This window comes from Nelumbo nucifera, chromosome 8 (genome assembly GCF_055504915.1).
Source record: "Nelumbo nucifera cultivar China Antique chromosome 8, China Antique-T2T, whole genome shotgun sequence".
In the NCBI taxonomy this organism is placed as follows: Eukaryota; Viridiplantae; Streptophyta; class Magnoliopsida; order Proteales; family Nelumbonaceae; genus Nelumbo; species Nelumbo nucifera.
This window is the reverse complement of record NC_142656.1, coordinates 18,847,813-18,990,626: the sequence shown is the minus strand read 5'-3', so window position 1 is coordinate 18,990,626 and position 142,814 is coordinate 18,847,813. Positions and strand designations below refer to the sequence as shown.

The 142,814-nt window shown below is 41.6% G+C and overlaps 8 protein-coding genes, 2 long non-coding RNA genes, 5 other non-coding genes and 4 pseudogenes across 16 annotated transcripts; 14 read left to right on the top strand and 5 right to left on the bottom strand.

The window, feature by feature from the left end:
• Nucleotides 1-15,832: 15,832 nt before the first annotated feature.
• LOC148789687 (uncharacterized) lies at nt 15,833-16,570 on the bottom strand. The gene is made up of 2 exons (XR_016079572.1): nt 16,002-16,570; nt 15,833-15,873 (listed from the first exon to the last, which is right to left on the bottom strand). It is a non-coding gene; the product is annotated as an uncharacterized LOC148789687 (long non-coding RNA).
• A 486-nt stretch (nt 16,571-17,056) lies between these two features.
• LOC148789686 (cytochrome P450 71A1-like) lies at nt 17,057-19,005 on the top strand. Its single transcript, XM_088893391.1, has 2 exons — nt 17,057-18,099; nt 18,221-19,005. The coding sequence occupies exons 1-2, from the start codon at nt 17,188-17,190 to the stop codon at nt 18,827-18,829; spliced, it is 1,521 nt and encodes a 506-aa protein (XP_088749517.1). The 5' UTR covers nt 17,057-17,187; the 3' UTR covers nt 18,830-19,005.
• A 6,739-nt stretch (nt 19,006-25,744) lies between these two features.
• On the top strand, nt 25,745-25,955 carry LOC148789685 (U2 spliceosomal RNA; annotated as a pseudogene).
• Nucleotides 25,956-37,668: 11,713 nt separating this feature from the next.
• LOC148789684 (cytochrome P450 71A1-like) lies at nt 37,669-39,535 on the top strand. The gene is made up of 2 exons (XM_088893390.1): nt 37,669-38,626; nt 38,748-39,535. The coding sequence occupies exons 1-2, from the start codon at nt 37,715-37,717 to the stop codon at nt 39,354-39,356; spliced, it is 1,521 nt and encodes a 506-aa protein (XP_088749516.1). The 5' UTR covers nt 37,669-37,714; the 3' UTR covers nt 39,357-39,535.
• Nucleotides 39,536-48,293: 8,758 nt separating this feature from the next.
• Nucleotides 48,294-49,486, top strand: LOC148789683 (cytochrome P450 71A1 pseudogene; annotated as a pseudogene).
• Nucleotides 48,771-53,044, bottom strand: LOC148789682 (cytochrome P450 71B2-like). Its single transcript, XM_088893760.1, has 2 exons — nt 50,532-53,044; nt 48,771-50,414 (listed from the first exon to the last, which is right to left on the bottom strand). Exons 1-2 carry the CDS (start codon nt 51,150-51,152, stop codon nt 49,635-49,637), a joined length of 1,401 nt encoding a protein of 466 aa, XP_088749886.1. The 5' UTR covers nt 51,153-53,044; the 3' UTR covers nt 48,771-49,634.
• Nucleotides 53,045-57,618: 4,574 nt separating this feature from the next.
• On the top strand, nt 57,619-59,717 carry LOC148789681 (cytochrome P450 71A1-like; annotated as a pseudogene). Its single transcript, XR_016079571.1, has 2 exons — nt 57,619-58,503; nt 58,625-59,717. The product of XR_016079571.1 is annotated as a cytochrome P450 71A1-like (transcript).
• Nucleotides 59,718-61,551: 1,834 nt separating this feature from the next.
• On the top strand, nt 61,552-63,505 carry LOC148789680 (cytochrome P450 71A1-like). The gene is made up of 2 exons (XM_088893389.1): nt 61,552-62,596; nt 62,718-63,505. Exons 1-2 carry the CDS (start codon nt 61,685-61,687, stop codon nt 63,324-63,326), a joined length of 1,521 nt encoding a protein of 506 aa, XP_088749515.1. The 5' UTR covers nt 61,552-61,684; the 3' UTR covers nt 63,327-63,505.
• An 8,799-nt stretch (nt 63,506-72,304) lies between these two features.
• LOC148789679 (cytochrome P450 71A1-like) lies at nt 72,305-74,086 on the bottom strand. Its single transcript, XM_088892583.1, has 2 exons — nt 73,191-74,086; nt 72,305-73,069 (listed from the first exon to the last, which is right to left on the bottom strand). Exons 1-2 carry the CDS (start codon nt 74,070-74,072, stop codon nt 72,461-72,463), a joined length of 1,491 nt encoding a protein of 496 aa, XP_088748709.1. The 5' UTR covers nt 74,073-74,086; the 3' UTR covers nt 72,305-72,460.
• A 1,474-nt stretch (nt 74,087-75,560) lies between these two features.
• LOC148789678 (uncharacterized) lies at nt 75,561-76,343 on the top strand. Its single transcript, XR_016079179.1, has 2 exons — nt 75,561-75,701; nt 75,807-76,343. It is a non-coding gene; the product is annotated as an uncharacterized LOC148789678 (long non-coding RNA).
• Nucleotides 76,344-80,488: 4,145 nt separating this feature from the next.
• LOC148789677 (cytochrome P450 71A1-like) lies at nt 80,489-82,058 on the top strand. The gene is made up of 2 exons (XM_088892646.1): nt 80,489-81,152; nt 81,274-82,058. The coding sequence occupies exons 1-2, from the start codon at nt 80,511-80,513 to the stop codon at nt 81,880-81,882; spliced, it is 1,251 nt and encodes a 416-aa protein (XP_088748772.1). The 5' UTR covers nt 80,489-80,510; the 3' UTR covers nt 81,883-82,058.
• Nucleotides 82,059-82,893: 835 nt separating this feature from the next.
• LOC148789676 (U1 spliceosomal RNA) lies at nt 82,894-83,097 on the top strand (annotated as a pseudogene).
• A 1,288-nt stretch (nt 83,098-84,385) lies between these two features.
• On the top strand, nt 84,386-84,467 carry TRNAS-GCU (transfer RNA serine (anticodon GCU)). Its single transcript has one exon. It is a non-coding gene; the product is annotated as a tRNA-Ser (tRNA).
• A 92-nt stretch (nt 84,468-84,559) lies between these two features.
• Nucleotides 84,560-84,633, top strand: TRNAT-AGU (transfer RNA threonine (anticodon AGU)). The gene has a single exon. It is a non-coding gene; the product is annotated as a tRNA-Thr (tRNA).
• A 1,182-nt stretch (nt 84,634-85,815) lies between these two features.
• LOC148789675 (U1 spliceosomal RNA) lies at nt 85,816-85,975 on the top strand. The gene has a single exon (XR_016080002.1). It is a non-coding gene; the product is annotated as a U1 spliceosomal RNA (small nuclear RNA).
• A 4,822-nt stretch (nt 85,976-90,797) lies between these two features.
• LOC104588529 (uncharacterized) lies at nt 90,798-103,350 on the bottom strand. The gene is made up of 4 exons (XM_088892586.1): nt 102,794-103,350; nt 100,601-102,585; nt 100,008-100,528; nt 90,798-99,915 (listed from the first exon to the last, which is right to left on the bottom strand). The coding sequence occupies exons 2-3, from the start codon at nt 101,208-101,210 to the stop codon at nt 100,116-100,118; spliced, it is 1,023 nt and encodes a 340-aa protein (XP_088748712.1). The 5' UTR covers nt 101,211-102,585; nt 102,794-103,350; the 3' UTR covers nt 90,798-99,915; nt 100,008-100,115.
• Nucleotides 103,351-103,675: 325 nt separating this feature from the next.
• Nucleotides 103,676-103,871, top strand: LOC148789674 (U2 spliceosomal RNA). The gene has a single exon (XR_016080000.1). It is a non-coding gene; the product is annotated as a U2 spliceosomal RNA (small nuclear RNA).
• Nucleotides 103,872-121,505: 17,634 nt separating this feature from the next.
• On the top strand, nt 121,506-121,700 carry LOC148789673 (U2 spliceosomal RNA). The gene has a single exon (XR_016079996.1). It is a non-coding gene; the product is annotated as a U2 spliceosomal RNA (small nuclear RNA).
• A 669-nt stretch (nt 121,701-122,369) lies between these two features.
• Nucleotides 122,370-125,883, bottom strand: LOC104588528 (sugar transport protein 7-like). The gene is made up of 4 exons (XM_010246492.3): nt 125,427-125,883; nt 124,791-125,110; nt 123,811-124,437; nt 122,370-123,130 (listed from the first exon to the last, which is right to left on the bottom strand). Exons 1-4 carry the CDS (start codon nt 125,569-125,571, stop codon nt 122,645-122,647), a joined length of 1,578 nt encoding a protein of 525 aa, XP_010244794.1. The 5' UTR covers nt 125,572-125,883; the 3' UTR covers nt 122,370-122,644.
• Nucleotides 125,884-142,814: the final 16,931 nt, after the last annotated feature.

The window sequence follows — 142,814 nt, the reverse complement described above, 5'->3', positions numbered from 1 at the left end:
TATTAAAGGAAGGCTTTCAGGCCAAATCTCCCTCCTAGACATGTGTCATCCCGTTTTTATAAGAAATAGAATTCAAATTCAACTACCCACATTTTCAGGAAATAGTAATTCAATTCATTCATGGGTAAGCACACGGTGCTTTCTCTATGAATCAATAATTACCTTAATTCAATTAATTTAACTAAATTAATTCATTCATTTACATAAGTAACAAATTGATAAGAGAAATACAAAATTATTCAATTATGAATAAAAATGATTAAATAATTCAAAACATTTACTTAAACAGAACATTATTAAATAATTAATAAATTGAGAAAAGTACTATAATATGATTAAACAAATATAATTGATTATTCACTATAGAGTGGATAGTTAAATAATAAAATGATTAAGTAATTTACTAATTAAGAATTAAATTAACAAGAAAATATTGAATAATTTAATTTATTCAAATAAAAATTTGATTAAGCAATTAATATTGACTAATTCAACAAGAAAATAATTGAGCAATCAATAAAATGTTGAAAAATTAAAAAATTGATAAAAGGAAATTTATTAAATAATTAAATATGATTAATTAAAAAAATGATTAAATAGCAAAGGTCAAATCCAACACTCCATGCATCCCACGTGTAATACATTCTTTAAATGTTAGCAATGTTATTATTATTTTCTTTTGAAGGCAATGGCTAATTTCATTAAGAATGCTTAGAATCTCAAATACAATCCATGAAAGTACACTCAGCAATTGTAAACAAAAAAATGAAAAGTTAAACCCAAAACAAATTGCTGATAAAGAAAGAAATCCTGTGCAGCGAGAGAAATTCTTGTAAACACATTGTAAACGGCACAAAAAGATGAAAACGCCAATAAAAGAGGACTGACCTCCAATATAGTCAAAACTCATAAAGAAAACTCCCGAAAATGGGGATACATAAAAAAAAAAAAAAAAAGAAAAAATTACTAAAGTCACCCCTTCTATGGCTATCATAACTAAAATCTTCAGACTTGAAAAGTGAAAAGGAGAAAGCCAACAGTCGTCTCACCCAGGCTTAGACGTAACAATTATCTTGCAAATGTAAACTCCTTTCATGGTAAGCCGTCTCTAGGCATGAGACAAGAAAAAGGCCACGTCCCCATTAAATGATGATGGTCCGAAATAAGAGCCAAAAAGGGCTCCCCCGATAACTCACTAGAATACAACACACCAGAATGCAGCCCATGGAAGAAGGTAATCCCAAAAAAATATTGGGTTGTAAAAGCATCCACAAAAAAATTATGCCAGAACGGAAACAATTGGGTTGCATCAGAAAAATTATGCCAGAACAAATAATATTCCTCGTCACTGAACAACAACTCACTAGAATACAACACACCAGAATGCAGCCCATGGAAGAAGGTACTCCCAAAAAAAAATATTGGGTTGTAAAAGCATCCACAAAAAAATTATGCCAGAACGGAAACAATTGGTTGCATCAGAAAAATTATGCCAGAACAAAGAATATTCCTCTTCACTGAAGAACAATTCACTAGAATACAACACATCAGAATGCAGCCCATGGAAGAAGAAGGTACTCCCCAAAAAAAAAAATATTGGATTGTAAAAGCATCCACAAAAAAATTATGCCAGAACGGAAACAATTGGGTTGCATCAAAAAAATTATGCCAGAACAAAGAATATTCCTCTTCATTGAAAAACAATTCACTAGAATACAACACACCAGAATGCAGCCCATGGAAGAAGTTACTCCCAAAAAAAAATATTGGGTTGTAAAAGCATCCACAAAAAAATTATGCCAGAACGGAAACAATTGGTTGCATCAAAAAAATTATGCCAAAACAAAGAATATTCCTCGTCACTGAAGAACAATTCACTAGAATGCAGCCCATGGAAGAAGGTACTCCCAGAAAAAAATATTGGGTTGTAAAAGCATCCACAAAAAAATTATGCCAGAACGGAAACAATTGGGTTGCATCGGAAAAATTATGCCAGAACAAAGAATGTTCCTCGTCATTGAAAAACAACTCACTAGAATACAACACACCAAAATGCAGCCCATGGAAGAAGGTACTCCCAAAAAAAATATTGGGTTGGAAAAGCATCCACAAAATAAATTATGCCAGAACGGAAACAATTAGATTGCATCAAAAAAATTATGCCAGAACAAAGAATACTCCTCGTCATTGAAGAACAACTCACTAGAATACAACACACCAGAATGCAGTCCATGGAAGAAGGTACTCCCAAAAAAAATATTGGGTTGTAAAAGCATCCACAAAAAAATTATGCCAGAACGGAAACAATTGGGTTGCATCGGAAAAATTATGCCAAAACAAAGAATATTCCTCGTCACTGAAGAACAATTCACTAGAATACAACACACCAGAATGCAGCCCATGGAAGAAGGTACTCCCAAAAAAAATATTGGGTTGTAAAAGCATCCACAAAAAAATTATGCCAGAACGGAAACAATTGGTGGCATCAGAAAAATTGTGCCAGAACAAAGAATATTCCTCGTCACTGAAGAACGATTCACTAGAAAGCAGCCCATGGAAGAAGGTACTCCTAGAAAAAAATATTGGGTTGTAAAAGCATCCACAAAAAAATTATGCCAAAACGGAAACAATTGGGTTGCATTAGAAAAATTATGCCAGAATAAAGAATATTCCTCGTCACTGAAAAACAACTCACTAGAATACAACACACCAAAATGCAGCCCATGGAAGAAGGTACTCCCAAAAAAAAATATTGGGTTGGAAAAGCATCCACAAAATAAATTATGCCAGAACGGAAACAATTGGGTTGCATCAGAAAAATTATGCCAGAACAAAGAATATCCCTCGTCACTGAAGAACAATTCACTAGAATACAACACACCAGAATGCAGCCCATGGAAGAAGGTACTCCCAAAAAAAAATATTGGGTTGTAAAAGCATCCACAAAAAAATTATGCCAGAATGGAAACAATTGGGTTGCATCAGAAAAATTATGCTAGAACAAAGAATATTCCTCGTCACTGAAAAACAACTCACTAGAATACAACACACCAAAATGCAGCCCATGGAAGAAGGTACTCCCAAAAAAAATATTGGGTTGGAAAAGCATCCACAAAATAAATTATGCCAGAATGGAAACAATTGGATTGCATCAGAAAAATTATGCCAGAACAAAGAATACTCCTCGTCACTGAAGAACAACTCACTAGAATACAACACACCAGAATGTAGCCCATGGAAGAAGGTACTCCCAAAAAAAAATATTGGGTTGTAAAAGGATCCACAAAATAAATTATGCCAGAACGGAAACAATTGGTTGCATCAGAAAAATTATGCCAGAACAAAGAATATTCCTCGTCACTGAAGAACAATTCACTAGAATGCAGCCCATGGAAGAAGGTACTCCCAGAAAAAAATATTGGGTTGTAAAAGCATCCACAAAAAAATTATGCCAGAATGGAAACAATTGGGTTGCATTAGAAAAATTATGCCAGAATGGAAACAATTGGGTTGCATTAGAAAAATTATGCTAGAACAAAGAATATTCCTCGTCACTGAAAAACAACTCACTAGAATACAACACACCAAAATGCAGCCCATGGAAGAAGGTACTCCCAAAAAAAATATTGGGTTGGAAAAGCATCCACAAAATAAATTATGCCAGAATGGAAACAATTGGATTGCATCAGAAAAATTATGCCAGAACAAAGAATACTCCTCGTCACTGAAGAACAACTCACTAGAATACAACACACCAGAATGCAGCCCATGGAAGAAGGTACTCCCAAAAAAAAATATTGGGTTGTAAAAGCATCCACAAAAAAATTATGCCAGAACGGAAACAATTGGTTGCATCAGAAAAATTATGCCAGAACAAAGAATATTCCTCGTCATTGAAGAACAATTCACTAGAATGCAGCCCATGAAAGAAGGTACTCCCAGAAAAAAAATATTGGGTTATAAAAGCATCCACAAAAAAATTATGCCAGAACAAAGAATATTCCTCGTCATTGCAAAACAACTCACTAGAATACAACACACCAAAATGCAGCCCATGGAAGAAGGTACTCCCAAAAAAAATATTGGGTTGGAAAAGCATCCACAAAATAAATTATGCCAGAACGGAAACAATTAGGTTGCATCAGAAAAATTATGCCAGAACAAAGAATACTCCTCGTCATTTAAGAACAACTCACTAGAATACAACACACCAGAATGCAGCCCATGGAAGAAGGTACTCCCAAAAAAAAATATTGGGTTGTAAAAGCATCCACAAAAAAGTTATGCCATAACGGAAACAATTGGGTTGCATCGGAAAAATTATGCCAGAACAAAGAATATTCCTCGTCATTGAAAAACATTTCACTAGAATACAACACACTAGAATGCAGCCCATGGAAGAAGGTACTCTGAAAAAAAAATATTGGGTTGTAAAAGCATCCACAAAAAAATATGCCAGAACGGAAACAATTGGTTGCATCAGAAAAATTATGCCAAAACAAAGAATATTCCTCGTCACTGAAGAACAATTCACTAGAATGCAGCCCATGGAAGAAGGTACTCCCAGAAAAAAATATTGGGTTGTAAAAGCATCCACAAAAAAATTATGCCAAAATGGAAACAATTGGGTTGCATTAGAAAAATTATGCCAGAACAAAGAATATTCCTCGTCACTGAAGAACAACTCACTAGAATACAACACACCAGAATGCAGCCCATGGAAGAAGGTACTCCCAAAAAAAATATTGGGTTGGAAAAGCATCCACAAAAAAATTATGCTAGAATGGAAACAATTGGGTTGCATCAGAAAAATTATGCCAGAACAAAGAATATTCCTCGTCACTGAAGAACAACTCACTAGAATACAACACACCAGAATGTAGCCCATGGAAGAAGGTACTCCCAAAAAAAATATTGGGTGGGAAAAGCATCCACAAAATAAATTATGCCAGAACGGAAACAATTGGGTTGCATCAGAAAAATTATGCCAGAACAAAGAATACTCCTCGTCACTAAAGAACAACTCAGACGACCCGATAATGAAACCGTTCTGGCCACCAGCTTTCAGGTCGACGGTTCGATCGTTCGGTTTGAACGGACCGCCTGTTCTAACAATAAAAGTTAAAAAAATAAAAAAAAGGCAAAAAACCATTGAATGGGTCAATGGGTTGACAATTCGACCACTCAAGTCAATGGGTCGTTGACCGATTCAATGGTTTTGGCAAGGGACCGGGATTATGCTTTTGGATTTTCACTATTCAAAGGTTTCTTCTATTGTGGGTTTTATTCAAGCTCGTGCGGTATATGCCTTTTTTTTCATTTTTTGGTTTTTTTTCGTGTTTGGTCTTCTTCTTCAAGATCCTTCAAAATGGTCTAGGGTTTACCACCATTTTATTTCTTCCCTTTTGTTTTTCTTTGGGTTTTCTTGTGCAATTTTTTTTATTTCTTACAAGAGGATCTGCTTTGTCTCTTTCTTTGATTGCATGTATGTTTAGCTCCGTCTCAAAGTGGAACTTTGGACTCAATTTTCTGGTTTTTTCCTTGGTTTTCCAATTTAGTGGATTTACCGCCAATTTTTTATGTGTTTAAGGTTACTTTAGATTTATCTTTCAAGGTTTTGGAATCCGTTTTAATGTCCACCATTCCCATGATTATGCCTAGAAAGTCATTTCGTCTAATTATTGACACCTAGGAAAAACAACCCAGAAACAGAACCATTATGGTCATCGGTTTCCAGGTCTACGGTTCAATCGTCCAATTCAAATGGATGGCCCGTTATCACAACAAAAATTAAAAATAAAAAACAGCCAAAAACCATTGAATGGGTCGATGGTTAAATTGCCTGGGTCAATGGGTTGTTGATTGATTTAATAAATTTTGGCCAGAGACCTGGTTTGGGGTAAAATAAAACCGGTTTCCTAGACGGTTCCTTGGCCGAACGGTCCTACCTTCTGTGTCAACTGAGAGTTGTTGGTGCAAAACAAAGAACAACTATGGAGTAGAACTCAAAACTATCACTATATGATTGTATTCTTTTATATGAGATGCATTGCTGAAGCAATATTTAAAAAACAAGTACATGATGATCTCTTTTAAGTTTTTATATGAGTTTCAAGACTTAAATACTTATAATTCTATTAAAACCCTTGTAAATAACTTATCTAGAACACCTCAAAGCAATTGAACCAAATTAACTGAATGCTCAGCAATAAAGCAGACTCTAATTAAACCCGACTGGAGACCCGTAGAATTAGGATCCTATTTTAATTTTGTTTTGAATAGTTGGGTTGGATTCGGGTATAGCAGGACATGGCGCCAAACAAGATGGATATAGCCAAGCCCATAAAGTTAGGTCATAGCCAACCACACACGTGCATAATATGTGCGCTTTCATTACATTAGTAGACTTATAAAACGATCGATGTATCCTGACAGAAAGAAAGAAAATTAATGGAGAATAAAAATATTACTCCATGATTGATTCTTGGCTCCATCGATTTACCAATGAACAGAAATTTCACTGCAATTTTGAATTTTAAAGAAAAATAAGAGCATGGGATATACATGTTTGGCAGTAGGCAATTTCTATAGTACTTTAAAACATAAATTCACATCAATACTAATTGATTGGTTACAGGTTATCAATTCTTTTAAGTTATGTTTGGTTTGAAGGAAAAAGTAGGAAATGGAAGGGAAAGACAAAGAAATCAATACAAGATTTGTAAAGGTCTCTCTACCTTTTCTATTCTTTCCCTACATTTTCCTTCAAACCAAACATAACTTTAGTGTTATAATTGAATTAGTTGAACACAATAGAAGTTCATAATGCTGTAAAATTAATAATAACGCTCTACACTAGTTATAAAATACATGGGCCCACAATAAACCAACTTTTAGGTGGGGCATTATTATTTGTTCCACAACATGTACACAGCTAGTATAGGCACCATAAGAATGATTCCACAAAATTAAATTTAAGGTTTCTTTCTCCAACTTTATTTTATCTCTTTCTATCATTTTCCTTTCATTTCTGAATAGCCGGAAATTGAGGGGAAGCAAACTTCCACCAGGCCCCCTTAAGCAGCTTCCATTTATTGGAAACTTGGTAACACATCTCCTAAATAATTGAATATAGATGAAGGCAATTTTTTTTCTTCCATCATATATAAAATCTTGCGTTAGGTTTACTTAATTATACAACACTATGTGGGATCAAAGATCAAAGTATCGGTATCAGGTATCGTATCGGATAAATCGGATACGGATATGTTTTGGAAATGCATGGATACGAACAAAATATATAGAAACGCTTGGATACGCTAGTGAAATTTATTCAAATCAAATAAATACATTAATAATACTAAACCAAAAGCTGAATTATCTATGAATAAGATATAAAGACATGAGAAATGCATACTTTAATAGGTTATATGAAGAGAAATATTGCAATAAACAATGTCGGGACTCTAGAGCATTCGAACATTGTACAATAATTATCATTCTTTCAATTTTATAATTATAATTTTCAATTTTTATTAATTTTTGGAATATTTATTAATTTAGTATTTTATTTAAATAAAAACTATTTTTAAATAATAAATATGTTTTCATTTTTACATATAATGTTTTTATTTTACACATAATTATAGAATAAAACAAATAAATCATTTAAGGTAGATACAATAAATTATATTTAATTTTCAATTTTTATTAAATCTTTTGGGAAAATTAAATTTTAAATTATCCATTTCAGTTTCTATAATTATAATTTTCTATTCTCCATTAATTTTGTTAGGAAAATTTATTTATTTAGTGTTTTTATATAATAACTATGTTTTCATTTTTAACATATAATTATGTGTAAAATAAAATATATAAATCATCTAAGGTAGATGAAATATATTATTTTTATAAATTTTAGTTTTTATATTTTTTGGAAAAATTAAATCTTAAATTATTTATTTCATTTTTCATAATACTATTTTTTAACTTGTATTAAAGATGAAAAACTATCCAAAAGTACTCAATTGTACAATTTTATCAAATTAGACATGGATACGCCTCCGTATCGATATGTATCAGACCATATCCACCGACATGGTGCGATACAACCCAATACAGAGGCATATCATACCAATACACATGACTCGTAAGATACGTATCCAGTCGTGGCATATCCTGTATCCATGATCATGGATACGGATACAATATGCCCCCTATCGGGAATATCGTATTGATACCTTAATCCGTGTGTGGGATGGGGTTAGATTTGATTATTAAAAATAATTAATGGTCTATGTCAAATCAAAATTAGCCTTCACACCCACTTTATAGCCCTTCTAGCCGCATATGGGAAATTTCTCAATACTTGTATTATTTGGCAACTCTTTTTTAGAAGTTTTTAGGTAATCTAAAAGCCGAAAGACGATCTGAATTTTTACATTAAGATCTTAGCAATTTGAAGACCATTAGTTAAGGTGTGTTTTTTTTGTACGAAGATGAATTGAAAAACAAAAATAAAAAGAAAATAGCTTAATATGTGCTTTGCATATCTTTTTTGGGCTATGGCTTTTATTTATTAAATCTTTTTCTAACCAAACGGAAAAAAAGACCAAAACACAAATTAACGGATTTCTAAAAATCCAACAACTTGCAGGAAAAACAGTTAAATGGGGCTTCACAGGAAATGCTTTATATCATGGAGGCAAGGACTTTGAGATGGACCGGTGTTATCTTTGGAGGTTCTGAAGGGTGTACTTGAGCAGAGTTGGATGATATTATCTTTGGAGGTTCTGAAGGGTCAGGTGCTTGAGCCGAGTTGGATAACCCATTTGTCAAATCAAAACCAAAATCAGCTTTCCCTAAAGTATCCATATTGTATACACAGTATTCACTTTCCAATGACATCATGACGGGAATTCCGATATCATGGGAATATAAATAAAAGGAAAATGACCATTCAGCCTAGATCAGAATTTTATAGCCCCAAAGTATAGGGGGGATGCATCATGACCGTGAATTGATGCCAAATTCACGGGCAGGATGTGATTTATAGGGGAGAGAGGGCTAGTAGTAGGGGGGGCTGGAATTCAGAATTCTGCATCGGGTGTATCCGTATTTCTCCGTAAATAAAACCAGAAAAAGTACAGAACAGGTCCAATGAAGATTTATGATTTTCAATGCATAATTATAAATATTCAAAATGTCAAAAACTCCTACTATAGAGCTATAAAATTACCAACCAATTTTTTTGTTGGTGGCATTTATCGGTTTATTTGACCCAGTATTAAGGAAGAGACGTCGGCAAATAAGCGAAAGCCTTACAAACACTCTCCACAACATATATATATATATATATATATATATATGAAAGGACCAGGACGCCCCTGATTAGCGATTGAACACCCAGTCTAATAAAACACAAGATACAATTAGGCCCAATTACTAAGGCCCATTAACTAGAGAGTCTAATACCTAGCCCAGACAAGAGAAAAACAACATATCAGCCGAACCAACACTCATCATCTCAACTTCTCTAGCAGGCCCTCTTTGCTTTGCCAACGAAAGTTGTCTTACGGTGGGATTGACTTGGCTTTTGCACCCTACGGCGATTCTTGGAGAGAGATAAGGAAGATATGTGTGCTTGAGCTCTGTAGCACCAAGAGGGTGCAGTCCTTTCAGTTTAACATTTTGTATAATTTAGCACCAAGGGGGTACGCGTTCATTCATGCGACACCCCTACCAAATTCTATAATGTTCAAAGATTCTTTAAATCTTATACCTCAAAATAAGCACTTTTGATGCACCGCTAAGGCCCTGTTTGATGATTAAGTACTTGTTAGTACTTCTTAGAAATACTTATTTTAACCACTTAATGTTGTTTGGTAACCCACATTTCAAGTCACTTATTATGTTTTTAAGCACTTATTGGGGTGGGGATGTTTGGTAAACAACTTTCCCCATAAGTGCTTATATTGACACAAATGACAATTTTATCCCTCACTTCACAACCTCATCTTCTAGTTCTTAATCTAATGCATCCAACAACTGTTTCTGCTTCTTCTTATGTTTAGTAGAATTGTGATTAAAGCTCTTTACAAGAGCTTCTTCAGCATCAAGAATTTCTTCATCCACTAATGAATCAAGAACAAAATTTCTTTTACCCATTTTCTGCAAATCAATGCAAACCCATTAACGGAAATGTGTTTTCCGTTGAAGGAAGGGTTCCTCTACTTCTGAAACTCTTCAAAACGCCATGTAATTTTTTATTCTTCAGCAACCAAAGCAATCTTCGAATTGTCAACTTCTTTTTGCAAGGTTACAGAAACACATCAACAAGAAAGAAATTTTCTGCAACCTTTCGATATATCAAACAAAACCCTTTAGCGGAACCAGCAAATTAATTATGTCGACCTTTCTTGCACCTTTATCAACAGGGAAGACGTAGAACTGGTCCTTTTCTCGGGCACACTTTCATTTTTCTGATTGATCTCCTCCTCCATCCCTTTGAACTGGTCCACGAGCTTGAGGAACTCGGTTATAGTCTTGGGGCAATTGACCACCACGTGCCACTTGCAATCTTTGTGTGTGATGCCTCTCTTGGCTGTTGTAAGCCGCACTGTGGGGTCCAGGTCGGGTATCTGCAAACAAGCGTCATTGAACCGCTTGATGTAACTCCGGATGGGTTTTCCTTCCCTCAGGACTATGCCGAGGAGACTCTCCTGGGTTCTCGGGCACCGCTTGCTGGTGACAAAATGAGAGATGACTTGCACAAACTGCGCCCAACTTTTTATCGACACGGGTGCAAGGTTCCTGTACCTTGTGCGGGCTACCACTTTGAAAGTGGTGGAGAAGGCCACACACATGCTGGACTCACTGGCCCTAGCCAAGTGCATCTGCGACTGGAAGGCATCGACGTGGTCATTCAGATCGAACGATCCGCCATACTTGTCCAAGGGAGGAAGCTTGAAGTCCTTTGGCATAGGGACGACTAGAAGTTTTAGAGATAGGGGGACGAAACTGAGAGGAGCGGAGTGGCTTTTACTTCGTCCGAGCTCACCTCTTCCTTACCCTTTAGCTCGGGCAGGTTATGAGTGACAGTTCGGCGAGCTTGGCGGCATCTCCGCTGCTTTGCTGGCTCGGCATTAGTACCGCTTGATTCTATGTTGCCGAGCTCGATGGGCCTAGGAAGGGGCTCGGATTTCTGCTGATGGTTGTGAACTGAAGGGCCTTGTCTACAGTCTGCGACCAGGACCTCGAACTGGTTCTCGGCGAGCGGAAGCTCGAATTGTGAAGGCCGAGGCGACGTGGGTCTGACTGGCTGAGAGGCCCCCGACATGACTACAGGCTGCGAGGTGGGAGGAGTAACTTGTCTTTCTTTCCTGCCGTGGGATGAGACCTAACTCCCAAGAGGGTTCTGGGTTCGGGAGGTCTCTCCTTGGCGAGGGAGACGCTCGCTGTGGCGGCGGGGCTGGGCCTGCTGTGCAGTGGTGTGTCGAGGTGGAACTTGCTGTTGATGCTGAGGTAGCAGTGGAAATTGCTGCTCGTACTGCTGTTGGTAGACGTGGTGGAGCATTTGCTGCTGGTACAACAGGAATTGATGGACCTGCTGCATTTGAACTTGCATATCTTGCATGCAGTGTACCAGGTTTTCTAGCTGGTTTTATCTGACCACCGGGAGAACTGATGGTTTTGCAATGGTTGCCTCCACCGGCGAAGGGAGTGGAGCATTTACTGGCGCCATGACCTGAGGCGCGCTCAGGGTAGGGACTCCGTCCGCGGAGAGGGGTGCAGTGAACTGGCCAATGCAGACGGTAGGGAGCTGAGGTCGTTCCCTGGAGGTGTTTTGGTCGGCACTTCGTCCGGCGTTGCTGGAGCAAGCCATTGAAGACTTATTGAAAGTTGCGGTGTTTGGTGTAGGAAGGCTTTCTGAAGCGATTCCCACAGACGACGCCAAATGATGTAGCGCGATCTAGTCACTCCTAGCTGGCAGTGGGCCTCACTCCTACCTGGCGACGGACAACACCTGAGAAGGAGAAGAAGATGAAGGATTCCCGGGGAGCTCGCCTGGCGGGAACACTCCCGATGCTTAAGTTAGAACTCGGTGGAAAGCTTAGAGAGTAGTAAAGGAAAATGAGCTAAGAGTGGAGATGCACACTTTTCGATTACAAAAATTACCTTTGCCCCTTGGAAATCGGGGTCTTTATATACTGATGCTTTGTCAAATTGGGTGTAACCACCTCTGATTCTCTGCTACAGCTGTTATTCGCCAGCTGATTCGATTGGTGCAGGTATTCATCGCAGAGTACAGTCATGTCAGTTGAGTGACGTTATGCAGAGTTGGCATGCACGACGCCGCCTGACGTGAGATGTGGGCGCAGTCCTCTGGACTGGTAGGTGCTGCGCCGCCAGACAAGAGACGTGGGAGCAATCTGACAGGCACGACCTTGTCGAACAAGAAGTTTCTCGAAGACTCCGATTTACTCAATAGCGAAATCCTTTGTAGCAAGCTCCCTTGTAGCGAACTCCTTCGTAGCGAGCTCCAATAGCGAGCTACCTTGCAGCAAGCTGTTCTGTAGCGGGCGGTAGCGAGCTGTCTTGTGGTGAGCTGTTCTGCTCGGGTTTCAACGAGCTCATTACGCCGAGTTGTGGCCAAGCTGTCATGTTAAGTTGTCACTTACGTCGAGTCATATCCACGTGTCCCTTAATTTGGAGGTCGGGCCAAATCACCCTCCATCAGATACGAACGAAAGATATAGAAACGCTTGGATACGCTAGTGAAATGCAATCAAATCAAATAAATACATTAATAATACTAAACCAAAAGCTGAATTATCTATGAATAAGATATAAAAACATGAGAAAATAATTATCATTCTTTTAATTTTATAATTATAATTTTCAAATTTTTTTAATTTTTGGAATATTTATTAATTTATTATTTTATTTAAATAACAAATATGTTCTCATTTTTACATATAATGTTTTTATTTTACACATAATTATAAAATAAAACAAATAAATCATTTAAGGTAGATACAATAAATTATATTTAATTTTCAGTTTTTATTAAATCTTTTGGGAAAATTAAATCTTAAATTATTCATTTCAGTTTCTATAATTATAATTTTCTATTCTCCATTGATTTTGTTAGGAAAATTTATTTATTTAGTATTTTTATATAAAACTATTTTTTCAAATAATAACTATATTTTCATTTTTAACATATAATTATGTGCAAAATAAAATATATAAATCATCTAAGGTAGACGAAATATATTATTTTTATAATTTTCAGTTTTTATTTTTTTGGAAAAATTAAATCTTAAATTTTTTATTTCAGTTTTCATAATACTATTTTTTAACTTGTACTAAAGATGAAAAACTATCCAAAAGTACTCAATTGTATAATTTTGTCAAATTAGACATGGATACGCCTCCATATCAGTATGTATCGGACCGTATCCACTGATACGGTGCGATATAACCCAATACAGAGGCATATCATATCGATATGCATGACTCGTAGGATACGTATCTAGTCGTAGTGTATCCTGTATCCATAATCATGGATATGGATACAATATGCTTCGTATCGGAAGTATCGTATTGGTACCTTAATCCTTGTGTGAGACGGGGTTAGATTTGATTATTAAAAAAAATTAATGGTCTATGTCAAATCAAAATTAGCCTTCACACCACTTTATAGCCCTTCTAGCCGCATATAGGAAACTTCTCAATATTTGTATTGTTTGGCAACTCGAAGTTTTTAGGTAACCAGGATGATCAGAATTTTTACATTAAGATTTTAACAATTTGAATACTAAGGTGTGTTTTTTCATACGAAGATGAATTAAAAAAACAAAAAGAAAATAGCTTAATATGTACTTTGCATATCTTTTTTGGGGCTATGGCTTTTATTGGTTAAATCTTTTTCTAACTAAAGAGAAAAAAGCCAAAACACAAATTATAGGACATACAAAAAGCCAACAACTTGCAGGGAAAGACAGTTAAATGGGGCAGGAAATGCTTTATATGCATGGAGGCAAGGACTCTGAGATTGACGGATGTTATCTTTGGAGGTTCTGAAGGGTCAGGTGCTTGAGCAAAGTTGGATAACCCATTTGTCAAATCAAAACCAAAATCAGCTTTTCCTAAAATATCCATATTGTATACAGTATTCACTTTCCAATGACATCATGATGGGAATTCGAATATCATAGGAAATTAGGAATATAAATAAAATCCGAAAAAGTAGGGATAAGTCCAATGCAGATTAATTATAAACATTTAAAATGTCAAAAACTTCCACTACAGAACTATAAAATTTACTAGTTGGTGGCATTTACTGGTTTATTTGATCCAGATGCCCAGCACAGTTTTTATGAGAATATGATGCCATATTTCCAGCATCGATGCCAATTAATGTAGCCGTTCTTTTCATAAAGGTACAACTTTAGCCTATAAAAACAAAAAGACCCCATAACTCTTATTTACATCCTAGGGGACCAATACAAACTCGTTGCAAAGTTTGTTTTGAACACCAAAAGGAGTTATGAAAGGCAAAGTGATTATGGACATCTTCCACCAGGTCCCCATAAGCTTCCCTTTGCAGAAAATCTCCTCACCGTGCACTACACAAACTTTCTATGAGATATGGTCCGCTCATGTCTCTTCAACTTGGTTCTTCATTTCCTACAGTGGTGGTTTCTTCAGCTAGAATGGCAAGAGAGATCATGAAAACTCATGATCTCAACTTCTCTAGCAGGCCCTCTTTGCTTGGCCAACGAAAGTTGTCTTACGGTGGGATTGACTTGGCTTTTGCACCCTACGGCGATTCTTGGAGAGAGATAAGGAAGATATGTGTGGTTGAGCTCTTTAGCACCAAGAGGGTGCAGTCCTTTCGGTTCAAAATTTTGTATAATTTAGCACTAAGGGGGTATGCATTCGTTCGTGCGACACCCCTGCCAAATTCTATAATTTTCAAGATTCTTTAAATCTTAACCCTCAAAATAAGCACTTTTGATGCACAGCTAAGGCCCTGTTTGATGATTAAGTACTTGTTAGTACTTCTTAGAAGTACTTATTTTAACAACCACTTAAGGTTGTTTGGTAACCGTCTTTTCAAATCACTTATTATGTTTTTAAGCAGTTATTAGGGTGGGGATATTTGGTAAGTTATTTTTCCCATAAATGCTTATATTGACACAAATGACAATTTTACCCCTCACTTCACAACTTCATCTTGTCATTCTTATTCTGATGCATCCAACAACTGTTTCTGCTTCTTCTTATATTTAGTAGAATTGTGATTAGAGCTCTTTACAAGAGCTTTTTCAGCATCCAGAATTTCTTCATCCACTAATGAATCAAGAACAGAATTTCTTTTACCCATTTTCTGCAAATCAATGCAAACCCATTAACGGAAATGTGTTTTCCTTTGAAGGAAGGGTTCCTCTACTTCTGAAGCTCTTCAAAAGGCCATGTAATTTTTTTTTTTCTTCAGCAACCAAAGCAATCTTCGAATTGTCAACTTCTTTTTGCAAGGTTACTGAAACACATCAACAAGAAAGAAATTTTCTACAACCTTTCGGTATATCAAACAAAACCCTTTAGCGGAACCAGCAAATTAATTATGTCGACCTTTATTGCACCTTTATCAACAGGGAAGACGTAGAACTGGTCCTTTTCTCGGGCACACTTTCATTTTTCTGATTGATCTCCTCCTCCATCCCTATGAACTGGTCCACGAGCTTGAGGAACTCGATTACAGTCTTGGGTCAATTGACAATAGAAATTTCTCATACTGATTCTTCTGCTTTTCTAATCGAGCTTCTTTTCACCTTTTGAATAGGAGAGTTCACAAGTGTAGATCTACAAAGAACAGGGAGATCAAGTTAGAAAAAAAAAACAAAAAAAAGAAAAACAATTAAATGAGAAAAAAACTTCAAAACATAGAAGAAAGAGGCCAAACGACAGGTCTGCCGGCCACTGTTCCTCACCACCTATCGTCGCTGGTGGACCTGCAACTGGTGCGTCGCTACCTGGGTTTGAGGTTTGAATGAATGGAGGAGGTATAACCTTCATGGGGGTATTTTAGGTATTATAAAAAATTATCAGGGACTGGTTCATCCCATTTTTCGGAGAAATATAAGTACTTCTTCAAGAAGTACTTAAAAAAAGTCAACTTGAAGTCACTTTTTCAAAGAAGTAATTCTTTAAAAAAATGTACTTCCCCACTTTTTTACCACCCATAAATACTTAAAAACCACTTAATATGTGGTCCCATGATGGAGGCCCATCACAAGGCCCATCTCATCCCTAGGGGCGGTAGCTCATAGGATAAGGATAAGTTAACTAAGATCCAAGAATTCAAGATAAGCAAGGGATCCAAGAATCCAAGATTAGCAAGACTCTTCCAAGATTAGAAAGATAATGCAAGACTCTTCCAAGATAGAACAAGACTCTTCCAAGATTATCAAGAAAGACTCCAAGAAGCATCAAGATTAGCAAGATTACCCAAGATTCATGCATCTAGGGAGATCGGACGGTGGAGATCAGACAAAGAGGAATTCGATCCTATCTAGATTAGATGTTGATCTATCCTAATTGTTCTTTTCCAGTTCTTTTACAATTTCAATTTCTAGATGTATTATAAATACTGCTATTTTCCAATTAATGAAATCAATTCATACTTCAGATTTTCAGATTTCTTGAGTTCTCTTCTTTGAGTTTCGCCATCTTTTCTCTCTCCTAGAGAAGTCGGTGTCATTCGCTAGGTGCTAGCGAACGCCCGGTGCTTGCATAGCCAGCTCCGGTTTCCATTGCTTCCACGCTGCGTCATCCCATATTTTAAAATAAGTACTTATTAAGTATTCCCAAATACTACCTAAATTTTAATTATTTACTTGTTAAAAGACTCCTCACTCAAGTGCAGACTGTGTATTAGCCCCACTTGATGCCCAGCACCGCTGCCAATTAACCGTAGCCGTTCTTTTCATAGAAGTACAACATTGGCCTATAAAAACAAAAAAACCCCATAACTCTTATTTACATCCAAGGGGACCAACAAAATATTGCGTACCAATTAATTTCACTTGTTATTATAAAGCAATCATCCCCTCTTTCTCTCTCTCACTCACACACACAGCACAATATTATATTACAAACTCATAGCAAAGTTACATCATGTTAATGCTTCTTCTTTTTATTTTGCTTCTTCCTCTCCTCCTCCTGTTTGTTTTGAACAGCAAAAGGATTTTTGAAAGGCAAAGTGAGTATGGGCATCTTCCACCAGGTCCCCATAAGCTTCCCTTTATTGGGAACTTGCACCAACTTAGCAGAAAATCTCCTCACCGTGCACTACACAAACTTGCAATGAGATATGGTCCGCTCATGTCTCTGCAACTTGGTTCTTCATTGCCTACAGTGGTGGTTTCTTCAGCTAGAATGGCAAGAGAGATCATGAAAACTCATGATCTCGACTTCTCTAGCAGGCCCTCTTTGCTTTGCCAACAAAAGTTGTCTTACGGTGGGACTGACATGGCTTTTGCACCCTACGGCGATTTTTGGAGAGAGGTAAGGAAGATATGTGTGGTTGAGCTCTTTAGCACCAAGAGGGTGCAGTCCTTTCGGTTCATTAGAGAGGAGGAGATTTTTCAACTTGTCAAGTCTATTTCCCAGCAATCAGCCAATTCTTCTGACCCCATCATCAATTTGAGTGATATGGTGTTTGCCCTTACAAACAACATCATTTGTAGGATTGCATTTGGCAAGAAATTCCAGCATGAAGGGTCCAAAAAATGTCTACTTCAGGAAATCCTCAACGAAACTCAAGACTTGTTAGCTACCACTACTTTTACCGACTATTTTCCATCCGTGGGGTGGGTGTTTGATATTGTCACTGGACTACACGGGAGGCTCCAAAGGAATTTCTGTGACTTGGATTTGTTTTACAATCAAATCATCGAGGAGCACCTTCATCATAACAGAACCAAGAAGCCTGAGAAAGAAGACATCACTGACATCTTGCTTCAAATGCAACAGGATCAATCTACCTCATTTCATCTTGAAATGGACCACATCAAAGCACTATTCATGGTATTATTATTCAACAACAAAATTTATCCATATTTGTTGCTGTTGTTGTTTTCCTTCATTCAATTCTTATCCTTTTTAATTTAAGATATTTTTTACTTAACCCTGTTTTTTGCTTTGACAGAATTTTCTTATAGGTGGAACAGACACAAGTGCTGCGACCGTGATTTGGGCGATGACAGAAGTAATAAAGAAGCCAATAGTGATGAAGAAAACGCAGGATGAACTCGGAAGTCTTATAGGAAATAAAGGGCACGTAGATGAAGACGATCTTAACCAACTTCATTACCTGAAATGTGTGGTGAAGGAGACATTGAGATTGCACCTACCTGGTCCTTTGTTGGTTTCACGTGAAACAATAAATCACTGTAAAATTGATGGGTATGATATTTATCCCAAAACTCAGGTTATTGTGAATGCTTGGGCTATAGGAATGGATCTCGAAATATGGAAGAACCCAGAAGAGTTTATACCAGAAAGGTTCATAGATGGGTCTGTTGATTTCAAGGGTCAACATTTTGAATTTATACCGTTTGGAGCAGGCCGAAGAATATGCCCTGGGATATATCTCGGAGTTGTTGCTGTAGAGCTTACCCTTGCAAATCTTCTGTACTCATTTAACTGGGAACTTCCTGACGGAATGAGGAAAGAAGATATCGACATGGTCGAGCAGAATGGTCTGACAATGCATAAGAAGATTCCTCTTCGCCTTTTAGCCACTACTTATATCTGATGAATTATGTCGAGAAAGTCGTCAAATGATAATAAATTTGTAGTCATGTTTTATGGTGGTGTCGAACTGGTACAAGTAGTCGGTGGAAGATGTAGGATTATGTGAATAGAACAGATGTACTTATTATTTGAAATAAACACGTTTGGTTTGAGTGAATGTTAAATTTATTTATAAAAGATTTTATGTTTCCTGTTTATTATCGCCATCTTTCTTTGATTGCATGTATGTTTAGCTCCAAGTCGAACTTTGGACTCAATTTTTTGGTTTTTCCCTTGGTTTTCCAATTTAGTGGATTTACCGCCAATTTTTTATGTGTTTAAAGTTACTTTAGATTTATTTTTCAAGGTTTTGGAATCCGTTTTAATGTCCACCCTTCCCATGATTATGATTAGAAAGCCATTTCGTCTAATTATTGACACCTAGGAAAAATGACCCAGAAACATAACCGTTATGGCCATCGGTTTCTAGGTCTACGGTTCAACCGTCCAATTCAAATGGATGGCCCGTTATCACAACAAAAATTAAAAATAAAAAACAGCCAAAAACCGTTGATCGATGGTTAAATTGCCTGGGTCAATGGGTTGTTGATTGATTTAATAATTTTTGGCCAGAGACCTGGTTTGGGGTAAAATAGAACCGGTTTCCTGGACGGTTCCTAGGCCGAATGGTCCTACCTTCTGTGTCAACTGAGAGTTGTTGGTGCAAAACAAAGAACAACTATGGAGTAGAACTCAGAACTATCACTATATGATTGTATTCTTTTATATGAGATGCATTGCTGAAGCAATATTTAAAAAATAAGTACATGATGATCTCTTTTAAGTTTTTATATAAGTTTCAAGACTTGAATACTTATAATTCCATTAAAACCCTTGTAAATAACTTATCTAGAACACCTCAAAGCAATTGAACCAAATTAACTGAATGTTCAGCAATAAACAGACTCTAATTAAACCCGACCAGAGACCCGTAGAATTAGGATCCTATTTTAATTTTGTTTTGAATAGTTGGGTTGGATTCGGGTATAGCAGGACATGGCGCCAAACAAGATGGATATAGCCAAGCCCATAAAGTTAGGTCATAGCCAACCACACACGTGCATAATATGTGCGCTTTCATTACATTAGTAGACTTATAAAACGATCGATGTATCCGGACAGAAAGAACGAAAATTAATGGAGAATAAAAATATTACTCCACGATTGATTCTTGGCTCCATCGATTTACCAATGAACAGAAATTTCACTGCAATTTTGAATTTTAAAGAAAAATAAGAGCATGGGATATACATGTTTGGCAGTAGGCAATTTCTATAGTACTTTAAAACATAAATTCACATCAATACTAATTGATTGGTTACAGGTTATGTTTGGTTTGAAGGAAAAGGTAGGAAATGGAAGGGAAAGACAAATAAATCAATACAAGATTTGTAAAGGTCTCTTTACCTTTCATATTCTTTCCCTACATTTTCCTTCAAACCAAACATAACTTTAGTGTTATAATTGAATTAGTTGAACACAAAAGATGTTCATAATGCTGTAAAATTAATAATAACGCTCTACACTAGTTATAAAATACATGGGCCCACAATAAACCAACTTTTAGGTGGGGCATTATTATTTGTTCCACAACATGTACACAGCTAGTATAGGCACCATAAGAATGATTCCACAAAATTAAATTTAAGGTTTCTTTCCCCAACTTTATTTTATCTCTTTCTATCATTTTCCTTTCATTTCTGAATAGCTGGAAATTGAGGGGAAGCAAACTTCCACCAGGTCCCCTTAAGCAGCTTCCATTTATTGGAAACTTGGTAACACATCTCCTAAATAATTGAATATAGATGAAGGCAATTTTTTTTCTTCCATCATCTATAAAATCTTGTGTTAGGTTTACTTAATTACACAACACTATGTGGGATCAAGGATCAAAGTATCGGTATCAGGTATCGTATCAGATAAATCGGATACGGATATGTTTTGGAAACGCGTGGATACGAACGAAAGATATAGAAACGCTTGGATACGCTAGTAAAATGCATTCAAATCAAATAAATACATTAATAATACTAAACCAAAAGTTGAATTATCTAAGAATAAGATATAAAGACATGAGAAATGCATACTTTAATAGGTTATATGAAGAGAAATATTGCAATAAACAATGTCGGGACTCTAGAGCATTCGAACATTGTACAATAATTATCATTCTTTCAATTTAATAATTATAATTTTCAATTTTTATTAATTTTTGGAATATTTATTAGTTTAGTATTTTATTTAAATAACAACTATTTTTAAATAATAAATATGTTTTCATTTTTACATATAATGTTTTTATTTTACACATAATTATAGAATAAAACAAATAAATCATTTAAGGTAGATACAATAAATTATATTTAATTTTCAGTTTTTATTAAATCTTTTGGGAAAATTAAATTTTAAATTATCCATTTCAGTTTCTATAATTATAATTTTCTATTCTCCATTAATTTTGTTAGGAAAATTTATTTATTTAGTGTTTTTATATAATAACTATGTTTTCATTTTTAACATATAATTATGAGTAAAATAAAATATATAAATCATCTAAGGTAGATGAAATATATTATTTTTATAATTTTTAGTTTTTATTTTTTTTTGGAAAAATTAAATCTTAAATTATTTATTTCAGTTTTCATAATACTATTTTTTAACTTGTATTAAAGATGAAAAACTATCCAAAAGTACTCAATTGTACAATTTTATCAAATTAGACATGGATACGCCTCCGTATCGATATGTATCAGACCATATCCACCGACATGGTGCGATACAACCCAATACAGAGGCATATCATACCGATACACATGACTCGTAAGATACGTATCCAGTCGTGGCATATCCTGTATCCATGATCATGGATACGGATACAATATGCCCCGTATCGGGAGTATCGTGTTGATACCTTAATCCTTGTGTGGGATGGGGTTAGATTTGATTATTAAAAATAATTAATGGTCTATGTCAAATCAAAATTAGCCTTCACACCCACTTTATAGCCCTTCTAGCCTCATATGGGAAATTTCTCAATACTTGTATTATTTGGCAACTCTTTTTTTAGAAGTTTTTAGGTAATCTAAAAGCCGAAAGACGATCTGAATTTTTACATTAAGATCTTTGCAATTTGAAGACCATTAGTTAAGGTGTGTTTTTTTTTGTACGAAGATGAATCGAAAAACAAAAACAAAAAGAAAATAGCTTAATATGTGCTTTGCATATCTTTTTTGGGCTATGGCTTTTATTTATTAAATCTTTTTCTAACCAAACGGAAAAAAGGCCAAAACACAAATTATCGAATTTCTAAAAAGCCAACAACTTGCAGGAAAAACAGTTAAATGGGGCTTCACCGGAAATGCTTTATATCATGGAGACAAGGACTCTGAGATGGACCGGTGTTATCTTTGGAGGTTCTGAAGGGTGTACTTGAGCAGAGTTGGATGATATTATCTTTTGAGGTTCTGAAGGGTCAGGTGCTTGAGCCGAGTTGGATAACCCATTTGTCAAATCAAAACCAAAATCAGCTTTCCCTAAAGTATCCATATTGTATACACAGTATTCACTTTCCAATGACATCATGACGGGAATTCCGATATCATGGGAATATAAATAAAAGGAAAATGACCAATCAGCCTAGATCAGAATTTTTTAGCCCCAAAGTATAGTGGGAATGCATCATGACCGTGAATTGATGCCAAATTCACGGGCATGATGTGATTTATAGGGGAGAGAGGGCTAGTAGTAGGGGGGGCTGGAATTCAGAATTCTGCATCGGGTGTATCCGTATTTCTCCGTAAATAAAACCAGAAAAAGTACAGAACGGGTCCAATGAAGATTTATGATTTTCAATGCATAATTATAAATATTCAAAATGTCAAAAACTCCTACTATAGAGCTATAAAATTACCAACCAAATTTTTTGTTGGTGGCATTTATTGGTTTATTTGACCCAGTATTAAGGAAGAGACGTCGGCAAATAAGCAAAAGCCTTACAAACACTCTCCACAGCATATATATATATATATGGTCCGCTCATGTCTCTGCAACTTGGTTCTTCATTACAAATGGTGGTTTCTTCAGCTTGAATGGCTAGAGAGATCATGAAAACTGATAAGAAGAAGAAGAGGAAGAAGAAGAGAGGAGAATCTGATGTATTTGAATGGGCACAGTTCATCAGCCGACACTGTTCACTAATATAAGTTCAATACATAATTTACATGAAAGGACCAAGATGCCCCTGATTAGTGATGGAACACCCAGTCTAATAAAACACAAGATACAATTAGGCCCAGTTACTAAGGCCCATTAACTAGAGACTCTAATACCTAGCCCAGATAAGAGAATAACAACATATCAGTCGAACCAACACTCATCATCTCAACTTCTCTAGCAGGCCCTCTTTGCTTTGCCAACGAAAGTTCTTTTACGTTGGGATTGACTTGGCTTTTGCACCCTACGGCGATTCTTGGAGAGAGATAAGGAAGATATGTGTGCTTGAGCTCTTTAGCACCAAGAGGGTGCAGTCCTTTCGGTTTAACATTTTGTATAATAATTTTGTATAATTTAGCACCAAGGGGGTACGCGTTCATTCATGCGACACCCCTACCAAATTCTATAATGTTCAAAGATTCTTTAAATCTTATACCTCAAAATAAGCACTTTTGATGCACAACTAAGGCCCTGTTTGATGATTAAGTACTTGTTAGTACTTCTTAGAAATGCTTATTTTAACCACTTAATGTTGTTTGGTAACCCACATTTCAAGTCACTTATTATGTTTTTAAGCACTTATTGGGGTGGGGATGTTTGGTAAATTACTTTCCCCATAAGTGCTTATATTGACACAAATGACAATTTTATCCCTCACTTCACAACCTCATCTTCTAGTTCTTATTCTAATGCATCCAACAACTGTTTCCGCTTCTTCTTATGTTTAGTAGAATTGTGATTAGAGCTCTTTACAAGAGCTTCTTCAGCATCCAGAATTTCTTCATCCACTAATGAATCAATAACAAAATTTCTTTTACCCATTTTCTGCAAATCAATGCAAACCCATTAACGGAAATGTGTTTTCCTTTGAAGGAAGGGTTCCTCTACTTCTGAAGCTCTTCAAAACGCCATGTAATTTTTTATTCTTCAGCAACCAAAGCAATCTTCGAATTGTCAACTTCTTTTTGCAAGGTTACTGAAACACATCAACAAGAAAGAAATTTTCTGCAACCTTTCGGTATATCAAACAAAACCCTTTAGCGGAACCAGCAAATTAATTATGTCGACCTTTCCTGCACCTTTATCAACAGGGAAGACGTAGAACTATTAATTCTAACCCATTTTCTGCATCTAACATAAAACCAGTCAACCGTTAGTAAATTTGCATCCATTTATTTCCTCTGAAGGTCTTGTCATATTTAATGGTAACGACTATAACTCCTTGAGATCATGTTAGCACTGATCTCCGAGGTCCATTTATTCTTCCTATAAAACAAGCAAAAACGAGAGATGGAGGGAGATCGGGAAGAAGAGGAACAAGTGAATAGCAGAACAACAGCAATTTCTCATACTGACTCTTCTGCTTCTCTAATCGAGTTTCTTTTTGCCTCTCGAACAGGAGAGTTCATAAGTGTAAATCTACAAAGAATAGGGAGTTCAAGTTTGAAAAAAAAAACAAAAAAAAAATGATTAAATGAAAAAAAAACTTCAGAACATAGAAGAAAGAGGCCAAACGACAGGTCCGCTGGCCACTGTTCCTCATTCGTCGCTGGTGGACCTACAACTGGTGCGCCGCTACCTGGGTTTGAGGTTCGAATTAATGGAGGAGGTATAACCTTCACAGAGGTATTTTAGGCATTATAAAAAATTATCAGGGACTGATTCATCCCATTTTTTTGGAGTACTTAAAAAAAAACAACTTGAAGTCACTTTTTCAAAGTACTTCTTTAAAAAAAAAATACTTCTTTCCCACTTTTTTACCAAACACCCATAAATACTTAAAAACCACTTAATGTGTGGTTCTATGTCTTAAAAGAAGTATTTCTTTTAAATGTTCTCAAACACTACCTAAATCCTAATTATTTACTTGTTAAAAGAAGTACTCCTCACTCAAGTGCAGACTGTGTATTAGCCCCACTTGATGAAAGGAGTCAGTGATCAACAGAAATGGTTACCTCACTACAGCCTATTATTTCCTTGCTATTGGTAGATATGCTAGGTTGTAGAAACCATTTTTTCTGACTCTTCTTCAGTTAACTAGCTTGCTTTGTTAGGGGGAAGAATTGAATGATTATTACTTGTGCCAAAGGGGAAGAGGATCCTGGCCTCCAGGGAAGATCAGATAAAGAACTTATTTTTCCTCTTGAATGAAATTGTCCAATAAATAATTACAAAATAATCTTTCTTACAAACAAAAGTATTAATATAAGGCATACAAACCAAAATTAAAGAAAGAAAGAAAAAAAATAGATTATAACATCACATGATCACAGCCGTGGCTGAAGTATCACCTGTTCGTTGATGGATGATCAGGTCTAACCAGACCAGCCATATCCTTCATTCATGTTACTGAGAGAGAATATTGTTTTAGGGAAGAAATAAGAAGGAAATTGAAAGATACAATTTTTTATCATGAATTTTGAAAAAAATGATGCATACTTATTTCAGAATTTCAAAATAGAGATCAATTCATCATTTAGGCTCAGTTTAGGAAGAGCACAAATAAAAATATGTATGATACAAATACATACAAAATAATATAAAATAAAAGGTTTTGCACTCAATACATTTGTATTAATACTCCTTCCAAACTGAGCTTTAGTCCCACATGGGAGAGGAAGGAGAGCTGAATTATAAAATACAAATTGAGAGGCAAAACAAAGCAAACCTTTCTCGGCCTTTTGGCTAAGATCAAGTGTAGTATCTGTTCTTATCAGTTTAATATCTGATACGTGGGCCATCAGCCCACATGATATTAAATTAATTTTTCTTTGGAGAAGGCCCACTTCAGTAGCTTGCAGAAATCGAGTTCTAAATCTGGAAAAAAAAAACACCAAAAAGTGTTCATGTTTTGTATTTGCTCCAGTTTCTTTTGTCCCATGGATGGAGAAAATGAATTGCATTATGAAATGCCTTTGTTTTAAAAGTTTTGATTGTTTAGTATGTGATCAAACAAGTGCACTTTGCAGGCATATCCTTGATTGATCAACTTGATTGTTTAGTATTAGAATGGCACTCTACCACTTGATGTATTTATGTATTTATACTTTATTTGTGGCTATTTTGACTTTTAAAGTTAGTGTAATTGATGTATTTATGAAATTTGTATTATTTTCTTAGTGTTGCCATGTGTTTTCATATCTTTCGTCTGTATCCATATCTTTTTAAAGCATATCCGTATCTAAAATGTTCAATACAATACCTAATACTGATAATTTAATCCTTGCTTGCTACTAGGGCTTTCGAGCATTGCCTTTGTGTTGCACTACTTCATGGGTCTGGCGCACCCCTACCAACTCTTAGAGTTAAATTTTGATACACAATAAAGTTCTCTTATCTATAGTTTGGGCCCCCTGTTATCTTGGATTTAGACGGCCCACTCCTAAAATGTCAAATTGTGAATCCAACCAAGAAGATGATAGGTCTACCCAAACCCAACAAAGTAATCTCAATCGATTTCTTTGAATATTGGTTCTATATTTCAAAAACAAACAAGAAAAAAAAACCACCATATTGGGTTGGATTGCGTAGATGATCCAATGAAAAAGATGGATTTATCACGAATATCAAATATAATGATTGACTTCAAATTGACTTAAATTGGATTGGATTGGATTGGGATTTAAATATCAATGAATCAAAAATTGGATCCAATCATATTTGATCCAATTTTAAATACACATCACGGGCAAAGATGTTTGAGATACAGCCACAGAGTGAAATATGAGAAGTATCAAGGGTTTATTTTGACTGAAATGTCCTTTTTTTCCTGTTTTTTGAATTTAACCACTTGATTTGTCTGAAACTTTAAATATAATATTAAATATTAAAAGAAATAGTTGAATTTTTGAAAAATATCATCACAGACCCAAGTATCCAAAATGGATAAAATCTCTGGAATTAAACCTTAAGGCTATGTTTGGTTTGAAGGAAAAGGTAGGGAAAGGAAGGAAAATGTAGGGAAATCTTTACAAACCTTGTATAGGTTTCCTTGTCTTTTCCTTCTTTTTCCTACTTTTTCCTTCTAACCAAGCACAACTTAACGGTAAATAGTAGAAATGACAATGAGGCGGGGTGGGGACAGCGAGCCTCTCCCCATCCCCATCACCACGGGGATCCCCATTCCCCGTGATTCTTTATAATGCTAACCATTTTGTTTTTTTCTATTATATTTAAAAAAATAAAAATAAAATAATTAACATTTACAATCGTATTAAAAAATATTCAAACATAATCAACCATATTTTTAAAAATATTAATACATAGATGTATGCTTACATATTTACATATATAACGTAAGCATACATATATACATATATATTAGTGGGGATCCCATGAAGCAGGGATCGTGGTCCCCATGGGGTGGTGAGTGCTCTCCCCATCCCCGCCCCATTCCCGCTAACGGGGATGAAAATTTCCCCATCCCTGTCCCCACGGGGGGAAAATCATCCCCATTCTTGCTCTATTTGGGGTGGATCCCCACAGGGATCGGAAAAATGAGAAAAATTGCCATCCCTAGTAAATAGGGGTAAATCTAGCTCTTTTCTATTAGATATTTTCTTTTTTGGGTAAGAACTTTTCATTTAAATTATACAACCGATTTAAATCCACATGATACTCTATTTGGAGGGTATCCAAAGGCTCTGCCAACTTCATCTTAATTAATTGGTTAATAAACTTTTTTCACTTACATTATTAGCAATGATCAATTGTATGGTTAAAGACTGCTTTGCATTGCTTGCCTTTGGCCCTTTGTATTTATTACAACCCTAAGGGCCTTAAAATAATCTGAAATCTGAAAAATATCAAGTCCCAAATAAAATTTTGTTTGAATCAATGAAAATGGCTCTATCAAAAGTCTAAGAAACTCATGGAGCATTAACATATGATGCCCAAGTCGAAAGATGAATTTTAAGTTAAGATTGCTTTGCATTGCTTGCCGTCCTTTGCTACTATAAATGCTTTAATCTTTAACTGACATGGATTGCTTTTTGCCCTTTAGCTTTTGCAAGATCATTTCTTTAAGCTGCTTTTGCCTCTACAAGAACATATTTTGAACATTAAAATAGGGTATATTTTTTTTTTGTGAATCATATTTCATTAAAGACAGAGAAAAAACATATACAAACAAGACAAGCACCACCACATGCAAACACCCCTGCTAACAGAACCAAGAAAAGAGAAAACTGAAAATACAAAGAACCCTAAAGACCATAGGCACACTAAAATATTAGATCCTATTACAAAAAGCCAAGTCCATATTTACTACCATAGAGAGACAAAAAGGAATTGCAGAAAATGATTTAAAAGCCCTTGAATATAATCACATTTGGCTACCACATGAGCTGCTTGATTTGCTTCCCTCGGATAGTAATTAATCTTGTATTTCCTTCTAGATATGATTTTTTGGATATCCTTACAACAAAAGAGGATATCTAGATCTTCATAACTTGCTGTAGAATTGATCATTTTAACAAGATAATCACAATCAGATTCAAAACATAGAATTGAGAGATTTATTTCATCTACAAATAAGACTACTTCGAAAGGGGCTTGAGCTTCCGCATTTAGAGGCAATAAAGCTTTACTTGGACCAAAACCTGCACCCCAGCAGCAACCCTGATAGTCTCTAATTAGGAAACCAAAAGAAGCCTACCCAGTTGCCTCCAAAAAACCACCAAAGACATTGATTTTCATAAACCCCTGACTTGGTGGTAACCAAAAAGAGTTCTTCATGAGCTGCCTAGTCTTGGAAGAGCCTTCTAATCTCTGCTGGCAGAGATGATATCTCTCCGCTATTGACCTGCAAATGAAGGAGATGACTACCAGAGGATTTGTATTATCATTTTCAAAATAACATGTACTCCTATCTTTCCAAATTCCCCATAACACTAAAGCAATTTCTACTAATTTGTCCTTATGGGTCTTTCCTAACTGAAAGAATATATTCATTAACCAATCTTTGAAGACTGAGAAGTTCTAGCCATAGTTTGGATTAATGCCACAGCCCGAGCCCAACCAAATGCATCTTAACTTATCACATAGGAATAAAGCATGTAGAATTGTCTTTTCCACATCTTTCACAAGTACTAGAGATTTCTAGTCCTCTTTTTGCAACGTTTTCTTTGACTGTTAATCCATTAACACAGCATCTCCAAAGGAAGTGTTTTATTTTTGGTTCAATTGAGAGACCCCAAACAAGTCTCCAAAATTTTTTATTTTTTATTGATTCCTCATTATATTCTAGCATTTCTTCTTGTATTTGTTTTGCTAGGAAGTAAATAGATCTGACTGAGAATTTTTCATTCTTGCTCCCTAGCCAAATTAATTTATCATCCTATGGGTTTGATGGAATTTCCATTTCTATGATTTTTTTGGCAAATGTAAGGGGAATACAGGAGTTTATTGTTTCAGTGTTCCAACTTTTGTTATCTTGATTGATTGAATCTGCCACTCGGAGGTTCTTTATTACAAAAAATTGTAAAATCTGAAAATGTCATGACCCAAAGAAAATCTTATTTGAAACATGAAAAATGACTCTAGCGGTGCAAATGGATTGGATTATGATCCGATTCGTATTTGAATCTGATTCGAAATTAGTGGATTCGGATCCCCCTTCCCCGTTCGGACTTTAGAATCGGATTGGATTGTAAAATTGGATCTGAAAAGATCCATTTGTAAAATTGTAAAATTGATCTGAAAATTGGATCCATTTGGAATTCGAATTGAATTCCAATCACTCCCTGATTTGATATGAGAAGATCCGATCCTTCACATATATATAATATTATTTTTTATAATTATTGTAAAATGACACTTGTACCCCATTTTAATATTTTGTTTTAAAAATAATATAATGTAATTTTATTAATTACAGAAGTCTAAAGTTGGAAATTTAAAGGTAAAGTAGTAAACCTTATCACCGAACAAAAGTGGAGTGGGATTTGGGAAAATAAACCTTACCTAAGATCCATTCGCTTCTTCTTCTATTTGTTCAAACTTCTAAACCTAAGAAGAACTGAAGAACCCTTGTTGTCGCTGTGTTGTTTCTTGCTTCCATCGCCAGTTGTCAGTTGCAACTTGTCATTCAATCTTCACCATCGCAGGTCGTCGGTTGCCTCGCATTCATGTCTTAACCAATCAATCATCTCAATGTCGCCGATAATCCTTCATTCCCCTTCTTCTATTTGTTTTTTCTTTTTTTCATTTTCCCTTTTTCATTACTAAATCCACCAAGATCGCCTCACACAATCACACCTCACTTATTTTTTATTCTTCATTTCCAGATCTGAGATTCCATAACCATTACTTTTTTAACAGACATAGAGGTGAGTCTGAGACTTTTATTTTGTTATACAAAGAAAGTTTAGGTTTGTTGAGACATTTTTCTATGAATTGTATTATATGGAATAGGTTTAGCCGTTTAGGTTTGTTTGAGATTGATTTTTGTTTGATTTTTAATTATATGGAGATTTGACTCGAAAAAACTCAATTGAATCGAATCCGTATTGATATCCGATGAAATGATCCAAGCTGAATTCGAACCAATGAATATAAAATCCGATAGGTTCGAATTCGAGTTCGAATCATATGATTTTTTTTATCGAATCTACCCCAGTTTAAATTTGATCCAATTCGTTTGCATCCCTAAATGTCTCTATCAAAGTCTATGAAACTCATGCGCATTAACATATGATGCCCAAACGTTGAAACTTAATTGAACTTTCTAGTTTTTGGTATCTTGAAGGCCCTTAGAGGACAAATATGGGCACGTGGCCCCAAAAAAATTATTTAGTTAAGTTGGTCTAAGAAATTAAAATTTCAAATATACATCTATCTTAGAAAGTGCTTTGACATGGAGGACAGAGCATTGGAGCAAAGAATGTAAACATGTCCAGAAACACTAAGGCTCCATTCTACTTACTTTAATTACATTTACTTGAGTAGGTATTACCAGGTAAGTGTTACTCAGTGAACGAATTTCTTAAGTCACTTCCTTTTTTTTTATAGGAGCATTTTAGTACTACATGATTTAGTCAATTTTTCTCCTTTCATTGATAAGTAATTTACCTATCTAACAGGTGGGTAATAGGGCTGCTTACGGGTTGATTCTGTTCGGTTTTAGTTAATTTTACCAACCAAACCGAATTTGTCGGGTTAATTTTAATAACAACTAAAACCGACAGATATGAGAGAAAAACTGAATTTGGATTTTGATTTTTATTAATGTTTGTTTATTCGGTTTAAAATAAACCGAACCGAAGTGACTTTTGATTGCCTTGCATGCATTTAATCAGGTTTCTTTTGGATGATGATATTTTAGACCGAGTGTCCAACATCTTATTCAAATAACAAAAGAAAAAACTAATTGATTTTTCTGACACCTGATACAGGTAAAGACAAAATTGTACAAAAAAAACTCCAGAGAGAGGAATATGTTTTGAATCTTTTAAATTTACATCGGTTCGGATCGGTTTCGATTCGGTTTATAAAATCATAACTCGAAACAAGTCAAAATAATCGGGTTCTAAAGTTTTTCAAATCGAAACCAATTGATTGTCTTTGAGAACCGAATAAATCGATCAGTCGGTCTGATCGTTGTTTATAATTTTGTGAACAGCTAATTGGTAAAACCTTCCCAAGTAAGTTTCCAAAATCTTATCCAGGGGAAAGTTTGTTTCTGTCGGTTTAGGGGTGTTAATTGGACCAGACTTTGTCTAATCCAATTTGGTCCAATATGAGTCCAGTTGACTAAATCCAATCCAATCCAATGAATACTTTGGACCTTTTTGGACCGGTCCAATTTAATGTATTGACTATCCAATTTATTCAAATTGGTTCCAACCCAAACATGGTCTATTGACCCTAATATTCTTATTTTCTATTAATAGTCTAGATATAGTTCCATCTGACCCAATCAATATAAATCCATTATGGATGGACCAAGTCCAATACAATCCAATAAATATTTTGGACTGGTCCAATTCAATATCTTATTGGTGATTCCAATCCATGCAAATTGATTTTGATTTGGATGGAGTCCAAGCCAAAATCGGTCCATTGACATCCAAACGTGTGTCCCATACTTCACTATTAAAAGAACATGAAAAAAATGACCAACTTCCGTTCCACCGAACTCCCACATTGTTCTTAAATCCTTGAACGTTAGGCTGTGTTTGGTTTGAAGAGAAAGGTAGGGAAAAGAAGGAAATCCCTACCTTTTCCTTTAAGCCAAACACAACCTTAAGGGAGATGGGATCAATTATTTTAGGTCTATAAAGATGTCACGCATCTAACCTAGTGTTTGATGAAATTTTGTGGAAAATATTTTCCATGAAAAGTGACTTCATTCTTTTTTCTAACATTATATAGCTAGTTGAGGCGGAAAAGCCAAAAGGGTTCCCTAATTTGTTAATAATTTATCACCTTCAACCTTAAAAATACCTCCCTTTCTCCTTTGGTAGAATGATAGGAGAGGCACTTAGCCACAGGGATGCTTGTCCTAACTACTAGCCATGGTTTTCAAAATCGGACTGGATGGGATGGTTGGGCTGGAAAAACTGGGAATCGATCACCTGCCCAGAACTGCCTTTTAGGCCAAAAACTATTGATTTGGTCAGCAAATCACTGATTCAGGCAGTCAAATTGATTGAACTGTAAAATGGTTTTTGGCTGTTTTTTATTGTTTAATTTTTTTGTCAGATGGGCATTCATTCGGTTCAAATGGTTGGACTGTTCGACCTAGGAATCGGACCCCTGAATCGTTTGTTGTCTAATTCAGTTTTAAAAATGCTACATAGGGTTTGGTTTGGCTATATGATCCTGCTTCAAAATTCTATTATGTTTAGTGCCATGTTCGTTAAATTATCAATTATGAGCCCTTGAATCATTTTTTACTACTTTAATACATGTCCTTTTTGGTCTGCTCCAGTTCCTCTAGTCCCACACATCACGTCTTATGGGTGCTTGTACATCACCAAACAATCTCAGTTTGCTTTCCCTTGTTCTATCCAAAGTTCAAAGTATGGATACAGCCTGATACGTCAGTAGGAGTGTATTGGACTGCATGGGGGCTCATTCCCTTATTTTTTTTTTTAATTTTTTAAAATCTGGTTTAGATGATAGGTTTAAGGCCTGTTTATCCTCTGAACTGGGTTAAACTCCGAAACACCGGCTGTAGACGCCCCTGATACGATATGTATTGGCCGATATATATCAAAATTTCAAACCTTGGTTCTATCACCAATTGGGGATATACTTCCAAGCTCCTTCAAATAACATTCTTCAAAGTAATAATAAGTGACTGGGCGTGCCGGCTTATGTCAGATTTCAGAATGGCTCCATGTTGATTTTATCATAGTTCTCTTAATAAATTGACATAATTCAAAAAAGAAAACTCAATAATCATAGGGATAAGAAATATTAAAAAAAGGATAGCAAGAATCCAAAATTACAAAGGAAAACACCAACATGCCCTTCAGAAGTTAAAGGACCAACATGCCCTTCAGAAGAAAAGGAAAAAGGCAGTGATGCAAAATTGATGAAAATGATGATATAAATGTGGCGTAAGAAAATGCAATAGAGCATTCTAGAATTAAAAGAGAAAAACAACACAAAAAAAATTATAAAAAAAAAATATTAAGAGAACAATCGAAAATTTGGACAGTGTTTTACCTTGATTTATTACATGATCACCCACCCCTATCTTAATGTAATATATCAATATAGTATCAATAAAATGACTAAAATTCTCATAAAATAACAAGAAAAGAAAATCAAAACAATTTTACAATTTGGGTTCCCGAGGGTGCTTCCACGTAATATTAGTAATAAATATATAGATCTGGTATTGTCATAATTAATGCTTGAACAAAACATGTAAAGATTCAAAATATTGATACGTTCGATACGTCAGTAGTGGTGTATCGGGCAGTATTGGTAGTTTTTTTTATCGTTTTAATTTTTTTTCCCAAATCTAGTTCAGAGGGGCTGATTTAAGATCCGTCCACCCTCTCAACCAGTCGAGACCCTAAAACACCCTTTGTAAGAGTGTATCTGGAAGCCCCCAATACGATACATACCAGTCGATACGTATTGATACTTTGAACCTTGATTGTAAATAAGACAATTTATACAAGAAAAAAACAAAAGGAAATTCAAAAACCATGTTGATTTGCCGACTACACAGCTACACTAAGGTCCACGGTCCCTGAGGGAAACCTTTGCAAATCTTAGGTACGAGAGATTCTTCCTGTTGACCTATCAAAAGAAAAAAAAAAAAAAGTGGATACTTCCTGTTCAATCTTATGGTCTATCTATGTAGCATGCAAGGATCAAAGTATCGATATCGGGTATCGTATCGAATAAGTTGGATATGGATATGGATATGGATACAAACACGCTTTGGAAACACATAGATACCAACGAAAGATATAGAAATGCTTGGATACGTTAGGGAAATGCATATAAATCACATAAAAACATTAATACCACTAAACCAAAAGCTGAATTATTTATTAATAAAATATAAACACATGAGAACTGGATACTTCAATAGGTTATATGAAGAGAAATATTACAATAAACAATACCGGGACTCTAGAACATTCAAACATTGTACGATAATTATCACTTTCAATTTTATAATTACAATTTTTTATTTTTATTAATTTTTGGGAATATTTATTAATTTAGTATTTTATTTAAATAACAACTATTTTTTAAATAATGAATATGTTTTCATTTTTAACATGTAATGTTTTTATTTTACACATAATTGTAAAATAAAACAAATAAATCATTTAAGGTAGATAAAATAATTCAGTTTTTATTAATTTTTTTGGAAAATTAATTCTTAAATTATTCATTTCAGTTTTTATAATTATAATATTCTGTTTTCCATTAATTTTTTTGGGAAAATTTATTTATTTAGTATTTGTATATAATAACTCTATTTTTTGAAATAATAACTATGTTTTCATTTTTAACATATATGTGTAAAATAAAATATATAAATCATCTATGGTAGATGAAATATATTATTTTATAATTTTTAGTTTTTATTAAATTTTTTGAAAAAAATAAATCTTAAATTATTTATTTTAGTTTTCATAGTACTATTTTTTAACTTGATGAAAAACAATCTAAAAGTAGTCAATGTACACTTTTGTCAAACTAGACACGAATATGCCTCCGATACAGAGGTGTATTATATCGACACACATGACTCGTGGGATACGTATCTAATCGTAATGTATCTTGTATCCATGATTGTAAATACGGATACGATACGCCCTTTATCAGGAGTATCATATATGATACGTTAATCCTTGGTAGCATGTATATATGGTGGCACCATGGGGCATATACATAGGTCCCCTTCCTCTTTGACTGATTAATGGATATGCTTTATACAAGGTTAAGGGATTGGGAGTAAGATCTGAACGGATCAAGCTGCCAAATTTGAACCTTCATCCAAAGATAACAAATGGTGTCTAAATTATTTATAGGAAAATTTTAAATAGGTATATAGGTCAATAGGTGGGATATAAAATAGGGAACAATTCTGTTAGTTGAGTCGTTCAAATAGTAACTTTGAATGGGACATGAATCTTCTACCTTTTTTGGTTTTAGTCCAGAAATCAGCCAAATTCCTCTTTCTATCTAAGTTGGGTGGTTGGGTATCGGTATTGGGAACATTGTATTACTTTCTGAGTAAAACGGTGTTGGGCATGTGGAGTTGTAAGTACAGTTTTTTCATATATTTTTATTTGGAATTGATGCTGCCATATAGGCGTTTTTTGACAAAAAATACTGGTTTTGTTTGGTATCAATGATGATAATTACGTATTCAACATTGATCTTATTATCCAACGCTCAAGATGATATCACATTGATGCCATGTCATTGCATCATTGGCAACAATGTACCAATTTTTCAGAAAATACCAAACTTGGCATTGTACCGGATCACACTTTTCCGATTTCTAAGGCGTGATCTAAAGTAACGTATTTTTCTGAGAAAACAATACCAAACAAAAGGGCATTGCTTCCAACACAGTTTTCTCTAACCGTTTTATGGCACCATGCCAAACACCGCCTATATTTATAGGCTCACTATTGATAGGGTCTGGATTAAAAGTAGGCTTGCTGTTGGTGGGTTCTCGATAACATAGGGCTGATGCGAGCTACAGGAGGAGTAAACACTGAACATTTGGTTGCTCCGGGGGGCCCACTTTTTAAGGGGTCTGGGACTCTGGATCAGCCATTGGATTCTTCAACATGGCAGAGATAGGTGGGGTGATCCAGGGAGGCTCTTGACCTGAAAATACAACTGAAGTGAATTAGTTGCAATGTTGCTTATCTGATTTCTTTTAGCCTTCAAAAAATACATCTGATATAACAACTAAAAGCTCGTTTACATCTGTAAATAATCAGTGAAGGCAGATTTATTTAAAAAAATGTCCTAATTAATCTTCAAAAATTCAGTTGCACATAAAGGAGTTCACAAAATGAATTGAATTTGTATTACTATTAAAATGAAGTTTTATTTTTCACTTGGTAGCTTAGGTGGAGTCATTTGTCCAAATTCTGTGTTTTTTTTTTCTGCTAAATTGTGATTGTTGGTTGAGACATCTTCTTCATTGCATTCAATGAGCTTCAGCTTACTAACTCTTTGCCATGTGACAGAAAAGAGCCATTAGCTTACATTTTTTAATTAAAATATAAAGCAGGAAACACCCAAGGGTCATTATTGATGGGGAAAGTACACTATAGGTTTGGTTGTTCAAAGTATGGGGATGATATGGACAAGGGGACTCTGCACATGGTCCAGCGTCCCTCTTTCAGAAGGATTGTTTGATTTATTATGTCAATTTTCCATACTGTTGGTGTTGGGTATAAATTGTTGTTGGAATTTTTAGTTGTTTCAATTACCCATTTCAAACCTAAACTTGTGATATATCTTTCAAATATCTTGAATTTTCCTGAATCCCAAAAGCTCTGAAAATTCATGGGATAAAATTTGCAGTATTAATTTCTTTTTTTCTTTTCTGATGGGTTCTTTTGGAATTGTTGTTACTCAGTTGTTAGTATTGTTTCCTTGGAGTGCATTAATATGGTAGGACCAGAAAAAATGTAAGAAGGCCTCTACTCTATGATCCAGACCTCTTTTACTAGGCCTCTAGCTCCCATCTTTTACTAGGATCCAGACCTACCATTAAATAAGAAGCTGCCTTCTGGGAAAATCAGCACGATCAGATGAAGTCAACAATCCTATTTCCACAGATATTTCTTTGAAGTTTCTTAAGATTACAACACTTGTTTTTCTTCCACTAGCCAAAATAATGTAGATATTGTCTATCTGTTCAAAATGGCATGAGACAACTTTGGCGGTAGTTTGGCCTAATAAAAACAAAAGAGACAAATCACTCAATACAGAAGAGACAACTTTGGCGGTAGTTTGGCCTAATAAAAACAAAAAAAACCCCGTAATGCTTCTTCTTCTTTTTATTTTAGTTATTTGGCGGTATTGCGTACAAATTAATCTCACTTGTTATTATAAAGCAATCTTCCCCTCATTCTCTCTCTCACACACACAGCACAATTATATTACAAACTCGTAGCAAAGTTACATCATGTTAATGATTCTTCTTTTTATTTTAGTTCTTCCTCTCCTCCTCCTGTTTGTTTTGAACAGCAAAAGGATTTATGAAAGGCAAAGTGATTATGGGCATCTTCCACCAGGTCCCCATAAGCTTCCCTTTATTGGGAACTTGCACCAACTTAGCAGAAAATCTCCTCACCGTGCACTACACAAACTTGCTATGAGATATGGTCCGCTCATGTCTCTGCAACTTGGTTCTTCATTGCCTACAGTGGTGGTTTCTTCAGCTAGAATGGCAAGAGAGATCATGAAAACTCATGATCTCGACTTCTCTAGCAGGCCCTCTTTGCTTTGCCAACAAAAGTTGTCTTACGGTGGGACTGACTTGGCTTTTGCACCCTACGGCGATTTTTGGAGAGAGATAAGGAAGATATGTGTGGTTGAGCTCTTTAGCACCAAGAGGGTGCAGTCCTTTCGGTTCATTAGAGAGGAGGAGATTTTTCAACTTGTCAAGTCTATTTCCCAGCAATCAGCCAATTCTTCTGACCCCATCATCAATTTGAGTGAGATGGTGTTTGCCCTTACAAACAACATCATTTGTAGGATTGCATTTGGCAAGAAATTCCAGCATGAAGGGTCCAAAAAATGTCTACTCCAGGAACTCCTCAACGAAACTCAAGACTTGTTAGCTACCCCTGCTTTTACCGACTATTTTCCATCCGTGGGGTGGGTGTTTGATATTGTCACTGGACTACACGGGAGGCTCCAAAGGAATTTCCGTGACTTGGATTTGTTTTACAATCAAATCATCGAGGAGCACCTTCATCATAACAGAACCAAGAAGCCTGAGAAAGAAGACATCACTGACATCTTGCTTCAAATGCAACAGGATCAATCTACCTCATTTCATCTTGAAATGGACCACATCAAAGCACTATTCATGGTATTATTATTCAACAACAAAATTTATCCATATTTGTTGCTGTTGTTGTTTTCCTTCATTCAATTCTTATCCTTTTTAATTTAAGATATTTTTTACTTAACCCTGTTTTTTGCTTTGACAGAATTTTCTTATAGGTGGAACAGACGCAAGTGCTGCGACCGTGATTTGGGCGATGACAGAAGTAATAAAGAAGCCAATAGTGATGAAGAAAACGCAGGATGAACTCAGAAGTCTTATAGGAAATAAAGGGCACGTAGATGAAGACGATCTTAACCAACTTCATTACCTGAAATGTGTGGTGAAGGAGACATTCAGATTGCACCTACCTGGTCCTTTGTTGGTTTCACGTGAAACAATAAATCACTGTAAAATTGATGGGTATGATATTTATCCCAAAACTCAGGTTATTTTGAATGCTTGGGCTATAGGAATGGATCCCGAAATATGGAAGAACCCAGAAGAGTTTATACCAGAAAGGTTCATAGATGGGTCTGTTGATTTCAAGGGTCAACATTTTGAATTTATACCGTTTGGAGCAGGCCGAAGAATATGCCCTGGGATATATCTCGGAGTTGTTGCTGTAGAGCTTACCCTTGCAAATCTTCTGTACTCATTTAACTGGGAACTTCCTGACGGAATGAGGAAAGAAGATATCGACATGGTCGAGCAGAATGGTCTGACAATGCATAAGAAGATTCCTCTTCGCCTTTTAGCCACTACTTATATCTGATGAATTATGTCGAGAAAGTCGTCAAATGATAATAAATTTGTAGTCGTGTTTTATGGTGGTGTCGAACTGGTACAAGTAGTCGGTGGAAGATGTAGGATTATGTGAATAGAACAGATGTACTTATTATTTGAAATAAACACGTTTGGTTTGGGTGAATGTTAAATTTATTTATTTTAAAAGACTTTTTCTTTCTTCTTGCTTTATTCTTTATTTATTTATAGAAATTAAGACTATATATATATATAGTCCACTCAGCTCGGTGATTACAGGTAATACTGCCTTAAGTTGACAATATTCCATGCCCGAGATACTTATTTCCCTTTTAGGGTTTTGAGCTCATACATTCCTTCCCCGAGCACCCACTTTACTCAGTAGGGTCCTTCCCAATTTGGCCCGACCTTACCAACACCAGGCTCAGGCACCATAACTTTACGAAAAACTAAGTCTCCGACCCGGAGGTTCCGCTTCTTGACCCTGGCGTTATAGTAACGAGCTACTCTCTGTTGGTCGGTCGCGGTGCGAGGTCCCGTACCTCGTCAAGTTGGTCGAGGTTGGTGCGTAGCTCATCTTCGTATGTTTTTTCATCATACACTTCTAGACGTAGCGTGGGAACCTCGATCTTGGCTGGAATGACTGCTTCAGTGCCATAAGTGAGGCTGAAAGGGGGTCTTGCCTGTTGCGGTTTTTACCGTGGTCCGATAAGCCCATAGTACACTGGGTAGCTCGTCTACCCATAGTCCCTTAGCTCGGTCGAGGCGTGCCTTCAGTCCGCGGAGAATGGCTCTGTTCGTGACCTCCGCTTGGTCATTTGCTTGAGGGTGCGCCACCGAGGTGAAGTTTTGTCGAATTCCCATATCTTTGCACCAGTTCTGGAATTTAATATCCTCGAACTGCTTACCATTGTAAGAGATCAGTACTCGGGGTAGTCTGAAACGGCACACTATATTCTTCTAGAAGAAGTTCTGCACATTCCGCATTGTGATCATTGTGAGAGGTTCAGCTTCTGCCCACTTAGAGAAATAATCAACTACCACCACTAAGAACCTCCACTGCCCTGTCGCTGGCAGAAATGGTCCGAGTATATCGATCCTCCACTGAGCGAAAGGCCACGGGCTGGTGAGATACTTCAGGTCGGCTGCAGGCTGGTGGTGGATGTTGGCGTGCTTCTGACACTTGTCACATCTTCTGACGAGCTCGATCGCATCTGCCTTCATCGTTGGCCAGTAGTATCCCTATTGTAGCGCTTTCTGGGTGAGAGCCCTGTCCCCCAAGTGTCCACCGCACAGACCCTCATGAGTGTTGCGGAGCATGAGCTCAGCCTCGGAAGGTCGCAAGCAGCGCAGATAGGGGAGCGTGTAAGACCTTCGGTGCAGCTGTTCGTCTATCATGGCGTATTTGGCCGCGTGGCGCTCTACCCTTTTGGCGGCATTACGATCCGTAGGGAGGGTCCCGTGCAGCAAGAAGCTCACAATCGGATCAATCCAGCTCGACTCTACTTGAACGACAAGAGCGACCACCTTTGCCCCCCCCCCCCCCCCCCCCCCGAGAATGCTAGGCCGAGGCAAGTTCTCTATATACACGGTTCTCATGGTATTATCACTAGTGCTGGCTAACCGGGACAGAGCGTCGGCCTTAGCGTTCTCAGATCTCGGGATTTTCTTGATGAAGTGAGAATGGAGGTTGAGCAGAGCTTCTCTGACTTTGGCTAAGTAGGCGATCATGGTTGGCTCGCAAGCTTCGTATTCACCAGTAACTTCCTTGACCACGAGTTGAGAATCGCTGTAGATGACGATGTGCTTGGCTTTCACTTCATTTGCTAGAGCCAGCCCGACTATTAACGCCTCGTACTCCGCTTCGTTGTTGGACGCCGTGAATTCAAAGCGTAACACATATTCCAGTTTCACCCCGCTTGACCCATACAGAATGATTCCAGTTCCGTTGCCCTGCTGGTTAGACGAGCCATCCACGTGAAGGATCTAGGGCTCCTCAACCCAGCTCGGGTTCGATCTAACTATGAGAGAAGTCACGTTGATTGCTACCTCACGGTGCTCGAGCTCAACCGGCCTAGGAGCCTCGGGATCATCCGACCTAGGGGCCTCGGGCTCGATCGGCCTATGGAATTCGGTGTTGAAAGTGGATTCCGTGACAAAGTCACCTAAGGCTTGGGCCTTGATAGCAGTTCGCGGCTTGTATTGGAGGTCGTATTCGCTGAGCTCGATGGCCCACTTTGTCAACCCACTAGAGACCTCGGGCTTGAGCAGGACTTGCCTCAGAGGCTTGTTGGTGAGGACGACGACAGTATGAGCTTGGAAGTACGGACGGAGCTTCCGAGCTGCAATGACTAGCGCATACGCCAACTTTTCGATCTCTGGATACCTCGTCTCTACACCCTGCAACACTTTGCTAACATAGTAGATAGGTCGTTGGACCCGATCTACTTCTCTTATCAGTACCGAGCTGACCACCTCGTCACTTGTAGAGAGGTACCGCTCCAAAACATCACCCTCCTCAGGTCGGGTTAAGACTGGGATACTGGCAAGGTACCTTTTGAGCTGGTCGAATGCGAGCTGACACTCTTCTGTCCATTCAAAGCCCTTGCTTTCAATTGCCTTAAAGAAATGCAAGCAGTGATCTGCCGATTAGGATATGAAGCGGCTCAGAGTGGCTATACGGCCATACAACCTCTGAACCTCCTTCAATTTCCGGGGTGGTCTCATATCAAGGATAGCCTTAATTTTTTCTACATTGGCCTCAACGCTATGTTGGTTGACGATGTACCCTAGGAATTTTCCCTAGGAATTTACTCGAGGTGACACCGAAGGCACACTTGTTTGGGTTTAGTTTCATGTTAAACTTACGCAAAATTTCAAAAACAGAATGCAAATCTTTTATTAAATCATTTGAAAACTGAGTTTTGACGACCATGTCGTCTACATAACATTCTATTTTATTGCCGATCAACAGCTCAAACAACTTATTTACAAGTCTTTGGAAGGTAGCCCCAGCATTTTTCAGTCCGAAGGGCATGACCTTGTAACAGTACATGCCTAGTTCACTTATAAAAGTTGTTTTTTCTTCATCTGTAGGGTCCATTCTTAACTGGTTATAGCCCGAGTAGGCATCCAGGAAACTCAGCAACTCATGCCCTGAGGTCGCGTCCACCAGGCGGTCAATCTTGGGGAGTGGGAAGCAATCCTTCGGACAAGCTCGGTTCAGATCGGTATAATCAACGCACATGCACCATTTACCGTTGGCCTTCTTTACCAGGACTGGGTTGGCTACCCAGCTCGGGTAATGGACCTCTCTGATAAAGTCGGTTGCGAGGAGCTTCCCGACCTCCTCGTCAATTGCTCTCCAGCGCTTCGGGGCTAAGTTGCATTTCTTCTGTCTAACGGGCCTAACTACAAGATCAGTATTTTGCCTGTAAGTTATGATGCTTGGGTCTATGTTGGGCATCTTTGCCACGGACCATGCAAAAACATCTAAATTTTCAAGTAAAAAACTTACCAGTTGAGATCGTAGGGGCTCTTAGACTGAAGCGCCGATCTGGAGTGTCCGAGTTGGGTCCTCCGCCAAAGTGGGCACGAAAACCGTCTCTTCCGTAGGTGCAACTCGCTCTTCACATTGCTCCGTAGGTCATTCCATCTCAAGGTCGTCGGCCACCTTGGTTTTCCCTTTGAGAGCGGCAATGTAGCACTTGCGAGACTCGAGTTGATCGCCTTGCGCTACCCCAATTCCGAAGTCCGTGGGGAACTTCATCGCCAAATAATAGGTGGAGACCACCGCACGAAGAGCATGATTGATGGACCAACCTATTATGGTGTTGTATAGGGAGGGAGTTGCGACTACCAAGAAGTTGTGGTTAAGCCACACTATGCTAGGCCAGGTGCCGACTTCCACAGGTACTGTAATTCTCCCCAAGGGCCCGACTTCCTCTTTGCTGAATCCTACCAAGGGGTACTTGCGGCCTTGAGATCGCTCTCTTGGAGCAGAAGCTTGTCGAATCATGCATTGAAAAGAATGTCTACCGAGCTACCAGAGTCGACGAGGACACGCTTGACTTCGTAGTCATTAATCTTTATCTTTACGACGATCGCATCATCGTGGGGGTAGTGGACCCCGCACGCGTCGTCCTTGGTGAAGAAGATCGGGTCTTCTGTCCTTGGCCACTTCGGGGGGTTTTGCTCTTCCCTTCCGACCTCACGGGCTGATGTCCGAGCTGCAGCTGAGGTGCAGCCCGCGATGATTGAACCTCCAACGATCACATGAATAGTCCCCCAAACTGATCTCTCTTCAGAGGGCTGCCTCTGTGGTTGCTCTATTTGCCTACTATTGGGCTCGGGATCATCTCTACCCTGCTTCCCTTGTCGACCTGCTTTATTATTATCATTATTTTGTACAAAATTTCTTAAGTATCTTGGACAGATGAGCTCTTCTATCTCGTCGTAGAGGTTCATACATTTCTTGGTACTATGACCGTGATCTTTATGAAAACTACAATACAGATTCTTATTACTTACATTAGGGTCCCCTTTCAGCCGGGGTGGCCACTTCACATACGGGGAGTCTTTGATTGCCATAAGGATCTTGGTCCGCTTCGCGTTCAGGGGTGTGTAGTCAGTCCTTTCTGCAGAAGGAGCTTGGAAAGGTTGTCCTGGCCTTGCCCCCCGAGCTGGGTCTTTTTTCTTCTTGTTGTCCCCTTGGATCGAGGACTCACCTTTCCTTTTCCTTTTCTCGGGCACACTTTCATTTTTCTGGTTGATCTCCTCCTCCATCCCTATGAACTGGTCCACGAGCTTGAGGAACACGGTTACAGTCTTGGGGCGATTGACCACCACATGCCACTTGAACTCTTTGTGTGTGATGCCTCTCTTAGCTATTGTAAGCCGCACTGTGGGGTCCAGGTCGGGTATCTGCAAACAAGCGTCATTGAACCGCTTGATGTAACTCCGGATGGGCTTTCCTTCCCTCAGGACTATGCCGAGGAGACTCTCCTGGGTTCTCGGGCACCGCTTGCTGGTGACGAAATGAGAGGTGACTTGCACAAACTGCGCCCAACTATTTATTGACCCGGGTGCAAGGTTCCTGTACCATGTGCGGGCTACCCCTTTGAAAGTGGTGGAGAAGGCCACACACATGCTGGACTCACTGGCCCTAGCCAAGTGCATCTGTGACTGGAAGGCGTCGACGTGGTCATTCAGATCGAACGATCCGCCATACTTGTCCAAGGGAGGAAGCTTGAAGTCCTTTGGCATAGGGACGGCTAGAAGTTCTGGAGACAGGGGGACGAAACTGAGAGGAGCGGAGTGGCTTTTACTTCGTCCGAGCTCACCTCTTCCTTACCCTTTAGCTCGAGCAGGTTATGTGTGGCAGTTCGGCGAGCTTGGCGGCATCTCCGCTGCTTTGCTGGCTCAGCATTAGTACCGCTTGCTTCTATGTTGCCGAGCTCGATGGGCCCAGGAAGGGGCTCGGATTGCTGTTGATGGTTGTGAACTGAAGGGCCTTGTCTACAGTCCGCAGCCAGGACCTCGAACTGGTTCTCGGCGAGCGGAAGCTCGAATTGTGAAGGCCGAGGCGACGTGGGTCTAACTGGCTGAGAGGCCCCCGACATGACTACAGGCTGTGAGGTGGGGGGAGTAACTTGTCTTTCTTTCCTGCCGTGGGATGAGACCTGACTCCCGAGAGGGTTCTGGGTCCGGGAGGTCTCTCCTTGGCGAGGGAGACGCTCGCTGTGGCAGCGGGCCTGGGCCTGCTGTGCAGCGGTGTGTCGAGGTGGAACTTGCTGTTGATGCTGAGGCAGCGGTGGAAACTGCTGCTAGTACTGCTGTTGGTAGACGTGGTGGAGCATTTGCTGCTGGTACAACTAGAACTGATGGACCTGTTGCATTTGAACTTGCATATCTTGCACGCAGTGTACCAGGTTTTCTAGCTGGTTCTATCTGACCACTGGGAGAACTGACGGTTTTGCAATGGTCGGCTCCACCGGCGAAGGGAGTGGAGCATTTTCTGGCGCCATGACCTGAGGCGCGCTCAGGGTAGGGACTCCGTCCGCGGAGAGGGGTACAGTGAACTGGCCAATGTAGACGGTAGGGAGCTGAGGTCATCCCCTGGAGGTGTTTTGGTCGGCGCTTCGTCCGGCGTTGCTGGAGGAAGCCATTGAAGTCTTATTGAAAGTTGCGGTGTTTGGTGTAGGAAGGCCTTCGGAAGCGATTCCCACAGACGACGCCAAATAATGTAGCGTGATCTGGTCACTCCTAGCTGGCAGTGGGCCCCACTCCTAACTGGCGACGGACAACACCTGAGAAGGAGAAGAAGATGAAGGATTCCTGGGGAGCTCGCCTGGCGGGAACACTCCGATGCTTAAGTTAGAACTCGGTGGAAAGCTTAGAGAGTAGTAAAGGAAAATGAGCTAAGAGTGGAGATGCGCACTTTTCGATTACAAAAATTACCTTTGCCCCTTGGAAATCGGGGTCTTTATATACTGATGCTTTGTCAAATTGGGTGTAACCGGCTCTGATTCTCTGCTACAGCTGTTATTCGCCAGCTGATTCGATTGGTGCAGGTATCCGTCGCAGAGTACAGTCCTGTCAGTTGAGAGACGTTATGCAGAGTTGGCGTGCACGACGCCGCCTGACGTGAGATGTGGGCGCAGTCCTCTGGACTGGTAGGTGCTGCGCCGCCAGACAAGAGACGTGGGAGCAATCTGATAGGCACGACCTTGTCGAACAAGAAGTTTCCCGAAGACTCCGAGTTACTCAATAGCGAAATCCTTTGTAGCAAGTTCCCTTGTAGCGAACTCCTTCGTAGCGAGCTCCAATAGCGAGCTGCCTTGCAGCAAGCCGTTCTGTAGCGGGCGGTAGCGAGCTGTCTTGTGGTGAGCTGTTCTGCTCGGGTTTCAACGAGCTCATTATGCCGAGTTGTGGCCAAGCTGTCATGTTGAGTTGTCACTTACGTCGAGTCATATCCACGTGTCCCTTAATTAGGAGGTCGGGCCAAATCACCCTCCATCAGATACGAACGAAAGATATAGAAACGCTTGGATACGCTAGTGAAAATAATACTAAACAAAAAGCTGAATTATCTATGAATAAGATATAAAGACATGAGAAAATAATTATCATTCTTTTAATTTTATAATTATAATTTTCAAATTTTATTAATTTTTGGAATATTTATTAATTTATTATTTTATTTAAATAACAACTATTTTTAAATAACAAATATGCTCTCATTTTTACATATAATGTTTTTATTTTACACATAATTATAAAATAAAACAAATAATCATTTAAGGTAGATACAATAAATTATATTTAATTTTCAGTTTTTATTAAATCTTTTGGGAAAATTAAATCTTAAATTATTCATTTCAGTTTCTATAATTATAATTTTCTATTCTCCATTAATTTTGTAGGAAAATTTATTTATTTAGTATTTTTATATAAAACTATTTTTTCAAATAATAACTATGTTTTCATTTTTTAACATATAATTATGTGCAAAATAAAATTTATAAATCATCTAAGGTAGACGAAATATATTATTTTTATAATTTTCAGTTTTTATTTTTTTGGTAAAATTAAATCTTAAATTTTTTATTTCAGTTTTCATAATACTATTTTTTAACTTGTACTAAAGATGAAAAACTATCCAAAAGTACTCAATTGTATAATTTTGTCAAATTAAACATGGATATGCCTTCATATCGGTATGTATCGGACCGTATCCACTGATACGATGCGATATAACCCAATACAGAGGCATATCATATCGATATGCATGACTCGTAGGATACATATCTAGTCATAATGTATCTTGTATCCATAATCATGGATATGGATACAATATGCTTCGTATCGGAAGTATCGTATTGGTACCTTAATCCTTGTGTGAGACGGGGTTAGATATGATTATTAAAAATAATTAATGGTCTATGTCAAATCAAAATTAGCCTTCACACCACTTTATAGCCCTTCTAGCCGCATATAGGAAACTTCTCAATATTTGTATTGTTTGGCAACTCGAAGTTTTTAGGTAACCAAAAAGCCTAAGGATGATCAGAATTTTTACATTAAGATTTTTACAATTTGAATACTAAGGTGTGTTTTTTCATACGAAGATGAATTAAAAAAACAAAAAGAAAATAGCTTAATATGTACTTTGCATATCTTTTTTGGGGCTATGGATTTTATTGGTTAAATCTTTTTCTAACTAAAGAGAAAAAGGCCAAAACACAAATTATAGGACATACAAAAAGCCAACAACTTGCAGGGAAAGACAGTTAAATGGGGCAGGAAATGCTTTATATGCATGGAGGCAAGGACTCTGAGATTGACGGATGTTATCTTTGGAGGTTCTGAAGGGTCAGGTGCTTGAGCAAAGTTGGATAACCCATTTGTCAAATCAAAACCAAAATCAGCTTTTCCTAAAATATCCATATTGTATACAGTATTCGCTTTCCAATGACATCATGATGGGAATTCGGATATCATAGGAAATTAGGAATATAAATAAAATCCGAAAAAGTAGGGATAAGTCCAATGCAGATTAATTATAAACATTTAAAATGTCAAAAACTTCCACTACAGAACTATAAAATTTACCAGTTGGTGGCATTTACTGGTTTATTTGATCCAGATGCCCAGCACAGCTTTTATGAGAATATGATGCGATATTTCCAGCACCGATGCCAATTAATGTAGCCGTTCTTTTCATAGAGGTACAACTTTGGCCTATAAAACCAAAAGGACCCCATAACTCTTATTTACATCCTAGGGGACCAATACAAACTCGTTGCAAGTTTGTTTTGAACACCAAAAGGATTTATGAAAGGCAAAGTGATTATGGACATCTTCCACCAGGTCCCCATAAGCTTCCCTTTGCAGAAAATCTCCTCACCGTGCACCACACAAATTTTCTATGAGATATGGTCCGCTCATGTCTCTGCAACTTGGTTCTTCATTGCCTACAGTGGTGGTTTCTTCAGCTAGAATGGCAAGAGAGATCATGAAAACTCATGATCTGGACTTCTCTAGCAGGCCCTCTTTGCTTTGCCAACAAAAGTTGTCTTACGGTGGGACTGACTTGGCTTTTGCACCCTACGGCGATTTTTGGAGAGAGATAAGGAAGATATGTGTGGTTGAGCTCTTTAGCACCAAGAGGGTGCAGTCCTTTCGGTTCATTAGAGAGGAGGAGATTTTTCAACTTGTCAAGTCTATTTCCCAGCAATCAGCCAATTCTTCTGACCCCATCATCAATTTGAGTGAGATGGTGTTTGCCCTTACAAACAACATCATTTGTAGGATTGCATTTGGCAAGAAATTCCAGCATGAAGGGTCCAAAAAATGTCTACTTCTCAACGAAACTCAAGACTTGTTAGCTACCACTACTTTTACCGACTATTTTCCATCGTGGGGTGGGTGTTTGATATTGTCACTGGACTACACGGGAGGCTCCAAAGGAATTTCTGTGACTTGGATTTGTTTTACAATCAAATCATCGAGGAGCACCTTCATCATAACAGAACCAAGAAGCCTGAGAAAGAAGACATCACTGACATCTTGCTCCAAATGCAACAGGATCCATCTACCTCATTTCATCTTGAAATGGACCACATCAAAGCACTATTCATGGTTTTATTATTCAACAACAAAATTTATCCATATTTGTTGCTGTTGTTGTTTTCCTTCATTCAATTCTTATCCTTTTTAATTTAAGATATTTTTTACTTAACCCTGTTTTTTGCTTTGACAGAATTTTCTTATAGGTGGAACAGACACAAGTGCTGCGACCGTGATTCGGGCGATGACAGAAGTAATAAAGAAGCCAATAGTGATGAAGAAAACGCAGGATGAACTCAGAAGTCTTATAGGAAATAAAGGGCACGTAGATGAAGACGATCTTAACCAACTTCATTACCTGAAATGTGTGGTGAAGGAGACATTGAGATTGCACCTACCTGGTCCTTTGTTGGTTTCACGTGAAACAATAAATCACTGTAAAATTGATGGGTATGATATTTATCCCAAAACTCAGGTTATTGTGAATGCTTGGGCTATAGGAATGGATCCCGAAATATGGAAGAACCCAGAAGAGTTTATACCAGAAAGGTTCACAGATGGGTCTGTTGATTTCAAGGGTCAACATTTTGAATTTATAGCGTTTGGAGCACGCCTCGACCGAGCTAAGGGACTATGGGTAGACGAGCTACCTAGTGTACTATGGGCTTATCGGACCATAGTAAAAACGGCAACAGGCAAAACCCCCTTTCAGTCTCACTTATGGCACTGAAGCAGTCATTCCAGCCAAGATCGAGGTTCCCACGCTACGTCTAGAAGTGTATGATGAAAAAACATACGAAGATGAGCTACGCACCAACCTCGACCTACTTGACAAGGTACGGGACCTCGCACCACGACCGACCAGCAGAAAGTAGCTCGGTACTATAACGCCAGGGTCAAGAAGCGGAACCTCCGGGTCGGAGACTTGGTTTTTCGTAAAGTTATGGTGCCTGAGCCCGGTGTTGGTACGGTCGGGCCAAATTGGGAATGACCCTACCGAGTAAAGTGGGTGCTCGGGGAAGGAACGTATGAGCTCAAAACCCTTAAAGGGAAACAAGTACCTCGGGCATATTCTTCGGCCTGCTCCAAACGGTATAAATTCAAAATGTTGACCCTTGAAATCAACAGACCCATCTATGAACCTTTCTGGTATAAACTCTTCTGGGTTCTTCCATATTTCGGGATCCATTCCTATAGCCCAAGCATTCACAATAACCTGAGTTTTGGGATAAATATCATACCCATCAATTTTACAGTGATTTATTGTTTCACGTGAAACCAACAAAGGACCAGGTAGGTGCAATCTCAATGTCTCCTTCACCACACATTTCAGGTAATGAAGTTGGTTAAGATCGTCTTCATCTACGTGCCCTTTATTTCCTACAAGACTTCTGAGTTCATCCTGCGTTTTCTTCATCACTATTGGCTTCTTTATTACTTCTGTCATCGCCCAAATCACGGTCGCAGCACTTGCGTCTGTTCCACCTATAAGAAAATTCTGTCAAAGCAAAAAACAGGGTTAAGTAAAAAATATCTTAAATTAAAAAGGATAAGAATTGAATGAAGGAAAACAACAACAGCAACAAATATGGATAAATTTTGTTGTTGAATAATAATACCATGAATAGTGCTTTGATGTGGTCCATTTCAAGATGAAATGAGGTAGATTGATCCTGTTGCATTTGAAGCAAGATGTCAGTGATGTCTTCTTTCTCAGGCTTCTTGGTTCTGTTATGATGAAGGTGCTCCTCGATGATTTGATTGTAAAACAAATCCAAGTCACAGAAATTCCTTTGGAGCCTCCCGTGTAGTCCAGTGACAATATCAAACACTCACCCCACGATGGAAAATAGTCGGTAAAAGTAGTGGTAGCTAACAAGTCTTGAGTTTCGTTGAGAAGTAGACATTTTTTGGACCCTTCATGCTGGAATTTCTTGCCAAATGCAATCCTACAAATGATGTTGTTTGTAAGGGCAAACACCATCTCACTCAAATTGATGATGGGGTCAGAAGAATTGGCTGATTGCTGGGAAATAGACTTGACAAGTTGAAAAATCTCCTCCTCTCTAATGAACCGAAAGGACTGCACCCTCTTGGTGCTAAAGAGCTCAACCACACATATCTTCCTTATCTCTCTCCAAAAATCGCCGTAGGGTGCAAAAGCCATGCCAGTCCCACCGTAAGACAACTTTTGTTGGCAAAGCAAAGAGGGCCAGCTTAGAGAAGTCGAGATCATGAGTTTTCATGATCTCTCTTTCCATTCTAGCTGAAGAAACCACCACTCGAGCTAAATGGTAAGGAAGAGGTGAGCTCGGACGAAGTAAAAGCCACTCCGCTCCTCTCAGTTTCGTCCCCCTGTCTCCAGAACTTCTAGCCGTCCCTATGCCAAAGGACTTCAAGCTTCCCCCCTTGGACAAGTATGGCGGATCGTTCGATCTGAATGACCACGTCGACGCCTTCCAGTCGCAGATGCACTTGGCTAGGGCCAGTGAGTCCAGCATGTGTGTGGCCTTCTCCACCACTTTCAAAGGGGTAGCCCGCACATGGTACAGGAACCTTGCACCCGGGTCAATAAAAAGTTGGGCGCAGTTTGTGCAAGTCACCTCTCATTTCGTCACCAGCAAGCGATGCCCAAGAACACAGGAGAGTCTCATCGGCATAGTCCTGAGGGAAGGAAAGCCCATCCGGAGTTACATCAAGCGGTTCAATGACGCTTGTTGGCAGATACCCGACCTGGACCCCACAGTGCGGCTTACAACAGCCAAGAGAGGCATCACACACAAAGAGTTCAAGTGGCACGTGGTGGTCAATCGCCCCAAGACTGTAACCGAGTTCCTCAAGCTCGTGGACCAGTTCATAGGGATGGAGGAGGAGATCAACTAGAAAAATGAAAGTGTACCCGAGAAAAGGAAAAGGAAAGGTGAGTCCTCGATCCAAGGGGACAATAAGAAGAAAAAAGACCCAGCTCGGGGGGCAAGGCCAGGACAGCCTTTCCAAGCTCCTTCAGCAGAAAGGACTGACTACACACCCCTGAACGCGAAGCGGACCGAGATCCTTATGGCAATCAAAGACTCCCCCGTATGTGAAGTGGCCACCCCGGCTGAAAGGGGACCCACATGTAAGGAATAAGAATCTGTATTGTAGTTTTCATAAAGATCACGGTCATAGTACCAAGAAATGTAAGAACCTATACGACGAGATAGAAGAGCTCATCTGTCCCAGATACTTAAAAAATTTTGTACAAAATAATGATAATAATAAAGCAGGTCGACAAGGGAAGCAGGGTAGAGATGATCCCGAGCCTAATAGTAGGCAAATAGAGCAACCGCAGAGGCAGCCCTCTGAAGAGAGACCAGTTTGGGGGACTATTCATGTGATCGTTGGAGGTTCAATCATCGCAGGCTGCACCTCAGCTGCAGCTCGGACATCAGCCCGTGAGGTCGGAAGGGAAGAGCAAAACCGCCTGAAGTGGCCAAGGACAGAAGACCCGATCTTCTTCACCAAGGACGACGCGTGCGGGGTCCACTACCCCCAAGATGATGCGCTCATCGTAAAGATAATGATTAATGACTACGAAGTCAAGCGTGTCCTCATCGACTCTGGTAGCTCGATAGACATTCTTTTCAATGCATGATTCGACAAGCTTCTGCTCCAAGAGAGCGATCTCAAGCCCGCAAGTACCCCTTGGTAGGATTCAGCAAAGAGGAAGTCGGGCCCTTGGGGAGAATTACAGTACCTGTGGAAGTCGGCACCTGGCCTAGCATAGTGTGGCTTAACCACAACTTCTTGGCAGTCGCAACTCCCTCCATGTACAACAACATAATAGGTCGGTCCATCAGTCATGCTCTTCGTGCAGTGGTCTCCACCTATTATTTGGTGATGAAGTTCCCCCCGGACTTCGCAGTTGGGGTAGCGCAAGGCGATCAGCTCGAGTCTCGCAAGTGCTACATTGCCGCCCTCAAAGGGAAAACCAAGGTGGCCGACGACCTTGAGATGGAATGACCTACGGGGCAATGCGAAGAGCAAGTTGCACCTACGGAAGAGACTGTTTTCGTGCCCACTTTGGCGGAGGACCCAACTCGGACACTCCAGATCGGCGCTTCAGTCTAAGAGCCCCTACGATCTCAACTAGTAAGTTTTTACTTGAAAATTTAGATGTTTTTGCCTGGTCCGTGGCAAAGATGCCCAGCATAGACCCAAGCATCATAACTTACAGGCTAAATACTGATCTTGTAGTTAGGCCCGTTAGACAGAAGAAATGCAACTTAGCCCCGAAACGCTGGAGAGCAATTGACGAGGAGGTCGGGAAGCTCCTCGCAACAGACTTTATCAGAGAGATCCATTACCCGAGCTGGGTAGCCAACCCAGTCCTGGTAAAGAAGGCCAACGGTAAATGGTGCATGTGCGTTGATTATACCGATCTGAACCGAGCTTGTCCGAAAGATTGCTTCCCACTCCCCAAGATTGACCGCCTGGTGGACGCGACCTCTGGGCATGAGTTGCTGAGTTTCCTGGATGCCTACTCGGGCTATAACCAGATAAGAATGGACCCTACAGATGAAGAAAAAACAACTTTTATAACTGAACTAGGCCTGTACTGTTACAAGGTCATGCCCTTCGGACTGAAAAATGCTGGGGCTACCTTCCAAAGACTTGTAAAAAAGTTGTTCGAGCCGTTGATCGACAATAAAATAGAATGTTATGTAGACGACGTGGTCGTCAAAACTCAGTTTTCAAATGATTTAATAAAAGATTTGCATTCTGTTTTTGAAATTTTGTGTAAGTTTAACATGAAACTAAACCCAAACAAGTGTGCCTTCGGTGTCACCTCGAGTAAATTCCTAGGGAAAATTTCTAGGGTACATCGTCAACCAGCGTAGCATTGAGGCCAATGTAGAAAAAATTAAGGCTATCCTAGATATGAGACCACCCCGAAAACTGAAGGAGGTTCAGAGGTTGAATGGCCGTATAGCCACTCTGAGCCGCATCATATCCAAATCGGCAGATCACTGCTTGCCTTTATTTAAGGCAATTAAAAGCAAAGGCTTTGAATGGACAGAAGAGTGTCAGCTCGCATTCGACCAGCTCAAAAGGTACCTTGCCAGTATCCCAGTCTTAACCCGACCTGAGGAGGGTAATGTTTTGGAGCTGTACCTCTCTACAAGTGACGAGGTGGTCAGCTCGGTACTGATAAGAGAAGTAGGATCGGGTCCAACGATCTATCTACCATGTTAGCAAAGTGTTGTAGGGTGTAGAGACGAGGTATCCAGAGATCGAAAAGTTGGCGTATGCGCTAGTCATTGCAGCTCGGAAGCTCCGTCCGTACTTCCAAGCTCATACTGTCGTCGTCCTCACCAACAAGCCTCTGAGGCAAGTCCTGCTCAAGCCCGAGGTCTCTAGTAGGTTGACAAAGTGGGCCATCAAGCTCAGCGAATACGACCTCCAGTACAAGCCGTGAACTGCTATCAAGGCCCAAGCCTTAGTTGACTTTGTCACGGAATGCACTTTCAACACCGAATTCCATAGGCCGATCGAGCCCGAGGCCCCTAGGTCGGATGATCCCGAGGCTCCTAGGCCGGTTGAGCTCGAGCACCATGAGGTAGCAATCAATGTGACTTCTCTCATAGTTAGATCGAACCCGAGCTGGGATGAGGAGCCCTGGATCCTTCACGTGGATGGCTCGTCCAGCCAGGAGGGCAACAGAACTGGAATCATTCTGTATGGGTCAAGCGGGGTGAAACTGGAGTATGTGTTACGCTTTGAGTTCACGGCGTCCAACAACGAAGCGGAGTACGAGGCGTTAATAGTCGGGCTGGATCTAGCAAATGAAGTGAAAGCCAAGCACATCGTCATCTGCAGCGATTCTCAGCTCGTGGTCAACGAAGTTACTGGTGAATACGAAGCTTGCGAGCCAACCATGATCGCCTACTTAGCCAAAGTCAGAGAGGCTCTGCTCAACTTCCAGTCCAACTTCATCAAAAAAATCCCGAGATCTGAGAACGTTGAGGCCGATGCACTGTCCCGTTTAGCCAGCACTAGTGATAATACCATGAGAACCGTGTATATAGAGAACTTGCCTCGGCCTAGCATTCTCGTGGGGGCAAAGGAGGTCGCTCTTGTCGTTCAAGTAGAGTCGAGCTGGATTGATCCGATTGTGAGCTTCTTGCTGCACGGGACCCTCCCTGCGGATCGTAATGCTGCCATAAGGGTAGAGCGCTAGGCGGCCAAATACGCCATGATAGACGAACAGCTGTACCGAAGGTCTTACACGCTCCCCTATCTGCGCTGCTTGCGACCTTCCGAGGCTGAGCTCATGCTCCGCAATACTCATGAGGGTCTGTGCGGTGGACACTTGGGGGACAGGGTTTTCGCCCCGAAAGCGCTACAACAGGGATACTACTGGCCAACGATGAAGGCAGATGCGATCGAGCTCGTCAGAAGATGTGACAAGTGTTAGAAGCACGCCAACATCCACCACCAGCCTACAGCCGACCTGAAGTATCTCACCAGCCCGTGGCCTTTCGCACAATGGAGGATCAATATACTCGGACCATTTCTGCCAGCGATAGGGCAGAGGAGGTTCTTAGTGGTGGTAGTTGATTATTTCACTAAGTGGGTAGAAGTTGAACCTCTCATAATGATCACAATGCGGAATGTGCAGAACTTTTTCTGGAAGAATATAGTGTGCCGTTTCGGACTACCCCGAGTACTGATCTCTGACAATGGTAAGCAGTTCGAGGATATTAAATTCTTGAACTGGTGCAAAGATATGGGAATTCGACAAATGGCCAAGCGGAGGTCACGAACAGAGCCATTCTCCGCGGACTAAAGGCACGCCTCGACCGAGCTAAGGGACTATGGGTAGACGAGTTACCCAGTGTACTATGGGCTTATCGGACTACGGTAAAAACCGCAATAGGCAAGACCCCCTTTCAACCTCACTTATGGCACTGAAGCAGTCATTCCAGCCAAGATCGAGGTTCCCACGCTACGTCTAGAATTGTATGATGAAAAAACATACGAAGATGAGCTACGAACCAACCTCGACCAACTTGACGAGGTACGGGACCTCGCACCATACACTTCTAGACGTAGCGTGGGAACCTCGATCTTGGCTGGAATGACTGCTTCAGTGCCATAAGTGAGGTTGAAAGGGGGTCTTGCCTGTTACGGATTTCACTGTGGTCCGATAAGCCCATAGTACACTGGGTAGCTCGTCTACCCATAGTCCCTTAGCTCGGTCGAGGCGTGCCTTTAGTCCGCGGAGAATGGCTCTGTTCGTGACCTCCGCTTGGCCATTTGCTTGAGGGTGCGCCACCGAGGGGAAGTTTTGTCGAATTCCCATATCTTTGCACCAGTTCTGGAATTTAATATCCTCGAACTGCTTACCATTGTCAGAGATCAGTACTCGGGGTAGTCCGAAACGGCACACTATATTCTTCTAGAAAAAGTTCTGCACATTCCGCATTGTGATCATTGTGAGAGGTTCAGCTTCTACCCACTTAGTGAAATAATCAACTACCACCACGGATCGCTGTCCTTGGCCACTTCGGGGGGTTTTGCTCTTCCCGGGGGGTTTTGCTCTATCCTTGGCCACTTCGGGGCCAGCTTCTACCCACTTAGTGAAAAAGTTTTGCACATTCCGCACATTCCGCACGCGTCGTCCTTGGTGAAGAAGATCGGGTCTTCTGTCCTTGGCCACTTCGGGGGGTTTTGCTCTTCCCTTCCGACCTCACGGGCTGATGTCCGAGCTGCAGCTGAGGTGCAGCCCGCGATGATTGAACCTCCAACGATCACATGAATAGTCCCCCAAACTGGTCTCTCTTCAGAGGGTTGCCTCTGCGGTTGCTCTATTTGCCTACTATTGGGCTCGGGATCATCTCTACCCGGCTTCCCTTGTCGACCTGTTTTATTATTATCATTATTTTGTACAAAATTTCTTAAGTATCTGGGACAGATGAGCTCTTCTATCTCGTCGCAGAGGTTCTTACATTTCTTGGTACTATGACCGTGATCTTTATGAAAACTACAATACAGATTCTTATTACTTACATTAGGGTCCCCTTTCAGTCGGGGTGGCCACTTCACATATGGGGAGTCTTTGATTGCCATAAGGATCTCGATCCGCTTCGCGTTCAGGGGTGTGTAGTCAGTCCTTTCTGCTGAAGGAGCTTGGAAAGGCCAAAACACAAATTATAGGACATACAAAAAGCCAACAACTTGCAGGGAAAGACAGTTAAATGGGGCAGAAAATGCTTTATATGCATGGAGGCAAGGACTCTGAGATTGACGGATGTTAGCTTTGGAGGTTCTGAAGGGTCAGGTGCTTGAGCAAAGTTGGATAACCCATTTGTCAAATCAAAACCAAAATCAGCTTTTCCTAAAATATCCATATTGTATACAGTATTCGCTTTCCAATGACATCATGATGGGAATTCGGATATCATAAGAAATTAGGAATATAAATAAAATCCGAAAAAGTAGGGATAAGTCCAATGCAGATTAATTATAAACATTTAAAATGTCAAAAACTTCCACTACAGAACTATAAAATTTACCAGTTGGTGGCATTTACTGGTTTATTTGATCCAGATGCCCAGCACAGCTTTTATGAGAATATGATGCGATATTTCCAGCACCGATGCCAATTAATGTAGCCGTTCTTTTCATAGAGGTACAACTTTGGCCTATAAAACCAAAAGGACCCCATAACTCTTATTTACATCCTAGGGGACCAATACAAACTCGTTGCAAGTTTGTTTTGAACACCAAAAGGATTTATGAAAGGCAAAGTGATTATGGACATCTTCCACCAGGTCCCCATAAGCTTCCCTTTGCAGAAAATCTCCTCACCGTGCACCACACAAATTTTCTATGAGATATGGTCCGCTCATGTCTCTGCAACTTGGTTCTTCATTGCCTACAGTGGTGGTTTCTTCAGCTAGAATGGCAAGAGAGATCATGAAAACTCATGATCTGGACTTCTCTAGCAGGCCCTCTTTGCTTTGCCAACAAAAGTTGTCTTACGGTGGGACTGACTTGGCTTTTGCACCCTACGGCGATTTTTGGAGAGAGATAAGGAAGATATGTGTGGTTGAGCTCTTTAGCACCAAGAGGGTGCAGTCCTTTCGGTTCATTAGAGAGGAGGAGATTTTTCAACTTGTCAAGTCTATTTCCCAGCAATCAGCCAATTCTTCTGACCCCATCATCAATTTGAGTGAGATGGTGTTTGCCCTTACAAACAACATCATTTGTAGGATTGCATTTGGCAAGAAATTCCAGCATGAAGGGTCCAAAAAATGTCTACTTCTCAACGAAACTCAAGACTTGTTAGCTACCACTACTTTTACCGACTATTTTCCATCGTGGGGTGGGTGTTTGATATTGTCACTGGACTACACGGGAGGCTCCAAAGGAATTTCTGTGACTTGGATTTGTTTTACAATCAAATCATCGAGGAGCACCTTCATCATAACAGAACCAAGAAGCCTGAGAAAGAAGACATCACTGACATCTTGCTCCAAATGCAACAGGATCCATCTACCTCATTTCATCTTGAAATGGACCACATCAAAGCACTATTCATGGTTTTATTATTCAACAACAAAATTTATCCATATTTGTTGCTGTTGTTGTTTTCCTTCATTCAATTCTTATCCTTTTTAATTTAAGATATTTTTTACTTAACCCTGTTTTTTGCTTTGACAGAATTTTCTTATAGGTGGAACAGACACAAGTGCTGCGACCGTGATTTGGGCGATGACAGAAGTAATAAAGAAGCCAATAGTGATGAAGAAAACGCAGGATGAACTCAGAAGTCTTATAGGAAATAAAGGGCACGTAGATGAAGACGATCTTAACCAACTTCATTACCTGAAATGTGTGGTGAAGGAGACATTGAGATTGCACCTACCTGGTCCTTTGTTGGTTTCACGTGAAACAATAAATCACTGTAAAATTGATGGGTATGATATTTATCCCAAAACTCAGGTTATTGTGAATGCTTGGGCTATAGGAATGGATCCCGAAATATGGAAGAACCCAGAAGAGTTTATACCAGAAAGGTTCATAGATGGGTCTGTTGATTTCAAGGGTCAACATTTTGAATTTATACCGTTTCGAGCAGGCCGAAGAATATGCCCTGGGATATATCTCGGAGTTGTTGCTGTAGAGCTTCCCTTTGCAGAAAATCTTCTCACCGTGCACTACACAAACTTTCTATGAGATATGGTCCGCTCATGTCTCTGCAACTTGGTTCTTCATTGCTTACAGTGGTGGTTTCTTCAGCTAGAATGGCAAGAGAGATCATGAAAACTCATGATCTCAACTTCTCTAGCAGGCCCTCTTTGCTTTGCCAACGAAAGTTGTCTTACGGTGGGATTGACTTGGCTTTTGCACCCTACGGCGATTCTTGGAGAGAGATAAGGAAGATATGTGTGGTTGAGCTCTTTAGCACCAAGAGGGTGCAGTCCTTTCGGTTCAAAATTTTGTATAATTTAGCACTAAGGGGGTATACATTCGTTCGTGCGACACCCCTGCCAAATTCTATAATTTTCAAGATTCTTTAAATCTTAACCCTCAAAATAAGCACTTTTGGTGCACAGTTAAGGCCCTGCTTGAAGATTAAGTACTTGTTAGTACTTCTTAGAAGTACTTATTTTAACAACCACTTAAGGTTGTTTGGTAACCGTCTTTTCAAATCACTTATTATGTTTTTAAGCAGTTATTAGGGTGGGGATATTTGGTAAGTTATTTTTCCCATAAATGCTTATATTGACACAAATGACAATTTTACCCCTCACTTCACAACTTCATCTTGTCATTCTTATTCTGATGCATCCAACAACTGTTTCTGCTTCTTATATTTAGTAGAATTGTGATTAGAGCTCTTTACAAGAGCTTCTTCAGCATCCAGAATTTCTTCATCCACTAATGAATCAAGAACAGAATTTCTTTTACCCATTTTCTGCAAATCAATGCAAACCCATTAACGGAAATGTGTTTTCCTTTGAAGGAAGGGTTCCTCTACTTCTGAAGCTCTTCAAAAGGCCATGTAATTTTTTTTTTCTTCAGCAACCAAAGCAATCTTCGAATTGTCAACTTCTTTTTGCAAGGTTACTGAAACACATCAACAAGAAAGAAATTTTCTGCAACCTTTCGGTATATCAAACAAAACCCTTTAGCGGAACCAGCAAATTAATTATGTCGACCTTTCTTGCACCTTTATCAACAGGGAAGACGTAGAACTGGTCCTTTTCTCGGGCACACTTTCATTTTTCTGATTGGTCTCCTCCTCCATCCCTATGAACTGGTCCACGAGCTTGAGGAACTCGGTTATAGTCTTGGGGCAATTGACAACAGAAATTTCTCATACTGATTCTTCTGCTTTTCTAATTGAGCTTCTTTTCACCTTTTGAACAGGAGAGTTCACAAGTGTAGATCTACAAAGAACAGGGAGATCAAGTTAGAAAAAAAAAAACAAAAAAAAAGAAAAACAAATAAATGTGAAAAAAACTTCAAAACATAGAAGAAAGAGGCCAAACGACAGGTCTGCCGGCCACTGTTCCTCACCACCTATCGTCGCTGGTGGACCTGCAACTGGTGCGTCGCTACCTGGGTTTGAGGTTTGAATGAATGGAGAAGGAGGAGGTATAACCTTCATGGGGGTATTTTAGGTATTATAAAAAATTATCAGGGACTGGTTCATCCCATTTTTCGGAGAAATATAAGTACTTCTTCAAGAAGTACTTAAAAAAAGTCAACTTGAAGTCACTTTTTCAAAGAAGTAATTCTTTAAAAAAAAGTACTTCCCCACTTTTTTACCAAACACCCATAAATACTTAAAGACCACTTAATATGTCGTCCCATGATGGAGGCCCATCACAAGGCCCATCTCATCCCTAGGGGCGGTAGCTTATAGGATAAGGATAAGTTAACTAAGATCCAAGAATTCAAGATAAGCAAGGGATCCAAGAATCCAAGATTAGCAAGACTCTTCCAAGATTAGAAAGATAATGCAAGACTCTTCCAAGATAGAACAAGACTCTTCCAAGATTATCAAGAAAGACTCCAAGAAGCATCAAGATTAGCAAGATTACCCAAGATTCATGCATATAGGGAGATCGGACGGTGGAGATCAGGCAAAGAGGAATTCGATCCTATCTAGATTAGATGTTGATCTATCCTAATTGTTCTTTTCCAGTTCTTTTACAATTTCAATTTCTAGATGTATTATAAATACTGCTATTTTCCAATTAATGAAATCAATTCATACTTCAGATTTTCAGATTTCTTGGGTTCTCTTCTTTGAGTTTCGCCATCTTTTCTCTCTCCTAGAGAAGTCGGTGTTATTCGCTAGGTGCTAGCGAACGCCCGGTACTTGCATAGCCAGCTCCGGTTTCCATTGCTTCCACGCTGCGTCATCCCATGTCTTAAAAGAAGTACTTATTAAGTATTCCCAAATACTACCTAAATTTTAATTATTTACTTGTTAAAAGACCCCTCACTCAAGTGCAGACTGTGTACTAGCCCCACTTGATGCCCAGCACCGCTGCCAATTAACGTTGCCGTTCTTTTCATAGAAGTACAACATTGGCCTATAAAAACAAAAAAACCCCATAACTCTTATTTACATCCAAGGGGACCAACAGAATATTGCGTACCAATTAATTTCACTTGTTATTATAAAGCAATCATCCCCTCTTTCTCTCACTCACTCACACACACACAGCACAATATTATATTACAAACTCATAGCAAAGTTACATCATGTTAATGCTTCTTCTTTTTATTTTGCTTCTTCCTCTCCTCCTCCTGTTTGTTTTGAACAGCAAAAGGATTTATGAAAGGCAAAGTGATTATGGGCATCTTCCACCAGGTCCCCATAAGCTTCCCTTTATTGGGAACTTGCACCAACTTAGCAGAAAATCTCCTCACCGTGCACTACACAAACTTGCTATGAGATATGGTCCGCTCATGTCTCTGCAACTTGGTTCTTCATTGCCTACAGTGGTGGTTTCTTCAGCTAGAATGGCAAGAGAGATCATGAAAACTCATGATCTCGACTTCTCTAGCAGGCCCTCTTTGCTTTGCCAACAAAAGTTGTCTTACGGTGGGACTGACTTGGCTTTTGCACCCTACGGCGATTTTTGGAGAGAGATAAGGAAGATATGTGTGGTTGAGCTCTTTAGCACCAAGAGGGTGCAGTCCTTTCGGTTCATTAGAGAGGAGGAGATTTTTCAACTTGTCAAATCTATTTCCCAGCAATCAGCCAATTCTTCTGACCCCATCATCAATTTGAGTGAGATGGTGTTTGCCCTTACAAACAACATCATTTGTAGGATTGCATTTGGCAAGAAATTCCAGCATGAAGGGTCCAAAAAATGTCTACTCCAGGAACTCCTCAACGAAACTCAAGACTTGTTAGCTACCCCTGCTTTTACCGACTATTTTCCATCCGTGGGGTGGGTGTTTGATATTGTCACTGGACTACACGGGAGGCTCCAAAGGAATTTCCGTGACTTGGATTTGTTTTACAATCAAATCATCGAGGAGCACCTTCATCATAACAGAACCAAGAAGCCTGAGAAAGAAGACATCACTGACATCTTGCTTCAAATGCAACAGGATCAATCTACCTCATTTCATCTTGAAATGGACCACATCAAAGCACTATTCATGGTTTTATTATTCAACAACAAAATTTATCCATATTTGTTGCTGTTGTTGTTTTCCTTCATTCAATTCTTATCCTTTTTAATTTAAGATATTTTTTACTTAACCCTGTTTTTTGCTTTGACAGAATTTTCTTATAGGTGGAACAGACGCAAGTGCTGCGACCGTGATTTGGGCGATGACAGAAGTAATAAAGAAGCCAATAGTGATGAAGAAAACGCAGGATGAACTCAGAAGTCTTATAGGAAATAAAGGGCACGTAGATGAAGACGATCTTAACCAACTTCATTACCTGAAATGTGTGGTGAAGGAGACATTGAGATTGCACCTACCTGGTCCTTTGTTGGTTTCACGTGAAACAATAAATCACTGTAAAATTGATGGGTATGATATTTATCCCAAAACTCAGGTTATTGTGAATGCTTGGGCTATAGGAATGGATCCCGAAATATGGAAGAACCCAGAAGAGTTTATACCAGAAAGGTTCATAGATGGGTCTGTTGATTTCAAGGGTCAACATTTTGAATTTATACCGTTTGGAGCAGGCCGAAGAATATGCCCTGGGATATATCTCGGAGTTGTTGCTGTAGAGCTTACCCTTGCAAATCTTCTGTACTCATTTAACTGGGAACTTCCTGACGGAATGAGGAAAGAAGATATCGACATGGTCGGGCAGAATGGTCTGACAATGCATAAGAAGATTCCTCTTCGCCTTTTAGCCACTACTTATATCTGATGAATTATGTCGAGAAAGTCGTCAAATGATAATAAATTTGTAGTCGTGTTATATGGTGGTGTCGAACTGGTACAAGTAGTCGGTGGAAGATGTAGGATTATGTGAATAGAACAGATGTACTTATTATTTGAAATAAACACGTTTGGTTTGGGTGAATGTTAAATTTATTTATTTTAAAAGACTTTTTCTTTCTTCTTGCTTTATTCTTTATTTATTTATAGAAATTAAGACTATATATATATATAGTCCACTCAGCTCGGTGATTACAGGTAATACTGCCTTAAGTTGACAATATTCTATGCCCGAGGTACTTATTTCCCTTTTAGGGTTTTGAGCTCATACATTCCTTCCCCGAGCACCCACTTTACTCGGTAGGGTCATTCCCAATTTGGCCCGACCATACCAACACCGGGCTCAGGCACCATAACTTTACGAAAAACTAAGTCTCCGACCCGGAGGTTCCGCTTCTTGACCCTGGCGTTATAGTAACGAGCTACTCTCTGCTGGTCGGTCGCAGTGCGAGGTCCCGTACCTCGTCAAGTTGGTCGAGGTTGGTGCGTAGCTCATCTTCGTATGTTTTTTCATCATACACTTCTAGACGTAGCGTGGGAACCTCGATCTTGGCTGGAATGACTGCTTCAGTGCCATAAGTGAGGCTGAAAGGGGGTCTTGCCTGTTGCGGTTTTTACCGTGGTCCGATAAGCCCATAGTACACTGGGTAGCTCGTCTACCCATAGTCCCTTAGCTCGGTCGAGGCGTGCCTTCAGTCCGCGGAGAATGGCTCTGTTCGTGACCTCCGCTTGGTCATTTGCTTGAGGGTGCGCCACCGAGGTGAAGTTTTGTCGAATTCCCATATCTTTGCACCAGTTCTGGAATTTAATATCCTCGAACTGCTTACCATTGTCAGATATCAGTACTCGGGGTAGTCTGAAACGGCACACTATATTCTTCTAGAAGAAGTTCTGCACATTCCGCATTGTGATCATTGTGAGAGGTTCAGCTTCTACCCACTTAGTGAAATAATCAACTACCACCACTAAGAACCTCCTCTGCCCTGTCGCTGGCAGAAATGGTCCGAGTATATCGATCCTCCACTGAGCGAAAGGCCACGGGCTGGTGAGATACTTCAGGTCGGCTGCAGGCTGGTGGTGGATGTTGGCGTGCTTCTGACACTTGTCACATCTTCTGACGAGCTCGATCGCATCTGCCTTCATCGTTGGCCAGTAGTATCCCTGTTGTAGCGCTTTCTGGGTGAGAGCCCTGTCCCCCAAGTGTCCACCGCATAGACCCTCATGAGTGTTGCGGAGCATGAGCTCAGCCTCGGAAGGTCGCAAACAGCGCAGATAAGGGAGCGTGTAAGACCTTCGGTACAGCTGTTCGTCTATCATGGCGTATTTGGCCGCGTGGTGCTCTACCCTTTTGGCGGCATTACGATCCGTAGGGAGGGTCCCGTGCAGCAAGAAGCTCACAATCGGATCAATCCAGCTCGACTCTACTTGAACGACAAGAGCGACCTCCTTTGCCCCCCCCCGAGAATGCTAGGCCGAGGCAAGTTCTCTATATACACGGTTCTCATGGTATTATCACTAGTGCTGGCTAACCGGGACAGAGCGTCGGCCTTAGCGTTCTCAGATCTCGGGATTTTCTTGATGAAGTGAGAATGGAAGTTGAGCGGAGCCTCTCTGACTTTGGCTAAGTAGGCGATCATGGTTGGCTCGCAAGCTTCGTATTCACCAGTAACTTCCTTGACCACGAGTTGAGAATCGCTGCAGATGACGATGTGCTTGGCTTTCACTTCATTTGCTAGAGCCAGTCTGACTATTAACGCCTCGTACTCCGCTTCATTGTTGGACGCCGTGAACTCAAAGCGTAACACATACCCCAGTTTCACCCCGCTTGACCCATACAGAATGATTCCAGTTCCGTTGCCCTGCTGGTTAGACGAGCCATCCACGTGAAGGATCCAGGGCTCCTCATCCCAGCTCGGGTTCGATCTAACTATGAGAGAAGTCACATTGATTGCTACCTCACGGTGCTCGAGCTCAACCGGCCTAGGAGCCTCGGGATCATCCGACCTAGGGGCCTCGGGCTCGATCGGCCTATGGAATTCGGTGTTGAAAGTGGATTCCGTGACAAAGTCACCTAAGGCTTGGGCCTTGATAGCAGTTCGCGGCTTGTATTGGAGGTCGTATTCGCTGAGCTTGATGGCCCACTTTGTCAACCTACTAGAGACCTCGGGCTTGAGCAGGACTTGCCTCAGAGGCTTGTTGGTGAGGACGACGACAGTATGAGCTTGGAAGTACGGACGGAGCTTCCGAGCTGCAATGACTAGCGCATACGCCAACTTTTCGATCTCTGGATACCTCGTCTCTACACCCTACAACACTTTGCTAACATAGTAGATAGGTCGTTGGACCTGATCTACTTCTCTTATCACTACCGAGCTGACCACCTCGTCACTTGTAGAGAGGTACAGCTCCAAAACATCACCCTCCTCAGGTCGGGTTAAGACTGGGATACTGGCAAGGTACCTTTTGAGCTCGTCGAATGCGAGCTGACACTCTTCTGTCCATTCAAAGCCCTTGCTTTTAATTGCCTTAAAGAAATGCAAGCAGTGATCTGCCGATTTGGATATGAAGCGGCTCAGAGTGGCTATACGGCCATTCAACCTCTGAACCTCCTTCAATTTCCGGGGTGGTCTCATATCTAGGATAGCCTTAATTTTTTCTACATTGGCCTCAATGCTACGTTGGTTGACGATGTACCTTAGGAATTTTCCCTAGGAATTTACTCGAGGTGACACCGAAGGCACACTTGTTTGGGTTTAGTTTCATGTTAAACTTACGCAAAATTTCAAAAACAGAATGCAAATCTTTTATTAAATCATTTGAAAACTGAGTTTTGACGACCATGTCGTCTACATAACAGTCTATTTTATTGCCGATCAACGGCTCGAACAACTTATTTACAAGTCTTTGGAAGGTAGCCCCAGCATTTTTCAGTCCGAAGGGCATGACCTTGTAACAGTACATGCCTAGTTCAGTTATAAAAGTTGTTTTTTCTTCATCTGTAGGGTCCATTCTTAACTGGTTATAGCCCGAGTAGGCATCCAGGAAACTCAGCAACTCATGCCCTGAGGTCGCATCCACCAGGCGGTCAATCTTGGGGAGTGGGAAGCAATCCTTCGAGCAAGCTCGGTTCAGATCGGTATAATCATCGCACATGCACAATTTACCGTTGGCCTTCTTTACCAGGACTGGGTTGGCTACCCAGCTCGGGAAATGGACCTCTTTGATAAAGACGGTTGCGAGGAGCTTCCCGACCTCCTCGTCAATTGCTCTCCAGCGCTTCGGGGCTAAGTTGCATTTCTTCTGTCTAACGGGCCTAACTACAAGATCAGTATTTAGCCTGTAAGTTATGATGCTTGGGTCTATGTTGGGCATCTTTGCCACGGACCATGCAAAAACATCTAAATTTTCAAGTAAAAAACTTACCAGTTGAGATCGTAGGGGCTCTTAGACTGAAGCGCCGATCTGGATTGTCCGAGTTGGGTCCTCCGCCAAAGTGGGCACGAAAACAGTCTCTTCCGTAGGTGCAACTCGCTCTTCACATTGCTCCGTAAGTCATTCCATCTCAAGGTCGTCGGCCACCTTGGTTTTCCCTTTGAGGGCGGCAATGTAGCACTTGCGAGACTCGAGCTGATCGCCTTGTGCTACCCCAACTCCGAAGTTCGTGGGGAACTTCATCGCCAAATAAGAGGTGGAGACCACCGCACAAAGAGCATGACTGATGGACCGACCTATTATGGTGTTGTATAGGGAGGGAGTTGCGACTACCAAGAAGTTGTGGTTAAGCCACACTATGCTAGGCCAGGTGCCGACTTCCACAGGTACTGTAATTCTCCCCAAGGGCCCGACTTCCTCTTTGCTGAATCCTACCAAGGGGTACTTGCGGGCTTGAGATCGCTCTCTTGGAGCAGAAGCTTGTCGAATCATGCAATGAAAAGAATGTCTACCGAGCTACTAGAGTCGACGAGGACACGCTTGACTTCGTAGTCATTAATCTTTATCTTTACGACGAGCGCATCATCGTGGGGGTAGTGGACCCCGCACGCGTCGTCCTTGGTGAAGAAGATCGGGTCTTCTGTCCTTGGCCACTTCGGGGGGTTTTGCTCTTCCCTTCCGACCTCACGGGCTGATGTCCGAGCTGCAGCTGAGGTGCAGCCCGCGATGATTGAACCTCCAACGATCACATGAATAGTCCCCCAAACTGGTCTCTCTTCAGAGGGCTGCCTCTGCGGTTGCTCTATTTGCCTACTATTGGGCTCGGGATCATCTCTACCCGGCTTCCCTTGTCGACCTGTTTTATTATTATCATTATTTTGTATAAAATTTCTTAAGTATCTGGGACAGATGAGCTCTTCTATCTCGTCGTAGAGGTTCTTACATTTCTTGGTACTATGACCGTGATCTTTATGAAAACTACAATACAGATTCTTATTACTTACATTAGAGTCCCCTTTCAGCCGGGGTGGCCACTTCACATACGGGGAGTCTTTGATTGCCATAAGGATCTCGGTCCGCTTCGCGTTCAGAGGTGTGTAGTCAGTCCTTTCTGCTGAAGGAGCTTGGAAAGGCTGTCCTGGCCATGCCCCCCGAGCTGGGTCTTTTTTCTTCTTGTTGTCCCTTTGGATCGAGGACTCACCTTTCCTTTTCCTTTTCTCGGGCACACTTTCATTTTTCTGGTTGATCTCCTCCTCCATCCCTATGAACTGGTCCACGAGCTTGAGGCACACGGTTACAGTCTTGGGGCGATTGACCACCGCATGCCACTTGAACTCTTTGTGTGTGATGCCTCTCTTAGCTGTTGTAAGCCGCACTGCGGGGTCCAGGTCGGGTATCTGCAAACAAGCATCATTGAACCGCTTGATGTAACTCCGGATGGGCTTTCCTTCCCTCAGGACTATGCCGAGGAGACTCTCCTGGGTTCTCGGGCACCGCTTGCTGGTGACGAAATGAGAGGTGACTTGCACAAACTGCGCCCAACTTTTTATTGACCCGGGTGCAAGGTTCCTGTACCATGTGCGGGCTACCCCTTTGAAAGTGGTGGAGAAGGCCACACACATGCTGGACTCACTGGCCCTAGCCCAGTGCATCTGCGACTGGAAGGCGTCGACGTGGTCATTCAGATCGAACGATCCGCCATACTTGTCCAAGGGAGGAAGCTTGAAGTCCTTTCGCATAGGGACGACTAGAAGTTCTGGAGACAGGGGGACGAAACTGAGAGGAGCGGAGTGGCTTTTACTTCATCCGAGCTCACCTCTTCCTTACCCTTTAGCTCGAGCAGGTTATGAGTGGCAGTTCGGCGATTTTGGCGGCATCTCCGCTGCTTTGCTGGCTCGGCATTAGTATCGCTTGCTTCTATGTTGCCGAGCTCGATGGGCCCAGGAAGGGGCTCGGATTGCTGCTGATGGTTGTGAACTGAAGGGCCTTGTCTACAGTCCGCAGCCAGGACCTCGAACTGGTTCTCGGCGAGCGGAAGCACGAATTGTGAAGGCCGAGGCGACATGGGTCTATCTGGCTGAGAGGCCCCCGACATGACTACAGGCTGCGAGGTGGGGGGAGTAACTTGTCTTTCTTTCCTGCCGTGGGATGAGACCTGACTCCCGAGAGGGTTCTGGGTCCGGGAGGTCTCTCCTTGGCGAGGGAGACGCTCGCTGTGGCAGCGGGCCTGGGCCTGCTGTGCAGCGGTGTGTCGAGGTGGAACTTGCTGTTGATGCTGAGGCAGCGGTGGAAACTGCTGCTGGTACTGCTGTTGGTAGACGTGGTGGAGCATTTGCTGCTGGTACAACTAGAACTGATGGACCTGTTGCATTTGAACTTGCATATCTTGCACGCAGTGTACCAGGTTTTCTAGCTGGTTCTATCTGACCACCGGGAGAACTGACGGTTTTGCAATGGTCGGCTCCACCGGCGAAGGGAGTGGAGCATTTACTGGCGCCATGACCTGAGGCGCGCTCAGGGTAGGGACTCCGTCCGCGGAGAGGGTTACAGTGAACTGGCCAATGCAGACGGTAGGGAGCTGAGGTCATCCCCTAGAGGTGTTTTGGTCGGCGCTTCGTCCGGCGTTGCTGGAGGAAGCCATTGAAGTCTTATTGAAAGTTGCGGTGTTTGGTGTAGGAAGGCCTTCGAAAGCGATTCCCACAGACGACGCCAAATAATGTAGCGTGATCTGGTCACTCCTAGCTGGCAGTGGGCTTCACTCCTAACTGGCGACGGACAACACCTGAGAAGGAGAAGAACATGAAGGATTCCCGGGGAGCTCGCCTGGCGGGAACACTCCGATGCTTAAGTTAGAACTCGGTGGAAAGCTTAGAGAGTAGTAAAGGAAAATGAGCTAAGAGTGGAGATGCGCACTTTTCGATTACAAAAATTACCTTTTCCCCTTGGAAATCGGGGTCTTTATATACTGATGCTTTGTCAAATTGGGTGTAATCGCCTCTGATTCTCTGCTACAGCTGTTATTCGCCAGCTGATTCGATTGGTGCAGGTATCCGTCGCAGAGTACAGTCCTGTCAGTTGAGAGACGTTATGCAGAGTTGGCGTGCACGACGCCGCCTGACGTGAGATGTGGGCGCAGTCCTCTGGACTGGTAGGTGCTGCGCCGCCAGACAAGAGACGTGGGAGCAATCTGATTGGCACGACCTTGTCGAACAAGAAGTTTCCCGAAGACTCCGAGTTACTCAATAGCGAAATCCTTTGTAGCAAGCTCCCTTGTAGCGAACTCCTTCGTAGCGAGCTCCAATAGCGAGCTGCCTTGCAGCAAGCCGTTCTGTAGCGGGCGGTAGCGAGCTGTCTTGTGGTGAGCTGTTCTGCTCGGGTTTCAACGAGCTCATTACGCCGAGTTGTGGCCAAACTGTCATGTTGAGTTGTCACTTACGTCTAGTCATATCCACGTGTCCCTTAATTAGGAGGTCGGGCCAAATCACCCTCCATCAGATACGAACGAAAGATATAGAAACGCTTGGATACGCTAGTGAAAATAATACTAAACAAAAAGCTGAATTATCTATGAATAAGATATAAAGACATGAGAAAATAATTATCATTCTTTTAATTTTATAATTATAATTTTCAAATTTTATTAATTTTTGGAATATTTATTAATTTATTATTTTATTTAAATAACAACTATTTTTAAATAACAAATATGCTCTCATTTTTACATATAATGTTTTTATTTTACACATAATTATAAAATAAAACAAATAATCATTTAAGGTAGATACAATAAATTATATTTAATTTTCAGTTTTTATTAAATCTTTTGGGAAAATTAAATCTTAAATTATTCATTTCAGTTTCTATAATTATAATTTTCTATTCTCCATTAATTTTGTAGGAAAATTTATTTATTTAGTCTATTTCCCAGCAATCAGCCAATTCTTATGACCCCATCATCAATTTGAATGAGATGGTGTTTGCCCTTACAAACAACATCATTTGTAGGATTGCATTTGGCAAGAAATTCCAGCATGAAGGGTCCAAAAAATGTATACCTCTCAACGAAACTCAAGACTTGTTAGCTACCACTACTTTTACCGACTATTTTCCATCCGTGGGGTGGGTGTTTGATATTGTCACTGGACTACACGGGAGGCTCCAAAGGAATTTCTGTGACTTGGATTTGTTTTACAATCAAATCATCGAGGAGCACCTTCATCATAACAGAACCAAGAAGCCTGAGAAAGAAGACATCACTGACATCTTGCTCCAAATGCAACAGGATCAATCTACCTCATTTCACGTTGAAATGGACCACATCAAAGCACTATTCATGGTTTTATTATTCAACAACAAAATTTATCCATATTTGTTGCTGTTGTTGTTTTCCTTCATTCAATTCTTATCCTTTTTAATTTAAGATATTTTTTACTTAACCCTGTTTTTTGCTTTGACAGAATTTTCTTATAGGTGGAACAGACACAAGTGCTGCGACCGTGATTCGGGCGATGACAGAAGTAATAAAGAAGCCAATAGTGATGAAGAAAACGCAGGATGAACTCAGAAGTCTTATAGGAAATAAAGGGCACGTAGATGAAGACGATCTTAACCAACTTCATTACCTGAAATGTGTGGTGAAGGAGACATTGAGATTGCACCTACCTGGTCCTTTGTTGGTTTCACGTGAAACAATAAATCACTGTAAAATTGATGGGTATGATATTTATCCCAAAACTCAGGTTATTGTGAATGCTTGGGCTATAGGAATGGATCCCGAAATATGGAAGAACCCAGAAGAGTTTATACCAGAAAGGTTCACAGATGGGTCTGTTGATTTCAAGGGTCAACATTTTGAATTTATAGCGTTTGGAGCACGCCTCAACCGAGCTAAGGGACTATGGGTAGACGAGCTACCTAGTGTACTATGGGTTATCGGACCATGGTAAAAACCGCAACAGGCAAAACCCCCTTTCAGTCTCACTTATGGCACTGAAGCAGTCATTCCAGCCAAGATCGAGGTTCCCACGCTACGTCTAGAAGTGTATGATGAAAAAACAAACGAAGATGAGCTACGCACCAACCTCGACCAACTTGACGAGGTACGGGACCTCGCACCGCGACCGACCAACAGAGAGTAGCTCGTTACTATAACGCCAGGGTCAAGAATCGGAACCTCCGGGTCGGAGACTTCGTTTTTCGTAAAGTTATGGTGCCTGAGCCTGGTGTTGGTAAGGTCGGGCCAAATTGGGAATGACCCTACCGAGTAAAGTGGGTGCTCGGGGAAGGAACGTATGAGCTCAAAACCCTTAAAGGGAAACAAGTACCTCGGGCATGGAATATTGTCAACTTAAGACAGTATTACCTGTAATCACCGAGCTGAGTGGACTGTATATATATATAGTCATAATTTCTATAAATAAATAAAGAATAAAGCAAGAAGAAAGAAAAACTCTTTTAAAATAAATAAATTTAACATTCACCCAAACCAAACGTGTTTATTTCAAATAATAAGTACATCTGTTCTATTCACATAATCCTACATCTTCCACCGATTACTTGTATCAGTTCGACACCACCATAAAACACGACTACAAATTTATTATCATTTGACGACTTTCTCGACATAATTCATCAGATATAAGTAGTGGCTAAAAGGCGAAGAGGAATCTTCTTATGCATTGTCAGACCATTCTGCTCGACCATGTCGATATCTTCTTTCCTCATTCCGTCAGGAAGTTCCCAGTTAAATGAGTACAGAATATTTGCAAGGGTAAGCTCTACAGCAACAACTCCGAGATATATCCCAGGGCATATTCTTCGGCCTGCTCCAAACGGTATAAATTCAAAATGTTGACCCTTGAAATCAACAGACCCATCTATGAACCTTTCTGGTATAAACTCTTCTGGGTTCTTCCATATTTCGGGATCCATTCCTATAGCCCAAGCATTCACAATAACCTGAGTTTTGGGATAAATATCATACCCATCAATTTTACAGTGATTTATTGTTTCACGTGAAACCGACAAAGGACCAGGTAGGTGCAATCTCAATGTCTCCTTCACCACACATTTCAGGTAATGAAGTTGGTTAAGATCGTCTTCATCTACGTGCCCTTTATTTCCTATAAGACTTCTGAGTTCATCCTGCGTTTTCTTCATCACTATTGGCTTCTTTATTACTTCTGTCATCGCCCAAATCACGGTCGCGGAACTTGTGTCTGTTCCACCTATAAGAAAATTCTGTCAAAGCAAAAAACAGGGTTAAGTAAAAAATATCTTAAATTAAAAAGGATAAGAATTGAATGAAGGAAAACAACAACAGCAACAAATATGGATAAATTTTGTTGTTGAATAATAAAACCATGAATAGTGCTTTGATGTGGTCCATTTCAACGTGAAATGAGGTAGATTGATCCTGTTGCATTTGGAGCAAGATGTCAGTGATGTCTTCTTTCTCAGGCTTCTTGGTTCTGTTATGATGAAGGTGCTCCTCGATGATTTGATTGTAAAACAAATCCAAGTCACAGAAATTCCTTTGGAGCCTCCCGTGTAGTCCAGTGACAATATCAAACACCCACCGCACGGATGGAAAATAGTCGGTAAAAGTAGTGGTAGCTAACAAGTCTTGAGTTTCGTTGAGAAGTAGACATTTTTTGGACCCTTCATGCAGGAATTTCTTGCCAAATGCAATCCTACAAATGATGTTGTTTGTAAGGGCAAACACCATCTCACTCAACTTGATGATGGGGTCAGAAGAATTGGCTGATTGCTGGGAAATAGACTTGACAAGTTGAAAAATCTCCTCCTCTCTAATGAACCGAAAGGACTGCATCCTCTTGGTGCTAAAGAGCTCAACCACACATATCTTCCTTATCTCTCTCCAAAAATCGCCGTAGGGTGCAAAAGCCATGCCAGTCCCACCGTAAGACAACTTTTGTTGGCAAAGCAAAGAGGGCCTGCTAGAGAAGTCGAGATCATGAGTTTTCATGATCTCTCTTGCCATTCTAGCTGAAGAAACCACCACTCGAGCTAAAGGGTAAGGAAGAGGTGAGCTCGGACGAAGTAAAAGCCACTCCGCTCCTCTCAGTTTCGTCCCCCTGTCTCCAGAACTTCTAGCCGTCCCTATGCCAAAGGACTTCAAACTTCCCCCCTTGGACAAGTATGGCGGATCGTTCGATCTGAATGACCACGTCGACGCCTTCCACTCGCAGATGCACTTGGCTAGGGCCAGTGAGTCCAGCATGTGTGTGGCCTTCCCCACCACTTTCAAAGGGGTAGCCCGCACATGGTACAGGAACCTTGCACCCGGGTCAATAAAAAGTTGGGCGCAGTTTGTGCAAGTCACCTCTCATTTCGTCACCAGCAAGCGATGCCCAAGAACCCAGGAGAGTCTCATCGGCATAGTCCTGAGGGAAGGAAAGCCCATCCGGAGTTACATCAAGCGGTTCAATGACGCTTGTTTGCAGATACCCGACCTGGACCCCACAGTGCGGCTAACAACTGCCAAGAGAGGCATCACACACAAAGAGTTCAAGTGGCACGTGGTGGTCAATCGCCCCAAGACTGTAACCGAGTTCCTCAAGCTCGTGGACCAGTTCATAGGGATGGAGGTGGAGATCAACTAGAAAAATGAAAGTGTACCCGAGAAAAGGAAAAGGAAAGGTGAGTCCTCGATCCAAGAGGACAATAAGAAGAAAAAAGACCCAGCTCGGGGGGCAAGGCCAGGACAGCCTTTCCAAGCTCCTTCAGCAGAAAGGACTGACTACACACCCCTGAACGCGAAGCGGACCGAGATCCTTATGGCAATCAAAGACTCCCCGTATGTGAAGTGGCCACCCCGGCTGAAAGGGGACCCACATGTAAGGAATAAGAATCTGTATTGTAGTTTTCATAAAGATCACGGTCATAGGACCAAGAAATGTAAGAACCTCTACGACGAGATAGAAGAGCTCATCTGTCCCAGATACTTAAAAAATTTTGTACAAAATAATGATAATAATAAAACAGGTCGACAAGGGAAGCAGGGTAGAGATGATCCCGAGCCTAATAGTAGGCAAATAGAGCAACCGCAGAGGCAGCCCTCTGAAGAGAGACCAGTTTGGGGGACTATTCATGTGATCGTTGGAGGTTCAATCATCGCGGGCTGCACCTCAGTTGCAGCTCGGACATCAGCCCGTGAAGTCGGAAGGGAAGAGCAAAACCCCCCGAAGTGGCCAAGGACAGAAGACCCGATCTTCTTCACCAAGGACGACGCGTGCGGGGTCCACTACCCCCACGATGATGCGCTCATCGTAAAGATAAAGATTAATGACTACGAAGTCAAGCGTGTCCTCGTCGACTCTGGTAGCTCGATAGACATTCTTTTCAATGCATGATTCGACAAGCTTCTGCTCCAAGAGAGCAATCTCAAGCCCGCAAGTACCCCTTGGTAGGATTCAGCAAAGAGGAAGTCGGGCCCTTGGGGAGAATTACAGTACCTGTGGAAGTCGGCACCTGGCCTAGCATAGTGTGGCTTAACCACAACTTCTTGGTAGTCGCAACTCCCTCCCTGTACAACACCATAATAGGTCGGTCCATCAGTCATGCTCTTCGTGCGGTGGTCTCCACCTATTATTTGGTGATGAAGTTCCCCCCGGACTTCGCAGTTGGGGAAGCATAAGGCGATCAGCTCGTGTCTCGCAAGTGCTACATTGCCGCCCTCAAAGGGAAAACCAAGGTGGCCGACGACCTTGAGATGGAATGACCTACGGGGCAATGCGAAGAGCAAGTTGCACCTACGGAAGAGATTGTTTTCGTGCCCACTTTGGCGGAGGACCCAACTCGGACACTCCAGATCGGCGCTTCAGTCTAAGAGCCCCTACGATCTCAACTAGTAAGTTTTTACTTGAAAATTTAGATGTTTTTGCATGGTCCGTGGCAAAGATGCCCAGCATAGACCCAAGCATCATAACTTACAGGCTATATACTGATCTTGTAGTTAGGCCCGTTAGACAGAAGAAATGCAACTTAGCCCCGAAGCGCTGGAGAGCAATTGACGAGGAGGTCGGGAAGCTCCTCGCAACCGACTTTATCAGAGAGGTCCATTACCCGAGCTGGGTAGCCAACCCAGTCCTGGTAAAGAAGGCCAACGGTAAATGGTGCATGTGCGTTGATTATTCCGATCTGAACCGAGCTTGTCCGAAAGATTGCTTCCCACTCCCCAAGATTGACCGCCTGGTGGACGCGACCTTTGGGCATGAGTTGCTGAGTTTCCTGGATGCGTACTCGGGCTATAACCAGATAAGAATGGACCCTACAGATGAAGAAAAAACAACTTTTATAACTGAACTAGGCATGTACTGTTACAAGGTCATGCCCTTCGGACTGAAAAATGCTGGGGCTACCTTCCAAAGACTTGTAAAAAAGTTGTTCGAGCCGTTGATCGGCAATAAAATAGAATGTTATGTAGACGACATGGTCGTCAAAACTCAGTTTTCAAATGATTTAATAAAAGATTTGCATTCTGTTTTTGAAATTTTGTGTAAGTTTAACATGAAACTAAGCCCAAACAAGTGTGCCTTCGGTGTCACCTCGAGTAAATTCCTAGGGAAAATTTCTAGGGTACATCGTCAACCAGCGTAGCATTGAGGCCAATGTAGAAAAAATTAAGGCTATCCTAGATATGAGACCACCCCGGAAATTGAAGGAGGTTCAGAGGTTGAATGGCCGTATAGCCACTCTGAGCCGCTTCATATCCAAATCGGCAGATCACTGCTTGCCTTTCTTTAAGGCAATTAAAAGCAAAGGCTTTGAATGGACAGAAGAGTGTCAGCTCGCATTCGACGAGCTCAAAAGGTACCTTGCCAGTATCCCAGTCTTAACCCGACCTGAGGAGGGTAATGTTTTGGAGCTGTACCTCTCTACAAGTGACGAGGTGGTCAGCTCGGTACTGATAAGAGAAGTATGATCGGGTCCAACGACCTATCTACCATGTTAGCAAAGTGTTGCAGGGTGTAGAGACGAGGTATCCAGAGATCGAAAAGTTGGCGTATGCGCTAGTCATTGCAGCTCGGAAGCTCCGTCCGTACTTCCAAGCTCATACTGTCGTCGTCCTCACCAACAAGCCTCTGAGGCAAGTCCTGCTCAAGCCCGAGGTCTCTAGTAGGTTGACAAAGTGGGCCATCGAGCTCAGCGAATACGACCTCCAGTACAAGCCGTGAACTGCTATCAAGGCCCAAGCCTTAGTTGACTTTGTCACGGAATGCACTTTCAACACCGAATTCCATGGGCCGATCGAGCCCGAGTCCCCTAGGTCGGATGATCCCGAGGCTCCTAGGCCGGTTGAGCTCGAGCACCGTGAGGTAGCAATCAATGTGACTTCTCTCATAGTTAGATCGAACCCGAGCTGGGATGAGGAGCCCTGGATCCTTCACGTGGATGGCTCGTCCAGCCAGCAGGGCAACAGAGCTGGAATCATTCTGTATGGGTCAAGCGTGGTGAAACTGGAGTATGTGTTACGCTTTGAGTTCACGGCGTCCAACAATGAAGCGGAGTACGAGGCGTTAATAGTCAGACTGGCTCTAGCAAATGAAGTGAAAGCCAAGCACATCGTCATCTGCAGCGATTCTCAGCTCGTGGTCAACGAAGTTACTGGTGAATACGAAGCTTGCGAGCCAACCATGATCGCCTACTTAGCCAAAGTCAGAGAGGCTCTGCTCAACTTCCAGTCCAACTTCATCAAGAAAATCCCAAGATCTGAGAACGTTGAGGCCGACGCACTGTCCCGTTTAGCCAGCACTAGTGATAATACCATGAGAACCGTGTATATAGAGAACTTGCCTCGGCCTAGCATTCTCGGGGGGGCAAAGGAGGTCGCTCTTGTCGTTCAAGTAGAGTCGAGCTGGATTGATCCGATTGTGAGCTTCTTGCTGCACGGGACCCTCCCTGCGGATCGTAATGCTGCCATAAGGGTAGAGCGCTAGGCGGCCAAATACGCCATGATAGACGAACAGCTGTACCGAAGGTCTTACACGCTCCCCTATCTGCGGTGCTTGCGACCTTCCGAGGCTGAGCTCATGCTCCGCAATACTCATGAGGGTCTGTGCGGTGGACACTTGGGGGACAGGGTTTTCGCCCCGAAAGTTCTACAACAGGGATACTACTGGCCAACGATGAAGGCAGATGCGATCGAGCTCGTCAGAAGATGTGACAAGTGTTAGAAGCACGCCAACATCCACCACCAGCCTACAGCCGACCTGAAGTATCTCACCAGCCCGTGGCCTTTCGCACAATGGAGGATCAATATACTCGGACCATTTCTGCCAGCGATAGAGCAGAGGAGGTTCTTAGTGGTGGTAGTTGATTATTTCACTAAGTGGGTAGAAGCTGAACCTCTCACAATGATCACAATGCGGAATGTGCAGAACTTTTTCTGGAAGAATATAGTGTGCCGTTTCGGACTACCCCGAGTACTGATCTCTGACAATGGTAAGCAGTTCGAGGATATTAAATTCTTGAACTGGTGCAAAGATATGGGAATTCGACAAAACTTCACCACGGTGGCGCACCCTCAAGCAAATGGCCAAGCGGAGGTCACGAACAGCGCCATTCTCCGCGGACTAAAGGCACGCCTCGACCGAGCTAAGGGACTATCGGTAGACGAGTTACCTAGTGTACTATGGGCTTATCGGACTACGGTAAAAACCGCAATAGGCAAGACCCCCTTTCAACCTCACTTATGGCACTGAAGCAGTCATTCCAGCCAAGATCGAGGTTCCCACGCTACGTCTAGAATTGTATGATGAAAAAACATATGAAGATGAGCTACGAACCAACCTCGACCAACTTGACGAGGTACGGGACCTCGCACCATACACTTCTAGACGTAGCGTGGGAACCTCGATCTTGGCTGGAATGACTGCTTCAGTGCCATAAGTGAGGTTGAAAGGGGGTCTTGCCTGTTGCGGATTTCACTGTGGTCCGATAAGCCCATAGTACACTGGGTAGCTCGTCTACCCATAGTCCCTTAGCTCGGTCGAGGCGTGCCTTTAGTCCGCGGAGAATGGCTCGGTTCGTGACCTCCGCTTGGCCATTTGCTTGAGGGTGCGCCACCGAGGGGAAGTTTTGTCGAATTCCCATATCTTTGCACCAGTTCTGGAATTTAATATCCTCGAACTGCGTACCATTGTCAGAGATCAGTACTCGGGGTAGTCCGAAACGGCACACTATATTCTTCTAGAAAAAGTTCTGCACATTCCGCATTGTGATCATTGTGAGAGGTTCAGCTTCTACCCACTTAGTGAAATAATCAACTACCACCACGGATCGCTGTCCTTGGCCACTTCGGGGGGTTTTGCTCTTCCCGGGGGGTTTTGCTCTATCCTTGGCCACTTCGGGGCCAGCTTCTACCCACTTAGTGAAAAAGTTCTACACATTCCGCACATTCCGCACGCGTCGTCCTTGGTGAAGAAGATCGGGTCTTCTGTCCTTGGCCACTTCGGGGGGTTTTGCTCTTCCCTTCTGACCTCACGGGCTGATGTCCGAGCTGCAGCTGAGGTGCAGCCCGCGATGATTGAACCTCCAACGATCACCTGAATAGTCCCCCAAACTGGTCTCTCTTCAGAGGGTTGCCTCTGCGGTTGCTCTATTTGCCTACTATTGGGCTCGGGATCATCTCTACCCTGCTTCCCTTGTCGACCTGTTTTATTATTATCATTATTTTGTACAAAATTTCTTAAGTATCTGGGACAGATGAGCTCTTCTATCTCGTCGTAGAGCTTCTTACATTTCTTGGTACTATGACCGTGATCTTTATGAAAACTACAATACAGATTCTTATTACTTACATTAGGGTCCCCTTTCAGTCGGGGTGGCCACTTCACATATGGGGAGTCTTTGATTGCCATAAGGATCTCGGTCCGCTTCACGTTCAGGGGTGTGTAGTCAGTCCTTTCTGCTGAAGGAGCTTGGAAAGGCTGTCCTGGCCTTGCCCCCCGAGTTGGGTCTTTTTTCTTCTTGTTGTCCCCTTGGATCGAGGACTCACCTTTCCTTTTCCTTTTCTCGGGCACACTTTCATTTTTCTGGTTGATCTCCTCCTCCATCCCTATGAACTGGTCCACGAGCTTAAGGAACTCGGTTACAGTCTTGGGGCGATTGACCACCACGTGCCACTTGAATTCTTTGTGTGTGATGCCTCTCTTAGCTGTTGTAAGCCGCACTGTGGGGTCCAGGTCGGGTATCTGTAAACAAGTGTCATTGAACCGCTTGATGTAACTCCGGATGGGCTTTCCTTCCCTCAGGACTATGCCGAGGAGACTCTCCTGGGTTCTCGGGCACCGCTTGCTGGTGACGAAATGAGAGGTGACTTGCACAAACTGCGCCCAACTTTTTATTGACCCGGGTGCAAGGTTCCTGTACCATGTGCGGGCTACCCCTTTGAAAGTGGTGGAGAACGCCACACACATGCTGGACTCACTGGCCCTAGCCAAGTACATCTGCGACTGGAAGGCGTCGACGTGGTCGTTCAGATCGAACGATCCACCATACTTGTCCAAGGGAGGAAGCTTGAAGTCCTTTGACATAGGGACGACTAGAAGTTCTGGAGATAGGGGGACGAAACTGAGAGGAGCGGAGTGGCTTTTACTTCGTCCGAGCTCACCTCTTCCTTACCCTTTTAGCTCGAGTGGTGGTTTCTTCAGCTAGAATGGCAAGAGAGATCATGAAAACTCATGATCTCGACTTCTCTAGCAGGCCCTCTTTGCTTTGCCAACAAAAGTTGTCTTACGGTGGGACTGACATGGCTTTTGCACCCTACGGCGATTTTTGGAGAGAGATAAGGAAGATATGTGTGGTTGAGCTCTTTAGCACCAAGAGGGTGCAGTCCTTTCGGTTCATTAGAGAGGAGGAGATTTTTCAACTTGTCAAGTTTATTTCCCAGCAATCAGCCAATTCTTCTGACCCCATCATCAATTTGAGTGAGATGGTGTTTGCCCTTACAAACAACATCATTTGTAGGATTGCATTTGGCAAGAAATTCCAGCATGAAGGGTCCAAAAAATGTCTACTTCTCAACGAAACTCAAGACTTGTTAGCTACCACTACTTTTACCGACTATTTTCCATCCGTGGGGTGGGTGTTTGATATTGTCACTGGACTACACGGGAGGCTCCAAAGGAATTTCTGTGACTTGGATTTGTTTTACAATCAAATCATCGAGGAGCACCTTCATCATAACAGAACCAAGAAGCCTGAGAAAGAAGACATCACTGACATCTTGCTTCAAATGCAACAGGATCAATCTACCTCATTTCATCTTGAAATGGACCACATCAAAGCACTATTCGTGGTATTATTATTCAACAACAAAATTTATCCATATTTGTTGCTGTTGTTGTTTTCCTTCATTCAATTCTTATCCTTTTTAATTTAAGATATTTTTTACTTAACCCTGTTTTTTGCTTTGACAGAATTTTCTTATAGGTGGAACAGACACAAGTGCTGCGACCGTGATTTGGGCGATGACAGAAGTAATAAAGAAGCCAATAGTGATGAAGAAAACGCAGGATGAACTCAGAAGTCTTATAGGAAATAAAGGGCACGTAGATGAAGACGATCTTAACCAACTTCATTACCTGAAATGTGTGGTGAAGGAGACATTGAGATTGCACCTACCTGGTCCTTTGTTGGTTTCACGTGAAACAATAAATCACTGTAAAATTGATGGGTATGATATTTATCCCAAAACTCAGGTTATTGTGAATGCTTGGGCTATAGGAATGGATCTCGAAATATGGAAGAACCCAGAAGAGTTTATACCAGAAAGGTTCATAGATGGGTCTGTTGATTTCAAGGGTCAACATTTTGAATTTATACCGTTTGGAGCAGGCCGAAGAATATGCCCTGGGATATATCTCGGAGTTGTTGCTGTAGAGCTTACCCTTGCAAATCTTCTGTACTCATTTAACTGGGAACTTCCTGACGGAATGAGGAAAGAAGATATCGACATGGTCGAGCAGAATGGTCTGACAATGCATAAGAAGATTCCTCTTCGCCTTTTAGCCACTACTTATATCTGATGAATTATGTCGAGAAAGTCGTCAAATGATAATAAATTTGTAGTCATGTTTTATGGTGGTGTCGAACTGGTACAAGTAGTCGGTGGAAGATGTAGGATTATGTGAATAGAACAGATGTACTTATTATTTGAAATAAACACGTTTGGTTTGAGTGAATGTTAAATTTATTTATAAAAGATTTTATGTTCCCTGTTTATTATCTCCATCTTATATATATATATATATATATATATATATCTATTAATAGGAACCTTGTAAATTTTCAAAATATGGTTAATTGAGCTCCATAATTGGGTTCTTCCTTGTATTATGGGTTATATTGCAGGTTATGAGATTGGCAATCTCTAAGAGATGGAAATCAGTCTTCTCTAAATCTGGTTCTCTTTTGGACTCTTCAGTTTTGAAGTGCAAACAATCTGTTATTTCCTATAATATGATATATAGGATTCTATTATAATTGGCTTCAAGTTTCTTCTTTCAATAATGTTAGTTTTTTTTTTAACTGCTGGAGAGGGATCTAGAGCATCTCATCTAATTGCTCAGAAAGCAAATTCCTTATTGATTGAGTCGATGATAGATTTCCCATTAGATTGGTCGATGAATGTTGTTTCTGTTGATGTTTAATGAAATGTTTTATTTACTAATTAAACAAGGTTATCACTCGTCTCATTCATAAAATTAGGACCCACCGTTGCCCATTAAGACCCAAAATAATTCTATGTCTAAGTTTGGAAGTGTGTAAAAATAAGTGCTTATTCGAATAAGCAGCCAAAATCATACCAATAAAAAATTGTTTGATTTTGGAAAATAAGTCCAAATTTTATTGTCACATCATTTTAAAAATACTTATACTATTCCTATTTGAAATAAATGTTTTTTCATCAAATGCTCATCAGCTCTTATTAGATAGTAATTATTTTTCAAATAAGTACTCCCAAAACCCGCCTAAGTTCTATTAGTCTAAGCCTACCAAGAATATGTAATATGGAGATGGACAGAATATTCAGTTGGAGACTTTCTTGGTTTTATCCCAAGAAAAGAGATAAGAAAGAGATGTATAAATGGAGATAAGAAAGAGAATAGAAACACAGGCCCATGGCCTAGGTTGGCAACCTCCATTGCACCTAGGGAGGGGTGCCTGCCTAACATCTCCCCAAGTGGGAAAGTGTACGTCATAATTTGTGGTAGTGGGGGTACGCGTTCGCGCGACCCCTGCCAAATTCTATAATGTTCAAGGCTTCTTTAAATCCTAAACCTCAGAAGAAGCACTTTTTGTGCACAGCTGAGTCTTGGTTTATTTACTTATTCAAATGTGATGTATTGTTTTAACAGATTCAATTAGAACGTAAGATCTAGTGAAGATCCTTCACAAACCAGATCATAACATGCTTACAATTGATTGGCATATGCTAGTTCCTAAAGTGTGAAAGATCAACAACTGAAATCAGAACTGTTAACTGCTGATTTATGGTCCTAATCACTGTAAGAGGAAAGGAAGGTTCTGATGATATATCCTTCTCACTCGAGTGCAGATTGTGTGGTAGCTACATGATGGGCTTTTCTGCCCACATGATGTTTAATTATTTTTTCTAAGACCCTAGCACAGTAGTTAGGTTGCTATTTGGTAGTAGCTGAGAAGAGGGATGAACATTCATGGAGTCATTACAGTGGAAAGTTGGATTTGAGGAGCAAGGCCCAGAAGAGATTATGAACCTCAGATGTTGAGTCAAATAATTAGATAACAATGGAATTTAATTTTCATTAAGGCTTTAATAAATCATTGTTGGATTAATTATGGAGTCTGTAAGAGGAAATATAAAGATGCCAAGCCCATAACTCAGTGAGCATGAACTTCTGTTTAAACTGTACTTTTCCATGAAACAAGAGTTTTCTTTTTCCCTTTTTTTGTTTTTTTTTTTTTTTTGCTGCGATATCATGTTTGATCAATCGACTTGCAAGAATTTGCTGTTGCTATGAATACCAATACTCTAACTAAGGTGCCTTGTGGAACCACTCATACTAATTATTCGTATATTGCATCACCATCTAGTTATAGGGCTGAAACTTGGGCCGGTTTAGCCCAAATCCAACCAAAAAATGTAGGGTTGGATTGGATTGAAGTTCAGGTTAGGGTTGAAAAGTAAGAACCTGACTTAATTTCATTTTTGCATGTATAAATATTATATAAATATGTATTCGTGTATGTATATTATTTTATTTTTAATATTTTAAATAAAATAAAAAACAAGAACAAAATGGTTGATAAAAGAGTGGGGATGGGAATGGGAATGGAGAGTGGAGACTGTTGCCATTCCTAGGCATGATATTATTGCATTATACCTGATTTTCACCCTTAATTTGAGGGCTCTTTGAAGTGAGCCGTATGTCTGTGTTCTTAAAAGATGAGAACTAGTGCCCTTGTGCAATGGTTTAGTTTGTTTGGAGAAAAAAGAATGCCTAAGAATTGTATAAGAAGAAAATATTTTTGTTGTACACCGTTAACGTCGCTTTGGCCGAGTGGTTAAGGCGTGTGCCTGCTAAGTACATGGGGTTTCCCCGCGAGAGTTCGAATCTCTCAGGCGACGATCATTTTAATAATCCATTTGTTCTTTAATTCAATTTAGATCCATTTGTTCTATATCAATTTATCTATTAGGGTCTAATTTTAAATAAAAAAGCTTTCATAGCTCAGTTGGTTAGAGCACCCGTTTAGTAAGCGGGAGGTCTTGAGTTCGAATCTCAATGAAAGCAATAAATTATTTTAATATTTTTTTTATGGAAAGAGTTTTTTATCCATAGTTGGGCCACTTGTTAATGGATTTAGACAGCCCACTCCTAAAATGTCACATTGTCAATCCAACTATATATCAAGGTCATGGGTCTACCCAAACCCGACACAATAAAATCGCTTTATTTATATAGTTGTTTTTTGAATATTGGTTCCATATTTCAAAAAAAGAAAGAAAAAAAAAACACTATATGGGATTGGATTGAGACATTGAATAGATCCATGCATAAAATGGATTGAAAGCGAATATAAAAAATAAGGATTGAATTCAAATTGGCTAAATTTGATTGGATTGGGATTTGAATATCAATGAATCAAAATTGGATCGGGCCATATTTTATCCAATTCTAAATACACATCACTGTCGAATTGGTTTCAGATACAGCCACAGGGAGAAATGGATAACTCAGTGAGGATGGATAAAATAATTTAATAGGGCTAAAATTAGCTCTTTTCTATTAGTTTTTCCTTTTTTTTTTTAGGATTTTTCTGAAATTAAAATCCTTGGTATAAATAGGGGCACCCTCCTAACCCTAACCTATGGTATTAATTGAGTTTGCTAGAGCTTTGAACTGGTCTAGTTGCACTCTTACTTGACCCCAAAGTTTGGGGCCCTCCAAATGAATTGGTGAATGAACTTTTTCTCCTAAATTGTATTACCAATGAACTGACATGGATGACTTTTTGCCTTTTAACTTGTTGCTGCTTTTGCCTTGGCAAGAACATATTAGGAACATTAATATAAGGTAAGATGTTTAATACAAATAATCTAAAATCTGAAAAATATCAAAACCCAAGAAAACTTTATTTGGAACATGGCAAATGGCTCTATCAAAAGTCTAAGAAACTCATGGGGCATTAACATATGATGCCCAAAAGTTGAAACTCATATGATCTTGCTAGTTTTTAGTATATATATTAGGTCACATTCCTCGAATGTGGCCAATGGCCATATAACACATGGAGAGTTAGGGACCTTGTAGGACGAATATGGACACGTAGTCCCTAAAGGCCCAAAGGTGTATAACACATGGAAAGCTAGGTCACATTGGATTACTTGTTGGTTTTTGTCCCACATCAGTTAAGTAGGAAGAAAGCAAGGGAGGTGAAAATGTATAAATAGGGATAAAGAAGAAAAAATAAATATACTTACCTAGACGGGGTCAATGGTGATCAAGAAGGTCCATGGTCTAGGTTGGTGGCCTCCATTGCACTTGGGAGTGGCACCTGCCTAACATCTCCTCAAGTGGGAGAATGTACGTCATAATTTGTGGTAGCGGGGGCACGCGTTCGCGCGGCCCCTATCAATGCTCATTGTTTTAAGGTTTATTTATTTATATTTTTTCTAAAGGCCATTAAGAAATTAAAACTCAATTATACCATATGATCAAATATTTGCATTTACAAAATAACAGTTGTGCCCTTGTTGGCAATGAAAATGAACATGAACAGATACATGGTGACACTAAACACTAATCTTCCTTTTCTTTTCTTTTCTTACTTTTTCCTTTCTTTTCCTACTTTTTCCTTCAAAACAAACACAGAGATGGGACTCTGTGATGAGGTCTATAAAGAGCCACACCTCTAACCAAGTGTCTGATGAAATTTTGTAAAAACTAGAGAGTATTTCCCATGAAACAAGAGTATTTTATTTTCATTAATTGTTTTTTGTACAAGGACAAAAGTCTGATCATTTAACTTAGCAGTTAGTGATTTGTTAGTTGAGCTGTCCAATAAGTAGTAAGAGAGATTTGCATGGACCTATACTCTAACACTATACAGCTTAGGTGGAAAACCCAAAAAGGATTCGGAGAAATACACTACAACCCACTACAAAATTCTGAAATTACAGTCTCCCATAGTCTACTAATAGCCCCCTATAAACCGCATCCCACCCGTGAATTTGACATCGATCCACGGGCAGGATTCATCCCACATATATTATAGGGCTAAAAATTCTGAGGTGGGATGAACAGTCATTCTCCCAAAAGGATTTCCTAATTTGTCAATTGTATCACCATCAACTTTAAAAATACCTTTCTCCTTTAGTAGAATGATAGAAGAGGCACTCAGCCACCGGAATGCTTGTGTGAGTACAGCTACCCTCATCTCTTATTTTCAGCTGCTTTACCTTAATAAATCTATTAGAAAATAAGAATGTTAGTTTTAAATTATAAGAGAAAGAATTCAAATACTTGTTTTATTGGACATGTACAACTTGATATCAAATTGGCTTGTAATGGCTTTAATGCACTTGCCAGTAGTCTAGTGTTTAAATTTCGCATACTTTTGATAGTCATTAATTCCATTATAATTCCATGTTTTTTGAGATTATAGTATCTTTTGGTTGTATATATTTGATCTTTTTTCAAGGGGTTCAAGGTTTTCTTTTATTGATTTATGATGTTATTTTTAGTATTAGAAGATTTCTGTTGTTTATCGTTGAAATTTGAAAATTAAACCTTGTTTTTCCTTTGTTTTTTTGGGTTCAAAATTTCATTTAAGATGCGTAGTAAATTTAGAAAGACTATTAAATAATAAAAAAGAGAAACTAATTGGATGATAGAAAACCCATTTAAATTGATCTATGCTCAACATATCATATGAAAACTACGACATTGGGGGTGGTAAAATCAACTTTATTGGGATATAAAACTTTGTTATGAAAATCTTAAGCAAAACCTCCTTCCATGTGGAAATTTTAGGTGGTGTTCTATAACGTGAATTGTTTTTCTTGTTACTGGTTCCAAAAATAAACCAAAACCATCTGATTTGAAATCAGATTGTTCTCAAAACAAAACACAAAAAACATGTTCTTGGTTGTATTTGTTTTCTGTGTTCAAAACTGAAACCAAAAATATGTTCTTGAATCTGGTTTCGAAAACATGTTTTCATCTAATTATTCAACTTCATGCTCCATAAGTCATATAATTTCTATACTAAAAGTTTTGTTTTGGTTTTAAAAACTAATATTTTGTTGGTTCTAAAAATATGTACTGTTTTCTGAAACAAAACCAACTTGCTTTTCCTTTTGAAAACAAAAAGAGAGTTCAAGAACATATTTTTGCTTTTTGCTGATGTGGAAATTCAAAAAACAAATGTAAACAGAAACATTCATGTTGTAGAACACCTCCTTAAATGACAATTGCAACGATGATGCTGACAACAACAACTTCGGTGTTCTAATCAGAATCCATATAGCAATGGCAACTTCAGTGCCCTTTCAACCTGAAGTCCCAACTTTAAATCTTTTTACTTGTTAATATCAATGCTTTTAATTTATAGTTGATTAATCAAAAGTCAAATTGATTGAACACTCACTTGTACAAATTCCCAAGTATGTTTCAACCCAAAGCATTTTGTTGAAAAAACAAAAAATAGTGAAATGCTCAAACCAAATGACCTTATTAGATAAACCACTTACCTATTTGACTAGATCATTGGGTCAAGGGTAAAATAGTTTATATTTTTATATTTATTATTTATTTTTCAACATTATAAGTTGACTCGATTGATTGGAAGGGAAATATGGTTCTAATCATTTTTTTAGAACTTTAGTATTTTATCAGTCTTGCCTGCAAAATACCATTTATCACCTAATTACTTTCCTCCTAACAAATCTCTTGTTTTGGATGGATTCCCTAATTTCTTCTTCTTCTAAAAATACTTAAATTGTGTAGGCCTCAAACCATTAATTAATGATGTAATCAAAAGTTTTGTCAATTCTAGTTACTTGCACCTTGCCTGTAATGAGATTTTTATCACTTTACTCCTAAAATGTAAATCCCCATAAGATCCCATTGAGTTCCAAGCCATCAATCTATGTGATACTATCAATGAATTGGTTGAACATAATCATTTTCAATAGAACAAAGTAGATTGTCAATGGGGTCATCTTCCAAACCAAAGTGCATTGTTATTGGTAGAATCTGTGGAACATGAAAATTTTCATTAAACTTCATGGAAATACTAAGATGAAAAGAAAAGGATTATTGGTTTTTAAGATGTACATGAGTGAAGCTTGTGATACAATGGCAGAGTAGAGTGCCCTTTCCTTAGATTTGTGTTATCTGAATTAAGGTTTGGAGACAGGATGATGGAATTATGCAATACATTTCTTGTATTTCCACTTCCACCCCTGAACCATAGATAGCTTGAAACTTCTCTAAATAGGAAGATGTAAATTGGTGGTTCTTTAACCTTGACCCTAGGTTGCTTTTGTATGCCTACATGACATTTTATTATGATGACTTATTATATTAATTATGATAATACATGTAATAGATGGCATATAACATGGCAATGTAGAAGAGATAAGGTTGCAAACTTGGGGCCTACTTAGCTCCAAGATAAGTTGAAGGTCCAAGCTTGAAAAATATGAACTTGATTTAATTTGGGTTAGGTTAGGGTTGAAATCTCAACCATTGAAATTGAGTGTACAAAAGTCAATACCATATTAGTATGCAACTCTACTGCACCTCATGCACTATAGACTTAATGAAACATGAAAACCATATCTATTTTGTGTTGAATATGTAGCACAGTTGTGTATTAGAATTCTGGGGTTCCTCTCTCAAATTTGTAACATTCAAGATTGATAATCGGTGATCATGCTGAGTAGAGAATGTGAACCCTAAATCATTTCTCATTGGCTCAAAACTGTGAAATTTTATGTTGGGAGTTAATTAGGTCTATAATGGTGTGTTTAATGAAGGTTCAGAAGTATGACATATTTTTGGTATACTACACACTACATGGGAATTAGATGTGGGACAGAACAGGGTAATGTGAGCCCCATTGGTCATACCATGGACAGCCTATAATAAATAGAAATAATACCAAGTGATTGTACCTTTTCATGGGCCAAGCTCGATTTAGAATTTGCTAAAATTTAGATGGGCCTGGCCCAATACCCAAGCCCAAAGTAGTGTAAAGTGTTCATGGGTCAAGCTGAAAGTCTAGCCCATGAAAAGGTCTACAAGTGACCATGTCTTTTTAGGTAAATTACATAGGCTCCCCTATTCTATGGGTTAGTGATAATTACCCTCTTGAACTTAGATTCGTGACAAAGGTCTCCTGAACTTTCACTTTGTGACAAATACCTCTCGCGGTTAAGTCAAATGATGGAATGTATTAAATTATCAAAATACCTACCTAAACTTCTCTATTTTCTTTTTTTTTTCAACCTTTTTTTGCATAAACCCTAAGTAACCCAAAACTACTTCATTTTTCTCTAAGCAACACCAACTAAAATAACTAGAATCATTTCATTGACATAGAAAAACAAGTTTCTTTAAATTCTTATTTCATTTCACTGACATGAATGCTTCTCTTTGTCTTAAGATATAGAAGTCATGCACTCCTTTCTCCAATAAATCAATAAAAACCAAACAAAACACTAAATTTATATCTATCAAAACAAAACCTCTACCATTTCATTTGAATACTGAATCCAAGCAGAATTGCAAAGATCTATTGGGCAATTGAGAGGATTTTATTATTATATTTAGAAAGATAATTGAATCATAAATCATTCAAATAAATAAGAAAAGTATAGTTTGGGGATTTAAAAAAAATTTAAATAGTTGAATGAGAATCTTTTTTAAAATTAATTAACCGAAACTGCAAAGTAAAAGTTTAAGAGAGGTTTTGCTGTAAATAAAAGTTCAGGGGGTAATGGACAAGGGGGCCTTTATAATTTACCCCTATTTTTTGGTTGTAAAACCAAGTGGCCCATCTTGACAACTTGGTCATCGGTGTGGTTTCTTTCCATAAAATCTAATATAAAATCAATGTTAGATCCTCTATCAAAACTTCTGATTCTAGGCAAACTTTAATTTAAAACCTCAATACTTTTAGTAGTCAATATTTCTAATGCAAGATGCATGGGTTTCACTTAAAACGAAGGGTGTGGACAAGTCAGGAAGGTCCCTTGCAAAAACGACACAAGTCAGAGCAAGTTGTGTAGCTTTTTTTAGGAAATATCATTTTTCTTTAAAACATTTTATTCACTTATTATTTAGCCGGTTAGAGATAATCAGATGCATTTTGAAAAAAAAAAAAAAAAACAAGTGTGACCAGTTCCACTGGATCATCTCCTTTGACTTGTTAGTGAAATGTTACCATTGTTCTCAGTTGTGTTGCATTACTTAACTTGATGATTCCTTTTGTTTACGATCAGGAATTAAAAGTATGAATGACTATTAGTGTGATGGGGTCTATAAAGCTTCCTGACTTGGATTGGGGCCATGTGTAGCCCTTCAAAAATCAAAAAAACGAAAAGAAAAGAAAAGCTTCTCATACAACCGTCCAAAAGAGTCTCGATGCTGAACTTCTTTTTTGTTAAATTACAATACTTTTTCTGGGTATAATAAAACAAGAACCTCAATACGCATCGCTCCTCTCAAGTAGTGTTCTAAATAGAGGAATTAATGGTTCAAATGCACATAAAGGTAAAAAAACGCTCTTAAACAGAATTTTCTGTAACAGCCAAAATACCTTTTTATCACCTTTTGCAGGTCATCATCCATAGCAGCCTCGTTGAACTACCCAGTATATTCCTTTCTGCACTTTCCCTATTCATTCATCAAAGCTATGTTTGGTTTAAAGGAAAAAGTAGGAAAAGGAAGGGAAACCTTTACAGTTGGTTTTTAGACAATGATCTATAATCATCTCATTTACACATCTGTATTAGAACTCCAATCTGTTGCTTTTGTTTATAAAGAGGAAGAACAAAAATTCTGTGTTCAATGATTATTAAGAATGTTACGGTTGGGTTGTTCCATTGCGACTTAGGCGACCAGGGTTCGAATCTTGGAAACAAGCTCTCTAAATGTATAGGAGTAAAACTGCCTACATTGGCTCACCATAGCCTCAACACTAGGCTGTCGTTTTTATTGTGAAAAAGAAAAAAAAAATGTAATCTTTGTTAAGTGGAATATAGACTGTTATATTATGAATCTTAGAACCATTTCTCATGACTTCATCCATGTTCCTTTAGTTTTGGCCTGCCCTTAGTTGATGGTAATTGATGGAGGGAGATTTGGCCCAACCTCGTAGCTCAAGTACACGTAGGTGTGACCTAACTCAAACAGTGACTCAGCATGACAGCACAACGGACGTAAGCACAATTCGGTGGGGAGGTCCCACCGAGTTTAGCACGGCAACTCGACAGGTAAACTACTCGCCGAAAGTTGCCTCGCCCGCACCTCCTCCCCAGGGTTAAGGCACATCGGGGGGTCCCGAGTTCGGGGCACCCTGACCCCTTTTGAGACCCGAGCTCCACCAAATGGACCTCAGGCCACTCCCAAGCAAGAACGCATTGATTCTTCTTCGGGCGCCCCGAGGCACAAAGACCTCGGGTCGGCTAGCTCGGCACAACCGGCTGCAGGCAGCCCGTCACTCAAAGGATAGCCCAGCTTAGGGAAATTCGCAGGAGAACAGCTCGGTATACCATAGGAGGGCTTCCTGCCTGACTGCCGTACCCGACAAACCTGTGAATTGCAGGCATGTCCCCTCGCCGCGCCTGCCACCTTTAGAAAGGCGTCCCACACCTAACAGACACGTACCCTGCACGACGGCCCCGCGCGTGCCACCTCAGCCCTGCCTGTAACGGCTGTGGTAGACTAACAGTGGCGGTTATACCTACCCTGCCAGAAGTTAGAGGGCCTGGAGCAACGGAATTCAGTTATAAGAGCTTATCCTCAAGGAACAGGGTATCTGGAATAGCTAGCGCAACCTGCACTCTTAGTGTTCACTCTCTTGTAGCTTCTTGCACACAGTACTAACTTAAGCATCAGAGCGTTCCCGCCGGGAAACCCCCCGGGAGTTCTTCCTCCTTCTCATTTCAGGTACATCTCAGGAGCCACGTGAGCGCTAGCTAGGAGTGACCGAATTGTGCTACATCATTTGGCGCCGTCTGTGGGATACGCTTCAAAAAGCCTTTCCCTCCAAACTCTATCAGTTCCTTCTTCTTCCTTGAAACAACCCAACGCTCATGGCTTCTTCTAGCAACATCGGACGAAGCACTGAAATGGATAACTCCAGGGAACAACCCCAGCTTCCTACTGTCTGTATTGGACAGTTCACCGTCCCCCTCTGAACGGATAGAATCCCCAGCTTGAACGTGCCTCTCACAATGGCACCTGTCATCACCCCACTCCCTGCTACAGTCAGAACGACATTCACCGAACCTTCAGTCGTGCCCCCAGTGACCAGCCCGAACCAGCTGGAGGACCTGGTGTAGTGCATGAGGGCCATGCAGGCTCAAATGCAACAGTTCCAACAACTTCAACTCTATCAACAGCATGTACTGCACCAGGTCTCCCAGTATCAGTATCAGCAACAGTTCCCCCAGCTACCCCAACCTCAGCTTCAGCAGCCTCAGCTCTCGCCTCAGCGCCTAGCCTCGCAGCAAGCCAAATCTCGCCGCCAGAGTGAGCACTCCGGCCGAGGAGAGGCCCCCCAAAATCTCCCAAAAAATTAGGCCTCCCCCCACGGCAAACGGGAGAAACCGGCTATCCCGATCTCACCGCGGGCGGACAGGTCGGGAGGACCCCGGCTCGGCAGGTCTACGTCACCGTGACAGTCGAAGTTCGAAACCCCGATCCTTGAAAACCGGTTCGAGATCCTGGCAACAGACTCCAAGCAGGACCCCTCTGTCCATAGCCACCACCAGCAGACCGGGCCACTCACTGCGCAAACCATTCTGGACAGCGCGGAGGTGAGCAGCACGAACGCCGAGCCCATCAAGAAGCAGAGACGCCGCCGCCGAGCTCGCCAATCTGTCACCCGCAATTTGCCCGAGCTCATGGGCAAAGAAGAGGTAGGCTCGGCCGAAGCCAAAGCTCCCCTCCTCTCGGTTCCATCCCCCCTGTCTTCCGAACTCCTAGCAGTCCCGATGCCCAAGGATTTCAAGCTCCCCCCTCTTGATAAGTATGACGGGTCGTTCGACTCGAATGATCATGTAGATGCCTTTTAGTCGCAGATGCACCTGGCGCGAGCCAGTGAGTCGTGCATGTGCGTGGCCTTCTCCACTGCTTTCAGGGGAGCGGCCTGCACGTAGTACCGGAACTTGGCACCCGAGTCAATAAGAAGTTGGGTGCAGTTCGCGCAAGCCTTCACGTCCCACTTTGTCACTAGCAAACGGTGCTCGCGAACCGAAGAAAGCATCTTCAACGTGGCACAAAGAGAGGGAGAGTCCATCCGGAGCTATATCAAGTAGTTCAATGACGCTTGTATGCAGATACCGTGCCTGGACCCCGCCGTACGCCTTGCTGCAACCAAGAAGGGCGTGGTGCACAAAGAGTTCAAGTGGCACATGGTCGTCAACCAACCCGTGACCATAACCGAGTTTCTAAAGCTTGCAAATAAGTTCATAGCCACTGAAGAGGAGATCAACCAGAAAGGCGAGGCCGCACCCAAAAAAAGAAAGAGAGAAGGAGAGCCTTCCAGCCAAGGGGACACCCGAAGGAAAAAAGAAACAGTTCGGGGGGCAAAGCCGGGTCAACTGTTCCGAGCTCCCGCACCAGACCGAGCTTATTACACCCCACTGAACGCAAAGCGGGCCGAAATCCTGATGGCGATCAAGGACGCCCCGTACGTGAAGTGGCCACCCCGTTTGAGGGGGAATCCCAATGAGAGAAATAAGAGTCTGTATTGCAATTTTCACAAAGACCACGACCACAATACCGAGAGTTGTAAAAACCTCTGCAATGAGATAGAGGAGCTCATCCGTCGCGGATATTTGAGAAACTTTGTACAAAATAATAATAATAACAATAGTAGTAGAACAGGTCGGCAAGGGAGCACAACAAAGATGCTCCCGAGTCCAGCAGCAGGCCGGCCGAACAACTGTAGAGGCAGCCTCTAGAGGAGAGGTCAGTTCGGGGGACCATCCACATGATAGTGGGAGGTTCGATCGTTGCAGGTTGCACCTCAGCAACAGCTCGGACGTCAGTTCGTGAAGCCACCCGGGAAGAGCAGAACCCCCCAAAGCGGCCGAAGATGGGAGATCCAATTTTCTTCACAGAAGACGATGTGCGAGGGGTCCACTATCCCCATGATGACGCACTCGTGATAAAGCTAAGAATCAACGACTTTGAGGTCAGGCGCGTACTCGTGGACTCAGGCAGCTCAGTCGACATCCTCTTCAAAGCTGCGTTTGACCAGCTTCAGTTGCAGAGAAGCGATCTGAGGCCTACGGACACCCCTTTAGTGGGCTTCAGCGGAGAGGAAGTCCGCCCCCTTGGGAAAATAACAGTACCTGTAGAGATCGACACATGGCCTTGTGTGGTCAGATTCGAACACAACTTCCTGGTGGTAGCGACCCCCTCTCCCTACAATGCCATAATAGGTCGACCGATCACCCATGTCCTACGGGCAATGGTCTCTACTTACCACTTGGCTATGAAGTTCCCAACAGACTTCGGTGTGGGAGTAGCGCGGGGCGACCAGCTCGAGTCCCGCAAGTGCTACGTTGCCGACCTAAAAGGGAAAACCAAGGTGGCCGATGACCTCGAACTGGAACGACCCACGGAGCAAGGCGAAGAGCAAGCCGTGCCCACGGAAGAAACAGTCGCGATCCCGACCTCAACAGCAGACCCAACTCGGACGCTTCAGATCGGCGCTTCCATCCAGGAGCCCCTACGATCCGAACTGGTAAGTTTTTTACTTCAAAATTTAGATATTTTTGCATGGTCCGTGGCAGAAATGCCCGGTATAGACCCCGAACTCATAATTCACAAGTTGAACACTGATCCTATAGTTAGGCCCGTTAGACAGAAAAAACGCAACCTAGCCCCGGAACGGTGGAAAGCGGTCGACGAGGAAGTCGAGAAGTTCCTCGCAGTGGACTTCATAAGAGAAGTCCAATACCCGAGCTGGGTAGCCAACCCCGTCCTGGTAAAGAAGGCCAACGGCAAGTGGCGCATGTGCGTCGACTACACCGACCTGAACCGGGCTTGCCCGAAAGACTACTTCCCGCTCCCCAGAATCGACCGTTTGGTGGACGCGACCTCGGGGCATGAGTTGCTAAGCTTCTTGGACGCCTATTCGGGCTATAACCAAATCAAGATGGACCCGGCGGACGAAGAAAAGATTGCCTTCATCACGGAGTTCGGCCTATACTGTTACAAGGTTATGCCCTTCGGGTTGAAAAACAAAGGGGCAACCTTTCAAAGGCTTGTAAATAAATTGTTTGCACCGTTAATCGGCAGAAAAGTAGAATGCTATGTAGACGACATGGTCGTCAAAACCCAATTCTCACATGAATTAATACAAGACTTGCATTCTGTTTTTGAAATTTTGCGTAAGTTTAACATGAGATTGAATCCAAACAAGTGTGTGTTCGGTGTGACCTCGGGTAAATTTCTAGGATACATCGTTAACCGGCGCGGCATTGAAGCCACCCCGGATAAGGTTAAGGCCATCTTAGATATGAGACCACCCCGTAAGTTGAAGGAGGTTCAGAGGTTGAATGGCCGCATAGTCGCCCTAAGCCGCTTCATGTCCAAATCGGCGGACCGCTGTCTGCTGTTCTTTAAGGAAATCAAGAGCAAAGGGTTCGAGTGGACTCGAGACTGTCAGCTTGCGTTTGACGAGCTCAAGAAATACCTCGCTAGTGTGCCGATCTTAACCCGACCCGAGGAGGGCAACATTTTAGAACTGTACCTCTCGGCGAGCGTCGAAGTGGTCAGTTCGGTACTAATAAAGGAAGTAGATCGGGTCCAACGACCCATCTATTATGTTAGTAAAGTATTGTAGGGAGCAGAGACGAGATACCCGCAGATAGAAAAGCTAGCGTACGCACTGGTAATTGCAGCTCGGAAGCTCTGCCCGTACTTCCAGGCTCACACTGTTATCATTCTCACTGACAAACCCCTGAGGCAAGTCTTACTGAAGCCCAAGGTCTCTGGTCAGTTAACGAAGTGGGCCGTTGAGCTCAGCAAGTACAATCTCCAATACAAGCTGCGAACTGCCATTAAGGCCCAAGCCTTGGTAGATTTCATCGTTGAGTGCACATTCAGCTCTGAAGCCCCCAGGCCGATTGAGCATGAGGCTCCCAATTCAGGTGAGCCCAAAGCTCCCAGACCGGTCGAGTCCGAGCCCCGTGAGGTAGTAACCAGTGTGGCATCTCTCCTAGTTCGGCCAAGCCCGAGCTGGGATGAAGAGCCCTGGATCCTTCACTTAGATGGCTCCTCAAACCAGCAGGGCAGCAGAGCCGGAATAGTTCTGCACGGCCCAAGTGGCACGAAACTGGAGTATGCGCTACGCTTCGAGTTCGCGGCATCTAACAATGAAGCGGAGTACGAGGCATTGATAGCTGGACTAGCTCTAGCCAGAGAAGTAAAAGCCAAGCACATCGTTATCTGCAGCGACTCCCAGCTTGTGATCAACCAGGTTACCGGCAAGTAAGAAGCTCGCGAGCCAACCATGATCGCCTACTTAACTAGAGTCAGAGAGGCCCTGCTCAACTTCCAATCACACTTTATCAGACAAATCCCTAGGTCAGAGAACGCCGAGGCCGACGCCCTGTCCAGGTTAGGCAGCACCAGCGACATCACCATGAGAACCGTGTATATAGAGGACCTGCCTCGGCCTAGCATTTTCAAGGGGGCAGAGGAGGTCGCTCCCGTCGTTCAAGCAGAGTCGAGCTGGATTGACCTGCTCACGAGCTTCTTGCTACACGGGACCCTCCCTGCAGACCGCAATGCAGCTAGAAGGGTGTGGCGCTAGGCAACCAAATATGTCATGATAGACGAACAACTATACCGGAGATCTTACACACTCCCCTACTTACGTTGCTTGCGACCCACCGAAGCCAAGCTTGTACTCCGCAACACCCATGAGGGTCAATGCGGTGGGCACTTGGGGGGCAGGGCCCTCGCCCAAAAGGCACTCTGACAAGGGTATTATTGGCCAACAATGAAGTCAGACGCTATTGAGCTCATCAGAAAATGTGACAAATGCTAAAGACATGCCAATATTCACCACCAACCCGCTGCCGACCTCAAGTATCTCACCAGCCTGTGGCCCTTTGCGCAGTGGGGCATCGATCTACTCGGGCCATTCCTGCCAACAACGGGTGGAAGAAAGTTCTTAGTAGTGGTAGTGAACTATTTTACCAAGTGGGTAGAAGTCGAGCCCCTCATGACGATCACAGCCCGAAATGTCCAAAACTTCTTTTTGAAGAACATCGTATGCCGCTTTGGATTACCTCGGGTGTTGATCTCCGACAACAACAAGCAGTTCGAGGACATCAAATTTCAAGACTGGTGCCGAGACATGGGGATCCAACAGAATTTTACTTCAGTCGCGCACCCTTAAGCAAACGGTCAGGCAGAAGTCACTAACAGAGCCATCCTCCGCGGACTAAAGGCACGGCTGGACCGAGTTAAAGGATTGTGGGCAGATGAACTACCTAGTGTCCTCTGGGCCTACTGAACCACGGAGAAGACCGCCACGGGAGAAACACCCTTCAATCTCACCTACGACACCGAAGCAGTGATCCCCGTAGAGATCGAAGTACCTACGTTGCGCCTAGAAACATATAGTGATCAAACAAACGAAGATGAACTACGTACCAACCTCGACCTACTCGACGAAGTAAGAGACCTCGCGTACATTAGGACCACAGCCTACCAGCAAAGAGTAGCTCGGTACTATAACGCCAGGGTCAAGAGGCGAAACCTCCGCGTTGGTGACCTGGCCCTTTGTAAAGTTATGGTGCCTGAGCCCGGCGCTGGCAAGCTCGGGTCCAACTGGGAAGGTCCTTACCGAGTGAAACGAGTGCTCGGGGAAGGAACATACGAGCTCGAGACCCTCGAAGGTAAACAAATACCTCGGGCATGGAATATGGTCAACCTAAGACAATATTATCTGTAAAGAATGGAGTAGGCCACGAGCCACTCCCTAAGCCTAAGGGCCAGAATACCGAGCTAACATGACCTCGGCACATAAGACCCAACCGTCTCTTCGGCACGGGCGAAAGTAAGGGTAAAACCCAGGAGCGGACTACGGGTCCCTCCCTAAGCCTAAGGGGCTGCAAGAAGACCCCAGTCACCACTTTGGCCTGGGCGAAATCCAAGAACAGACTACGGGTCCCTTCTTAAGCCTAAGGGTCACAAGAAAGCCCCAACTGCCACTTCAGCATGGCAAACTGATAAAAACCTGGTTATCTCTAACCCTTAAGGGAAAGACAGCTCGGGTATGAACCCTACGGTGCCTATACCTTTGCTGTTCTCACTCAGCTCGGAAACCCGATAGTCCGGGGTAACCCGCGCGACCCGAAGTAACACAACTTCACTTAGTTACCCTTAGCGCCAGCTCGGTGGCTTGACAGCTCGGGTAACCTATACATTAAATTGACCAGCTTGAAGTCGACTCACACTTAGAAGTATTTTCGCACTCAGAGATACTTGAAAGAAACTGTATTTCATTAAAAAGAGAGTTCAGGTACAAGAGTTTTTACCCGAGCTCAAAGGCTCAGGATAATACATTCGCAGTTCAGAAAGGGAAAAGATTAAGTTACAAATATAAAGGGAAAACTACTTCGGGGGCTCACCGCCTCTATCAGGGACCCCCTCAGAGACAGTGTCTGGACCGGCATCCTCTGCTCCATCTTCGAGACCTTCATCCTCGGAATCGGGGTCATCTTTTGATTGACGCACGATGTCGTCAGTAATCCGCAAAGTAGTGATGGCACTCGTGTCCAGCTCGGGGTAGAGGTGTCTGATCAGCCACCGACTGAGCTTGAAGCCCTTACGGTAGGCCTCCGTCATCACATCGTCGAATCTCGAAGAGTTGATGTAGTCAATGACGGCCTGGGTCTTGGCCTCCTCGAGAGTACCCTCGAAGATTGCAGTCTTCTCCCTTATGTCCTACTGGAGGTACCCCACTTCATGCTCCAGTTTCCCCTTCGCCTCCTTGAGGTCTTGTACCTCGAGCCTTAGAGCATCCCGCTCAGCCTTGAGGCTACTCACCTCGAGCTCTAAGGCCTCCTGACCGACCTTGAGACCGTTCACTTCGGCCCTCAACTTGTCTTTATCTCGAGCTAGCTCCCCCTTCTCTGACATTAACACCTCGATAAAACTCTTTTGAGCCGAGGCGTCACTCTCCAAGCGGTGAACCTGACAACGAGCTGCCCTCAACTCAGTATGAGTTGGGCGAGACGGTTTCTCAGCCTCCAGAGCCCGCCTCAGATGTCGATCTGATTGGAGGGTCAAGGCGCGAATGGTAGAGTTCACCTACAAAAAGGAGAACCAGTTAAGAGGGAGACCACCAAAAAAAAAAGAAGAAAAAAAAAGAAAAAGAAAAAGAAAAAAGGATGGGGACTCACCACCATAGTATGAGTGGTGGCTCGAGCGTCGAGCTGACTAGGAGTGAGTTCGACCCACTCGCTGACCTCCCCCGAGTATGCAGCCAGCTTACTCTTCTTCAGGCTACACTAGGGGTTCAAGACGGTTTGGCTCCCCTGACCCTCTGAGCTGGAAGCCGTCATCATAAAAACGTGAGTGGAACTCTCGGAGGTCTCGGTGGCAGCGTCAGTAGGGTGAGCTCCGGCAGCAGCAACGTTGGCCTCGGCAACGCTTTCTCTGGCAAGTCGGGTGGGCTTGGCAACAGGCTCGGCAGGCTTAACGGCAGGTTCCACCGTCACCTCGGGCCCCTTAGGCACAACCCCCTCTTCCAAGTCTATGACGGGCACGACTGCCACCTCGAGCCCCGAAGCAGAGGTTTGCGGAAGTCGAGGCTCGACTGAAGCTTGCGGGGACCCAACGCACGCCTTCTTCGCCACGCGCTTCTTCCTCTTCATCTGGTGGAAGAGCTTCTGGTTGTCTATCTTTTCCGCCTCCATGGGACCTGCGGTGAAATGCAACATCAGTAACCCAAAGCTAATATATGAGCGAAAAAGCCGAAGTGAAAAAAACCTACCCAGACTCAAGCCCGCCCGGACGAGCTTCTCCTCATAAGTGAAGTCTTTATAATGCAACCCGAGCTTAGCCAGTGACTGGAGCTCCTTCTTAGTCTTCCCGTCCAGGATGACACTAGGGTCTTGAACGGCTATCCTCCAATCGGTGGGAAAGGGCCACCCCGTGCTGCTCCGGACTACGAAGTAGTCCCGCTTCCAAGCTGGGACTTTGCTCGGGAGCTTGTGCATGAGTTTAAAACCCAGGCGGGGGGACAGGTAGTAAGACCGCCTATGCCTGGGGAGAGTGCCCAAAGCGCTCTTCTTTATAGCCAAGATCGTACTAAGAACATCTAAATCTATGGAAAGGGAACGGTCAAAACAAAGAGAAATGGACCCCACCACATTCCGTATGGAGTTCGGGTGGAGTTGGTCCAGGGTAATGTTAAAGTGTACCAACACCTCAACAATTAAAGGGTGAAGTGGAAGTCTGAGTCCGACTATCAGTTGCTCCCTGAAGATCACGATCTCGTTGGGACCGTGCTCCCATGGGAAGTTGCCGGTGGGAAGACTATATGAGTACTCAACAGGGAGGCGGAACCTCTGTATGAGGTCCTGAAGCCTCTCCGAGGTCATTATGGAGGGCCCGAACTGATCTGGTTCCCGACCTCAGTGGAAGGTAGATGCAGATGACCCGAAGCCACTCGTACTTCGGATGGCTGGGTAGCAGAGGGGACATCCCGAGCCGAGGTACCTACCTCAAACTCATCGATGAGACTGTCTACACTAGACGACATACCGGACTAACAGAAAGAAGCGAACTAGAAGGGAAAAGGGAGCTCAGGAGGACTCACCGAGGAAACGCAACCGGATTGGAAGAACAGAACGAACTGGAGGACCCGAGCTAAGAAACCCCTGGCGCGAGCTCAAACGCTAATGATGAAAGCTTTGTGGCGAAGAAAATGGCCAGGGGACCCCCTATTTATAGCCGCAACCGCGGGTTCTTCGAGGCGAAAACGATTTAGCACATTTTTGACGTCCGCGAAGTCCAAGTCGCGTGAAGTCCGCGTGTAACCCGGACGTGACTCGAAACCCTTTTTGGTCAAGCCAAGCGCTAGACCGGTACAGCTGGACAGAACGCGCGACAACGCAGCACAAAACACCGACGCCAAATCCACCCGGCGCGTCATGACCTCCCCACACTGGGTCACCGCCGCCAGCGCAGGGAATGGAAGGCAATTGATGAAGGGAGATTTGGCCCAACCTTGTAGCTCAGGTACACGTAGGCGTGACTTCGCTCAAACAGTGACTCAACATGACAGCACAACGGACGTAAGCACAACTCGGTGGGGAGGTCCCACCGAGTTCAGCACGGCAACTCGACAGGTAAACTACTTGCCGAAAGCTGCCTCGCCCACACCTCCTCCCCGGGGTTAAGGCACTTCTAACACTGATCTCTCATCAAGCATAGTAGTTTATGTGGCTTATGTTTCTAATTTCAACTAAGTTCTGTTTTTCGTTTACAATTCAAATTTTGTACTTCATTCCCCTAGTGATCTGATCAATCTTTACCCAGGTATCAAAATTTCCATTAGATTATTTAATACAACAATCTAATGAACAAAACATATCATAAATCTACAATGCAAATGCAATAGATAAGGGTTGTCAATTAAAATAACTTGGAAATAGAATAAAAATAAAAGCAGTGAAAAGAGAGGGTGGAGAGGACTGAAATTTCTTGCGAAACTCAGCACTAGGATATCATGTTTGTTTGGTTTGAGGGAAGATTTTGGTGGAATGAGAAGGGAAAAATGGGTGGAAATTTTAACACAAGAGTATCTCATAGCAGGGAAACTTTAGAAAGAGAGAGAGGATCTTATTATCTTAATACAGGAGTATCTCATAGCAGTCTTCTAGGGAACAATCGGATGAACCATTCTTTTCACATATTAAGAGGTACACTATCATTCTAATACTGAACAAGTGAGTTCCTCCATCTAAGGATTGCCTGCAAATTAAGAAAACAGTTGTAGTTGTTTGATCACATAATAAGCAATAAAAAACTTTTAGAATATAGGGATGGAACAAAAGAAGCTGGAGCAAATACAAAGCAAGAACGTTGCCCTGAATATCATTGAAAGACGACATTTTTATAAAATAACAAAAATAAAGTCACTTTTTTTGAAAAATATCAAGGGCAATGACACTGTTTATACCGGTTTCAGCTCTCCGTCTCTCCGTCTCTCCTTCCTCCGCCTCCTCTTACTCGCATGCGTCGCCGCTACCGTCACCACCATCGTCAGCTCTCCGTCTTCCGGTGATGGGGCTTTGATTCCAATAACCCTCGTCAGCTCTCCGTCTTCGTTTGTTTTCTGTAAGAGAGAATCGATGGCCAATAACCGTCACACCCTCAACTAACACCAGTGATGGGGTTCAGCTCTCCCTCTTCCGGTGATGGGGTTTTGATTTCAATAACCCTCGTCAGCTCTCCATCTTCGTCTGTTTACTGTAAGAGAAAATCGATGGCCAATAACCGTCACACCCTCAACTAACACCGGTGATGGGGTTCAGCTCTCCGTCTTCCGGCCGGGATTGTCGATTCTGGGGGCTCTGCTGGTTTCGTGCGAGAGAGCAAAGAACGAAGGGCAGAGGAAGGCGATGAACGGTGTCATTGCCCGATATTTTTCAAAAAAATTTACTTTATTTTGATTATTTTATAAAAATATTATCTATATTAAGAATAAAAAATTGCCCTTATCTGCAAAAAAACCTTTTTTTTTAATGTCTTTTCCAGATTTAAAACCATTTGTGCAGCAGATTAGAAACTAATTCTAAGTTAATTTGTAACGTCAACAAATGCGAACACTAAGTAGTACTATCTCTATCACTGCAGAAGACAAAAAAGCAACTATTATTGTACTTGGAAACCTCATTCCTACGAAAATTACTGTTCTTGAGAGGGGATTATTGTATGGGTTGGTTAAATCACGTACAGTTGAGAAGCCGAAATCTAGAGTTTAAGTCCCACATCGGATTGGAGGAGAGGGATGGCAAGGAGAGTTGAATTACAAAAACCAAGTTGGGCCACCGGATAATTCATACCTTTCTCGGCCTTTTGGCTAAGATCAAGTGTAGTATCTGTTCTTATCAGTTTAATATCTGATACCTGGGCCATCGGCCCACATGATATTAAATAAATTTATCTTGGGGGAAGGCCCATCACAGGAGCTTGCTACTTGGGCCTTCAAGCGTCGCCCATGCGTTGCACTACTGCACGGGCCTGGCGCACCCCCTACCAATTCTTACGTTTAAGTTTTCTTACATTCTGTTCATTCATTTATAGTGTGGGTATGCTTCGTATTTTGGATTTTGATGGCCCATTTACGAGAATTCATGAGATTACGTGCCAATTTTGAACTAGCTTTGACAAGTACTTGAAAGTTTTTTATTTTTGAAAAGAAAAACAGTTGTCACATCAGCAAAATGAATATTTTTTGAAAAAATAACAGTTGCCACATCAGCAAAAATAATATAAATATAACGTGTATGATCTTCAAGTCATATAATTCCATTAGCTTGTGGTTTTATTTTATTAGAGTTAGCTGACTCAGCTGGGCTATAGTGGGTTCCATGGGCGCACCTTCATGGAGGAAAGAGAATCTCTTTACTAGTTGCTATTTTGGAACGATGGTTCATGTATTTAAGTTGTATTTTGGGAGTTAATGAAAATATTGGAATTTATCTCAAATTAGACTCTTGTTAATTTTGGAGGTTTCCTCCAATTAATCCAGCCTACGTTTTTCTCTTTCTCTATGCCAAGAGAAGAACGTAACAGTTTTATTGCAGCAAATGGATCAGATTAAAACCCATTCTTCGAATCTGATTTCTTCAAACCGGATTTGAATACCTTTTAGCCATTATTGGACTGGATATTGATCTAATTCGATCCTCTTCAATATAAGCCCATTACAGATAGACCAGGTCAATCGAATCCGATAAATATTCTGCACTCGACTGATCTTATTCAATGTATTATTGCACCATTTAACCTGCTCAAATTGGTTTTAATTTAGATTGCATTCAATCCAAATCCAATCCAATAAATACAAAAATCATTAAATCTGGATTGATCCAATTTAATTTCTTATTGGACTGTCCAACTTTTTCAAATTGGTTTTTGATGAAGCACAATCTGGTCGGTCTTAGCTGTTGACGATCTTGCCTCTGGAGTGAGTAACAAGAACCTGAAATGGGAGAAGAGAAGCTCCGGGGAGAACCCGGCGTAAGGGCTCCGAAGCTCAAGTTAGAATCCTTCAGAGGCAAGAATAACCAGATAGCGCGAGAGTTAGCATACCTCCTCCCTGGGGGGGGTAGAATCCTTTTATAACCACCTCACGTACTCACTTCCAGGCCTCCGTCAGGTCGGGCATGATTACTTCTGAACTCCTGCCAGTTCGGGTGTCACTTCCTCTGGTCGGGCAGAACCGCCACTGTTCCTTCTGTCGGAGCCGTCTCTGCGGCTAGTGACGACGGTTGCAGGTGGCGGTGGCAGGAAGCCGTTTGAGATGCGGCTGTCAGGCGTCAGATCCCAAATCAGTCAGGTACGCCGCCCTTGGATGGGAACGTCCTTGGCATCGGGTACGTCTGGCGGGCCTGGTGTTTTGGAAGTGTTGGAGTGGCGAGCGAGGTGCCTTGAGTTCGGTTTGGAATGCTTCGAGCTGCCATGGGTCAGCCCGGGTCAGTTTCGTGAGGCTGGGGGCCCAGTACAGTTCGCGCTCCTCGCAGGGAGCTCGGGTTCTCAGGAGGGAGCTCGCTCTTATCAGGGAGCTCGGGCTCCTAGTAGGGAGCTTAGACTTGGGAGGCTCAGGTTCTTTAGGGAGTTCGGGTCCTTTAGCTCGGGTTCTTTAGGGAGCTCGGGTTTTAGGGAGCTCGGGCTCCTGGTACCGAGCTAGGACTTAGGGAGCTCGGGTTTTAGGGAACTGGGACCTTTAACAGGGAGTTCGCTTTTAACAAGGAGCTCGGACTAAACACAACGATCTGGAGTTGGGGTTCGGTAGCGAGTTTTGACTTGCTTCCGATGTTCGCTTTGGGTGCTCTACTGTCCCGAGCTGCTTGCCTTTGCCACGCGTCGGGCGAACGCGAGGTCGGGCCAAATTTCCTTCCATCAATTGCCCCCCACTCCCTGTGACAATGGTTCCGTCTTGGCGCAGGGAGTTGCAAGGTAGTGGGAGGGTTTTGGTCCGTGCTGAGCGCGCTCGCTCCCATTTGATTTTCAAAAAGGGGCGTGCGTTTGGAAGTCGTGATGTCAGTTAATCGGGAGTTGCGCTGCAGACGCTTTTATTGCGAGGGGACGTGCGTCGTTGCTCCGTCTGTTTCGGGAAGACGCGGGCCGACACCTGTCCTCTGACAAGACGTGAGCGACGCTCCGTCAGTCTCTGAAAGACGTGCGCCGATTGGTTTTGGAAGACGTGCTGTGGGCCGTTGGATTGGCTTCGATCTGGGCCGTCGCTTTCCGTACGCTGTGGATATAAATAGTGCGAGAGGGGGGGGCCGTCCTTGCTATTGTCGTATGTCTTGAGCTCGTGCCTTAAGTTTCAGCTCGCGTCCAGGCTTTTCAGCTCGCGTCCCAGGTCCTGCTTGTTCAAGTTCTCGCGGTCTGCTTGTCTTCTTCCCGGGTGAGTATTTTTTTGGAATCCCGTTCCGTTTCGCGATGTCTAGTTTGGAGGGTTCAGACTGTTCAAGCGGGTCTGATGTGGGTTCTACGAACCAGTTTGCGTCCCACGGTAGTTCGAGCGAGCCCGATGTAGGTCCTGAGGGAGGGGTTGGGCCTACCACCCGAGGTGCTTCGGGTAGGTCGGCATCCACCTCCCGCCGTGGCCGGGTTGTAGATCAGTTCGGCCCTTCGACCATGACGCTTGAGGAACTTCAAACCCTCGTAGACTACTATAATTTGCCCAGTGAGTACGGTTATTTTATTCCTACGGAGAGCTTTCCTTGGGAACATGGCCCTGATGAGATGGTGATTTTTCGGGAACAGCTCGCCGCGGGGCTGCAACTGCCCTTCCACCCTCTTGTTGTCGAGGTCCTAAACCACTTCGGTGTGACGGTTGGCCAGCTTCACCCGAACTCTATTAGGAACTTAGTGGGAACGATCTCTTTATTTTGCGACGAGAACTTCCCTCTGGATCTGGAGATTTTTTCTTCTATCTTGATGTTGAAAAAGCAAGTGGGTCCCCTCCCTGGGCGTAGGCGGGCATACTACCTGTCCCCTCGCCCGGGCTTCAAGCTCTTACACGGACTCCCCAATAAGGTCCCGGCGTGGAAGCGGGACTATTTCGGGGTGCGAAGTGCAATGGGGTGGCCGTTTCAGACCGGCTGGGGGGTGGCCGCTCCTGATTCCGGCATCACACTTGATGAGGAGACGGCGGAGGGCCTTCGGCAATGGGCGCGGCTTGGGCTGGATTGCCAATGGTATCTGACGGAGGCCAAGCTTATTGCTGCGGGCCTGAGTTCGGGTAGGTTCTTTCCCTAGTGATCTTGTCTTGTTCTTCGCTTACGTCTTACTGATGCCGAACTCCTTTTCGCAGGTACAATGGATTCACGAGGGTCACGAGGTGCGTACTTATTCGAGGGGATGAAGAGGAGAAAGCGGGTGGCCAAGCGAGCTCGCGCCGAGCCATCCCGAGCTACGGAGCCCGAGGTGCCGGACTGTCCGGCAGAGGAGCCCGAGATGGTTCCTCCCATGCAGGGGCCGGCGGGGGCTCCTTATGCTGAAACCACACACACGGGGGCTCCCGCTTATTCCGAGTCCGCTCATATGCGAGCTGGGCCGTCGGGCTCGGAGGGCCCGGGGGACTTCAGGAGCGTGTTGTCGCCCGTGCATGCTCTGCAACGGAGTAAGGAGGCGACGTTTCCTGAGGAAGTCGCGGCGTGGACCGAGCTCCCTCTGCACCAAGTGGCCTGCTGTGCCGTTACTCATGCCATGGTGGTAGGTGGCCTACCTCCGAGTTTAGCTTCTATTTTTTCATTTGTTTCTCTGATCTCCTTTTCCTTTGATAGGTGAACTCCTCCATTCACGCCTTGGCGAACCAGGTGGAGAAATGCTCGCGGCAGGCGCGAGCTGCCGAGGAGGCTGCTCGGGCTGCCGAGGAGAATGCTCGGACTGCCGAGGAGAATGCTCGCGCTGCTGATGCTGCTGCTCGCCGTGCGCGGTCTAGGCAGGCGAGGTCTCAGAGGGATGCCGAGGCCATGGGGGTGGTGGTGCAGCGCATGGCGGAAATGAAGCTGGACTTGGAGCACCAGGTCGAATATCTTCAGGAGGATATCAGGGAGAGGACTCAGATCTTCTCTCAGGGCATCGAAGACGCGAAGAAGAAGGCTGTCAGCGATTACATTGCCTCGCCGGATTTCGATGACCTGATGGTAGACTCCTACAGGAGGGGTTTCAAGCTAAGTCGGTGGATGATCCGGAATACGTACCCCGACCTCGATACCAGTGCCATATCCACTTCGCGCATCACTTCGGAGATGGCTAATGCCGCGGATGCCGAACCAGACTCCGAGGGGGAGGCAGGTCCTTCGGGCATTGTCGGAGAGGCTTCTGATAACGATGAAGTAGCTCCGGGCTTGTAAAATGAAATGAAATGAAATGTACACATCTGTTTTGAAATGAAACGTCTTTTTGTTCATGTACTGGTGTCTTCGAGCTTATATTTTTTGCCGAATTGACCATTTCGGTCCGTCAGTTTGTTTAATGAAATGACTTCGGCGTACTTCATTTGGTGGCCTATAGATAGTACCTTCTCAAGTTGACGACGTTCCATGCTCGGGGTACTTGTTTCCCTTCTAGGGTTCCGAGCTCATACGCTCCCCCACCGAGTGTTTTCATTACTCTGTAGGGTCCTTCCCAGTTCGGTCCTAGTTTCCCTACGCCGGGTTCGGGCACCATGACCTTGCGGAGAACCAGGTCGCCGACGCAGAAGTTCCTCTTTTTTACTTGCGCGTTGTAGTACCGAGCTACCTTTTGTTGGTAAGCCGCAGTTCGGATGTGCGCGAGGTCTCTCACTTCGTCCAGTAGGTCGAGGTTGGTGCGCAACTCGCCCTCGTTTGTCCGTTTGTCGTACGCTTCCAGTCGTAACGTAGGCACTTCGATTTCCACCGGGATCACTGCTTCGGTGCCATAGGTGAGGTTAAAGGGGGTCTCACCCGTGGCGGTCTTTTCCGTGGTTCGGTGTGCCCATAAAACACTTGGTAGTTCGTCTGTCCATAAACCTTTGGCTCGATCCAATCGCGTTTTTAGTCCGCGGAGGATGGCTCTGTTCATTACTTCTGTTTGGCCATTTGCCTGCGGGTGTGCGACCGATGTGAAGTTCTGACTAATTCCCATACTCTGGCACCATTCTTGGAACTTGATGTCTTCGAACTGTTTTCCATTGTCGGAGATCAGTACCCGAGGTAGCCCGAAGCGACATACGATGTTCTTCCAAAAGAAGTTTTGTATGTTTCGGGCTGTAACTATTGCCAGGGGTTCGGCTTCAATCCACTTTGTGAAATAATCTACTGCCACCACTAGGAATTTCCTCCCGCCTGTCGCTGGTGGGAATGGCCCCAGGAGGTCGATGCCCCATTGGGCGAAGGGCCATGGACTGGTGAGGTATTTGAGGTCGGCAGCGGGCTGATGGTGGATGCTGGCGTGCTTCTGACACTTGCCGCATTTTCTGACGAGCTCGATTGCCTCTGCCTTCATCGTTGGCCAGTAGTATCCTTGTCGAAGTGCCTTTTGGGCGAGGGCTCTGCCCCCCAGGTGTCCGCCACACAAGCCTTCGTGGATGTCGCGGAGTACCAGCTCGGCTTCGGCTGGGCGCAAGCATCGCAGATAGGGGAGCATGTAGGATCGTCGGTACAACCGTTCGTCTATCATGACGTATTTGGCTGCCTGGCGTTGCACCCTCTTGGCTGTGTTGCGGTCCGCGGGGAGTGTTCCGTCTAACAGGAAGCTCGCGAGTGGGTCGATCCAGCTCGGCTCTGCTTCGGTGACGGGAGCGACCTCTTCTGCCCCACCGAGAATGCTGGGCCGAGGCAAGTCTTCTATGTACACGGTTCTCCTGGCATTGTGGCTCGTGCTAGCCAGTCGGGACAGGGCATCGGCCTCAGCGTTCTCTGACCTAGGGATTTGCTTGATGAAGTGTGATTGGAAGTTGAGCAGAGCTTCCTTTACTTTTGCCAAGTATGCAATCATAGTGAGTTCGCGTGCTTCGTACTCGCCTGTAACTTGGTTGACCACGAGCTGGGAATCACTGCAGATAACCACGTGCTTTGCTCCGACCTTGCGCACTAGGTTTAGCCCGGCTATCAATGCCTCGTATTCTGCCTCGTTGTTGGATGCCGCGAACTCAAAGCGTAGTGCGTATTCCAGTTTTGTTCCGCCCGGGCCGCGTAGCACTATTCCAGCCCCGCTGCCTTGTTGGTTCGAGGAGCCATCTACGTGAAGGATCCAGGGCTCCTCCTCCCAGTTCGCGCTTGGTCTAACCAGGAGGGATGCCATACTGGCTGCTACTTCGTGGGGTTCGGACTCGTTTGGCTCGGGAGCTCCGAGTTCGCCCGAACTGGGGATCTCGGGCTCTACCGGCTCAGAGGCTTCGAGGCTAAATGTGCATTCTGCGATAAAGTCTGCCAAGGCTTGGGCCTTGATGGCAGTTCTTGGCTTGTACTGGAGATCGTACTCGCTGAGCTCGATGGACCACTTCGTCAGCCGGCCGGAAACCTCGGGTTTGAGTAAGACTTGCCTCAGAGGTTTGCTGGTCAGGACGATGACGGTGTGGGCCTGGAAGTATGGGCGGAGTTTCCGTGCTGCTATCACCAGGGCATACGCTAGCTTTTCTATCTGCGGGTACCTTGTCTCTGCTCCCTGCAAGATTTTACTAACATAATATATGGGTCGTTGGACCCGGTCTGCCTCCTTTACTAGTACCGAACTGACCACCTCGTCGCTGGCCGAGAGGTATAGCTCCAAGACTTCACCTTCCTCAGGCCGAGCTAAGGTTGGTACTTTGGCGAGGTAGCCTTTTAGCTCGTCAAACGCGAGCTAACAGTCTTGGGTCCATTCGAACCCTTTGCCTTTGATCGCTTTGAAGAAGGGTAGGCAGCGGTCTGCCGATTTGGACATGAAGCGGCTCAGGGCGGCTATGCGGCCGTTCAGCCTTTGGACTTCTTTTATTTTCCGGGGTGGTCTCATATCTAGGATGGCTTGTATTTTGTCTGGGTTGGCCTCGATGCCACGTCGATTGACAACGTAGCCCAGGAACTTGCCCGAGGTGACGCCGAAGGCGCATTTGTTGGGGTTTAATTTCATGTTATACCGACGCAGGATTTGGAAGACAGAATCTAAGTCTTGTATTAATTCTTGTGAAAACTGTGTTTTGACGACCATGTCGTCTACATAGCACTCTATCTTTGTGCCGATCAGGGGCCGAAACAGCTTATTTACAAGTCTTTGGAAGGTCGCCCCGACGTTTTTTAACCCGAAGGGCATGACCTTGTAACAGTATATACCGAATTCGGTTATGAACGAACTAGAGGCTCTTGGATCCGGGCTGGATCTGGTGACTCAGATCGATGCTATTCTCAACTCTCTACCTCCATCCTTTAATCCATTCATCATGAACTACAACATGAACAAGCTGAACGTCAGCTTGCAGGAACTCAGCAATATGTTGCAGAGGGCCGAAGAATTGATTAAAAAGGATGAGCCCATTGCCATGCTTGTTGAAACTGGCAAATCGGGCAAGAAAAGGAAGGCGAAGAGAAAGCCCCAGAAAAAGGCTGCCAAACCCAAGAAACAGAGGAAGGACAAGGCATCAGATGCCTGTCACTTCTGCAAGAAGACCGGCCACTGGAAAAGGAATTGTCCTGCCTACCTGGAATCCAAGAAAGGTAACTTTGAAACTTGTGTTATAGAAACCAATTTATTGGTAGCTTCTGCGTCCTGGTGTATTGACTCCGGGGCTTCAACTCATGCGTGTAACTCACTGCAGGGGTTCAAGGTAAGCAGAAGGTTGAGTGAAGGAGAAGTCACACTCTACTTAGGGACTACTGCAACTGTTGCAGCCGCGGCCATAGGAACCGTGGAACTATATTTTAGAGAATGAATAATTGTACTTAAAGATTGTCTTTATGTACAAAATTTAAGAAGAAATTTGATTTCTATCTCAAAACTGTGTGCAGATGGTTATTCTGTCTTCTTTAGTAATACGATTACTATTAAAAGAAATAACAGATTCATCGCATACGGGGAACTGGAGAATGGTCTCTATGTTCTACATCCTTCTCTAGAAACTAACATAACCGAAACTACGTCGGTTGAAAACCCCAAGAAGAGAGCCCGTGATATAGTTAATCCCACGTGTCTGTGGCATTACCGACTTGGCCACATCGGTGTTGACCGAATCACAAGGTTGGTAAAGGATGGTCCTTTGGATTTTCTAGCTGTAAAAGATCTTCCCACCTGTGAGCCTTGCCTACAAGGCAAGATGACGAAACGGCCATTTGACGGTAAGCCTGAAAGATGTACAGGCACACTTGACCTAATACATACTGATGTATGTGGTCCCCTGAGTGTTAGGACACGAAATCAACACGTGTATTTCATCACCTTCACAGATGATTTTTCACGATATGGTTACGTGTACCTAATGAGACACAAGTCTGAATCCTTTGAAAAATTCAAAGAGTTTAGACAAGAGGTCGAGAAACAGTTAGGGAGAGAAATTAAAGCCCTTCGATCCGATCGATGTGGCGAATATCTCTCTGACGAATTCATGGACTACTTAAAGGACAATGGGATAGTATCACAATTAGCTCCTCCTGCTACACCACAACTTAACGGTGTTTCAGAGAGGAGGAATAGGACCTTATTAGATATGGTCCGGTCGCTTCTCATACACTTAGAGTTACCCACATCCTTTTGGGGTTACGCATTAGAGACTGCGATTTACGTGCTGAATCGGGTTCCAACCAACTCGGTTCCGAATACTCCATATGAACTTTGGACCGGAAAGAAACCAAGTGTCAGACACTTGAAGATTTGGGGTTGTCCAGCACACGTCAAAAGAACGAGTGCAGACAAGTTGGAATCTAAGACCAGCCGTTGCCTATTTGTAGGCTACCCAAAAGGCTCTGTGGGTTACCTTTTCTATGACCCAAGTGAGCAGAAAGTGTTCTGCAGTCGAAATGCGCAATTCTTGGAAACCGACTATATCCTGGACACCCATCGTCAGGAAGTTGTTCTTGATGAGGAGAGCTCAGGAGCAGTGGGAGATGTCCCACAAGTTCCAGGTAGTGACCAACTTAGAAGATCCACTCGGGCATCCAGGCCACCAGTCCGTTATGGTTATGACCAGGATAGTTACCTGGTGGAAACCTTGACTAGTGAGGAGGATCCCGTGACTTACGCGGAAGCTATGTTGGACATAGATTCCCAGAAGTGGGTGGAGGCCATGAGGGCAGAGATGGACTCAATGGAGACCAATGGAGTCTGGACTCTAGTAGATCCGCCCTCCGGGGTAAAGGCAATCGGTTGCAAATGGATTTACAAGAGGAAGAAGGGCCCCGATGGTAAAGTTGAGACCTTCAAGGCTCGTCTGGTGGCGAAAGGGTACACTCAGAAAGAGGGCATCGATTATGAGGAAACCTTTTCACCTGTGGCCATGCTTAAATCCATTAGGATCCTGCTAGCTGTAGCAGCATACCATGATTATGAGATTTGGCAGATGGATGTCAAAACTGCATTCCTGAATGGAGATCTTGCTGAATATATCTATATGCAGCAGCCGCAAGGCTTCGTTGCTGCAGGTCAGGAAACCATGGTATGTAAACTTAACAGATCCATTTATGGGCTTAAGCAAGCTTCTAGAAGTTGGAACATCCGTTTTAACTCTGCTGTCAAATCGTTTGACTTCGAGCAGAATCCGGATGAACCCTCTGTCTACAGGAAGTACAGTGGGGATAAGGTTACCTTCTTGGTTCTGTATGTAGATGACATTCTACTCATTGGGAATGATGTGGGAATGTTAACTGCGGTGAAAGTATGGCTTTCGCAGCAATTCTCCATGAAAGACCTTGGAGAAGCCTCCTATATACTGGGTCTTCGACTCTATAGAGATAGATCGAAGCGGATAATAGGATTATCCCAATCTGCTTACATTGACAAAATAGTCAAAAGATACAGCATGGAAAACTCCAAGAAAGGAAATGTTCCTTTCAGGCACGGAGTCACTCTCTCCAAGAAGATGTCTCCCAAGACGTCTGAGGAGATTGATGGCATGAAAGACGTTCCTTATGCCTCAGCCGTAGGGAGCATCATGTATGCCATGCTGTGCACTCGTCCTGACATAGCTCAGGCAGTGAGTGTAGTAAGCAGATTTCAGGCCAACCCAGGGCAGGAGCATTGGACTGCTGTGAAAAACATACTTAAGTACCTTCGAAGGACAAAAGAGTTTTGTCTAGTATTCGACGGTAGCTCACTACAAATCCAAGGGTTTACAGATGCCGATTTCCAGTCAGACCCAGATGATAGAAAGTCTACATCTGGATATGTTTTCACGATAGGATCGTGTGCTGTTTGCTGGAAAAGCAGCAAATAGGGGTCCACTGTAGACTCCACGACCGAGGCCGAGTACATTGCCGCAAGTGAGGCTGCCAAAGAAGCCGTGTGGATGAAGAAGTTCGTTCACGAGTTGGGAGTAGTTCCGTCCAGCACATCACCCATCCCATTGTTGTGTGACAACAATGGAGCCATTGCTCAGGCTAAGGAGCCACGAGCCCACTCGAAGTCGAAGCACATCGAGAGGAAGTACCACGTACTGCGGGAGATTGTTGGTAGAGGGGACGTCCTGATTCAGAAGGTAGCGTCAGCGGAAAATGTAGCAGACCCATTGACAAAGCCACTATCACAGAAAGTGTTTGAGAAACACGTGGAAAGCATGGGACTCCGGCTAGTACCTGATTGGACCTAAGTGCAAGTGGGAGCTGTTAGACAGTTTTGTATGCCCTTAGCTTCAATCAGAATGATGTACTTTATGAGTTTATTGTAAATGAATAAAGATACATATTTGATTCATGTTCCCTTGGTATGCTTCTGTGTAATACCCTTAAACTGGACACTTAATGAGACTCGTGTTAGTTTAGAATGTTCACAGCCAGTGGGTCGGTCTGGGGAGACCTATCCTGACAAGGCTGACACTATAGTGCCACCAAGTCGGTTGGGGTGGCTTGTCTCAGCTGCCAGGGTGAGACCTTAGGCACATACAGTGTAGGATTAATTGAATCTTTGAACTGGACCAGATTTCCAGTATTGCCCTGGACCTTAGAGATTGATGGGCAAAACTGGAAAGTTACACCCGACCCCTAGACTCGATTATGATACTACACTTGGTGTCGGATTGGGCTGTCTTTGATGTACCAATCAGTGAGATCCTTAGCGGGGGTCAAAACCTGGGTATGTTGGGACAGTCCGAGAATTCATCTGAGTGGGTGATCATAGTGACAGGATCAGCCCCTTTGTCGGACAAAGGTAATGATCGGGGATGCACTCTCACTGATGGAAACCAAGACTACCGGCAGCCGATTTCAACCGTTGAGATTTGTTTTGCAAAATATATTTTATATAAGATATAAAAGTATATATGTATGGTTTCTAAATTGTTTGCAAGAAGGTTTTAATTCCCGGGATCCATATAAGTGGAGAGTGCAACATTGTTCCTTGCAGCCGAGGGAGAGGTCCTCTCTTGTCGGGCAGTGTATGATCATTATGGGCTGAGAGGTTAAGTGTAAGACCATTGAGGATAATGCCTGATGGGCTAATCTTGCATCTGCCCACAGTCCCTGGGTGTTACAAGGTGGCTTGGCCCAGGGACCACTTAGTGTAAGTGTTGGGCCCATAGAGCCCATTTGATGGGTTTCAGGGGGTGCACTGTCATTAACAGTGTATTCGGCCAGGCCTTGTAACAAAGGCTGGGCCGAACCCATGTGGCTGATGTGTAGATCAATGCTTGGGTCCCACGCCATACAAGGAAGCCCAACTGGGCAGCAATTTGGAAGCCTTTTGAGTACATAACCTTAAATGGGCCTTAAGCCCATTTCGAACTGGGCTGATTTGATCAGTCATTTAAAGGGGGCGAATTCTAAAGAGGGTCAGCTGAAAGGATTGGGCTTAGACCCTATCCACTCAGAGAGTCCAAGATCTAAATGGGATTTAGATCTGGAAACCTCCTAATTAGATTAGGAGACAGCTGATCTTATCTGCAGATAAGATAAGGGTTATCCCTTATCACTAAGGGACTTCTAACCCAAATATGATTTGAATTAGCAGCTCCTAATCTGATTAGGAGCTGATCCCTTTTGAGATTATAAAAGGGGAAGGGGGCGGCAGCCTACTACACAACAACATCCATAGCATTCTTCTCTTTGAAGAAAGAGAGATTGAGAGATTTCCTGCATACTGCGAATTCTCTCCTGCCGCCACCTTCCTGCTTTTGCCATTCCTTCAGTTCGATCTCCAGTTCTTGGGAGCAATCAAGATTGGATCTTGATTTCAATCTTTTGTGAAAAGATTGGTTGGAGCTGTACTCAAGTCGTCCAGTTGATCCTTACGAAGGATCAAGTTCTTTTGAAGAACGTTGCTGATTCTGCTCCACCCTGCACTGCGCCATCTTCAGTGGGAGCAGATTTTGGATCCTTCCTTGGGCGTGAACACCTCCATTGGGAAATAGTATTTCTCCGTATCAGGTATAATCCTCTCCCACTCCTTTTGGTTCAGATCTGGTTCAGTTTATGGTTCAAGATTGATCCTTGAAAATATGATTTTCTAAATGGGGAATACGATTCCCAGTTGAAGGGAGAGATAAAATTTTTGAAATTCGCCCCTTATTCCGCAATCTTTGGGCGTCCATAGGATGGATCTCTCATCCCTTCAGGAAGCAGTCTTTCGGGCAAGCTCGGTTCAGGTCGGTATAGTCGACGCACATGCGCCACTTGCCGTTCGCCTTTTTCACCAGCAAAGGGTTGGCCACCCAGCTCGGGTAATGGACTTCCCTTATGAAGTCTGCCGCGAGGAGCTTTTCGACTTCCTCGTCGACCGCTTTCCAGCGCTCCGGGGCTAAGTTCCGTTTCTTCTGTCTAACGGGTCTGACTAAAGGGTCAGTGTTGAGTTTGTGAGTTATAAGACTAGGGTCAATACCGGGCATTTCGGCCGCGGACCACGCAAAAATATCTAAATTTTGGAGTAAAAAACTTACCAGTTCGGCCCGTAGGGGTTCCTTGACAGAAGCACCAATGTGGAGTGCGCGAGATGGGTCCGTAGGTAAGGTCGGGATCGCGACTGTCTCTTCTGTCGGCGAGGCTCGTTCTTCGCCTTGCTCCGTAGGCCGCTCCAGGTCGAGGTCGCCGGCCGGCTTGGACTTGCCTTTTAGGGCGGCGACGTAGCACTTGCGGGACTCGAGCTGGTCGCCCCGCACTACCCCCACACCGAAGTCCGTAGGGAACTTCATTGCCAAATAATAGGTAGAGACCACCGCCCGCAGGATATGCGTGATTGGCTGTCCTATTATGGCGTTGTATGGGGAGGGGGTCGCGACCACCAGAAAATCGTGGCTGAGTCTGACCGCACAAGGCCATGTGCTGACTTCCATGGACACCGTTATCTTCCCAAGGGGCCTGACTTCCTCCCCGCTGAAGCCCACCAGGGGAGTGCTCGCAGGTTTCAGTTCGCTCCTTGGTAGCTATAGCTGATCAAATGCCGACTTGAATAGGATGTCCGCCGAGCTGCCTGAATCTACGAGTACGCGCCTAACTTCGAAGTCGTTGATCCTGAGTTTAATGACGAGTGCGTCGTCGTGAGGGTAGCGAACTCCCCGCGCGTCGTCTTCTGTGAAAAGGATCGGCTCTTCGGTCTTCAGCCTCTTCGGGGGGTTCCGCTCCTCGAGGACCGCTTCGCGAACTGAGGTCCGAGCTGCCGCTGATGTGCACCCCGCCACCACTGAACCTCCCACAATTACATGGATGGTTCCCCGCACTGGCCTTTCTGCCGGAGGCTGTCGCTGCATCGGTTCGGCAGGCCTGCTGCTAGTCTCCGGGGCGTCTTTTAAGTGCTCGCCCGGCTGATCCGCTTTATTGCTATTATTGTTGTGCTGTACAAAGTTCCTCAAGTATCCGCGACGGATGAGCCCCTCTATCTCGTCTCGGAGGTTATTGCACTGCTCGGTACTGTGACCGTGGTCCCTATGGAAACTACAATACAAGTTCTTGTTTCTTTCGTTCGGATTTCCCTTTAGGCGAGGTGGCCATTTCACGAAGGGGGCGTCCTTGATCGTCATTAGGATCTCGGTCCGCCTTGTGTTCAGTGGCGTGTAATCCATCCGAGCTGGCGGGGGAGCTCGGAACGACTGGTTTGGTTTCGGGTCCCGGGCCGTGTTTTTCTGGTCGGCCGAGCTAGAGGGCTCGCTGTCCCTCTTTCTTTTCTCGTTTCCGCCCTCGGTTCTTTGGTTGATTTCCTCCTCCGTCCTCATGAACTTGTCCGCGAGCTTGAGGAACTCGGCCACGGTCGCGGGCTGGTTAGCTACCATGTGCCACTTGAATTCCTTGTGCGTCACCCCTCTTTTTGCTGCGGTGAGCTGTACCGCGGGGTCTAACCGAGGTATCTGTAAGCATGCCTCGTTGAATCGTTTGATGTAGCCCTGTATGGGTTCTCCTTCCCTTTGGACTACTCTGAAGATGCTTTCCTCTGCTCTGGGGCACCGTTTGCTGGTAACAAAGTGTGCAGTGAAGACCTGCACGAACTGAGCCCAACACTTTATCGACCCGGGGGCTAGGTTCCTGTACCAAGTGTGGGCTACCCCCTTGAGGGTGGTGGTGAAGGCCACGCACATGCATGATTCACTGGCCCTGGCGAGGTGCATTTGGGACTGGAAAGCGTCCACGTGATCATTGGGGTCGAAGGATCCGTCGTACTTGTCTAGGGGCGGGAACTTGAAATCTCTAGGCAAGGGGACTGCTAGGAGTTCTGAGGCGAGGGGGGAAGGAACTGAGAGAATCGGGGCGATTCCTACCTCGTCCGAGCTCGTCTCGCCTTTGCCTCTGAGCTCGGATAGGACGCGGGTGGCGGTTCGTCGACTTCGATGGCGTCTTCGCTACTGAGTGGGCCTTGTGCTGGCGCTGCTGGCCTCCGTGTTGCCGAGCTCAATGGGCTCGGAATTCTGGTAGTCCGCTGCTGCCAGTGCGCCGAATCGGTTTTCCACCAGTGGGGACTCCGGTTTTGAGACCCGAGGTGCTGACCTCGCGGGCGAGGTTCCTGATCCGCCTGCGAGCCGCGAGGCGGGGATGACTTTTCTTTCTCTCCAGCCTGGGGACGAGGCCTGGCTGTTTGGGGGATTCTGGGGCTTGGAGGCCTTTCCTTGGTGAAGGCGCCCATCCTGCGGAGAGGCCTTTACTGGCTTCGGGGCAGGGTGGTGAGGTGGAAGCGGTGGTTGGTTTGGTGTCAGTTGGGGAAACTGCTGCTGATAGTGGTATTGGGAGAGGTTGTGCAACACTTGGTGTTGGTGAAGCTGGTGTTGCTGGAACTGCTGCATCTGGGCTTGCATTGCCCGCATTCATTGCATTAAGTCGTCCAACCGATTCTGGCTAGCTGCCAGGGGGACGGCGGTCGGTTCTGTGAAGGTGGTCTCGATGGGAAGAGGGAAGGAGATGTTTGCGGAGGGCAGGCTTACAGGTGCCACTGCTTGTGGCGTAGTTAGATTGGGGATTCCATCCACCGTGAGGGGGATGGTGAACTGCCCTACACACACCATGGGAACTTGGAGCTGTTCCCCGATGGTGTTTGTCTCTGTGCCGCGTCCGGCGTTGCTGGATGAGGCCATAAGTAATGAGTTTTTCAGGGAAGAAGGAAAGGATATGAAAGTTTGGAGGGAGGCTTTTTGAAGCGTTCCCACAGACGGCGCCAATTGATGAAGCACAATCTGGCCAGTCTTAGCTGTTGACGATCTTGCCTCTGGAGTGAGTAACAAGAACCTGAAATGGGAGAAGAGAAGCTCCGGGGAGAACCCGGCGTAAGGGCTCCGAAGCTAAGTTAGAATCCTTCAGAGGCAAGAATAACCAGATAGCGCGAGAGTTAGCATACCTCCTCCCTGGGGGGGTAGAATCCTTTTATAACCACCTCGCGTACTCACTTCCAGGCCTCCGTCAGGTCGGGCATGATTACTTCTGAACTCCTGCCAGTTCGGGTGTCACTTCCTCTGGTCGGGCAGAACCGCCACTGTTCCTTCTGTCGGAGCCGTCTCTGCGGCTAGTGACGATGGTTGCAGGTGGCGGTGGCAGGAAGCCGTTTGAGATGCGGCTGTCAGGCGTCAGATCCCAAATCAGTCAGGTACGCCGCCCTTGGATGGGAACGTCCTTGGCATCGGGTACGTCTGGCGGGCCTGGTGTTTTGGAAGTGTTGGAGTGGCGAGCGAGGTGCCTTGAGTTCGGTTTGGAATGCTTCGAGCTGCCATGGGTCAGCCCGGGTCAGTTTCGTGAGGCTGGGGGCCCAGTACAGTTCGCGCTCCTCGCAGGGAGCTCGGGTTCTCAGGAGGGAGCTCGCTCTTATCAGGGAGCTCGGGCTCCTAGTAGGGAGCTTAGACTTGGGAGGCTCAGGTTCTTTAGGGAGTTCGGGTCCTTTAGCTCGGGTTCTTTAGGGAGCTCGGGTTTTAGGGAGCTCGGGCTCCTGGTACCGAGCTAGGACTTAGGGAGCTCGGGTTTTAGGGAGCTGGGACCTTTAACAGGGAGTTCGCTTTTAACAAGGAGCTCGGACTAAACACAGCGATCTGGAGTTGGGGTTCGGTAGCGAGTTTTGACTTGCTTCCGATGTTCGCTTTGGGTGCTCTACTGTCCCGAGCTGCTTGCCTTTGCCACGCGTCGGGCGAATGCGAGGTCGGGCCAAATTTCCCTTCATCAGTTTTGATTCAGACGTGGTCCAACCCAAACAATTCATGTTTATAATGGTTTGTAAATGCCAAACCTTTATTTGCTTTTTTTTCTTCAAACCATTCTCTCCTTGGCAATCGAGTTTATATTGTCTACACCGTTGGGCAGTAGGCAGTGGGCATACCACCACAAGTCGATTTAATTTGTTGACAATTTGACACATCATGGTTGATTTAATTTGATATGGGCACACCATGGGTGATTTAATTTGATATATTGCCATGCCACATTTTGCACTGGATTACTTGCTTGGAGTATTGACAAAAACATCAAGAAAACTAGTGTTTGGTGTAGGGATAAACAGATAGATACTCAAGTTTGAAGTTATGAGATTGGAAATATGATAAAAATATTCTTGAGAGGAGGAAATAAAAAAGAAAAATATTATTGATTGATTATTTTAGGTTTAGACCTAAGAAGCCTCTGTGATGGGGTCTATAAAGATGCCACGCCTAGAACCTAGTGGCTGATAACTTTTGTGGTAAGTGTTTTTCTATGAAAAGAGACTTTTCATTCTTTTTGCTTCAAAGGACCAAAGCCTGAACATTTACTTGCAACAGCAGTAGTTACTGATTTGTTAGTTGAGTTAACTAATAAGAGATACAATATTTGCATGGATCCATGGTCTAACACTATGTAGCTCGGGTGGAAAAGCCAAATGGGTTTCCTAATTTGTTAATTGTATCACCTTCAGCTTTAACAGTAGCCTCCTTTCTTTTCTTTGTACAATGATAAAATGATAAAGGGGCGGGCACTCAGGGACAGAAACTGATTTGTCTGAGCATAGCCTCATCTCCTATCTGCTTTAGAATTAGAACATTGGCTAACCGCCTCATTTTCTAATCCCATATGGGAAAGAAGAGAAAGGGGGCAATTAGAGCTGAACTATAAAACCCAAATTGAGAGGCAAAACAAAGTATACCTTTCTCGGCCTTTTGGCTAAGATCAAGTGTAGTATCTGTTCTTATCAGTTTAATATCTGATACGTGGGCCATTGCCCACATGATATTAAATTAATTTTTCTTGGGGGAAGGCCCACCACAATAGCTTGCTATTGGGGCCTTCAAGCGTCGCCCATGCGTTGCACTACTGCACGGGCCTGGCGCACCCCCTACCAATTCCAAATACAAGCTTTTACACCTAATTTTAGGAATTCAGAAACATTAGTTTTCTAAGTGCAATTTTCTTTGTGTGAAAGCTTGCATTTTCTCTCTTCTCGTTTGTTCTCCCCTTGCATTTTGTCCTAATGCAATTTCAAACAATGAGATCTCACCTTTGACTCTGGCTCTACATATTTGTATTTGTATTTGGACATTTCTTGAACCTTGACTATTGAGACAAACTAATAAACTTCTGAATTCTGATCTGAAGTTGTAGTCTTACATGTTAACTGGGCTACCAAAAAATAGGGCTGGCATCAAAAACCCATTTGATAATCCAGTTTATTTAAATTCTTTCTACAAATTTCAAATCCTTCATTATCTCGCTCAGCACAGTTCAACCAAGTGATCTCCATGACCATCCAAAAGCCATAACAGAGGCAGATCACAGCCACCAGCAATTTTGAGTAGCCCTTAGAGAGATAATTCATGTCCTTGAATTTGAGGCTCAAAACTATGCATTAATAGAACATTGTTACATAAATAATACATTACTTCCCTGCATTTGTACTAGTGCAATTTTGTTTGTGTTGTGTGAATTTAATGTGAAAAGTGAATAAGAATTTGCTATCTTCTCATTTGTGTTCCCATGCTTTTCAATACAGTTTCAAACAAAGAGATCTCACCCAATTATTCTTAATATTTATCAATTTGTTTTTCTTAGCAACAACTCAAATCCTCCAACATGTGATTTTTACATAGTATTGCATCACTCAATCCAAAGTAGGACAAACCATGGATCCTCTACTAGAGCCTAAAGTAACCCATGAACTTCTGATCTTCGGGTGAGTGTTCTTGCATGTTTCATCAAAACCCCATTTGAAAAAATTCAGCTTACTTAAATTCTATTCACAAGTTTCAAATCCTTCATCATCTTCTTGAAGCTTACTGTTTTAGTCAACAATCTGGCTCTGAAACAACAGCTGCTGATTTTCCCATGTCAGTTAAATTGGTTTGCCTACTGCTCTCATCCTCTTCAGGCATTATTCTCTTCCAGAACCAATGCTTTCTCCACAGCAGTGTCATCTCTTCAATAGGGATACCTTTTGTCTCAGGCAGAAAAGCATAGACAAAGATGGTCATGATGGTAATCCATCCAGCAAAGAAGAGAAAGATTCCAAACTTGAAAGAACAAAGGAGGAAAAGGAAAGACTGGGCAATTATGAAAGTGAAGAAAAGGTTGACAGCTACAGTGATGCTCTGTCCTGTTGATCGGGTTTCTAAAGGGAATATCTCGCTTGGCACAGTCCAACCAAGTGGGCCCCATGACCATCCAAAAGCCATAACAAAGAGGCAGATCACAACCACCACCAATATTGAGTAGCCCTTTGAGAGATCATTCATGTCCTTGAATTTGAGGCCCAAAATTATGGAAACTGTTATCTGTTAGAAGGAAAACAAAAAATGACAATCAGATAGAGACCATTATTACACAAACACAAATAATCCATTATGCCATCTAATGTATGAATTCAGTGATTTTTTTTTTTACCCAGGGATGCCATCTAATGTATGAATCAGTGATATAGGTAGATGCAAATTTGGTTTGTTTATATTCGAATTTGAATTCGATCTTACCCATTGGATTTATAGTAGATTCAGATTGTAATTGGATATTGAATAGTATTAAGTAAATTAAACTAAAGATGATCAAATTATTATATGTTAGTAATAAAATGAACTAAAACTGATTTTAATATTGTAATTCATGAAAAAATGAACTAAAAATTACTTGTATGAAACTTGAATCTATTACAAATTAGTGAAGTTACAACATTCAAACCATTTTACTGATAGATACAATATAAATTATAAATATATATTAGAATATATATTTAAATGAAATTGGACTGGATTTTATTGGATTGGATATGGCTGGAATCCATATTTGATCTAATTGTACACGGATCAAATTGGACAATTGGATACCATTTGGTAGACTTCCGCTTGAGAGGCAAATTTTCCAAAGACAATGCATGCCAGTGCCTGAAGAAGTGAAGTTCTAGCAGCCTAGCAAGCTACTAATTTAGATGGAATGAAAGAGTTTTTGTAGAACCATTCACCTGGCATACAACCATTTGTATCCCACCACTGATTAGTAGAACTCTCCGACCCCATCTATCAACAGTTGCAATAGAAATAAGTGTGGATAAAGCAAGAACTGCTCCAGTCACAACTGAGGAATACAGAGAAGCATTCCCACCAAACCCCATACTCTGGAACAGGACTGGGGCATAAAAGAGAATTGAATTTATGCCTGTTAGAATCTGGAAGGTTGGCATGAAGATTGCCATCACCAATTGTGGTCTGTTCCTCTTCTCCAGAATGTTTCTAAAGGGATGTTTGATTGAGTTTGCCAACTCGCTTGCATCAATCATGTCTTGGAACTCTGCTGTAACATTACAAGTCCCTCTGACCTTCTCCAGAACTTCTCTTCCTTTGATTTCCAACCCACGTTCAATTAGGCTGTTGGGTGTCTCTGGAAGAAGGACTCCTCCAACAGTCATCAGTAGTGCAGGGACTGCAGCTAGGCCCAGGGAGAGCCTCCATCCCCATGGTCTGATCTTCTCTGTTCCATAGTTGATCATGTTTGCTGTGAAGATTCCAAGAGTTGTTGCCAACTGGAACATCATGTTAAGCCCTCCTCGGAGATGGGCTGGAGCCATCTCTGACAAATACAGTGGAACTGCCTTCAAGAAACCAAGGAAGATAAGGTTAATTCTTGAACATGAGTCCTTTCTTCTATAATTCCAGAGAAAAGTATTGTATTCTTGATAAAACAGGAATTTCCATTATCTTTTAATTTAATTCCATGCATCAACATAACATCTAACAAGATAATGAATCAACAAAGCTAGTTGGGTATGTAGAATCATTCAGATTATGAAAATTTCCTGGCCAGTAAAATGGTGAGATTCGGACACCTTGTATGTTCCCCAAAAGTGCAGAAAATAAAGAATACAAGTGGAAACACAAGAATAGTTGTCTTTTAATGGTGGTGGTACCCATTCAGGAGATAAATTTTGAGCAAAACTATGTGTACCTGATTTCCAAAGCCAATGCCAACACCGAGCATGATTCGACCAAATAGCAGCATTGTGAGGTTTGCTGCAGCAGCATTCAGGGTGGCTCCAATGAGGAAGCTAATTCCACCAACAATTATACTTAAACGGCGTCCGAACTTCCTGGTCACAGGAGAAGCAGCAAGAGATGCAACCAGACCAGCAAGATAAAGAGAAGATGTAAATGCAGCGAGGCCGTGGTTGTTATATTTGCAGTAGTTGCTCTCTTTTGTGTGTCTCTTCCTGTAGAGGATGGCTGGGAAGAATTTATGGAGGAAGTCATCCATGGATGTGACTCCACCTGTTAATTTTCAAGATAACAAGGTAAGCAGATCATATCATAAATTTCCTTTCTTTTCGTTTTCTCTTGGAATAGTTGATGGGAAAAAATTGCAATTCAAGCTTTTTGTTCTGAGAATATTAACTTGGATATTCTTTTGCCCACAAAGAAGCTTGATGAATATTCTGATTTCATGTAATTTATTTCTGTGATTAACCATAAAGTTTCATTTGCTTTGACTTTGATTGAGCAGCAGCTCAAAATCATCATCGGAAATGGAAATTTGTAACTTCCAACATTGATTTAGAATACCCAGCAATGAAAAGATAAAAGATACCTGAAATTCCGATATCGTAGCCGAATATGGAACCACCAATGGCAGCAATAATGCAAGCAACGACCACAAACGAGGTTACCCTTCCCTGGTACTGTTGAGCTCTCTCCTTAGTCACTCCGGCTGGAGCAAAAGACCCACCAGCCATCTCCACGGACTCTCTCTCTCTCTCTCTCAGAGCTCAGAAGAAGCTCAAGGACAACAGAATTGAGTCCCAATAACTCAATTATGTTCAAGCAATACACTTCGAAGTCTTGATAATGAATGATAAAGGAGAAGCAATTCTGATTTCTTATTATCGGGATCTTGAAGCCATGGAATCCACTACTTTTGGAGTGAGCTGCTACTTTTGAGTGTCACCGACTACTGATCTGTTCTTTTCAGAAAGGCTGAAAGTTGGTACTGAAAGGGAAGAGAGTGAAAGGGGTGTCAAGGGTCCCCTCCTCAGTGAAGCCCATGTTGGCACTTCTAAGCAATTAATGGAAAGGAGTGGACCCACAGTTCTAGTACATATATCAGATTTTTATTTATTTTTTTTTTCGTTGGGTGGTCCATATATTAGATGGTGATATCATTGCTTTTATGTTATTCTCCTAAGTTTGATATTTGCTTAAGATTTAATCCAAACTTCTATGTTATTCTAACCAAAGTAAATTCAGTTTCAAATAAAGTTTAAACCAACAAAACTGACCAGAAACCAAACTAAAAGTCGCATTGAATTGATATTGTTACGTTTCCAAAAATCCTCTCAGGTAGTTGACACTATTCTTCCTTATTTTCTATTCAATGAAAAACTGCTTTGTGATCAATAGGCTATAATCACGTGTATCGGGAGGCTAATCAATTGGCAGATTGACTCGCCAATAATGCTTTTTCTTCTCAACAGGATATTGTAAGAATTTAGCTTGCATTTGTGTCTGATTTGTGGGGACACCCTACCCCCTTCTTGTGTAGCCCCTCTCAGTTTTTATCAAAAAAAAAAAATCTCTAATTTCCTTTTTTTATCCTTAGGCTCAGTTTGCTGGAAGGAGTATATGGTATAAATATCTAGGGTAAAACTTTGTATTTTGTATGTATTTATATTGTACATATTTGTTTTTTGGGTTTTTACTATTCAATTCACCTCATAAATCTTAATTCCACAGTACAGTTGGGGTAGGTGCCAGCTCGGAGTTGATGCCAATACACGGACAGGTATTAGTGTTAAGGTGGAGGTGTTTAAAATTTTGAAGTAGAATTTCAGAATTTTGAGGTGGAGCACAGTGTAGTTATCCCTTGTTTTTTTTTTTTTTTTTGTATGTATTCTTTTCAAATTGGGTCTTAATTTCTGTTTTGCTTTATTGAAGGATGGTGATAGGGATGCAAACGGATTGAATCGGATAATCAGGGTATATTCAAATTTGATCAGACATTGTTCAAGTCGGATCCGATCCGAAGATCCGATTAAATCTGATAGGACTCAAATTGAATTTAAATCCTATCGGTAAGTCAGATCTTCGGATCTAAGTCGATCCGACTTGTTTTTTTTTTAATTAATAAATTATTAAAAAATAAAATATACTAATTTAAATAAAGTAAAAACAAAATATACAAATATACAACCATTTTTCTCTTCATTTAAATCCTTCTCATTATGTCTTGTATTTGAGGTACTGATTCTCGTTAACATTCATTAAATCTTATTCTTGACTAGAATACCCCTATTTTTGAATTTGATCCCTTTATAATAGTGAGGGCACCAAATGTAATTTGAAATACTACATTTCTCCTCATTCAATTTCCTCTTATTAAAAATTTTTGATATCATAATTAAATAATAATAAAAATAAAAAAAAAGATGACAACATGCAAAAGTATAAAATACAAAAAAAAAAAATTCTAAAAACATTTGGTCACATCTCTAATATCGTATATTCATTATATTAAAAAAAAATAAGTGTGACAAATAAAAATAGTTCTCATATCCATAGAAATATAAAAGAAATTATAAAATTTTGAAAACACATTATTTACTAATATCATCATCATCATTCTGAAAATATGTTATTTACTATTATCATCATCATCATCATAAAAAATTGTTACATGCAAAGTACATGCACAGTTAAATCGAGCTTAATATTATTATCATTATTTTGAAAACACATTATTTACTATTATCATCATTATCATTTTGACAACACATTATTTACTATATATGTGTGTGTGTATGTGTTCTTTGAGTCAGGCTCACAAGTTTTTGAGGTGAACATTTAATTAGTTGAGCTCAAGTTCAAATAACTAATCGAGCTTGCCTTAAGATTCAAATTCAATTAGAATCAAACTTAAACTAAGCTTAATCAAATTCGAGCCCAAACTATTCGCTTAGAGCTTGATTCTGCAACCCTACCAAGAGGAGTACTTAGCTTGTCCATTGCAAGCTATCAAGGAATTGTTTAACCTAAAGCTTAAACTTTTACATGAGGTCCTCATAACACAAGCAAATATGCATATAACATGACAATACTATATAGGTACATGTTGCTTTGTGCCTTGAAATGTTGTTGTAGCTCGTTCCATATCTTGACCTATATGAGAAAAACCTAAAAGTAAAATTTCATAATGGTTTGTGGTGAAAGTAGAGGTGTAAAGTGGGTCGTGCCGGGCCGATAAGGCACAACCCACGGGCGGCTCGCGGGTACTCTGCACAAAGTGCGGATCATGTCGTGCTAGCCCGCGGGCCGTCACGGGTTGTGTTGCCCTCCTCGATGAAAATAGGAATTTTATTTCATTTAAATTTGAATGATACAAATTACAAATACAATGATTGGATCATTGGATACTTGGATCAATGAAATATGAAAATGGAATAAATTAATAAAATATAAAAATACAACATAGTTACAAAATTGAAAATACAAAACTACATTGTTAAAGAAAATAGCGAATAAATTAAATAAAATTTAAAAAATACAATAATTTGATAAAAATAAAAAATTCTATACAACTAGTCAACTTCATGAATCATGACTTTCATCATCTGCTTCAGGTGAAATATCCGGTGTAGTATCATGCCCTCCTTTGTCTTGCAGTCTATCTTCTGCATCTAGCCAATCCTTAAAGCATATGTACATCTCTATACTTTCATCGTTCATGTAGCTTCTCTTGTCATCCAACACCCTGGTACTTACACTAAAACAAGACTCTGATGGAACTGAAAATACCGGAGGGGTTAGTAGATCATGTGCCATAGTGGCGAGAATTGGATTATCTTTTGAATGTTCACTCCACCAAGGCTAAAATATCAAAATTATTTGTTCCCTCACCTAAACTAGAAAAATTTGTTTGTAAATAAAAATTAAGTTCAGTAAATGAACTTGTTGTAGAAGTAGTAGATTTCTGCCTTCTACTTATTAAATAAAAAAGTTTTTCTCTTCTACTATTGGGTTCAAGATTTGAAGTAGAAGATGTACAAGTTGTAGGAATATTTACGACTGCTTCAGATTCATATAAACTACATTTCAAATAACAAATTATTAATTTCTTCTTTTTTATTTCCAATTTCAATATTCATATTTTCACAACATGTTTCAAGTAAAATATCTAAACCATCTTTCCTAATCCTAGGATCTAATATTGTAGCTAAACAATAAAGGGGAGAAATGTTCTCCCAATATTTTTAAACTTATTTTTCATTATTTCAACAATACATTTAAATTGTGGATTATTTCTATATTTTGCAAAACAATCACTAATCATCATTAATTGATAAGGTAAATTACAACTAGTTGAATAATAAATACCTGATAATTCATTAGTTTCATCATAAAAGTGTTTTAAAAAATCTCTTATACAAATTGACATCTCCCAATCTTCCTCAAATATAATATCATTAGCCATTTTTGCATTATAAAAATCAATAAGAATTTATTTATGATAAATATAACTTTCTAATATAGCATAGGTAGAATTCCATCTATGTTTTACATCTAATATAAAATATTTATATTTTAAACCATAATTTTGACATAAATATTTAAATTCTTGTTTTCTTGCCCCTGAACTTTTAATATATATAATAAAATTTCTAATTTTAGAAATATGAGTAGAAATAATATTCAAGGCTTATTTTTATCTTTTGTTTTGAGCTTTAGTTTATAATACTGTTTTGAGGATTAGGTCTCATGCCCCCCTCCTTTTTGACGGGGGGGGGGGGGGGGGGCGGGGGGGGTGCAAATTCGACTTTTTGCATGGGTTGGGCCTAAGTTTTCTGGATACGGGCTTGGGATAAGGCCTAAAAATTTGAGCCTGAGCCCCACCCAACCTAAGCTCCCTTGAATTATATTTACATGTTTATATAAACATGCCTTTTTTCTAATTATATTTACATGTTTATATGTATAAAGTATGTATATGTTATTTTGTAAATGAAATTTGTACATATTTTCAATCAATTTTACTCTTAAATTGGGCCATAAATCCCAATAAAAGAAAACTAAATGACCTATTTGTTTGCACTGAAATCTGAGATTTGAATGCCCCTTTGAAACTGTAATAATTACTTTTAAAGGTTGTATTGGAGTTGGTGAACTTTTCTTAGTTCTAAAGTATGAATACAAAGAATGTTGTTTTGAAATCTGAATGATAAATTTGAAAATTGCCAATTGACTATTTTAACCCAAGATACCAAAAAGCTTGTTTGACTTTTAGCAAACTAATTATCAATTAATTAAATGAATATAAAATAATTATTAATTATTAATAATTAATATTGTTAATTAAAATAGTAATTAATGTTTAATTGATAATTAATATTAATTATTTATATAATTATTTATTTATTAATTACATAATTACTTTTAATGAATTGAGAATTTAATAGTTAATTAAGTTATATATTTAAAATGCATTATTTTTAATTAATGGTTTAACTAATAATTAATAATTATGTATTTGGTATCTAATTAATTAAATAAATAATTGAACAAATAAATAAAATAGTTAAATATGTAATTAAATAATACATAGATAATTAATAAAAAATAATTTCTAAATATTACCTCATTATTATTATTAATAATATTATTATTATTAACTAAAATAATAATTTATGCTCTTAATGTAAAAGGAGAAGAAACTAATTGGGGTATCTTTTGAAAAACAGAATACGTAATTAAATAATACATATATAATCAATAAAAGAATAATAAATCTAAATATTCCTTCATTAATAATATATAATTAGATAATTAAGTAATTAGTATTAACTATTTAAATAATAATTTTTAAGAACTACTTCATTATTATTATTATTATTATTATTATTATTATTATTACCATTGTTATCGTATAGGACATCATAACATATATAAAACGAGTACCCTTTTGGGGATATTTTTAGAAAACCAAAGTGAGTTTTTTTGCTACTTTACATGAATTAAGGCTAAAGATAAAATGAGAATGGAACACTATTAATGCATTTTGAAGGTATTAAGAGATAAGAGCCATTAAGAGCAAACAAACATGTCCTATGTAAAAATTTATACATAAATTCTTTCAAACTTGACCAACCCGCCCAATACCGGTTAACCCAACACAGCACAACCTATGGCCAAACCCAACCCGAGCTGTGTTGTGTTAAGTTCAGGTTGGGCCTGGGTTTATAAACTTGGGCTTATTCTCGGGTTGACCCAAAACTGAGCCCGAGATTTGCACCTTAAGGTTAGGCTTGGGTTGACCTTCAACCCAACCCACCTTGCCCAAGTTGCACCCTACTTTTTGATGATTAATAATTTTTTTTTTTTTTATTTGAGGCTGTGTTTGGTTGCAATGCAAATAAATTTGCACTGATGCAAAACCATGGCAATGCAAATGATTTGAGTGTAAATTCTGACCTATTTTTGTTTCAAATTTTAACTTATTTTATTTGATCATAATACAAATGAAGTAAATTAAGACATGAAATAGAATAAAGTAAAATCCAAAACAAAATTAGACAAGAATTTCAATTAATTACATTACAGCCTTAAAAGAGAAAAAAAAAAAAAAAAAAAAAAAAAACACAAGAAACAAAACAAAACCCAATCCATTCTCAATTTATGGGTCCGACCCAAATACATTATGTTATGTTAATTGTTGCTGAAGGGGTTTTTCTCTTTTTAATATATGTTTGACTTATCTAACAAGATTGATAGGAAGTTTAGAGTGCGTGAAAGCTCGGATGTATTAAAATTTAGGGTTTCTAAGAGAGAATAAAAGTGTTCCCACAACTTTGTATTTCTCTATTCCCGTTTTCTATTGGATTCCAGTTCCTCCTTCGCTCGTCAATACAAGTTATACATCGAATTGAACCACATAAACTTTTGTTGAATTTCTCATTCTACATTTTTTTTCTAGTTTTCGTAACAGTACAAATCTCTAGTCAATTAGAGTAATTTTGACAGAGATAGAAAGCAACTTAAATGGATTTGGGGACCAAAGGCAAAGGACCCCATTTCTTTGACCATTAATGAGAATTTTCAGCTCAGTAGAACCTGCTATTTGTGCCCTCATTTTGCTGGCATTCATTTTAACTTGGAAAACTTTTCAATGGCTAGTAATAATACAAGTTGAAAATGTCAATACAAATGGCTATCATGCATGGAATGAGGATTTGTACAGGAAAATTAACGCATGCAAAAGTCAGATCTGGAGGGTCTCATCTCTCATGTAGAGAGCCTTAGTCAACCCAATTTAATTAACCAATTTTTCCACCGTTCACTGGCTCTCTGTAGTTTAAGGTAGGGGTGCAAGGCGCGCGGGTAGGGTCGGGTTTATGGTCCCGGCCCTAAAATTTGGGCTTAAGGTCCAAGTCCGAGGTCAAACCCGATTTTTTTAATTCAAGTTCAGCTTGTCCTGTAATTTGATACATTTAGGTTGGGCTTGGCCCGAATCGGATTCAGGTTGGTCAATGAATCCATTCTAAAATTATACATATATAAATGTATTTATACAAATATATATACATATATTTATGTATGTAATACTTACATCTATATATATATATATATATATGTATAAATGTATATAATTGGGCCGGGTTTAGACTACCTAAGGGCTAGACCCAAACCCAGCCTGAAAAATAAAAAAGCCCGACTTCTTGAGCCCAAATCCAGCCCAAGGACTGAAAATCTAAGTCTAATCCGTGTAAAATTTTGGGGCCGATTCGGATTCGGGCTAGGCCTGCCCATGTTGCACCCCTAGTTTAAGGATGGTGATTGCATCTCCAGGTGGATTAAAACTTTAAAAACTTCTTTAAGACCTTAGCTTAATTAGTGGATTAATGATAGAACACATTGCAACTTGCACTATAATTAAGCACGATGGATCATGGCATGAAAGCCTTGGTATTGGAAATTTCCTCTTAAATCACAGAAGATCGATATAGCCTTGGTGATATGGTGGAGAACTGGAGATTGAAAACATTAATGACTCAATCTCAGGAAGGAAAAAATTGTCCATGCGAGACTGTTGTGGCACATAAAACTAGATGAGCAACCATTAAATACCTCCCACTCCTTCCACGGTTCCACCCCTCGGTTCTCTTCTCAGCTCTAACCATAATTCCTTTCATGCTATTAGCCCAAGAATCCCAAAAACCAAGCAGATTTATTAGGCCTGGGCCAGCCTGCAAACAATTTCTACTCTGAGAGACAGAGACAGAGAGAGAGAGGGAGGCCATAAGTTCATCTCCACCTGCTACTGAAATTCAACAAGAAAACAGCTGGCCATGAACTCCTGCTATACCCCAGGGAGTCTTCTAGTGCTTCATCCAACAGAAACCCACTTCTACCATCTACATATCAATCAACCCCATCCCTTAATTCGGCATCAAATCTTAATAGTAAGAAGTCTACAATGCTGATTGGTACACAGAGGACACACTGGAGCAAAAGCTAATTATAGAAACCTTGGTAAACAGCAAGGTTGTTGGTCTACGCTTCCAGCTATCCCCATGAGCTAATAGCACAGTCCAACCAACCTAAGCATAATTAAGTGGGGGAAGTTACCTCCATTAAAACCTTGCGTATATATTTATTCACATGGGCTCTTTCTTTGCATGCAAGACTGTAAGTAGATGAAAGAGTATTGATATAGGAAGAAGAGATGAAGGCCAACCTAGTGGGATTGGCTTTGCTACTTCTGCTCTTGACAGTTCTTTCTATAGCGTCCATCACAGGCGCAGAGGCCAGAACCCATCGGCATCCACACAGCAAGCATCAGCAGAGAAAAGAAGAAGAGAAGAGAAGAGTCCATAGGAGCAGCAGCAGCAGCAGTCCTAGTAGCAGAAGAGGTTTAGGGCGAGTAAGGAACATTGGCGGCCGAGCGAGAACTAACAGAGCAAACTGTGATCCGTTATACCACTATCTCTTTGGTACCTGTGGCCAATGGCCTTTCCCTATCTCCCCTTCTCCTGACAACCCTTTTCTTCCCACCCCATCACCATCTTCTCCTCGACGGCGACGTCGCCGATCTCCACCGCCACCTTTAGTTCCATCACCACCACCTCCTGTCACGTTTCCATGGCCACCTCCATTAGTTCCTTCTCCACCACCTCCATTAGTTCCTTCTCCACCACCTCCATTAGTGCCCTCACCACCACCTCCTGTCACGTTTCCATGGCCACCTCCATTAGTTCCTTCTCCACCACCTCCATTAGTGCCCTCCCCACCGCTACCTCTAGTCCCCTCCCCACCACCACCTCTGGTCCCTTCACCTCCACCACCAGTAGTAGACCCTTCGCCTCTTCCACCACTCTTTTTCCCACCTCTACCGGACATATTTTCACCAACCCTTTTGTTCCCCTCACCACCGCCGCCTTTAGTTCCCTCCCCGCCACCACCCGTCGTAACTGACCCGCCAATATTTCCTTGGTTCTCTCCTCCAGATGACTCTCCTCCAGATGATACACCTCTGTTCCCGTTTTTTGCACCGCCACTAGTGCCTGATGCTGATCCACCGCCACCTCTGTTCCCGTTGTTTGCACCGCCACTAGTGCCTGATGCTGATCCACCGCCACCTCTGTTCCCGTTGTTTGCACCGCCACTTGTGCCTGATGCTGATCCACCGCCACCTCTGTTCCCGTTTCTTGCACCGCCACTTGTGCCTGATGCTGATCCACCGCCACCTCTGTTCCCGTTGTTTGCACCCCCACTAGTTCCTGATGCTGATCCACCGCCACCTCTGTTCCCGTTTTTTGCACCACCACTAGTGCCTGATGTTGATCCACCGACACCAGATCAAGACACACCACCGGACTTTGCGACACCATCGCCTCCTCTCGTCCCAATCTTTTCTCCACCATGGGATCCAACCTTGCCACTGGTTCCGGAAAACCCATTCTTGTTTTCTCCGCCGGTGACGTCTGCCCCACTTGACCCCCATCAGACACCATCATTTCCTCTTCCGCAGACACCCGATCTTTTTCAGCCACCACCACTGGTTCAAATCCCAGATGATCCACTGGAGCCACTACTTCCGCCCGCACCACCTGCACCAGACGCTGGGCTTCCTTCCTTTCCTCCATTTCAGCTTTCACCACCATCTGATTCTCCGCCTTCTATGAAGTGATCCACTCTGTATTTCTTTTTCTCAATATTTGGTTCTGTTAAAAATAATTAGTTTGAAACTTGGAGTTGTTCTTGTATGGTCTTTTTTTCTCAATGTTGAGTAGTATTTTTCTTAGTTGTTCATAGGTGTACGAGCTGCATGGCGAGATCAGCCACCTTGCTAAGCCAGTTCTGTACAATCTCCACATCTCTCTCTCTCTCTCTCTCTCTCTCCTATTTATTTGTTTTATGATGGAGGGTTTGATCGGTATTGCAAGACTCAGAGGCGGGACCCACCTTGACTTTACAGTTCGTGGTAGATGGATTAAATTAATTTTTTTTATTTAATCCTTGGCATTTCGGTTTTAGTTTATATGAAATCAGTACTCAGTAGTGAAGCGTTGACAAGTGAGCTTCTGCATGCAACACCGGTTTGATACTTAAATTTCAATCTAAATCAATCCCTATTTCAACGTTTTTGCTGATCTCATAAAGATTTGCTGCTCGTTGCTCATAATCCTTTTTTTGGGAAATTGATTAAAACGACACTAACTTTTTATTTTTATTTCAGCATAAATAATAATTTTCAAGATCAAATTATCCTTGAATGGTAAGTAGGAGGAAAAATAGTCTTTTCAGTTTTCAATTTTTTTGTTTTTTTTGTATTTTAAATGTTCTGTTATAATTTCCAATATTTTTTATAATTTTTGTTTTTTTACAATTTTCTATTTTCTACAATCTATAAATTTTCCTATATTTTTGCTATTTATTTACAATTTCTGTGTTTTTCTATAATTTTTTGTATTTTTTCTACAATTATTTTTTCTGATTTTGTTTTCCAATTTCTATAGTTTCTATAATTTTAAAATAATTTTTTATTTTGTTTGTAATTTCTATAATTTTTTTACATTTTTTTGTAATTTTCATGTTTTTATGTATTTTATATTTAAAAATACTTTTTTGAACTTTTTTTCCTTTTTTTCATGTCTAAATATTAAAATGATAATACATTAATACCCGTTAATTTATTTTGTATATATTAACACCTGTTGGTCTGTTTAACGTTAAATTAGTGACAATGATGAGTTTTAGACATTTTAAAGAGTTGTGGTGAGTTAAGAGATGCTGAAAACTCGTGGTGAGTTTTAGACAACTTCCCTTTTTCTCTTGATAAATATTGCTCATAATTAAGATAGTATATCTTTCAAGCAAAAGAAAAAATAGCTACCTTTATGAGGGGGATCCCACTTTCCACCTAATCAGCTTCCCATAAGCTGTGTTTGATTATTACCTCGAAAAGTCCAAAATAGCTACCTTTTTAGTGAAAATTTGGGCTTTTCCCGAAGCTTCTTTAGTGGCTTCTCCGAAACAGCTCACTCAAAGCTTCAGCCCTTCCACACTGACCCTTTACTTTTGCTTAGGGGCTTACATCATTGCTAAGGCTGAGCCAACATATGTAGAGCTTATTGGCTTCTGTTTTAGCGACAGGTTGAAAATCAGATTATGCCTACACATCATAACTTTCAATTAATTATTTTTTTGAAACAGTAATCGCATTACTAACTTTGCAAGGAATTGATGCAAGACATTGAATCGTTCTCTATCATTGCTTCCTCATTGTTTCTATCCAAAAAACAAAGGTTTTTTATTTTTTTTCCTTATTGTAATCCTAACTTGGTTCATAACCTAGTAGGTGTTTGGCATTGGTACTGGGAATATTGCATTGTTTTCTCATAATAATGGTGCTAGACATGTGGAGTTGTAAGTATCGATTTTTTGAAAATGGTGTTTATTTTTTATTTGAACCAATACTGTTAATTATATAAGTGTTTTTTGAGAAAATAATACTGGTTTTGTTTGGTACCAGTGCTGGCAGCAACATTTTCAACATTGATCTATATTATCAAACGTTCAAGATGATGCCACATCATTATATTGCAAACAATAATTAGGAATGACAGCATGGTGGGTTTGGGGTGGGGATCATATTCCACGTCACCAACCCCAATTTTGAAATTAACCCTCATCTTTGTCCTCGATCTCTGCCAGGGATAAAATTTGTCCTCCATCCCTGATCTTTGACGGGGATGGGTTTCCTACGAGGACCCGAATCCTCAAAATGTTTTTAGGTTACATTTTTTTTTGAAAAACAAATTTACATAAATAAATAAAAAATTTAAATTATAAATAATGTTTTAAATATTTATATATATAATATAAATAATATAATAGTATATTTAGTATAAATAACATTTAGTATATATATATATATATATATATATATAATCAGGGTCGAGTCGAGGTGGGGACCTCAATCCCCATCCCCGACCCCATCGGGTCAAGGAAGTTAGGTCCCGTTAGGGATGGGGAAAATTGCCATCCCTAGTAGTAACACTATGTTTTCTTAGAAAACATTGAATTTGGCGTTGCTCTAGACCATACTTTCCTGATTTTCAAGGTGTGGTTTAGAGCAATGTTTTTCCTGAAAAATGGTACCAAACAAGAGGGTATTATTTGAAGCACCTCTTTCTTTGATATAACACTTATGTGACACCGTTTTCTCAAAAAATAGCATTGATACCAAACATCACCCTAATCAATCAAGAGATCTAAAAGGGGAAACATTTCTATTTCGGGGCGAGAAAGCCATGTCTTTTTGCTTCACAATTTTTTTTTTTTTATTTCATTTCTAATGAAATGGCTTTAGCATCCATCACAAGTAGGACGATTAATTCCCTTTTATAAAAGCATCAAAAGTCGACTTCAATTAAGATATAGGTGAATGAATCGTACCTTGAAGTGAAAAATGTAATGTAAGATGCGAGAGTTGATATCTCTAATATTGTTAAAATTTTAAAGGTAATTGATAAATACATCTTGTAAGACTTGAACCAATGAAAAGGTATATGATCAAAAAAATCAATGGAAAGGTCAATAAACCATACCATGTCTTTCAACCAATAAATTGAAATTTAATATCACAAATATATTTTTATACTTTGACTTAAATATATTTTTATATGTATTTTATAAACATATGATAATTTTTATAGATCTATTGATATTTTAATCTAATAATATGTAAACAAATTGAATTTGAAACTATGTGTTATATCTACAACCTTAGACATTGGATCGAATTTGGGCTTTGTCATTGATCAAGCGCTTTTTGGTAGCACCCTGTTGTTCTGACTACTTCCTGGTGTCCGATGATTCAAAGGTCGAGTTGGAGTATTTCTGTTGGATAAAAGCTTGGATGCCGAACTGACTGGATTGAATTAGGAGACTGCCAAGAGAGACCTCACCGGGTTAGCCACCCCGAGTTCTCTGATCTGTTTTTTTGCAGGTCTCTTCGAAGAGCTACCCAGCTCGGCACCCGAGCAGCCTCCTAATTCAATCTAGTTAGTTCGACATCCAAGCCTTCATCCAATAGAAATACTCAAGTTCGTTATCCAAGCCTTCATTTGCACACTAGCACTCTAGCTCATTTTCAGTTCACAATTTACCGCAAGAACACTAACTTAAGCATTGGAGCGACCTCACCGGATTAGCCACCCCGGGTTCTCTGAGCTCACTGTTTTGTAGAACAATCAGCTCGTCACACAGCGAAGCTCCAGGTCATCCTTCAGAAGGGATGACCTGGGAATTTGATACCAATTTGACATTTAGGGGGCATTCTTTTTTTGGATTCTAAGAGGGGGGAAAGTTGGTCAATGGGATTTTGATTACCATTCACTAAGAATCCCATGTTCTTTTTTCAGATTTATGTGTAGATCAGGGAAAGTTTATTTTCCTAGGTATCACTTACCTAGGAGGAAAGTTGTCAACACTTGAATGGGACAAAAATACCCTTTTTAATAATGGATTTTTATGGCTAAAATGGTCATTGCCTTATTTACTTGAGAAATAAAAAAATATGGGTAAATGCACTTACCTAGGTAAGTGTTTCCCAGTAAAAATTTACCCAGATAACTGCATTTACCCGGATAAATAACTTATCGAAAAACGAACGGGGCCTTAATCTAATTATTCCAAATTTGAATGTTACAATTTGCATTACTTAATAATTGGATCTAATATGGATTTAATCCCATCCTATCCAATTAAAATCCAAGTCTAATTAAAACTTACAATTAGTAAATTGAATATTTTATATTTATATATAATTAAAAAATAAATAGTTTTTTTAAAAAATTAACTTTTTTTCATTTTGGGCAAGAGAAGTTGGACTCGGATTGGATTACATCCAAATCTGATTTTAAACTTAACATTTCGTTAATCGAACTGAATTCGAACGAAAAAAAAAGGGGTTCTGATTCAAATCAAACCCGATTACAGCCCTACGTTACTTGACATTACCAAATTCCTTGCCTGGTGACATATCAGAACCGATCAATATATTACTGCTTATTCTGAATTTGCATCGGGACCCATAAAGCACGCTCCACGCACATCTCACCGTGCATTCAGAACATCTTCCGTATTTGTTATTGGGAGATGTTCCCAATACACGGTTGGATTGTGCTGTAGGGCATTAATGTAATTTCACTTATTCTCTAAATAGGCCACCTGTAGAATTTAAGCCCACATCATCCAAAATGGGGTAACATTGTTTTTGTAGAGGAAAAATCTATGATGTCGGAAAGACATCATACCGGAAAGGGGTGATGTCTTCTGTAAAAATTTCAACAATCAGAAGTCATCGTGGAACACGTGGCTGTGACAGAAGGGGTGGATTGTCCTGAAAATTAGGGTAGGGATAATATGATACCTGATCTTTCAGGTCAAGTGGTCAACACCCCCAATCTGCAAGGTGGCTAGCCACTTGGCATAGTGACTCATCTGTGGGGATTCATGTTACAAAGCACATTTATTTTGTAATAGAAATCTGCTTACTACTTAATTAGAGGGAACTCTTTTCATTGTTTTAGGGGTGTGGATGGGCTGACTGGGCTATGAAAAGCATAAAATAGTCCAACTCTCTACCCTAAGATCCACCGATACTCTATAAGGGCCTTTTAGGGTTTCGCCTTTGACAGATAGACAAGCCTGACACTGACCCTGACCAATTTAAAAAGAAAAACTAAAAAATAAAATTATCATCATTAGAAACACCTCATATATAGATTAATTCGTGTTTATTGGGTGTATCGATACTTTAAACTAGAGGTGAGTAAATAAGTAGGTTTTACCTATAGCTGAATGGAATTGACTTCAAACCGGCCTTGAACCGATCTTACCTGATCTATTACAGGGTAGGGTCTTGTTCTTAATTATTGGAACCGAGACCCCACCAAGGTTGGTTCTAAGGTCTAGGGGTTTACCCCATCCAAACCGGCCTTGGTTTACCTTGGAATCGAACTTGCCTTGAAATAAACCCCAAAATATTTTTAAGGACGTGAAGGTTTGAGCTCAAGCACTCATGATTACAAAAGCCATGGTCTCACTTGACCATCGAGCTACTTAAGTGATTTGATAATTTGTTTTCATTTTAATATTTGTATGTATATAATAAAGTAATGTAAAAGTTAATATTTATAAAATTTAAATCATAATGACAAAATTTCAACCATATATTAATATATTATGATAACGTAAATTAAATTACTCAATTTAATCAATAAAGATAAATTAAATTATATATTGTCATTATTGAAAATCAAGTTTTTGAAGGACATATTTCATATTTTCTTTCTTCAAGGGAGAGAGTATAGAAATAATAGGATCCACGGGAAAACCCTAGAATCGGCTCCAAAACTACAAAGACCAGAACTGACCTTTGGAACCAACCTTTACAGGATAGATTCCGATTCCAAAAACTTGAAACCTGACCCTACAGGATAGATTCCGGTCAGGTGACCGATTTCGGTTTTCCCCAAAACCGGAATTTCTTAAAAAACCATTTTTTATTTTTTTATCTTTTTGTCTGAATGGGCCAATCATTCGGTTCAAACGGTCGAACCGTTTGACCTAATAACCGGACCCCTGACCGGTTCGATCTCCGGGTCGGTTTTAAAAGCCATGCTTTAAACCATGCCATACGGCCCATACCTCAAATTCACTTAACAAAAAGAAAAGTACCATACCTGAAACTCACAAACTGTACAAGTGGACAACCTTACCTTATTCAGGACAAAAAAAAGGAACTTGTGTGGATCCTACATCGTCATGACTACATCCAAAGAGAAACATGTCCAATCCAGCAGATTTTGCCAATTCGCTGGCATTATGCTTGTGTAGATTTTTTCTAACTATAGTAGGAATATCCTATCTGTCAGTCTCGTCATTTCATGAAATTTCTTATTCCTTTCTTTCTTTTCTTTCTTTGTTTTTCACTAATTGTGTGAGAAAAAATTTTGTCTACTTAATCCCAAGAAATAGTAAGGTAATGCGAAATTGTGTCCTTTCAACACCTAATAAATAAATGAGAATAAGCAAAAAAGCATTTTTTATTTTACTTCTAAAAGCAACAACTTTTGAATTATAAAGACACAAATTAATATAAAATATTTTAACTAGTTACTACTAGGAATAATCATTTATGGCCCGACCTTCATGTGTGTTTATTATTATATGGTTACTATGTAACATTATATATAACTGCCCAAGGTTCAGCCCAAGCCCAACCCATGATGACTCTGTTTCTTTTCGGTAGAAAAAATAAATAAAAATTCATTAAACAAAAGATAGAAACAACAAACACTATACCCTACACTACTAGTAACACAACTATTGTAGCCTGTAGGTGTTTCCCCCAATGGAACGTTTGGCTAAGCATTTATCGAGAATTTGGAGGTTTCTCCCAATGCTCAAGTATTTATTTATTTTTTTAACACATGTGACACCTAATAGCGTTGAAATGTCATTTGTTCCGATTTTTTAGGGAGAAATATTTTGTTCAAAATTTTTAGGCCTAAAGCATGATTGGGGTAGTGCCAGTTCAGAATTAATGTTAATTTACGAGCGGACATTGATATATAGAATAGGGGTCTTTGACATTTTAAATATTTATAGATCTGCAATGGAATTCGAAAATCCACAATTAACCTGTTCGTACTTTTCCAAAATAAAAATTGGTAAAGGCATTTCTCTAATAAATGACAATGAAACTAAACCGACCTATATCCACAGTCGAAGATTAAAAGAATTTTCCAGCCAAGTAGGTGGATAGTTCCACCAACAACCACACTAGGCTTCTCAAGCAGAAAGAAAACCTGACGTTCATATCCCCAAGTACATGCAACATATCTTTAACTAATTATAAGCAGAAAGAGTCCTTCAGCCAATTATGCCATTAATAAGCTGAACACAATCCGTCTCAAGGATTTTGCAATAAGCAATTAATCCCTCCAAGACCGCTATAATTTCAGCCATGCTCGCCTTGCATTTTCCACATTTTGCAGCAAATAAAATAAATAAATAAATAAAACTATCAACCCCAGCAAACGGGATTTCCTGCTCATTGTTCTTTACGCACTCCATACATCTTTATTATCATGAATTGAGAGATGTATGGCTGCAATTCACCGCAGGTAAAGTGTGGATAAGAAAAGTGAGTATGAAATATGGATTAATAAGGGCTATGAAATTTAGGGAGAATGACGGTTCAGTCCAATGTCAGAATTCCTAACCCCACCTTACAGTTGGGATAAGTCCCAGCTCACAATTGATGCTAATATATGGGCGGGTATTGGTGTATAAAGGGGGGGTGCCTGACATTTTCAATTATTGTAGGTCTGCATTGGAATTTAAAATTGAGTACTTATCTGTAAAATTTATACCTAATTTTTCAGTACTAGATTTTAATTAGGGCTGTCAATGGGTC

Bases quoted from the DNA above. Each gene is read 5' to 3' on its own strand.
- LOC148789686 (XM_088893391.1), top strand. From the start codon at position 17,188: ATGTTAATGCTTCTTCTTTTTATTTTGCTTCTTCCTCTCCTCCTCCTG. The intron at 18,100-18,220 runs GTATTATTATTC...TTGCTTTGACAG, and splicing joins ACATCAAAGCACTATTCATG to AATTTTCTTATAGGTGGAAC.
- LOC148789684 (XM_088893390.1), top strand. From the start codon at position 37,715: ATGTTAATGATTCTTCTTTTTATTTTAGTTCTTCCTCTCCTCCTCCTG. The intron at 38,627-38,747 runs GTATTATTATTC...TTGCTTTGACAG, and splicing joins ACATCAAAGCACTATTCATG to AATTTTCTTATAGGTGGAAC.
- LOC148789682 (XM_088893760.1), bottom strand. From the start codon at position 51,152: ATGATCTCGACTTCTCTAAGCTGGCCCTCTTTGCTTTGCCAACAAAAG. The intron at 50,415-50,531 runs TATTATTCAACA...TTGCTTTGACAG, and splicing joins CAAAGCACTATTCATGGTAT to AATTTTCTTATAGGTGGAAC.
- LOC148789680 (XM_088893389.1), top strand. From the start codon at position 61,685: ATGTTAATGCTTCTTCTTTTTATTTTGCTTCTTCCTCTCCTCCTCCTG. The intron at 62,597-62,717 runs GTTTTATTATTC...TTGCTTTGACAG, and splicing joins ACATCAAAGCACTATTCATG to AATTTTCTTATAGGTGGAAC.
- LOC148789679 (XM_088892583.1), bottom strand. From the start codon at position 74,072: ATGCTGGACTCACTGGCCCTAGCCAAGTGCATCTGCGAGTGGAAGGCG. The intron at 73,070-73,190 runs GTTTTATTATTC...TTGCTTTGACAG, and splicing joins ACATCAAAGCACTATTCATG to AATTTTCTTATAGGTGGAAC.
- LOC148789677 (XM_088892646.1), top strand. From the start codon at position 80,511: ATGGCAAGAGAGATCATGAAAACTCATGATCTCGACTTCTCTAGCAGG. The intron at 81,153-81,273 runs GTATTATTATTC...TTGCTTTGACAG, and splicing joins ACATCAAAGCACTATTCGTG to AATTTTCTTATAGGTGGAAC.
- LOC104588529 (XM_088892586.1), bottom strand. From the start codon at position 101,210: ATGACCTCGGAGAGGCTTCAGGACCTCATACAGAGGTTCCGCCTCCCT. The intron at 100,529-100,600 runs GTAGGTTTTTTT...ATTTCACCGCAG, and splicing joins CCGGGCGGGCTTGAGTCTGG to GTCCCATGGAGGCGGAAAAG.
- LOC104588528 (XM_010246492.3), bottom strand. From the start codon at position 125,571: ATGGCTGGTGGGTCTTTTGCTCCAGCCGGAGTGACTAAGGAGAGAGCT. The intron at 125,111-125,426 runs GTATCTTTTATC...GAAAATTAACAG, and splicing joins CTACGATATCGGAATTTCAG to GTGGAGTCACATCCATGGAT. The intron at 124,438-124,790 runs GTACACATAGTT...GGTTTCTTGAAG, and splicing joins GCATTGGCTTTGGAAATCAG to GCAGTTCCACTGTATTTGTC.